The sequence below is a fragment of the Conger conger genome, chromosome 15 (assembly GCF_963514075.1).
Source record: "Conger conger chromosome 15, fConCon1.1, whole genome shotgun sequence".
Lineage (NCBI taxonomy): Eukaryota > Metazoa > Chordata > Actinopteri > Anguilliformes > Congridae > Conger > Conger conger.
The window spans coordinates 9,189,673-9,312,471 of record NC_083774.1 but is presented as its reverse complement, the minus strand read 5'-3'; the positions used below and the strand labels follow the sequence as shown (position 1 = coordinate 9,312,471).

At 44.3% G+C, this 122,799-nt stretch overlaps 3 protein-coding genes across 7 annotated transcripts in view; 1 reads left to right on the top strand and 2 right to left on the bottom strand.

Annotated features, from left to right (window-relative positions):
* Positions 1-5,225, bottom strand: part of nkd1 (NKD inhibitor of WNT signaling pathway 1) — a 32,553-nt gene extending 27,328 nt beyond the window's left edge. The window contains exons 1-3 of the mRNA XM_061222681.1: positions 5,046-5,225; positions 4,887-4,919; positions 4,480-4,619 (exon numbers count right to left, since the gene is read on the bottom strand). Coding sequence (XP_061078665.1) covers positions 4,480-4,619; positions 4,887-4,919; positions 5,046-5,070 — 198 coding nt within the window. The 5' untranslated portion in view covers positions 5,071-5,225. The remainder of the gene's footprint in view (positions 1-4,479; positions 4,620-4,886; positions 4,920-5,045) is intronic.
* A 49,781-nt stretch (positions 5,226-55,006) lies between these two features.
* brd7 (bromodomain containing 7) lies at positions 55,007-64,195 on the top strand. 3 transcript variants are annotated; one of them, XM_061222142.1, is made up of 17 exons: positions 55,007-55,134; positions 56,119-56,327; positions 56,492-56,621; positions 56,873-56,930; positions 57,077-57,221; positions 57,340-57,450; positions 57,900-58,084; positions 58,932-59,058; positions 59,656-59,731; positions 59,926-60,033; positions 60,465-60,600; positions 61,586-61,703; positions 61,966-62,028; positions 62,883-62,982; positions 63,337-63,480; positions 63,664-63,807; positions 64,010-64,195. In XM_061222142.1, exons 1-17 carry the CDS (start codon positions 55,086-55,088, stop codon positions 64,078-64,080), a joined length of 1,974 nt encoding a protein of 657 aa, XP_061078126.1. In that variant the 5' UTR covers positions 55,007-55,085; the 3' UTR covers positions 64,081-64,195. The 3 variants fall into 3 exon arrangements, with proteins under 3 accessions (XP_061078126.1, XP_061078125.1, XP_061078128.1); XM_061222141.1 differs by having other exon boundaries at positions 64,004-64,195; XM_061222144.1 differs by lacking the exon at positions 55,007-55,134 and adding an exon at positions 55,139-55,192 and having other exon boundaries at positions 64,004-64,195.
* A 1,094-nt stretch (positions 64,196-65,289) lies between these two features.
* Positions 65,290-121,949, bottom strand: adcy7 (adenylate cyclase 7). 3 transcript variants are annotated; one of them, XM_061221489.1, is made up of 27 exons: positions 121,472-121,949; positions 93,287-93,923; positions 88,287-88,484; positions 86,923-87,087; positions 86,570-86,719; positions 84,093-84,253; positions 82,202-82,313; positions 81,616-81,743; positions 80,122-80,280; positions 79,736-79,868; positions 79,460-79,648; positions 79,135-79,178; positions 78,366-78,425; positions 77,543-77,617; positions 77,137-77,203; positions 76,541-76,638; positions 76,144-76,228; positions 75,312-75,449; positions 74,293-74,373; positions 72,689-72,861; positions 72,484-72,589; positions 71,957-72,157; positions 69,918-70,064; positions 69,717-69,824; positions 68,905-69,019; positions 68,016-68,140; positions 65,290-67,666 (listed from the first exon to the last, which is right to left on the bottom strand). In XM_061221489.1, exons 2-27 carry the CDS (start codon positions 93,449-93,451, stop codon positions 67,520-67,522), a joined length of 3,330 nt encoding a protein of 1,109 aa, XP_061077473.1. In that variant the 5' UTR covers positions 93,452-93,923; positions 121,472-121,949; the 3' UTR covers positions 65,290-67,519. The 3 variants fall into 3 exon arrangements, with proteins under 3 accessions (XP_061077473.1, XP_061077474.1, XP_061077475.1); XM_061221490.1 differs by having other exon boundaries at positions 71,999-72,157; positions 121,472-121,948; XM_061221491.1 differs by lacking the exon at positions 78,366-78,425 and having other exon boundaries at positions 121,472-121,948.
* Between the last annotated feature and the right edge of the window lie 850 nt (positions 121,950-122,799).

The following is a 122,799-nucleotide window of genomic DNA, read 5'->3' as shown; positions in this document are numbered from 1 at the left end:
GCTTTCGAGATCTGGCAGCAGAATTCTCAGGAGGCATGCAGCTAATTGCAAATTCTCTGGCGTCGGGTGTGTGCCATTCTCTTTAAAAACAAAGGTCTAATGAAAGAATGAGCACAGAGCGGGCTCCAGGTGACATCCCAGCGCGCACTGGGTCATGAAAGGGAGTGGAACCAGGTGCTCCCTGGGAGTAGGGGCCAGACAGTCCCGAATATCGAACAGGACAATTACGGGAGAGGGAGAGAGAAAGAGAGAACTCCGGGTTGGTTGGATCTGAAAAGCGCAAATGAACACAGAGAGAGGGAGGGAGAGAGAGACTACAGGGCTAGCGAAAACCTCCTTTGAGCTCTCTGTGGGGGGGGACACATGGTCCACACTCCTCTGGGCTAGCTGCAGGGGCAGGGCGACACACCGGCACCAGGCCAGAGACCTCCTAATGGTGCAAAAACATCCTTTGCTTGTTCAGGGAGGGGGGGGGGGGGGTGGCGTGCCAAAGGCTCAGAGGAACACGGTGTCCAGGATCTCCTTAAGAAACCATCCCAGGGCTACCCCCACTGACCTACCCTGCCCCCACCAACCTGCCCTGCCGGCTCATCTGTCTGAGGAGGTCAGGCAGGGAGCCTGACGTGCCAAATGGCTAAAACACGGCACTCCTGCAAACAACTGCAGATAAAGAGTTTGGCCACAAAAGAGAGGAAGCACACTCATCAATGAACTTTTAAAATGCACACTGCAATCTGGACTTTTCATTCCATGACAACAAAAAGCAACAAAATAAAGTTGCATAATGGAAACTCCACATCAGTACAGCCCTGCAGCGAGTTCTACATCCAGGTCCTAGGTCACAGGGGCAACATTTAAACAACTTTTCTCACAAGAAAAGTGATCATCTAGGCGTTGAATGTCGCTTGGCTCTTGGTTTTGGTTTTTCCTAGTCACACCTGCGCTGCTCCACACTTCATTAAGGTTGATTATAAACAAGCCTACGGACATCATCATTGGCTGAAAATGAACAAATTCCTCAGGAACAGATCAGAAAGCTGAAGCTGAAGCTGTCTTTTTTAGGAATATCAATTAAACCATTTGTTGAGAAGAACACCCAAGACTTGACTCCCACAATCACCACATGTCCATTCTTCAGGGCCCAAATTCAGCACAGAAGTTGTAAATAAAAACTCTGTCAAATGGCCGGTAAAATGCAAGTTTACTTTCCAAAAGGTTTGAGTCACATTCAGTGACTTTCTTTAAAATAACATAGGACCTCCAAACCAAAATGAGGCTTTTTCTGGTTTATTCTGACTGTGCAGGGTTCATTTAATCGACCTTTGTTTGAACAAAAACACAAGTTACATGGAGCCTCACTGACCAGAAACACAATACAGTTGAAATGTCTATTCTTCAAAATGCAAATAAAAACAGATACATTTAAATAAAATTATTTGAATGTTTTTTTCCTACAGTTACTACAGAAAGCCACTTATCAAATGATTTATAGAAGAACTTCTGAGAGAGCAAATTGACCATTGCCTTTTCAGCCAGGCTCATTTGTCACCATCTCTCACCACATCTCACGTCACACCTACACTACTGAAAACACACTAATATCCCTGACATTTCCATGGTGCGCTCACCAGACCCGAATGACAGACATTTCACTGAGAATGGCTCCGGCAGAGAGCGCACACCTCATGCAGAAGCCCCCTGGTACATAACGTTACAGACGGTTATCCTCCTGCCATTTAAAACGGGGGCCATTAATGCCAGGGCTTTATTGGTTGACATTTTAAGAGACTTTAGCTTTGTGCAGATCCTGCTTTCCGTTCACCTCTCACACGAGCCAACACAAAGCTATTCAGGAAAAGTTGATGATTTGGCCATCTCCCTTTGCAGGCAAAATGTCTGGAGAGAACACCGTGGTCGTGAGTAAGCCCCATCTGATTAAGGGCACACCTCATCAATCAGGCCTTATCAGCCATCAGCTGGGCTCCGCGGTCCACTACGTCTCCCATAATGCATCGGGAGCCTCTTTCCGCGGGCCCTCAGCCCAGACCTCTTTCCTGGGCCCTGCAACAGGTGGCATTAATAAGGGCGGCCTGTAGCGTAGTGGTAAAGGTACATGACTGGGAAACGCAAGGTTGGCGGTTCGATCCCCGGTTCAGCCATAAGATCCGCACAGCCACTGGGCCCTTGAGCAAGGCCCTTAACCCTGCATTGCTCCAGGGGAGGATTGTCTCCTGCTTAGTCTAATCAACTGTACGTCACTCGGGATAAGAGCGTCTGCCAAATGCCATTAATGTAATGTAATGAAATATAATGTAATAAAGAGGCATATTGCACTGGTCTGCAGCACACACAGACCCAGAGCACAACTTGTTGTGTCGTTTTTGTTCATAAGTACAGTTTGATGACTATAGCGTACTTAGTTTAACATATTGGCCTTTTGAAATGGCTCCAATCATCCTAGTTTGGCAGGATGCAATTACAAACGTCATTCATGCAAAAATAAAAAGATCTCTACTGAAAAGATTTGATCACTTTGCTGGTCATTTGCAATGTTATGCATTATAGAATAAATATTATTATATTTTTTGAGATAACATCTATAGACTATTTTCCACTTTCTTTGGGGAAAGAAACCAAACATCTTACTTTATTTTGAAGCAGCTGGACCAATACTACATACCAGCCCACAATATATTGTTTTTGAGAAAAGGTTGCCAACTTAAGGGGCTTAAAGCATTTCTAAACCAATTCCGTTATTTTCAAGAAAACATCATTCAATATGTTTACAAAGACACAAAACGCAAAACAGACACGGCATTGTCCCTATACTGCATTCTTTCAATGGCTTCCTGACCCCAGACTGGTTGAAAATAACGTGTTATGTTAAACGAGTGGTCTCTTGGACAACTGTTACCAACATAGTAAAGCAAATCATCTACCGAAGCAAAATGGGAATTTGAGCCAAAGCTCCTACTACTTAAGCCAGTACTGTAACAATTACAATCATGAAGGACACTGCAGAACTGTAACACTGTCTAAGAGAATTGCAACCGATTCTGTTACATAATGAAACAAATGACAAAAAGTCTTACAACAACGGTGAAATTCAAATTAGTAATTCTCGACATAATGGCTTTTTCATGATGTGTATAAACATTGCATATGTTCATTATTAATGCATTATAGCTTAACAAGTTCGTTTTTTTCATTCCAGGCTCGTTTCCAAGAAACCTCACACAACAAATAACGAGCCAACTTTAGCATCGTATTTTGATCAGCATTTCAAAGCCACAATTAGGACAAACCATAGTTGTATATATTCACTTTAACGCTGAAGTGATCCTGTCAGAAAACGTTCCGGTAAAACACTTCAATATATCAAGAACTCAATTACACCGTTTTGGTTGCTCCAAGTCGTTTCTGTGGCTCCACGATTCAGAACCTTTCTTGTTGAATTGTTTCTATTATGCTATTCTCGTCCATGAACATGTTTACTACTTAATTGTTCTCCACCACAGAACATATGACCTTGCCGAAATTATTCTTTACAACTAGCAGCTGCTACAATGTCAAAAACAGAATAAAGTTTGAGGTGTGTCCGACATGCTTCTTCTCCATTGAGTGAGAATGGCTAAGCTAAGCGTGCTCGGAAAAGGATCAAGTGAAATAGCTACTTCGGTTGCACAAGAACTTTGAGACCAGTTCCTTATCAGAAACGTTTGCATTAGCCATATTATTTTGTATTGCTATAAAGATGGTTTTCATAGGAGACCCATTTGTGAAGTTTTTTTTCTTTTCTTAAAATAAAACCTGAACCTAAGTGGAACGCAAAAGCACTATAGGACTGCACTGCAGTAGTGATCAGTAACTAGACTGAGAAATGAAGTTGACATGTAAGATTGTTCAAGTGCAATTAACAAAATCCCTGTCTCACAGATGATGCGACAACGGCTATAATTGAATCGCATACATATAAATTGCTATCCACGTCGAGAGGTGCTAAAAATTCCAAGTCCATCTAGTTCGTGGAAGACATTGGAAAACGCGTATTCAACACGCGGGATAACTTAAGCCTCGGATTTTCAAGAGCGTTTCTTGCAATTGCAGCACCAGTCTCAGTGTGTTATTTGAACATCGCAGTGACAATCTAAAAATCCTGTGTTGGTCAAATCGGTTTCATGTTTTTGTTGCTGTGGAAAATTGGATTTATGGTTAGTTACACTATCAGGCGGCTGCTTTCCGATCAGACCTGCCAGAAAACCGAAGCAGTCAGTGAGACCATTTGAAATGCATTCTAATGGAAACTTTGAAACCTATCGATAAGTTATTGTACCCCAAAAGTTAAGAAAACGAAACGAACCACTGCTTTAAACCGCTCCATCTAAACACCACCGTGCCTCGATAGTCTGTGTGAATAAAAGCTACAATTCACAACTCGAAAGCAAATTAAGACATAGGAGCCGCACATTTCTTACTTACCCGTGTTGATAGTCTGCAAGTAGTTTTCTGCTGGCAGTCCTGTTGCTCCAAGCGCGACCCGGTACAATAGTATCTCTGTTTAACGATCCAATCATCAATTCCTTTCCTGGCCAAACAGGCATTAACTACGAAGCTGTCGCCTGCAACCAAAGTAAAATAAACATTTTAAAGTTGATCAACATCAGATAAATCGTAGCTATATTGAATATGCCCGGTTAACACTGCCTTTTGTAGCCAAGGTACTTCGTATTTTCTTTTTTAAAAGTAGAAGTGGAGTAACAGTATTCACAAATTGCACACCCCAACTTCCAAAGCCATACATTAGCCTCCATATAGACTATATAATAGGCGAATGTACAATAGCTAGTGATATACATCTACATTAAAAAGCGTTCAATTCAGCTCACCTTCTGGGCTCTCCCTTGGTTTACACACAGCAGCTTTTCGTGATAATTGCGTAAAGGGAAACAAAAAGCACAAAGAAGCGTTACTCGAAAGTGTGTTAGCCAGCAGCACATCAGCAATACTGTTAGGCTGAAACAAAAGGAAGATTTGTGAAAACTTACCATGTTTCGAGTGAAGTTTACCCATTTCTCCGCATTGGATTGTGAGAGAAAACCATTTGATTTATGAATAATCCAGAAATCGGCAGTGTCCCTCTGCTTATAACCGTAGCCTATAGGTGAAGACAGCCTGTGCTAGCTTTCTACATCCAACGGCGACAGTCTGTAGGTTTTTGATCCAAAGCAAGCTTTTCCTCTCGTCTGTCTCTTCCAGCAGAGGAGGCGGTTACCAAAACCCGCAATTCAACCACCGTAAGGACATGATTGACACCTCGCCGAGATTAGACCACTTGCAGGCAGCCTCAGTGTTTTATTGGACCAAGGCGGCACATGAAAGAGAGCTGAGATTCTTTTGGAGCCTCCAAATATAAAGAGGGCAGCCCCTACACACCATTCCCAGCCATGCAGCTAGACACAGCCAGTGGAGCGCCGAGCGATGGAGACGCTAGATGTAGCGCGAAAATAATTTCTTATAGAAGCGTCGATGTAACCACATAAATGTAAATTAATGGTAAATTAATGGTATAATTGATATAATTACATTTGGTCACAGTCCTCATACCCTGCTGTATAAATAAGATAAACTGTAGTCGTAGGCAACTACTTTAATGTTAAATTGAGTTGACAAAACTGCCTCCATAAAATGGTCAGATACAGTATATTGCAAGTAGGTTTTATGTGAATTATGCCAATACAGTGAAATACACTTGACATATTTTTTCCGAGTCATTTTCAATTGCCAGTATTACATTAAAATGTTTATTTGTCAGAGCCCAAACATTCATATTCATCCCCAAGACTGTCTTCAGAAATCATTACAACTCTTGATGACAGAAGCACTTTTCATTTCTAATGTTTTAAAACTAGAATAGAACTATACTATACTAAAGTTGAGTGCCTGAATGTAACATTTCCAATTCCCTCTAATTCAACAAGGTCCCTAGTGCCTTTGCCACAGTAGTGTGCAGTGCTAAATTAGTGCAACAGTATACAGACACCTGCACTCCACAGCCTCAATCTACCACTCAGTACTGCTTCCCCTCCATTATTCATTGGGGTGTTGATATGAAATTGAACTACATAGAATTTCTGGTCTTTTTATTTATTCATTAGTTATTTATACTATGGGTTTTTTTCTATTTTGTCTTTTAAAATATTATTTGTCTTCTAAATTTTATCGATTTAATATTTTTATTTGATCTTAAGTAATGTGTTGTCTTTTGGCATTGTGTCTATTTTTATGGTATTTCTCTTTCACGATTGTAAAGCACTTTGTTAAATTCTGGATTGTTTATAAATTAAACGGTCTGAGGGCATGTCCAAACACCTGCAAAATACAAATACTAAAACAGAAAACCATTCACAATTATAAGGAGGACCATACTGCCTTGGGTGTAACTACACTAGGTATACTGAATTATAACAGGAAGTGCACTGTAGACATGCAAATACAAAGAAGATCCAGCAAGTCACTCAAAACAAAGAAATAAGCATTGAAGTTTGGAGGTGGAGGTTGATTCAATTTCAGTTGGGGTTTACAGCAGTTTCACTAAAGAAAGAGAGATAGAGTATAAAATAAAGAACAAAAGTCTCTTCATGACAAAGCCACCCGAGTGCTTTTCTGGTAAACAGTGGTTTCGACATCCTGAATCTATCGTCACATAGGCTTCCAGAGGAATCCGGCGGCCCTTTGAACCGAAATGAGCTTGTTGTTTTAGCCGTTGCTCTAAGTTGCTATGAAAGAGGGCCAGTCCCTATGACACACTTCCTGTCCTTTGAAGAGGTCAACCGAAAGATGGCTGCGCAGGTCGCTGTTCCCGGCACTGCCTTTGGTGTGCATAACAGAAGGTTCCTCTAAGTACAATTCCATCTGGAGACATTTTTGGCTACCTCCACTCTCTATCACTTCTTGGCATGCAATTTGCATGCAATGCAAAATCCTGCGTGCCATTTCAAAACAATTCACAATCAAACAGGCAAGTAAAACAAGGCAGAAATATATTGTTGTACCACTGTCTTTATTTGTGGGTACAATGGCAGATGAGCACTGAAGATAGAGATGATAAACTCATCATGTATTCGATATTGGCATTGGGAGAGTTTCCATATTTTAAAACAAATGAAAAGGTTGACTGAGGAGTAGCAGAATGCTCCTGAAGAGCGGGTTGAGGCCCTAGTGCTGGGTCACAACAGCTTCTCTTGTGGAATTCAAGATGGCTGACAATAAACCTTGTTGCAAATAGCATTCTTCCGAACCTAGTCTGAGAGTAAGTTAAGAATGAGGTGCTAAGAAGGTACATTTATTGTTTTGGGGACAATGCTTTTTGACCAGTGAAGCCAAACCAATATACAGTATTCTGACATAGGCTGACAAAAATCTGACATTGAACATTGTGTGTGTAAAAAAAAAGACATTACATTCTTTTTTTTAAACTCACACCTGCTTGAACAAAAGTTGGCACAGCTGTAAATGTCATTGTGCATGAAATCTACAAGAACAGTAGGCATTTTTTCCGAACAATTTGTAAATTTGGGTACACAATTGTTTTTTGGTATATACATTTCTGGGTAGGTCTGTGAACAACAGTCAGTGGCCGAAGCAACCTGATTTATAATATGCTCCAAGAGTAACCTAATCGTTATGAGACAGATTCAGAGGTGTTACCTGCATGCCTATTCAGTGAATTAACAGCAAGAGCACCTGCCTCGCTGACCAAGCCATGGGCATAAAATTCGTTCCGCAAAAAAAGAATCAACATCCCCCCCCTGGAAACTCACAATGGAGTCATTCAACTGGAGACAGCGGGCTGCCTCCAATAATCAGGGGGTTCGAATGGCTTGTCTGTGTTTATGGTTTTGGAACAATGTTAGGAGGGCTGCCTGGAGAGCCTGCTTAGGAGGAGGAGGGGGGGAAAGCCACGGAAGAAAGGAGAGCAGCTGGCACAAATGTGACTGTTGCCTTTTTTAAAGGCACAAAAGGGTGGATGTTGAGAGGGCCAGAAAACCATCGTCATTGAGAAACGGTATGGAATAGATCATTGTAATGGTAGAGCGTGTCACAGGGGAGGTCCTGTGGCAGCGAAGCCTGCTTTTTCATATGAAAATGCAGGATTCAATCTTCCAATACATGGCACACCCTACTCACATCAATGGATTTGTTCCACTTCTAATTAAGAGTATGTGAGTTGAAAAATGTGCCAGATTCTGAGAGTTAAAGCTTTTTTTATATAACTATATCTATCGCTTCTTCCAACTGATAGATATAATAATATCAACCAGTGCGGTGTTAAATATCCAGTACAATGATACTGGAATAAATAAACCTGCCGCAGTATTCAGGAAGTGACAGGAAAATGTCCTACTGGGGGCACTTCCGTCACTAATGATGCTCCCAGGCCTTTCTTCGCACAAAATGACTTCCAGCTAGGAATGCTGAACGTGCCGAAAGTCGGGAATTCCTCAGGAAAAAAGCACATGTTGCCTGGGCCCCTGTCACATGAGTACAATAAGCCCACTGGTGTGGGGTGTAGACTTTTCTGACCCGCTTTAACCTGAATAAATAGCATGACAATCTACAGACAGACTTTCATTTGAAGTCAAAATGTCAGCATTGTTGAGCCCCGAGCATTAAAAAAAAAAATAGTTTGACTAATGCTGTTTGGCTGTTTATTCAGTAATATTTGGTATTTCAGCATTCTCCACAATGCTCCAGAGGCATACTTATAATATATACTACATAAACACACATGGCGTTTCAAAGGAGTTAAACTAGCAAGGAAAGTAATTTATTAGACCTTCTTTGCGTAACCAAGTCTTTTTTATTTATGTTTGACAAAAATGGATACCTCATACGTTTCATATATATATGGTATGTGGGGGTTTGCTGTTGTAAAGTCACCCTCGCAAGGTTTTAGAAATAACTTTGAAACTTATTTTTGCCTTGTGAGAAGTCATGCTGATGATGAGCACAGAAATACTGTGGTAAAATGAAGCCACTACCTCGTTTTCAACATTTCCACAAGGAGAACATCAAAAGAGCCTGCAACACAAAATGTTTATGCAAGCTCTAATATATGCAATACCTCAGAAATTAAAAGTTCCATCTTCCCGGTGGTACTTTCTTTCAAAGCGTCGTCTTAATTAGCAGCTGATACTGTACTTTATTTTATTGGCTTGTCGTATAAAGAGGGGAAACACTAGCGTCTCACTTTAAAATTCCTTTTTATCCGACATAAGCTTCTTGTAATAGAGCCTACAGCTTACCACTCTTGTTTGCCGAATTCACCGACTGTAATGAATGAATTTGATGTAAATTAAGTGCCGTATTATGCAATATGCTACAGACAGAACGAAAGCATAGATATTGTGTCAAAATATTTTGTCTTAACACCAAATGTGTTCTGCAATTCAGCTCTGCAATCAATAATTTCAGCTACTATACCTTTCTTCGCAGTCTGTAACCAGCAATGACTGCTTTTTGAAGCGCTTTGGATATTGCCTCCAACAGAAAGCACTCACAATTAGTGTATTCAGCCGAAAACAGTGGGGATCCCCCTTTGATGTGAGGATCAAATGAAGGAGCTGTGTGTTTTTGTCCAAAATGACAGCCTTGCCAGGTTTACTAATGGGTAGCTAATAGAAAGAGAGGTTTATGATGCTCATTAATTACTCAGCCTGTCATGCGTTGGAAGGAGAGAAAAAGAGAGATATGAAGAAAGAACAGGAGTGGGACACAAAAGACGAAGGGCAAGGAGAGAGGGAGTAAGAGAAAGAAAGGGGATGGGTGGAGGGGCAGAGTGGCGAGCGAGGAAAGGAAATTGCATTAACATTTCAGGATAAGTGAAATATAGTACGTATGCGACTGAAGTGTGAGAAAGATTGGTGAGGTGAAAGGTTAACGGTTTGATTAGAGGGGGTTAAACCTGGTGGAAGCATTTGTACACAGTTCCTTGTAAATGGGTCAAATTTGGGTTTTCACACTTTCATATTGCTTACATTGTTGTGACGGTGTTAGTTGCTCAGTTGCTTCTGTTGAAAGTCTGAAACACCTTTTTTTCCCCCTATTGTTCATAGATTGGTCCCATTTACTGTAAGTGTGTGAAATTCAAAGTGCCCACTACAACTAATCATTAGTAACAGTGTCCATGGGTGAGACAGAGTCAACAATGACAATAGGGTTGGCATTAGTTTGTGGCTGATGACAGTATTCAGGATACTGTGGGCTTTGAGGGAAATCACCAAAGCCCAGCTCTTTCCTGTGTGATGACATTGTGTGTCACGTGTTTGTATTGCTCTTGAAATCAACGCTGTCTCACAAGAATAAATTATTATTTGCTCTGATGAGAGCAGCTGTTTAAAGGAGTATTTGACTGGGTACACCGAGCCGAGGAGAAATGAAGCGAAAGGAAGAAGACAAAACAGAAAGAGGGAGGAGAGAAAATAATCCTTTCCTCAGATAAAAGAAGCCACCAAGACAAGAGCTTCAAAGGGATGGAGTGGATCTCACAGGAGCGAGCTGTAAACCTTCAGCACAGCAGAGGAGACGCAGGACCTGATTCCCGCTCTACGGCCTGCCCCAGCTGGGGTTCTGTATCCACTGCCCCTCTCACTACCAGCCCAGGTCTCTCTCTCTCATCCCCACTCCCCACGCGCAGGACCTGATCCCCGCTCTACGGGCCTGCCCCAGCTGGGGCTCTGTACCCACTGCCCCTCTCACTACCTGCCCAGGTCTCTCTCTCTCATCCCCACGCAGCGCTCACCCCACGCAGCGTCTCCCCACCTCACACACTGAAGAACTACTTTATATAATACACGGCACAATGTGACAAGAAAGACAAAAGCACAGAATGTACAGAGCCCAGAGCCTCTGCTGAAAGCCACACTCATCATACTCCTTATGTTTGTCCCGGTGCAGTACTTTGCAGAGGCACTACACAAGGGAAAATGACTACTGAACATCATTATTACAACCCCCTTCACAAAAACGTTTGGCAGGTCAGTGTCACATGTAGAATTGGGGTTGGGGGATGGGGGCATTTTGGTGTCTGAAAATGGATATGGCTGTAGAAAAGATCTGCTGACCAAACCTGACCAGGGCTGCAGGGCCGGCCAGTGACACGTGGGGTCCACTGGAGGGGGGCGTGGTGGCGTTTGGGTTGGGGGTGAGACTGCTTGAGGGAGTCAGAGCAAGGGAATGGGCAAGGCCAGTTTATTTAGTTAAGCTCAGTGTCTCCCACACATAGAGGCCAGGGTGTCCGTGGAATCCATTATCCGGGCCGGGAGCAGGCCGCTGTGTTTTGAATAGCTTCGCCAGCGCTGCGAAACGGCGCTCTGCCGCACAGCTCAGCCGTAAGGACGTGCTCAGATTGCGCCGTGCGTTATATCATCTTCAAGGTACTCGGTGCGAGGCGCACCGCTGCAGCCCACACAGAAAAACGACGGGTGTCTAATACCCAAATATTTAGCGGACCCTTCTCCGGCGCAGCGGCCCGTTAGAATAACAGCGCCGGGGCTTTGTGGGGCGGGCCGGCCGGCTCTGGTTGCGCAGAAACTTCCTCTGCGGATCGCCGAGCCGAGCGCGTGACATTTCACCTACAAACGCTGGGGACGGCGAGGAAACGGGGCCTTCCTCCACACGGAGCACGAGGGGGCAGAGAGAAGGAAAGGGCAAGAACAGAGACGGGAGAGAGAGGATGGAGAGGGGAGGTCAGCGGCACTAATCCACACCACAGCTTGAGCTATCCAGACACAGCAGCTGGAGACTGGAAATGCGCTGGATAGATTGGGCCGTTGGGCCGTTGAGCAAGGCCCTTAACTCTGCATTGCTCCAGGGGAGGATTGCCTCCTGCTTAGTCTAATCAACTGTAAGTTGCTTTGGATAAAAGTGTCAGCCAAATTACATGTAATGTAAAATACAATAATTTATATAATATATGCTACACCCGTTTTTGACATAGCTTACAGATTAAGGTGTACAGATACAAGAGCAGGTAGAAAATACATTTATTTAACTATAAATCAGGTACTGTATCTCTAAATATGAGGATTTAGTAAAACCATGGAAAGTTTTTTTACTTATGACATATTTTTGGTTAATTTGGTTAACCGTTTTCCTTTTTATTTGTATTTGCATTACCTTCATTGAAAAAGTCACTTTGAACTGCGGCAAGAGAAAGTGAATTCACAAGGGAAGCTGAATGCACACAGAAAGCATATTTTGACTAATGGAGTCATGTATTTGTTTCCCACAACAGTAAGACATTTTGCAGTGGGTGTTCAGCTGTACCACAAAATTCTGTCTGTGGTTACTGAGCTTAAATGTAACAAAAAAAAACCCATCTCTGTAGAGTGAGTTTTTTTAGACCAGAGACATATTTTATGGGTCATATTTTCCCCCATGAAATCTTAAAACAAGAGCATGTAGTCATAAATGAAAATGATCAAAGCAAGAACAGAATTAATTCATTTTACTACGTTTCTGACCATGATCAAACACGAGATACAGTGCTTCAAATTGTTAAGTTCCTCCCTTCCATAATATAGTACCACAATTCATGAGACTGTTCTGAGACTAGATCTAAAAGAGCAACTATATATCTGTAAGAAGCCATTTGTATAGTGAAACTGGAGTCTGAAAATGCAGTGGGCTAACAACGGAAACTGCTCCAATGGTTCCCCATGCACATCATAGTGTCAGCTATTCTACTTTTATACTGTTCTGCTCTTTTATATCAGGCCAAATTATGATGTGGTGCCAGACAGGGTGGTTTGAGTATCTCAGAAACTGCTGATCTCCTGTGGTTTTCACGCACAGCAGTCTCTAGAATTTGCAGAGAATGGTGCAAAAAACAAAAAACATCCAGTGAGCCGCCGTTCTGCAGGCAAAAATGTGCTGTTACTGGGAGAGGTCAGAGGAGAAGGGCCAGACTGGTTGAAGATCACAGGAAGGTGACAGTAACACAAATAACCATGCATTACAATAGTGGAACCTCTAAGTGGATAGGTTACAGCAGCAGAAGAAGTCTAATAAATACCTAATAAAGTTCTCACTGAGTGTGGATGCAATGGACAAAGTGGGCTCCAAGATAGTATACAGGTGACAGTGATATGATTTCAACACTGGGATATTGAGTGTACAATCTGAGCTTGCGTAGTGCACTTGTACAGATACAGGGGCAAATGCATGTTGCGTATGTCCACCCTAAATTCCAGGATGCAATCATTACACTGGAGGACTACTTTTCAAAATATTCTGTTGGTCAAACAGAGTCACTCTTGGTCTTGATGCGGGAATACTGAAACCCTGGTCAATGAAACAGCCAGTTGTGCACCACCCTGCTGCTGCTGTCAGGCAAAATAAATAAAAATCATGGAGATATAACATTATGCTGTATGTATGGATGACCTTGTTATGACGGAGATATTAATATTTAAACAGCCAATGGATTTGGTTTAGTTTTGCGGAGATAGCAGTAGAGATTACAGAATGTAACCACAGGCTGGTTTTCCGCTTAAATTCAAGGTGTAATTCTTCTATTCATTCCCATTAGCGCCCTCTTCTAGCATGTTCTATATAACCCCCCACTCACGGCCACCTTCATGTCTACATACAATGGCCTAAAATGCAATGGGGCTGGCTTTATAATCCACACCAAACAGCTGTCACTTTAGGATTTTTGGTCTAAGCACATAGGCCAAAGAACACCACCAGGTTAATGCAACCGCAGACAGGTCCAAGCCTAGACCCTAGTCCTGCTCTTGTTCTTTGACATCAAAGACTACAAGGTAATGGGATTTACACCGATCACAACAAATGAGCTGAACTTCAACTCAGTTGGGTATACTTAGTCAGGATTACAGAGACCAGAGCCAAGCTTTCTAACAGACAAATCACGTAAGGTCGCCATGCAGAGGAAACGGCTTTGAGTAGCTAAGCAGGCTTTTAGGCTATTTATTATGCTCACACTTCACCTTTGCCTATGTCCATGTTGTTTACTATGTCCCTGAGGGATTTCAAATGCTAGGTAAGTAGTCAGGCCCTTCAAAACCTGCATTTGTATGTTTATCTTTCACATAATGTCAGCTTTATGGTTGCGACTATGCGAACAGAATCATAATTTTATTTTTTTCTAAAATAAAACCTTAACAATTAATATTCATAAACATCAACGTTTGTCATAACCCTGCCTTCATCTTTATACATAATACACGTTTATCAATCCAACTCAAAGATAGAATGAGCAATCTTACTCAATATAACTACATATAAATGAAATAAGTCTGCTATGTTCATACATTATAAATAAGGCTTTTTAGCCATTGGGTGAAGTGACCAATGAAGAAGGGTCAATATGTCACATGATGCCCCAAAAGCCAATTTAGTTCCACCCACTCCATAGAGCTGGGTTGTGGGGCATCCAGCAGAATCAACTGGCCTTCACAATGGGGCAATTCATCTTCCTAATGAACCAGGGCACGGAGAGGGGGGCTAGGTGGTTGTCCTGCCTCAGCAGAAAAAGTCGCATTGGGTCCTTTTGTTGGGGCCTGGGGGTTGGCGGTTGGGGGTTGGGTGTTGTGGGCGTCCTGAGAGGCCAGTGATGTCACCTCACTAAGAGGCAGGCTTTTTGTTGCCCACCGCTGCCTGGGAAAATGTTTCGGAGCAGGGTGGCGGAGTTCAGTTGATTAGAATTAAACAATTCCACATGAAGTGCTGCCCCAGGCGACTGGTGAGCTCATCAGCACAGGCAGAATGAAGGGAGCCTGAGAGGGTGCAGGGAGGGAGGGAGAGAGGGAGGGAGGGAGGGAGAGAGGAAGAATGGAGGGAGTGCGGACCATGTTGGTGAAAGAGGAATTGTCTGCATAACTTTGTGAAGGTTTTGCAGTTGCGTTGGCTTCATAAACTGCCGTGCGTCTGCTTCAAAGCTGCATAATCACGCTACATCATTTTAAAGGCATCCCGCCACATCATTTAACAGGTAAAAAAATGACAGCCCTCCATCACCAACACCAGTTATTGCCCCATACACCACTGAACGATTTTCTAACAGAAAGCAATGAGGAGAATGCATCAGAAGGTGTAGTTAGTCGGTGTCACAGTTTAAGCTCTTCTTAGACTTTATAGATTTCGTCAGCATATTTCATTGACAACACACACAATGCGTTCTATTGTGCGCGATTGCGTGCGTGCGTGTGTGTGTACGTGCGTGCGCGTTTCACGAGCGCAAAAGCACGGGAGTCCACAGAGAAGCGGAGAGGAATGTGGGGCCCAACTTTAAAAGCCTCCAACTGTTTCTGTTTACAACAGCTCTGCTGGCGAGGCGTTCTGCGAGTGGCGGCGGGGGGGGGGGGGGGGGGGGGGGGCGGGCGTAAGAGCGGGAGGAGGCTCTCCCCACCTGCGTGTCTGCGGCCATCTGCTGAGCGTATACATTTCCACACAACCTGGGGCACGGACGGCACGCGGAGCGGGTCGAGTGCAGGGGGGGGGCGGGGGGGGGGCGGGGCACGGGGGAGCGAGGAGCAGGCCTCTGGGGCCGCTGGACACGCAGGGCCGTCGACGGCAATGTCTTCAGTTTCTCCGCGCGGCTAACGACACGTTAAACCGCGGTAAATTTATGTTCAACTCCAACCCTGACCTCGGTTTGAGCCAGCGAGCAACAAGCCGCAACTAGACGGCTAAGCAATTCCGCAAACATATGGCAGTTTTACAGTGCTCACGTAGCCCCCCCCCCCCACAAGCAGGGGAAAAAAACATACATTCATTGTCCGTTAATTTCACGGCTGTGGAAAATCAGAGCTGAAAAAAAAAAGGTTTTCTAGGACAATTTTGCTTGAGTTGCTTTCATGTTGCTATGCATCCTAAAAGGAGTGTTTTTTAGAGTTGGTTCGGCAGATGTGGGGCCAACTCACTCCTTCTACAAGGGCATTAGTAGGGCACTCAACAGTGTCCCAAATGACAATTTCTGATGCCAAAAAGCAGAGCCAATAATACTGTAAAATACTGTGAAAAGAGAACTCAAGGCATCCTCACCCCCAGGCTTGATCACAGCTTTTGGTTCATGTTAAAAATATGAATGTCACATGGGACACATCACTGAAATACAGATTTGTTATGGCTTCCAGGCCACACTATCCATATGGCATAAACATGTTGTAGGATCCCAATCCCACAACAAAACATAGCACAAACCCTATGGGCTATCGCCTATGTGCATCTGTCAAGGAATCATTGATAATTTACCAGCAGGCACTATATGAAGGTGTATTCTGGGGCTTGCAAAAAAAAAAGCTCTTGTAAACAGGCTGCTATCTGAAACAAATGACGACAAATAAATATGTTCCAGAATTACATCACATTAAGCCAGACACACACACACACACACACACACACACACACACATAAACGCGCACACTCCTTGCACTCCTTTCAAATTTCTTTCATAGAGAATACTTCCCTGCAGGTTATCTCAGACTGTTTTATACTATGGACAAAATATACATACAAGCAATTGTACGTAAAGTATGTCAGCAAAAACAAACAACACATAGGCCTATAATGAACGAAAGAGAACGAGAGATAAAACAATAAGGGTTAGGCTACATTTGCATATTTTGGTGAATCCCAGTTATTTTGAACAATAAGGGGCACTGCACTTGCTTAGGGACACGTTCTTGAGTCTGACTACTGTTTATGTAATGAGCCATACACTTCTCTGCCAAAGCAAGGGCATTTACAAGGGAAGGGTGGTTTGGAGATAATCCTGAAGCTGTAACAAAGTTTATGGCCAGCTGCGAGTGGTCACTGCTTGGAGAGTTATTTGTGGTCTGTGAGCGAACATGCTCGCATACCGCTTTTGTGAGCCAAGGATTAACAGATGACAGCCAAACGGCCACAACACCAGAGCTACTCCTACACCGTTCAAGCTGTATTTCAGAGGAAACCCCTTAAGAATATTACATATTTCGGTCCATTCTGTAATCTTCAAAAATGTAGTATTTTATGATGCCCATAAAACTTTGAGGGAAACCCAGTCTACCTAAGTCAGGCTACCTAACCTGGCACATCTGGGCTCATATCTCAGATCTCTATCTCTCAGGAAACAGAATGCCGAAAAGGCCACATACTTACGCTACAATGACTTAGTGAGACTGCAGGCTCTTTGTGGTATGCATGTGGGTTTCTCACCGTCTCAGTTTTACATTCCATTCACATTTGCAGGTTGTTAAAGCCATAGGAACACACTGCATCTCACACAATCTACCAGTTGAGTAATATTGTTACACAGACTGGCGCTGCACAGACCTGGGTAACCAGGAGAAATTATGTGTACTTCCCAACAAGGAAATACATTAAGCAGGTGCTTTAATTAATCTAAAGCTGACGAATAAAACCATTCCTAATGGCAGAAGAAACATTATTCTCCATAATCCTAGTCATATAGACTTACTACATTATCTACAGTTATCTTAGACTGAATTAATATTATTACCGGCTAATAGCAAGATAGGGAATTTACTACAGCACATGTCCTGAATACTTTTCCAGATTATTCCATTGCTTCCTATTCTGGAGTGATTACTGTTGTTAACCATGCACATCTGTCTTGACAAGTAGACTTATTTTAGGGTGTTAAAGGTTGTGCTGTGGTGCACTTTATCTACGAGGGACGAAGCTCAATGTCCATGCTGCTCAGGAGAGCGGGCCTTGACCCCTGCATGTTAGTGGAGCTTAATCCATGATTAAGAGCGCACTCTGGGCTCCGCGCAGATTTCACTCTATCTGTAATCTGAGGAATGCTTTTAAAGCACAGCTGACTGCCAAGGAAAAATGGGTCGCATCTAGCCATGAAGTCTGCAGAACAAGACCGTGCCAATAAAATAATTTGGCAGATAAAGACAAGCAGAGAAAAAAAAAGTATTTCCAGAAACTTCCTTTTTTTATTTCTTTTTCCTGGTGAGCTTTTTATGGCATATACATGGTTTGCTGGCATTCAAACACCATTGTTTAACATTGCAAAAGAGTGGGATTGTTAATGTTTTTCTTTCTGCTTGTGTAGTCAAAGAGTGAGATAACCAGTGATGCTATACATAATTGTGCGGCTCTTCTTTATAAAATTACTTAACATTTAACTGTAATATACACTAACGTGTAGGTTGTCCATGGTTGTGCTGGCTGCATTGCATAACCAAAATTATCTAAGTATGGAGCACCCAATACTGAGTAATGCAAAAGATAAGAAATCATTTCCGATAATTCACCCAAAGGTCCATAACTGACTTAGGTCTGAGAAATGTGCCGTCAGAAAGCTGCATTAAAAAGCTGGAAGTGGGTATTTGTTTTCCAGAGGTCTCAGGTTGGTCTTTCTGCGGCGTATTCAGTCTCTCCCATTAAAGATTGTGTGCTTGTAATTGAGAGCAGATGCTAAGCCTTCGTTTGCCGTGGCCTAGTCCTGCATGCCTCCCCAGTGATGTCAGCGCTAGCTGGGGCCGTCCTCTCCACCGGGCAGCTATAGGATGAAGACGGAAAGTCTGCAGAGCTGCGGCCCGCGATGTCTGGCAGGCTGAGGTGGGCCTATAGACCTGTGGGGTCTTCATAAACACAACAAGGAGAAAAGTAGAACAGGACACTCAGAAGTGCGAGACTGAGGTGGGCCTATAGACCTGTGGGGTCTTCATAAACACAACAAGGAGAAAAGTAGAACAGGACACTCAGAAGTGCGAGACTGAGGTGGGCCTATAGACCTGTGGGGTCTTCATAAACACAACAAGGAGGAAAGTAGAACAGGACACTCAGATGTGCTAGACTGAGGTGGGCCTACAGACCTGTGGGTTCTTCATAAACACAACAAGGAGAAAAGTAGAACAGGACACTCAGACATGTGAGACTGAGGTGGGCCTATAGACCTGTGGGTTCTTCATAAACGCAACAAGGAGAAAAGTAGAACAGGACACTCAGACATGTGAGACTGAGGTGGGCCTATAGACCTGTGGGTTCTTCATAAACGCAACAAGGAGAAAAGTAGAACAGGACACTCAGACATGTGAGACTGAGGTGGGCCTATAGACCTGTGGGTTCTTCATAAACACAACAAGGAGAAAAGCAGAACAGGACACTCAGATGTGTGAGACTGAGGTGGGCCTACATATCTGTGGGTTCTTCATAAACACAAACAAGGGAAAAGTAGGACAGGACACTCATAGGTGAGAAGGCTTTGTTCTTGAGTGCCAAAGAGCTGCAGAAATATCTGCTCCCACTTTACATTTGTGACAAGAGCATATTTATCCACCCTTCATAGACTGGTGTGGCTTCAGAGGAGAGACACACAATCATTCCTCTGACATGAGATTTCAGGCATAGTGTTACTGCCACTGAATCTTGCATCCAGTGTCGTTTCGTTATATAAGGTTTATAATATTTCACATTGCATAAAAATCAAGAAGAAAACCGCAAGCCTATTTTCACATGAAAATAGCACCGATCCTTATTTTCACCAAAGTAAAGAATGACGATTTCCATAGGCTCCACTAAGCATGGCACGGTAATTACAGCACTTTGTTTTCAGTCAGGTTGTATGATTTAAAATGTAAATGTCCCTCATTAAGCGCTTTGCCTCAACCCGGCTCATAACAACCGCCGCTCACCCGGAGCGGTCTTGACCCATTTCACCGAGCGCAGGACACACGCATGAAAGGGCTGGAACTCGGTGCCAAAGTAAACATCAATTATAGCTGTCATCCAGCACCAATAACAGCTGCAGCTTTAAACACCCCAAGCAGCAGGCTTCAAACACAGGCCGTCTTTAAAAGACTGCTTCACGGATATCAAGGACCGGGCTGAAATTAGGCCAGGCTGGGCTTAAACAAAATCATTTTTCAGGACAAGGCCAAGAAATGTTTAAATATTCCTCAATCGAAATTGAATAATGGAGGCTTTGTTGAAAACACACTTCTCCCGGGCCTTTAGGAGAGACAAAATTAGGCAAGAAACAGCACCTGATCTTAGGGCAAGTGTTTTGTGTGTGTGGATATTTTTTCCACTTGCACTCTCACACAGCAAAGGTGCCAACCCATTCCTTGCAGCACTTGTTTAAAATAACAACAGTCAACAGAAATAGAAGCAGCAAAACTGGCCCACAAAGGAGAAGGAAATAAAATATGTATGTTTTCCGTCAGGTTTTTATACACCCCACAAACAAAACAAGGAGAGGTAGGCCTAGGTAGGTGGAAAAACAGTCAATAATGTTTTCAGTTGATATAATCCATTATGGCGTTTCTCCACCCTCTTATTTACCTTTACATCATATATATTGACTAACTGCCATGGTGTGTTACTGCGCCAGAGAAAAAGGTTACGAGGAACAAAAAAAGAATTTGTGAGAATTTGAGCTGTTATTCTACACTGTGTTAGCGGGGGGAGGGGGGGGGGCTACCACACACCCACAGAGCTTTCACTGCCCTGATCAGACAACGGCCCGGGCCACTGGCACCACACAGAGACAATTAATGGCTCCCACGGGGTCAGAGGTCAGACAGGAGTGCATTCTGGGAGAGGCTATCAGGAGTGGCTTCGTGGGGAGCACTGACGCCCTCCTGTGAGCGGTTGAAAGGCCAACAGAGGGCAGCAGACAAGACCCGGGGCAGCTTACGACTGCTCACATAATGAGCTCTTTATTCTTCTAGTTCCTTCTACATAGCCCAGCCGGGGCCAAATAACTGTAGATACAAGACCCACTCGAATTTCCCTGCCGGGTTACCAAGCCTCTTTCATATCAGCAATTCTGGGGGAAATGTGGAAGTAGCAGTGAACTTTCAACGGCAGTAATGAGTAACTACGCTTGGCAAACTAAGTTTGTGGAGGTGCAACCTGTGGAATTAATATTTCAAGAGCACTACCCAGTCACCATTGTCCACAAGGGCAATTATCTTGTTTCCCTCTAAAGTGCCTCAGTGGATGGGCTTTGTAGAGGGCTACGGAAAGGCTTGTACTGCAAAGCGCTTGGAAACACAAAAACACATATCCATCCACAGAATCAATGGTGCCAGAGCACCATCCCTTCAAAAGGATGGGGAGACTGAGCAGGTGTGAGGCGGGACCCAGGACCTGCCCCTCTGGGGGAAACACAAGATTCTACGAGAGGGGTTTTAGTCCCCTACATGCCCTGAATTGATGGTGAAGACCAGTCCAGACAGAAGCTTCTGGAACCTTACACAATTAAGAAGACCAAAGACAAGTCTGTTTCTGTTTTGGCTTTATTTAATATGTAAATGAAAGCAGCCTATAGCCTGTGATTTTTTTTTCAAATATGCAAAGGTAAAGCTTTTTTTTTTTTTTTTTTTTGCCTTACCAGGCACTAGGGAAAACTTCAACCAAATTACCAAATTTACATCAAGCCAGTGGAGCAGAAGAAGGCTCCTCAAAACTGCTTTGATCTGGCATCTTCACAAGGGATCTGTTCTGCAAAATGTTAATCTGCACTCCATATTGCAGATTAGTTCCCTCCTTCAAAAATATGGCTGCTCTCAGACGGTCAAGGTAATTCTGACCCACTTAGGACGCTTTGATCCGAAACCCCTTTTCACAGATTCCCTGTACTAGTTCAAACCCACTTTGTCATCTCGGACCACAGCTCTGAATCTAAGCTAAGCTACTCCACGCTGCCAAGGTTGCTGACAGCCAGCTGAGTTGAAAGCACTTCTTTAATTCTGATGATCAGTGCGGCTGACTAGCTGCTAATGGGTTGCACGCTCACATTTTTCTACTCTCTCCCCCATCTGCTGCAGGACACGCAAGTTCTTTATTTGCCTTCAAAACAAATTATGAAGTTTGCAAATTATCTTGTTTGTTCCTGTACTCTTTGAGGTTTCTGCTTAGACAGGATGACAGGCTTTCAAAGCGATCTGGGGTTTTTTTTTTTTTCAGACTGCATTCTGTCTTCTCCTGCGAAAGTTCCTCGCTTTGTTTTTGAGCGCCGGTGGCAGAGACTCCGGTTCGGCAGCGGCGAATAAGAGGAGGCTGTCAGCGGGGGGGGGTCTAACTAATGATGTGCCCCCTGTCCCGGCCACGGTTACCCCAGAACACCCTGACTGAAGCCACCGAATGCATTGCGCTCCGCCCTGTCCATATCCACCAGGAAGGACGCAGGAAAGCAACTCTTCTCATTACATGTTATCCAAAGCGACTTACCAGTTGATTAGACTAAGCAGGAGACAATCGTCCCCTGGAGCAATGCAGGGTTAAGGGCCTTGCTCAACTGTGCGGATCTTATTGTGGCAACAGCGGGGATCCCAGTCATGTACCTTTACCGCTACGCTACAGGCCGCCCCATACCTGCAAACCGCTCACATTCACACTGCTCACAGCTATCTTCTACAGTTTGTCGCAACTACAGTGAGCATCATTACAGACAACGGTATTGTATATCACCTGCATAGAGGTGTTGATAAGAAACTAAAAAACTTTCCTCTGTGAAATTACACTTATATCTTGAGACCGGTTTTCTTTCTCCGGGACCTTCACATGGGTCGGAAGGTAAACAAGTTTCCGCAGTTGTCAGGGATGTTTCTGGTAATTTCACAGGAATGCTTAATTCACCTATGTGCCAACCATTTAAATGTGCTACAGAGTGTAATTGTAGTTAATTAATTCCTTCAACAACTGTCTGACACCACTTTGGAAAATTCTCTGCGCCCACATTTTCCTGGGTTTGTCAAACAAGAGTTGAGAAAGCACCTCTTTCCCACAGAGGTTCCTCCTCTGGACAGCTTTGCACTGAGAAGAGGAACGTTCCCAACCTCATCGTACCAGTTCTGAGGGCTTTCAACCTCCACTCAAACATGCAATATCTGCAAAGAATTTACATTTCTCCTAAGGGTCATATTTGTATGTAATGAAACCGTTTGGCTCACATTTGCTCTGCTTTAAAGTGTAGCTTCTAATTGCAATGAATTAATTCCTAAGACAACTACATGGCAATTATAACATTTCTGGGGAGGTCCGAATGAGGTTGCCAACATGCTGCGTATTAATAACACAACCTTCGCTGAACAAAAAGCTGAATTTATGATGCCTTTCTACAAAGACAGCTCATTATCAGAAAATCTCTCAAGCTGCTATTCAAGGGTTTTTTTTTCCAGCATCCAATGTTCCTGTTTGCCAAATAATAACAAAAAGAAAAGGTTGCCCTATTTTACCCAAGTTGTCAATGAGAAAACTCCAAAGACATTTGTTGTGGAGTATAAATAAGTTTCCATTCAACACCACTCTTTATTTAAATAAGAAAAACAACTTTAAAGGCTGTTTTATGCTAATGTCAAGCTTAATTGGCATTAGAAAAATTGCCTTGGCATGCTGTGGGGCTTCAAGATTAGCTAGAAAAGAAAGAACAAGATAAAGCCTTCAAAAGGCCCATTTCAGAGGAATTATGGTTTCCTTTGAACATCTTCCAAGTTTTAAATACATTAAAGCCTGCTGGCATACATGTAAATTAAGCGGTACCAAAGCATTCCAATAAATTCGTCATGAGCTGAACCCAGGGACAGAGGACAGAGGCAGAGGAAGCCGGTCCCAGAAACAGACTGGGCAGGAGTTCTGTCTTTCCCCAAAGGCTCCCTTCGCCCATCCTTTCTCCCTCTGTCCATTTTTCTCCATCCATATTTCTTTTCCCAGGAGCCAAGTGGCTTAGCAGATGAAAAGAGCAATGGTGCCGGGTTCCAGCAGCAGCAGCCTGCCAATGCCACAGCAATGAAGTGACGGCCCGTATCACACACACAAAGACCCCCACTTCCCCCTGCGCCTCCCCACGTTCAGCCAAGGGCGGGGGGGGGGGGGGGGTCGAGGCACATGGCAGTCATTTAGAAGATGGAGATCCACTCACTCTTCAAAATCAATCAAAACAGAGACAAAGCACTTCAACTTCATGTTGAGCAAATGCTCATTGAGAAAAATGACATTTGCCACCCATGCTGTTTAAAGTCCAGTTCAGAATTGTTGAGGTGCAAATCAAATTCACTTTGGATATGTGGGCATACACATTAGGTTAGTTTGCAATTCAAGAAAACTTTTTATACTCAAGTGAAACCAACCTTATAACTGTAAGCACCTACATTACAGAAAGCTGGAGAAGCTGTAGCCTGAAATCTGTGGTGCCAAGGCTGGAGGTTTTTAAACAGGCAAGTGAGCTTCGGCCTAAAGAATCTGAACTTGCCATTTAAGATACTTTGAGTTAGATCATTTCACTGCATGAATATATCAGGTGCTTGGTGGAAATGTAGATTTTATCAGGTATTGCATACATATATAGACATGTTAGTGTGCTTATCTACATGCTGTGCCACACTTAACTGTGATTGTTGTTTGACATCTACACTGTCAGTGAATTCGTGCCATGCCTAGTGCTGCATTATGATAAATAGATACACGCTTCACAAGAGAAGTGCTTTCAACACTGCTGCGATGAAAGGAAAGTGTCAGAAGCCAAAGTTTCTGTTGCCAAGTTAGCGAGAACTAAAGTTTGTTGAGTTTGTGACTGACTGTTGTGAAACTGTTACGAGGATGCAAGTCCAATAGTAGCATCTTAAATGGGTTCCAAATATATATCGGAAGAGCACAAGTTTATAGAGTGGTCAGTGATGTCATGGGGCAGGAGAACCAAGGTCGCATCAATGTGTGCCTTTCTGCATGCAAGTGTGTGTGTGTGTGTGTGTGTGTGTGTGTGTGGGTGTGTGCATACGTGCTGTGTGTGTGTGTGTGTGTGTGTGGGTGCGTGCATATGTGTGTGTGTGTGTGTGTGTGTGTGGGTGCGTGCGTGCATACGTGCTGTGTGTGTGTGTTTGTGTGTGTGTATGTGTGTGTGTGTGTGTGGGTGTGCATACGCCCTGTGTTTGTGTATGTGCATACGTGTGGGTGGGTGTTTAAAGCAGCTGAAAACACACTCAAGTAAATGGCCAAAGGAAAGAATAAAAAGAGACAGTGTTTGATATGTTCCTGTCGCCAGCCCAGCCCAATTAGTGATGATGAGGACCTTCAGGAGCAGAGGTGGTCATGGTGAGGGGCCACTGCTCACCTCAGATCTCTATTCTCATTCTGGCAGGACAACAACAAACAGAAAATAAATGAGTCCAAATGAGACCCTTGAAGGTTTGGTTCATTATCTATATTGTTGGAAACCCATTGACAGTTTTTCAGTGAGGAAAATAAGCAAACGTACATTAGCGTGTGCTAAAGCAATACATATTTTTATCCATCATTCATGATATTCCAGGATTCAGCCTTGGATGCAGCTTTGTGGAAAATGCACAGAAAAACAACCATTTTTTGTCAACAACCACGTTGTCCATTTACCATGTCGAGCACACAAGGCCACTACACTGATGTCTTCAACTGTACATGATCAAATTATTTATTTTGCAGGAGGTGCAGCGTCTCAAGATGAATAGTGACTTGAAAGGCGGAATCTTCAAAAGGCTGAAGCACTTCATTTAAAGTTAAGAAGATTTAGATCAAAAGGTTAGCAAAGAAACATTCAAAGGACACTCTTTAAAAAAAAAAAAAAGAAATGTGGACCTCACACTTTTAATCCACGCAAGATCATGGCTATTGCAGGACCCAGTCCATTCCATCCCTGCCTCGTGCAGATGAAAGAGAAGATTGTTTGCGTATTGAGAAGGTCAGTGTTTCTTTTTTTGATTCAGGTGAGAATCAGTGATCTCCTGGCAAGGTTGGTTTCATGAAATATACCAGATGCTTACAAGTCCCCATAAAAATATCCTTTTGTCATGATTATGTGAAGTGTAAATCTATCATTTTTTCATATTAAAAAATAACCTATTTGATACCTTCTCAGGATAGCATTTTTGTAGCAATCTATTCATTGTGGTTGCACTCTTCAATTGCTCCTCTATACGTTGCTTGCCCCGGTGGTATTTCCATCACATATTCAAATATGATGCCGCAAGCACAGGAACTTGAATGACGAATGCAAAAGAGCAAGCATCTAAAATGCAAAAACCATCTTTAAAATTAGCTTCAACATTTGCTCAAAATTACCATGTCAGATAACATTGTTGGTTGTCTCTAAGCAGTCTAAATACGCTACGGCTCGATTATAAGGAAAATAAGCACTCAGCTCCTATAGCTTGGTTTGAAATGGAACTCTGGTGTTTAGAGTGTGAAAACGACCTTTGTGACCCCTAGTCACAAGAGATGTCCCCAAATCTGCCTAAATTGAAACATTAAGGATATGCACTTTAACAGATCTATTTTAAGATAAGAAATGAAAGTTAAGAAAGCTCTGCTCCTTAAAAAAAGAAGCATGATCCTCCTTCACTGGTACTTGTGAATGTGTTTCTACTCATCAGAAAATAACCAGTTACCAGAATTTGCTAACTTGCTTGAATCATCTTACAGGGTATCGTAAATAGGAACACGTTGAATACTTTAGAATCCAGTTTCAAGCAGGGAATACTCACATTACTTTACAAGTACAACTGAATCCTTGCCATGACAGGGTCAAATGTAACAGCAGTCCTACCCAATGCGGCAATGCACAATTGGTGAATATGGCAGACTGTGATTTCCATGTGGCATTGCAACTGGGTGGGCATAGACAATATTATTGGGCAATAAATAAATAAAATGGGGGATAAAACTCATTGAAGATAGGCCAAATAATTGTACACAGGGTAGGGAAGAGAATAAATCAATGGGCCCATGGTCTGGTGTGAAATCTGGACTGTGCTGGGGCCCTCTGTGCAGGGCGGTGCATAATCTCCCCACAGCATCAGCCAGGCTGGGACTGAACTCAGTCAGCCATGTGTCAATACGTCAATGACTCAATCCAACCAGCTGGCCTGTCTGAGCAAACTTCTTCACATTGCTTCAGCAGAGAGTGGAAAGATCAGGTGTTTCAGAGGAAAACATATTACATTACATTACATTACATTAGTGGCATTTGGCAGATGCTCTTATCCAGAGCAACGTACAGTTCATAAGACTAAGCAGAAGACAATCCTCCCCTGGAGCAATGCTCATGTGTGTTTGGCTAAACTTACAGGTGCAGCAAAAAGCATGAATACACACTAAGACTATGAACAGAGAAATAAGTGCATTATTTCTCTTGAACAATTCCCAGAAAATGAAAGACAACACAAGCCATACTCCAAATGGGTCTTAGGTTAATTTGGAGACAAGATGGCGGATGATATTTTTCCCCTGAACACATTCAGATACACGGGACAGAAACAAAATAAGATGGCGTGCAAGTGTGCCCCAGAGCATGAGCTGGTGCAAGGGTGGACTCTCTGTTGTTCAAAAAGTTTTGCGGGAGGTTAAATTGCGATTGAATTGGAGAAAAAGTGCAATTGGTTTTTCTATTGAGTTTTTGAGACATCGAACATTAAAAAAAAAACCCTATCTTCAGGCGAGTGAAAGAAAATCTGTTTGAAATAAATTATTTTCCTTTTATACAATGGAATTTTTAATAGCAAAATGATTCCAAGAATATTCATTCTTATATCCTCTTCATAAAATGGATATCAAAATGATTCCACATGAATAGAAACAGACTTGCAAAATAATAAATGAAATGTAAAAAAAAAAAAAATCACATGTGAAACCATAAGATCTGAAAGAACATTCAGGAAAATATGGGCACATTTACAAAGGTTCTGTCAGGAAACTTTAATGTTTCTATTCACTGCAAAAAACTGAAAATAAGTCATCATTTTTTGCTAAATAAGATAAACAATATTACGAATGAGATTAAGCAGTTCGACTCATTTCAAGATTTGCCAATGGGGTAAGAAAACGGAACTTGTCAAGCAAACAGCAAATTAAAACGAGCGAATACTTTCTACTTGAGAGAAAAAATAAGATTTTAAGTCTCATTACAAGACTAAACACAGACTGTTTAGCAGTGTTTGTAATTTGAGTTCAGAGCCGTTTCATTTGCCGTGATTGAAGTAAGGGGTTCTGGCGACGACAGAAGAGGCTGTGGTTGAGAGATAACTGTAAAGACTTTGAGATGCTTTCGCATGAAAACACAAATATATTTGAAAGTGCTAATTAACGAGGCATTTACTTTAGGCATCTTTCTTCGGGTCACTTTGTTGATGTCAGGAACTGACTGAGGTCCAACAAACTGTGTTTACTGTGTGGCCGTGTTCCTTCCTAATGCTATCTCCATGCTGGATCTATTCTGAATGCCTTCCGTTCACGAAACAAAAGAATGAAACAAGTCTGTTTACATTCTCAACCACAACAAAAGCAACACAAACTGTATGGAATCTGGATCTTTTTCATAATCATTCTTCCCAGAAGAATTCTCAGCATTAAGTGAACTCTTTTCCTCTTGGATAAACAGTCCACAAAGTACAATGTACTCTATTTGAGTTTTTGAGTACCATATTAAAGTTGTTTTTGTTGTGTGCTGTCTTCTGAAGCAAACATATATACCATAGAATGCAAAATCTTATTTATCATTAATATAGTCATAAAGAAGTAGACATACTGAATACATAGAAATCAAAAGTCACAGCCACTGTGGTACTAACTTTTAACTTCAGCCTCACAGACATCTGGCGGCCAAACCACCTTCAAATCAGTACAGACTGCAGCATGAACTCTTTGAAAAAAACAAGTCAGAAAATGTACAGAAATCCACCAACAGAAAGTACGCAGCTTACTGGGATCAGAGTGCCCATGGGTTCCTCAAGAGAACTTGAAGAAATACGGGGGCGAGAGATCGCGATGAGGCAGCTTTGGTAAGGCTCTGGGAGGAAACACTTTAATGTAGTTAATTAAGTGCTAATTAACAAGGCAATTACTTGAACGCATCTTTCATCGGGTTCCTTTGTAGATGTGCAATGCTGACTGAGGTCCGGAGAACTTTTAACTTTACTGGGTATTTGCGTTCCTTCCTGATGCTATCGCCATGTTTGATCAACCCAAGAAGCCCGCCAATCCCAAAGCAAATAAAGGGGACCAAACCAGGTCCAGCCAGACGAGATTGTTTAGCTTATGGGTCAAAAAAGACCACCATTTACGCCATCTCTTGCCTGACCGCCCTCCCCCCAATTGATAGTCATAGAAGGGTCCGGAAGGCTCTCCAAGACACAGTCAAAACACAGCCACCATCCAGCAGAGCCCTACCCCCATTTGAGTGTGCAAGTCCCTGCTGCAGATGCACAGCCATTAACGGAGGACACCATACAAACATCAATTCACTGGAATGTATGAAATAACAGGTCATTCCTTCTCAGATTGTGCCTCATCATAATTTATGATCACAGGACAGATTGGAACATAGTGGCGCTGGTTGCCAGGAATCGAGTTGCCAAGGACATTTTCCCATGAGTCACAGGAAGATAAGGCCCCAGTTCACATGTGAATCTAGTTGATCAGAGTGACCCAGGAAGGGAGTGGGTCCTAGACCACATTGTTGAGAGACATGATCAGGCCCTGATGACAACTCTGTTTACCCTCTTTTTTCATTCACGCCTTGCAGGTCCACAAGGATATAGCCAGCTCACTCTGTTGGCTGCAGTGTTGCATATTCTCTCGCTGCATGCCGCAATTTGCTGTACCACTCACGGTAATCACAGCGGACTGCAGCATAGTTCAGACTTAATGGAGGTGAAAGCTGAGAAAAGGACCCCGGGACATCTGGAAATATTTTGACAGGCAGGCTAAAGGGCATGGTGCGCGGGCAGAACCGAGCGCCTCTGGGCTGCGTAGCGTAAACTTCTCAGAATGAGCGACAGGATTGGACTACAAGTTTGCGGCTATCAACAAATGGCTTGCGATGACCTGACACAGACCCAGATGAGCATTACAGAGGTCGGGTGGACTACTTTTTATCCACATATTCACCCACACCTGGGATAATCAATTGTAAATGTTGTATATCCCACACCTGTAAAATACTCCAGAAAACCACTCATCTTCTCAAGAAATGCCCTAGTGTATGACTGCAATCCCTCAACTGACCAGGGGAGTCAGCAGAGAGCAATGGGGCAGGGCTTTACCCTTCTAACTGAAACCATCCATCCCTTGATGCAATTATTGCCAATTATATGTCCCCTCAAAGGACCATAAATTACAGTTGGCACAGATTAGATTTCATCCTGCTCTTAGGACCCACCACTACACACAGCCACATACACTCTGTAAAAGCCATCTGTTACCTCTGAAATGCAATGAATGTATAATATTAATAATAATAATATAAAAAAATATTTTTTAATGGGGGGGGGGGTAGACACGCATTGATTATTTATATGTTCCAGGTGCAAAGGATGTCAGTCCCATGAGATACTTACATCTTTAACATGTGTTTGCATGTTTATTTCCTGAATTGGCTGAACATTGTGCGATGTTAGGACACGCAATGCCTCGCTGACATGATATGAAAAGCTGAGCAGAGGGGTTCAGAAGGCCTCCATGGCCAGTGCAGACCCGTAATCATGTGATGTTATGACCTCACTTGTAATCCTCCATGCTAGCTGATAAAATGAAACTCCATTACGTGTTCCATTACGACTCTCTAAAGCCAACTGAAACTATGTACGCTTACACAGTGAAAATACAATACCGTCTGCCTTTTCTATTATTTGGCATTTTATTTACTTTCTATGTAGTACAGGCCCTCTTTTCGAGACCCCCCTTTTTAAACTTTGGCCTCACGGACGTCTGAGCATTTGCCGTCCAATCCCTTCCGCCTGGATGGAGAACTAAATGTGTACTATGCTGAAAGAGCACATCATTCAGGCGGGAGATTATTCACGCTTACTCATCTTTAAAGGATTGCATCATCACATCTGCTGGCTCTCCTTACAGAATGTGCAGAGCTTTTCTGCTGCGGACAGCACACTCTCTGTGCAGTCTGTCATCTGAATGAGACCCCTCGATGCCCACCGGAGGTTAATGTATCGAAGCACACATCATGTTAAATGAAATCACCATTATTCTTTTTTGATGGACCAATTCATTTTCATAAGCCGAGATATATCACATCAAACTTCAGCATGATGGGATGAAGCCACATCATTCTAAATGGCTGTTAAAAACTAAACAAAAAAGCATTTTTGTACGTACCAATAGTCTCAGCAACACAAAATACAAGCCTTTAAATGCACTATAGTTTAAATACCGGAAGGATTTGTTTGTAGAATAGAAGTGCATATTCTTCATAACATACTGTATATTATTGCTTATAAGTATGTGTGTTAGGCCTCGCTTGTGCATAGATATTGATGTATTATGCTAGCATTATCTGCTATCTGAGATGAACAGGTACATCTGCGTGCAAAAATGTGACTAGCAGCCTAATTGTAATTTGTGTGGGGAGGAATGACTTGCACTCCCAGAAAAAAAGGTGGTTCCAAAAGGCACCCTGTGATTCCATAGAAGAAGCATATCCAGTTCAGGGTTTCCTTGTTGGGCAAAATGGTTCTTTGTCTGGGAGCTTTCTCACTTCACACCGACTGTATGATAGACAGCTCCATAAAGAACTAAAAAGGGTTCCTCAATGGAGACAAGCCAAAGAACCCATTTTACTGAGCGTCTGGTTAAAATTTGCGATGGATCTCATGTGACTTTTACACTTTATATACACCCTCCCTCCCCCTAAAAACCAAAGAAATGGAAAAGAGCTCACAAGGTTTCAAACCTTGCAGTCTGTGTTGACCTCACAGAATTAGGCCCGCAGTAAAATGGTGCAGCTCAGCTGTCGTTTCTTCAAACCGTTATTTATGCGTAACGTTTAATTGCTTGTTTTCGAATTCTCTGCCCGTTCTAATCACGGTCCTGTGTAAAGATCTATTGTAATACATTTATTTATTTATTTCATAAAACACATGTTTTACCATCTGCATTTTAAAGATACACTTATGTCTTCTAAAAAGGAATGTTTAAGACAAGTAGTTGGCAGACATGGCCCCATCCGGCAGAATGGGGGGGGGGGGGGGCTGCTGATTAAAACGTACACAGTGAATGGGGGCGACTTGGCTTTCCTTTCAGTTATATAACAAAAACCTTTTACATATTGTGCAATGAATGCTACAGGTCTTCCCCTTGGGGAATTATTAATGAAACATGGACCCTCATTCCCGCAATGCATGTGGTTGCAAAGCCTGCACACACATTGAACAGATTTGGACAGTGGAGAACAGCCAGGGCTGAATGGTATGCGCAGTAATTAGTCCCCTGGTTCTGCATTGATGTCATTGTTTAAGCCCAGTGATCAAAACAACAAAAAAGGCTGAAAAAAAGAGGGAAAACGGCATTTCAAAAGTTTTACTAAATATTTACACAGTCCCTTTTAAAGGCAGATTACATCTAGGAACGCAGAGTAATAGGGCCTGATTTCTCACTGTTTATTTGTCCTGAAACACAATCTAGCCTTCAATGTGCCTCTCGCTGCGGATCTCCCTCTGTTGTGGGATTTTTAAGAGCCACTCTCTAAAGAGCCGGGATTATGCAACTTAATTGGCATCTGTTGATACTCTGTTACTGCACTCTGTGCAGCCAAACCAAATGGACATTTATGTCCGTGAAAAAGCGTATTAAAAATATAGTCCATATTTTTAACCTGGATTACACTGGAAATTACAAATGTGTGATTATCCTGCCGCAGGAAATGTTTCTTTTGCAAATGCCTAAATATTTGCCATTCTTTATATAATACAAAGTTTTCTTTCATTTTCTTGAATAAGTGTGATTCATAATCCATCCACCCGATTGTGTCTCAGATACGAATTTGCATCTGGATTTGCATACTGCTGGATATGTTCTGCATTAATGCATTCAAAACAAATGTGCTGAATAACACACGGTTATATAAGCTATCGGGACAAGTTTGCGTGCCGACTTCATATCATATTCAGTTATATAACTTTCTTTATAGCATCAGCAATTGAAATGATTATTAGGTGCACCTGAAAGTTTGGCTTTGATTAGCTAAGCCTGAGGTGGAAGAGACTGGGATCAGTATTTTTGCTATCAGTCCAGACCAGTTTGAACAGACGCATGACCACATTGTTACATAGTGGGAAAATTCAGCTAAAAGACTACAAGTCCCAAAATGTGCAACTGGTCAACCTAATAGAAGCCTTAAAATGTCATTGGATACGTTTACACGCACACTCACTGATATTCTGAATAAGATATGGGTCATGTAAACGGCATATTCTGATTAAATGAATAAGGCCTTATTCTGAATATGGCATATTCAAATGAAGACATGTGGAATATAGCAATACTATTTGGGTTACTGGAGTGCTATTTGGACATGTATACATTTTATTGGGAATACCCATCTCAATCAGGGTTTTCACCACAGTATGCAAACCATATGGCTGAAGGGTGTTGTTTTTACGGATAGCACTGCTGTTACTAGGCTACCCATTGCATGTAAATGTGAACATTAAAAGAACGTTAATTTCTCAATTTCAAGGAACAACATTTGGTCCCAATCTGTCCTACGAAGCATGTAAAAAAAGCAAGATTACTGACTTTGCTTTTAAATTTTTGTTTTACTGAGAACAGCTTTTTTTAACTTCAGTCCATGTTCCAGTTTTGGAACCATTCTGGATTTTACTCTGTGAACTTCTAACTCCGTAATCCTGCTTCATGATAGATTTGAGAACCATGCTCAGGGAAGTAACACATTCAACACTACCATGTCACTAGTGCTTTCCAGGTACAGTAAGCCTTGACCAGTCACAATCATGAAAAAATGACCTGCCCATAATTTCCTCACATTTGTTTTTTTTTTTGATATCTTTGTCCAGTATATCATCTTTCACACTGAATTGTAATGCACACACTGTATTCCTGGAACTCACAGCGCAAGACATGAAACATTCCAACTCTGTGCCCCCTTCTCTTTGAATCTGGCATTTCACTGAACAAAATCAGACACACAGGCACCCCCCAACAAAATACCATGTTTTCTTTCACAGCAATGGTGATTCATATCCATCAACCTCTTGCCCTCGCGAGCGGAGCCAGAGACAGGCTGACATTTCAGCATGTGAACTTAACCATGTGGGTGACATTTAACAAGCCCCCAAAACCTCTGCTTCTCTGTGTTGCCTACACCATGCCTTCAGGCCATGGGGGACAATGGAGGCCTTCTCCTTTAACCAGCATCAAAGGGACAGATGAAAAGGCCACATAATTGAGGAGCAGCGCTCATGGCTTCAGAAGTGTAAAACACAAATATAACATATGCATATTCTAGTGGTGTTCTGGGCCCTGGAACGCGCGCGTTACACGAGTTGGTCTTGTCCAACGCCTCCAGAAGAGCCTTTTTGTTCTTTTGTTTGTCCGGGGAGGACACAAGCATTCCAAACAGATACGGCAATCTCGCTCTCGCTCTCTCCCTGTCAATACATTACATATACAGGGGGCCTCGAAATTATTGGCACCCTTAATAAAAATGTAGAAAAAAGGCTGCATATAATCATAAACACAATGTTATGTTCACACATATGGGGAAATGACACTCATAGAGCACGTTATTAGGTTGACCAGTACAACAGCTTGTTAATGCAATTTTTTGCATTTTATTTTTTCATGAATAACATACGATCCCTAGCGGCTACACAGTTAACAGTTTTGAAAATGGGATGGTAACCGTTTACGAAAACTAATGATTTGTCACATCCCTAGTCATTAATATTTGGAGATGTTTTGCTGCTGGTCCAGGGGAACTATTTAAGATCAATGGAACAATGAATTCAACAAATTACCAGGAAATTTTGTCAGAAACTCAAGTTGCTTCTACTAAGAAGCTGAGACTTGGTGATAGGTAGATTGGAGTCATTGTCCTGCTGGACAAACACACATCAAAATCCACACAGAAATGGTTAAGCGAAAACAATATCAAAGTTCCAAAATGGTCATCTCAGTCTCCAGACTTAAATCTGTGGTCTAAACTCCAGAGGGGCGTCAATAAAGCACAAACCCAAAGATATCAATGATTCTGAAAAGTTATCCTTGGAGAAATGGTTAAAAAAAAAATCTCCAAATGTGTTCTCTAGCCTTATCACAAATTGTAGGAAAATATTCCTGCTGTCATCTTTGCTGTGGGCTGTTTGCACAAAGTATTAAACCAGGGGTGCCAATAATTGTGAAACCTGATTTTTGGAGAAAATTTGGGTGATTCCGTTTAATTATTAGTAAAGCACACGACTTTACACATGTTCGAAAATAATGCTTATGTCAGTAACTATTATTTTTTAGTTTACAGTATAGATCAGTGCTAATAATTCTGGAGCCCACTGTATATACGGTATATATAGACAGACACACACACACTTTGAAAAGCCTGAGCAGCCTACGAGAAGCACATCTGAGCCAAAATCTGATCCAGTCACACAACAACAGCACAAAGGGAATATCAGATAAAAGCATTAGCGAAGCAAATGGCATTTGTTCTGGAGAGAAAGACGCCAACAGGAGAACAGCGCTTGGCCCAATTAAAGTCTGCAACTCCACAGAGAGCACAGACAGACGGCCCTGATACCAATCTGAGCACGGCACCACTTTCACTGGCCCGGTGGACCCTGTACACACATCCCCCATTTTACACTAAAACGCCAACTGAAAAAGGAAGAGCCATCAAACAAGGAATTTCAGTCCAATTTGTCTTCAAAAGAAGGTAAAAGAGCTCATTATGTGTGCTCTACTCTTTCTTAACTATTAGATTGGCTAAAAAAGAGAAGTTAGTCATGCCTGCTTATCTCCCAACCTTATAAGTATGGGATTAGAAGATCAAAGGCGGATTTGGTTTAATATTATAGAAAATGTAAACCCTTTATGGACGCTCTTTAGACCATGCACCCCCCCACCCCTCCACTTTCAATACTTAGATCAAAATACAGAAAATTCATATTAATTTCATACATTATCCCATGTCAAATTAATGACCACAGTTTCCACATCCATAGAAGAAGACCGCAGCCCATGATATGTGTTGCAGCAGAACTTGAAAGAATAAGTCCGCTTTTGATTACATAGCTACAGACAGACATTTCAAATATATACTGAGATATAAGTTTAAAGGAAATATTCGGAAGGGAGTATGGGGGAGACAAGAAATTGTGCAAAACTAAACTTTCTGATGCTCCGAACGTAAACTCTGAATGAACTAGTGAAGAAGTTATAAATACACTTTTAAATCCACTGCTAAGAACTTCGAATGTGGCACACTGGCTTCCAGGCGCAAGGTACCTGGCTGTTATAATGAGAGTTTGAATTCTGGCAGTCCCATCATCACTTGCACACTTTTTTGTTTGAGGGCCTCATCCTCTTTATTCTGCACATCTAATCCATGGCCCTGAATGAACCAGTGTGGTCTCACACTTCATTTTGCAGTTCTCCACCATGCTCACATAATTCACTGCTACATAAACCTCAAACTGCTTATAAGAGAATATTGTGACCTGGCCAGGTGTAAGTATGCTTTCACTCGAATCATACATCTTTTAATCTTTGTCACTTAGCTGAATGCCAAGAAAATTTACATTTTGATCACTTTAAAGGACTGTCCACCGAGAGGCCCTTTGCCATACTCAATTGCCAGCTGTAAAGACATAGTTCTTGTTAAATAAAACTGCTCCTGGTTGGTTTTTGGCTTAACTGCGAAAAGGAATCTGATACAGCACACATCTACTCAAAAAGGAACCAAGAAAATTACAGAAACATTCCCCATCTTTAGATTATTATATTGATGGCCAAATAAGAATAATTCCTCTAATACATTCACATACTCCAAAGAGCTCAGGATCATACATTTTAAATGAAAGCTGTTGGGAGAGCGGGTATAATAGGATAATTTGATTCTGACCGGGGAAGTAATTGCTCTGATGAGACTCTAACCTGAGGAGACTTTGAAGGCAGACCGAGGAAGGACTCACTCATTGAATATTGAAGTGCACTTTGTGGTGTTTCCATGTCTGGTGGTAATACAAGAAGAGCACTCTATATAGAGTTTGAACTCCTGTCAATGCTGTGCTTTCACTCTGTGTACCAGAGAGGAACAGGGTTCACGCGACACAACACCATTCGGTTTCACTTAATTTACCTCAAGGAACTGATCGTGACCCAAAAAAGTAACAATAAAAGACCACCACAGACATTTAAAATATACCAACAGATCATGTGGAATCGCTTGAGATGTCTCCAAGTTTAATGCGTCTATCTTGGCCGGCTAGCGATGCAGCCAGGCAGATAAATGTATTCTCTCACATCTCCCCTGCCTTCTTGACCTGTGTTCCCCCCGTTAATGAGTCCCACTCTTCAGCCTGCCCTTCCTGTCTGCAGAAAGGGATTTTCTGATAAAGAACCATCTATGCAGAGAGTGGCCCTACCGCCCGGAATAATCTCTTTAAGCCTGGGCTTTCAATGGGCGACCGGCTAGCCCAAACGCCAGCTAGGGCCACACTCGCCTGGCTCAGGACAGCAGCCTAAGGATTTGAAGCACCTACTTCCTGCTGTATGGACCCCTTTTAATTAAATCTAAGGTCCCCTGCAAGGCTGCCCAAGAGTAGGACCAGGATGTGGGTGGGGTGGGGGGTAGACAGGACACATTCAATTAGACAAGCATTCAGTGGAAGAATCCAAGCAATGGCATTATCATGGGACAATAAGAAATGGCCCCACCCTATTCCTGCTGCAATAAAAAGTTTGTTCTGGGAGTAATAATATCTCCAAGATAGCTGTGGCTGTAGCTGTAGCCTACTGGCTAAAGTACAAGAATGGGAACCTGAAGGTTCATGGTTCAAGCCCTGGTGTAGCCACGATAAGATCCACACAGCTGTTGGGCCCTTGAACAAGGCCCTTAACCCCACATTGCTCCTAGGGGGGATTGTCCCCTGCTTAGTCCAATGAACCGCTTTTGACAAAAGCACCAGATAAATAACAAATAATTTAAATTTATTACCATTTATAGTGTGCCAGTATACTGTAGCTTTCTTAGGAGAAGTGGTGACCTGGAGCACGCCCTCAGATACAGTAGGAGGGATCCTGGCACATCTGCCACCAAATGTTAGGTACAGTAACATGAGAGTTGAGCAGCTGCTGATGTAACGGCATCTATTTTTATCTCCACTCATGGCTCGAGGTCCAGAGCGAGATGTCACTCCTATTCAGCCGCTGGGTTTCTCAGGGCTCAGCAGATGAACCGTGACATGCTGTTGCCGACGGCAGCAGCACGGTCACTATTGGTTTACGGAACGGTATCTTTGATTCAGTCGGCCAAGTTCAAGATCCACAATGTTCCCTCAATGTTTTAAGGTTACGTGTCAATTAGAGCAGCGATTCCCCAAACACAAACTCTGGTGACTCACTGCGTACGCAGGTTATTTTCCAGCCAATCTCTCAATCAACCGAGAGTTGAAAGCTTATAGGTTCTCAGATCATTCTTTCCTTAAATGTACCTCGGCACATTTAAATATAAAAAAAGAAAAAACTGAGGAATGTTCAGTTTGAGAAGTTTTCTTGAATAAAAAAAAGCATTTGATCACAAAATTCTTTTTTAATTCAGCACAGTGCAGGTTTCGCTTGTTGCCATTTGCGTTGTCTTTGAAGTGTTAATTTTCCACGAATGGTTTACTTTCACTGACTGAAGCATGTCACTCACTCATACAATAAAGAGAAAGATCTAAAAAAAATAATAATAACATCGCGAAGCCACCCCACCCCACCCCACCCGTGCTCTCTCTCTCGCTCGGTCTCTCTCATGCATACCATCGTGTGAGGACTTGAAATAAGAGCAGGCGCGCAGCGTTAGGAGAGTGAGACTGACAGGGAGGTTAAAGTGATACTGTAAGTGCAGCCCAGCTGAGGGCAGGGTGTTCAGGGCGGGAGGTGCATGCGTTACCCAGCAGCACCTGCCCGCCCGCCGGTCGCTGGGAGGGCTGTCTTTGAGGGGCCGTGGGGCGGAGGCACTGCGAATGGTTAACGCCTGAAAGGCCAGCGATTTGCACTTCTCACACTCAGGCCCCGGGGCCCACACTCCTGCCAGCCCTTCAGGTTGCTGATGCGGTGGGAGGTCAGCGCCGGCTCTGCCCTGAGGGCTAGCGCGGCTAACTCTGGCCCATCCAGATAAGAGAGCAACGGCACATGCTATTAATTACCCCGGGCTTTCAAGTCGCGCCGGCTTCACATCTGCCTTTCCCTTTGTGCCTCTCGGACGGGCCAATGAAAGCACGGGGGAGAGAGAGCGGTGCAGACAGAGGGAGTGGGAGAGAGAGGGCAGGAGGCAAGGCTGAGCGACAGCCAATCGCAAAGCACCTTCTTCAGCCACTACTGCCCGTATAAGTAATACTTTATTTTAAAAGCACAAGTGAACATAGTGGCTAGCCTTTCCATCCCCCTTTCCAACTAACAAACACTTCAATGGGCTTAGCCAAACAGTTCCACCTGGGTTCCAATTGAAACAGCAACACCTGGGTTTCAATTAAATCAATTGACCAATTAAACAGAAGAGCCAGTGAAGGGACACACACATTCTCCACGTATCCACAAAGGGCACCTGACTCGTGCACGTCTCCTTACTCACAGACGTTGCGACTCTTATCTTTCTCAGTTCTGAGTGATGGTATCTGCTACCAATCATCCAACTGACCGACTAAGCGAGTGGAGCAGCAACCCCTCTTTATTCTGATTTCCTTGGGGGTCCTTAAAGGTCAAATGGCTTGAAATTGACAGGAAAAATAAGCATTTTGATAAATGTCATTTGATAAAAGGCACTTCTCAGCCCTGGGAATGCTGGGTGTATAAATTGTCCCTGTGAGACACACGCGTGTTGAGTGCTTGGACAGACCACGATGGTAATGATTGGAGCTCATTAGTGTCCGTGCCTCCAGCTTCCAGCAGATGCTGTTGTGCAGTGTTCCCCCAGTGCAGGGCCTGCCCTCTGGGATCACAGCCTTGGTCCCTGCACAGAGCACAGGCACTTAACTTCAGGGAGCTCCACAGATCTTCAGCTTTCACTGCGCCCGTCTCTCCCCCATAGTCATTTGGCAGTTTAGCGGGGAAATTGCTGTTAAAATATACATCTGCCTCCCTGTCAGAGAACGCCGTGTGTCCCCAATCCGTGCGCCAGTGCTTGTGTGAGTCTTTAATTCAATAATTCAGAGCACTGTTTGGGGTGAGTTTCACAGTAAATCAGGGATAGACAAGCCTTTCTGTTCATACTGATAGGAAGAAAAAAAAATAACAAGGATTTTTTGCCAATTTTTTGCCAAGAACAAACAGCTCTGTGCCCTATACTCTGTATGACCTCTGACCCCGTTCAAATGACTCAATAATGATTCAGCCTTGTCTTATCCCAGCTCCACTCCTACCTGCTGAAGAAATTCAACCTGCTTGAGGATAAAAGCAAACTCACTGGCATCACTGATCTCTTCCTCATGCCACACATGTCCTTGTCGCTGCCACAACCTGCTATGGCAAATTATTTTGCAGAGACAAAGAAAGCCACAAACAAATACAGTATACTGCCAGTTTTCTGACCCTACTGCAAGGAAAGCACAGTGCATTAGTAAGCTTCTTATAATTACCATATTCATGCATTTCATATGTACATATTTAAGCATGCACGTGACCTGGACAGGTGCCTATGACCTTTCTTTTATGATCTGCATGTCCAGTGGTCCAACCACTTCATTCAGAACCTGCAGGTGTGCCAATGGCATTAGCAGCAGTTGACAGATGCCACAGTCAGTTATGCTAAAGTCAGCCATGCTTCTGACATTAAAAATGATAAGACATATTACTCACAAGATGAACAATCCTACATACACACATACACACATACACACACACACAATTAAGGCCTTCAGTCTGAGTGTGAAGGACCCAGCGTTGTAGGAACAAAAATAACTTTAATTTTATTTCTAGGCATCTCTAAACCCACCAAAACTTGTAATATCCAATTAATGGAATATGCACAACTGTGCTCATGAGTGCCCCCTGCTGCTGGCCGGGGAGAGTGATGTCAACTCAGGTTTCGGCTGCTTCTTTTCACACCACTGAGGAGACCCAATCATACCTGTGTGTATGAGCAGGCCACAGGACCCCAGGCCGCCAGCAGGGATCGCTTGAGCAATGAACAGCGTTATCCCAGCCAACTGAATCCCTCTCGTACATCCCTTGGGTGATGTCAGGACAATCATGGTCCAGCCCTGTGGGGCTGGCGGCCACAGTCAGTACTCAGTCTGGCGCTGATCAGATTTGGTCCGAACCCACGGTGCTCAGAGTGAGCTGTGTACCCCGCAGTCCTAGAACAATAATGACTTATACAGGCTTTACATAAGTGCACATAAGAAAAAACAAAAGTATGGCATCTCACACACCGTGAATGTGTAGCATATGCAGCACTGTGTGATTGATAGTAGCCATTTTGTGCCAGAAATCACAGATTAGTTGATACAGAGGATTAATTTACTAATTTAATAGTACTAGGACAGGTGGGAGCACCAATTATGTGCTTTAAGTGCCATGCTGTCATTATTGACCACTGCAAATCAGGACCTTGGTTTAACGGTGCATCTGAGAGATGCGAGGAGAATCTGAGGCTCGATTAGCAATGGTCACCTATTGTAAATTACCATTTGGAGCATTAAAAATCACTGGGCTTATACATATGTAAAAATCCAGCAATTAAAATCCAAATCAGCCTCGATTTTCTATCTACTTTCTGCAGACCCTCTCAACCCCAGTTTCCCGGCGTGCAGCCCCAAGCCCCTCCCCACCTAAACTGGAAAACGGGCGCGCTCCGTCTCTTTCAAGATGGCTCACGGAGAGAGGAGAGGACGTGGCGCTCCGGAGTGCAGCCTCTGGTCCCAGCGTGCTCCCTGCCTCTCTGCTGGCATCCCCAGAGGCGAGGGGGAAGATTAAAACAAATAGGAATTTAATCAAGGGATCCTGGCTTTTCTGGGGCGTCGGCAGCCCTGCTCAGCCTCAAACAGAAGGGCCCCTCTCCAGGAAGGCTGCTGCAAATCAAAGCTTCCTGCTCAGCACTCGCCGCTTCGCCGATCCATATCACAACAACAAAACCAGCAGAAACAATTATTTATTCCTTTTGATGTCGGTTTTGAAGTTGCACCCCACCCCATCCTACCCCACCCCACTCGACTCTCTTCCCCCCCCCCCACCCCCTACCCCCCCCCACACACACACCCCGCAAACTCCCTCCCTCCTCCCCTCTGTTCTCCATTTTTTACTCCATGGAAACAAGGCCATGCTGCTCGTGGGCTACTCTGAAACTCATCTAGCTCTTCGTTTCTTGGATAGGGTCTTGCATTGGTTCCAATTCAGTCACAGGGAGAATGTCCCACTAACCCCTCTCCCTGGCTTTGAGACGGGTTGTTGGCATTGAAGGGCTGTCGGAGGTTGGGGAGACTCACTGATGGACACAGATGATGGGGGTGAATGTGTGTGTTTGTCATTGAAAAGACAAGACAGGCAGCGGGGTGAGGTAGTATTATAATACATTCTGCATTCTGCCAGAAGTTATTGTTCTGGGGGAGGGTGACTGATCTATATGTGGGCTACAATTAGTGATGCAGTGTGGTGGAAGGGCAGAACAGAATGATTCAGTTTGTAGTGAAATTTTCTCCACAATGCAAAAAAGGAATGCATTTCGTGAGGAATAAAAAATTAATCAGCAAGTTGGCCTTTTAAACACGTTGAACACATTTTGTGGAGCTTTAATTAGGGTCTCATCTGACAAATACATTATTCTCATCTAAGCAATTGATGAAAACAAAAATGATTGAAAGGCATATCTCTTTCTCATTCCTCAGGAAGTTTGACCTGTTCATGCAATAATTAAATCAGGTTTCCTTAGTAGGTTCATGGAAGAATTATGATCTCATCAATGAGATGCTACATGCTTGGCCACAGCTTGAATGGCTTAATGAACGACCATTTACATATCGCCCTTTATCATGGGATTTCAAAGCACTTGTCGTAAGCAAAAGCTTTGCCACAACTACCGCTGATGTGTGTCACAACAGATATATTTCACTAGAACACTCACCACAAAATGGCTGCTCGGCTTCAGATATCACAACTGATTTCTGATTGGCCGACTTTTTTTCCGTTTGCATGCAGTTGCTTTAATTACCATAGATTTTATAGCATAGATCATAACAAAGAGATCAATCATGAGTTTAATAAGCTGTTTATGCAAAAAAGTATTGCAAGTACTTGCAAGGAATGTGATCAATAAAGATGTACAAGCACAGATGCAATCAATAAAAAGAGATTGGTTGTCAGGATACCTGTCAAATAAAGATGAGATATAAGCCTCATTTAGAACTAGGCCCAGTATAGGTATAGATATCAAACGATTTAAATTATATTCTATAATCCATCAATATAATCGTTTTTCAGCCCTGAAAACATTACTTCTATCTGTCTGGCATGCACTTTCAGCAAGACCATTGTATTATTATTTGAATCTCAGTTCACAACATCTGGGATAACAGTTAATGAGAACACTGGGTCTGCTGTCTAATCAAATAGCTTGGCAACAATCATTTTGAAAAAGCACTTGTATAATTTACCAAAAGTGTTGATGCAATAAAGTCTTTTAAATTGGTTCTGTACAATTATACATTTATAGTCATTTGCTGAACAGATTTTCCCTGGTCTGCCGTTCCCCTCCAAGGTAAAGACGCAGGAACATTGTGGTCTGAACTCAATACCTTTGGTCTGGCCAAGTCTGAACATGTGCACGGTGTTATATGGTGGGAATTAGCCATTTAAAAATGTTACCTTTTTCTCTCTTTTTTGTGCTTGGGGATTGGAAGGAAATGGGTATTGCAATCACTTGAAAGAGGCGAGTGTGGAGAGCTGTAGATTAACTGGAATGGAAACAGATGTTTCTGAATGGACGTCCGCACAGCCAACTATGCGGTAAGTCTGTTTCATTAATGATGTAACATCCAATAATATTGCGGTTTTAAAGCTTAATTGCAATTCTGTTACTTCAGCCAGATATAACACATTCTCTGTTTTATTCATCTTTTATCTAAGGACATGCATATTACTTGGGAGAGGAGACTGACCTTCACAGCCACTAACCAATTTCACCATGAAATCCCTTAATGGAGTCATACCCTTTTGAAAACCTATCAAAGCAGGACTATGGATTTTATCTTGACCTATGACAAATGAGCTAGTTCAAGCTTGGGGAGAAAAGAGCGAAAGACATCCAGCTGTGTCAGCTTGTACACTGATGCCCTGGTGTCATGTAGCAATGACAATAACATGTAGGCCTACCCAACAGGCTACAAGCCGGCGGCACGTCACTGTGCCAGTCTGACCTTTTTCAAGGCCAAAGGACTGGGAGGATTAGTCCATGCAGTCCAAAGACATGCAAGTTAGGCTATTTGGAGGGGCATTAACAGGACGTTGCTGCAAAAGAGCATGCAGTCAACTTAGCCTATATAAAGGTTAATAAATCAATTTAAAAAACATTTGTCTTTCAAAGTTATAGCAGTGAGCATCACTTTATATGGGACTACCCATTCCGTACCAATCAAAATTGGTAGATAAATGCATTTCCCATATGGTACCTCTGCAGTTCTTATTCTATGTTTGTCAGGAGGAATATTGACACCTTGCGAAAATGCAGTCAAACTACATCGGCCCAAATTAGGTAAATTAAATTGCACAAAATTTTTCGTACATTTACTACATTTGGAATGCTGCGATTAAACTAAAGTTAAAGAGTATGAACATGAATCAGAAAAGAAACGAAACACTCAAGGGAGCCCTTGGGGAGTCGATGCTTCGATCCCCGGTGTAGCCACAACAAGATCCGCACGGCCGTTGGGCCGTTGAGGAAGGCCCTTAACCCTGCATTGCTCCAGGGGAGGATTGTCTCCTGCTCAGTCTAATCAACTGTACGTCGCTCTGGATAAGAGCGTCTGCCAAATGCCATTAATGTAATGTAATGTAATGAGGGTTTAAACAGGGGAGATGACTGCTAAGTGTCCTACGGTTCACAGGTAGGGTGAATGAGTAGCTTGGCAGTGCCCTTCCATCAGAGGGAAACAAGATATAGCAATCTAGCGTCTCCATTGGCCTGGGTGGACACCTTGTTGCTCTCCCAATGCATGATGTATGGCTGCTGCTGCACTATTGGCTCTTCTGGTTACCTCTGTCGTAATATCGGAAAAAGAAAATCTGTAATTTGTTCAACCAGCCCAAAGAAATTAAATATTATAGGTCTACAGTAGCAGGCAAACTGCAAATGCCTGTAGTTTAAACTGTCATTGAAGACCGGTCTCAAGCTTGTTAAACATCTCATTTCTTTTTTATGAGCTCCTTTAATTTGCCTTTCAGTGAAGCCTCAAATTGGTCTTTAATTAAAATCCAACTAATTACACAACGCTTGCATGTCATTTAAACGCTATGATTGTAGGGAGTGTCTCCGTTTGTTTGCAGCTGGAAGTCAGGGACCGGCAGAAGCACAGAGCAGCGTTTCTCTTTTTTTCCAGACTGAAGGAAACAAGGCCTCCTTCAGAGCACTCGTAGGGAAAATGTGATGTGGTGGTTTTATTGGAAGTGTTCGTAAAGGACACCTAGGCCCGCCACCTTATTGTTGCAGCCAATTTTAAGTGAGTAAGCCTTTGGGGAAATGGCCCTGGCAAGTTTGATTTATTATTTATAACGGCTTTTTTTATTTTTGGGAGAACGATCTACCATCTCTTTCTTCTTTCCGCATTCAGACAGGGAGAAAATAGAGAAGGTAAATGACGGGATCACAGCTTGAAAGGTATACCCTTCTCACAGACAAAACCCCGGGGTGGGCACAGGATATTGAACACGGGTTCGACCCACTTTCAACCCATTCACAGCACACTACAGGTACATACCCGTACACACAAGACCTGGGTCCGCAAGTTTAGTTCTGTTCACGTCACTGCTGAACGTTTCAATGTCATTATGAAGGCAGACATTTCAGAGTCTGTTTACACTAGAGATTTAACATGTCTAACGATACAAACAATCTTATGCTCAGGCAATCCTAGACTTTATAGCTACCACATGAAAGCCGCATAAATGCAACTGCTTAAGGTCTGCCATCATGTTCAAACATTTCCGTACTTTAGAAGACTGAAGCATCGACAACAGAAAAAGAGCTTATTGTCCTCAATGGCTGCTATTAGTGCACCTTCAAACATAACCAATGAGGTTCTTTAATCAAAACCCAATGTAGGGTAATCGATGTCCCCCGCTTTCATACTGAAGCTGAGCCGTGTTAACCCCATGTAAATGCCTGGGCATGACCAGGGTCGCGGCCCCAGGGTACATAAAGCAGGTTGACCAGCAGCAAGCACGAGTTTAACCCAGGCAATTGCTTCGGTGTGAAAGGGGTCGGCCGTCCTATGACTGGGCCACACACGCTGGCCTATAATAGCAGCCTTTCAGGCCCAGACTGTATCACGTATCCTTAACAAAAATTCAGGGTATGGCTCCAACTCAGGAGGTAGATCACATCAATGTATTTTCACTACAGTTGTCAGGTTTCACTAAACTCACACCCATTTCTCCAGGGGAAATGGGCCGGTTCCGTTTGTGTACTGATGGATGAAATGGGTTTCAGACATTACACCAGAGAAGGTAGATAGATGGAAACCCAAAGTTATTTTTGTTTGACCTGACATGAATTATATTCGCAGTCGAGTATTGCTGACGAGAAGAGTTTTTTGGAATTCTCCAAATGTGCCATAGCTGAGCTGGACGTGTCTGCGGAATTCTCCTTGACACCTGAAAGCAGGCATGAATATTTAGAGATGAAACCCAAGGTACATAAAATATTGCAGTGTTTTTATGCATCAGACTGATGTCAAGCGAAAGTCAAGAATGTGAAAAAGATGTCCCTGACAGCAAAGCAGTCTGCAATATGCAACATGCATGTTGACAGCTGACACATCGTGCTGCAAAACCTGTGTTTGCTCTCCTCACAACCTAACAGGGGGAAACTTGAGTAGCAAACTAATGTCAGAGACTTCCACTGAAAAAGCACCGTGTTGACAAGTGTGTGTTTCCACTGAAGCGCTTCACAGCGCAAGCTAAGAATGTTATGAGCCCGGTGCCTTAGAGATTATACGACTAGGGTTAGATGATTTCAACCACGTAAACCAGCCCAGAGAGATGAAATCGTAAAGAGCTTGGATAGGCTTGCACATTTCATTTACTTGTCAAGCTCAGCAGAGAAATGTGTGCTAAAATAGAGTACTAAGGAGTGGTGCACTCCTCGCTGTGAAACACTGCTATACGCTGCACACTCCAACCGTTAACACGCCCCCTGTCATCAGTCACTGTTGTTTTTCCCTACACATTGCTGGGGGTCTGTAGGTCTGTGTGCGTGCTCTCTCTCTCTCTCTCTCTCTCTCTCACTCTGCTTGCTGTCCTCACAGACAGCTGGGGGGCTTACACACCATGGAAAACTGTACATAAATAATACTAATGTTTTAGTACATTACGATCTCAGAACATCGTGTGACATTCCTGTAAGACCCGCTTCACATTCAAGTCAACACACTTTTTTCAGGGGATTCCTACCATCATACTTTAATAGCTGATAGTAATTCATCCTTTGGATATTAATTAATGACTTGTGACTTAATGAAAATGGGAAGCCTAGACTTTGAGAGAAAGAAGCCAGTTTCATGACGAATTTGACAATCATGCCTGTGAAAAAATTGTTATCTGGGTCTCTGTGCACAGCTCAAATTAATAATTAGAGTGATTAAAACTGAAGAGAGTTCCTTTCTAAGCATCTGTTTGTAAGCACTAAATGGGAAATGGGAGATAAAACTGAGTAATTTGACAAACACTTAAACAGTACAGTGGAAAATAAAATGCCATTCCTAAGCGTTTCCTGATCAAAAGGCGCTGAATGGCAGTGAAGGAGAGGGGTAAATGAATACACTATGGATGCAACAAAGGATTGAGTTGAGTCGGATTCTCAGTCAGATCACCAGCAGGGTGTCAGGCCTGACTGACAGATCAAAACTGCCACGATTGCAGTGAGCTCATCGCATTTTCACAGGAGCAACAATAATATTCATTGTGCCTTTAATACTGCGGCTATCCCATCGCCGTGCCTAACACGGTAGCTGTTTAAATGAAACCTGAACAGAACCACCTCCCGCCAAGCCAAAAACCTTCATTGATAATTACATGCCAGCGTCCTCCTGTTTATTTCACATGGGAAAAAAGAAATAGATGGAAATCTTATCCGCTGATTATTTTTGCGGAAAAGACAAAGTGAAAGATGTGAAAAGCGGAACCCGGTGTTGTTCGTGGCACTCTGTGTCCCTGAGACTCCTTTATCTCCCTTTCATTACTGCCACGCTCGCCCTCTTAGTGGGGAAGACTAGTGGGAGACAGTCACTTTCTCAGCCCTTGTGATGTTCCCGTGGATTACAAAGAGGCTTTGAAGCCGTTACACTCCTCAGTAAGCCTCCATCTGCACAGGACCTCGGGAAGACCTACGCCATCTGCCAAACTGACATGAAGACAGTGGAAAAGTGATTGAAATACTTTCTTCAAAGCAGCCGCGGGCAAATTTGTTGATTGGGGCTTTTGTCTTTTATGTGTCACATTCGGAAGTTGCTTAAAAACCACACCTCGGCAATCTCAGGTGGAGCACGCTGGCGGAGGACGCGCCGCGCCACGCGATCGGGAGCGCCGACCGCAAAATAAGAGCCTCGCCTAATTACACCTACCTGTGGGCATCTGTCAGGAAACTAGACAATTAACAGAATCCGCCCTGGAGGGATCCTCCCTCTCCTCCCCCTCCCGCCACGCCGATGCCGCTCTTTTCATGTGCCTTTTGCGGCTCACCTCACGACTGAATCTGATTGGAGCGAGCACACGCAGGACCGTGGGCCATCCGCTCACAGACAGGCCCGTGAAGCGGCCAGCAGGCCCCTGGCAATTCATTCAGACCAAACGGGCTGTCGGCTCTTTGCTGTCTGATAATGAGGAATGGGCCGACGTTTCTGTCCGTCTCTACAGGATCAAGAGACGCGCTCGAAGCGATGCGTTGCACGCACCCTCCACGGGGATTAATAGAGAAGGACATTCAGAGACATAGCATGGCGATATAAAACATATTCATTAGCCAATGGGGTAAAGCGATTTGTATGCTTTACACGTACAGAAACCATCCATAGGTGATGGAAGGCAGGAGTGAAGAAAAGTAAAGGAAACGTTTAATGCTGTGTTTCATAGCTGTGTATGATCTACAGTTCCAGATCTGGGCAAATATTCAGACCATGGTGTTCTCAGCCTTGCACCCACACTCGGGGTGACCAGTTGTGATTTGCTTCACTGAGGTCCCAGAGGTTCCAGCTGTATATTACATTACTGTATATTAGCCGCTCATAATGGACTTACAGCCCTAAGCCAAAGAAGACTCTCATTATGCTGAATTGGGCTGGTGCTAAACTAGGCTATGATAAAAGAACACTCTGTGACGGCAAACTGAGGGGTGAAAAGAGGCTCTCAGACTCGATTACCTGCCTCCGTAGCATGGGCTGATGCCTCTCCCCGAGGTGTCACAGTGGCGTTGACTGTGCAGAACTCGGAATGGGAGGCGTGCTCTCACCTGTGGAGAATCAGACCGAAATACTGAGACGTGGGTGCTGTGGCACAATCACAGTCTCCCTCCGAGCCGGGTCAAACCCGGCTTCAGCCGGGCACACTCACTAATCACCAATTTAAAGCACAATCCTGGGTTCGTTATGTGGCAGGCCAGACGGGCGCTTAACAAAGGAGAAAGCCATCATGACCTGGCTGTGGTGATGACAGGGCCCAGGTGTGACTCCTGTCAAAATACGTCAACAGCCTCCTACATGCACCGTACCGTACCTGCTCCTCTGGGCCAGAGTTGGAGCCTTAATGCCTAACCCTAAGGCGGCCTGTAGCGTAGTGGTTAAGGTAAATGACTGGGACACGCAAGGTTGATGGTTCTAATCCCGGTCGGTGTAGCCACAATAAGATCCACACAGCCACTGGGTCCTTGAGCAAGGCCCTTAACCCTGCATTGATCAACTGTACGTTGCTCTGGATAAGAGCGTCTGCCAAATGCCAGTAATGTAATGTAACCCATGTCCTTCTTTTAAGGTCTTTATTTTGACATGGCTCTTGTTTGTGCTGCCCCTCAGAAAAGTACACATTGTCGAGAAAAACAGGAAAAGACCCAGCTCAATCCAGCTACTGGTCACACTTCCCAGTAATGCGCATTAAATTTGTGCCGGGAATATACAGGGAGAAATGGAAGACTGATCTATTTAACCTGCCGGGCGAGCAGCAGATGCCTGTTTTATCTCTGGATATCGCACTTCAAAAGAATAAATAGCAGTGTCTGTTCATTGTCAAGTGACAGCGAGAGCCAGCTCCTCCGTTTCATCTCTGCAGATGTCCCCATGATCGGTGCCATCTGTGCCACACCACCCCCCTTTATAGCGCTCCAGGGGAGAGGTGGCTGAGGGAGGAGGGGGGTGGTGACCGTGTGCCACGATGCACACAACAGAAAATGGTGCCAAGCGTGTCACCCCAAAACCAAACAATATTTCTTTCACAATCTACACAAACACGGAGACAATAACCAGAGCATTTGGGTGGTGTTCCATGGTCACACTGACATCAAACAGTGAGGCATAACAAGAAAGAATGTACATTTTCTATAGTGCCAGAGTTGTAACTTACAGTAACTTACAGAAGGCTTATTTAGAGGGTTCAGATATTTCAACTGAAACCAAGCAACCACAAAAACGATAGTTCTTTTCAGGTTTCACAAGACTGACACGGTAGACTCCATATCTGACTGAAAGCATTGTGAACATGGGAAGTTGGGATTTGTAAAATGTAGCCTCACCATTGAGGGAGGATTAGAGTGCATGCCGTTTTTGTTTCAAAATGAAGGTTCGCTTACACAGCTAGCGAAATGCTTCATCGACAAGCTTCTTTTGGGTCACGGTCCATCCTTTTCAAATGCTCAATCTTCTGTCAGTTCCTGGATCTTAAAACTTTCCTTCAGTTACAACAACAGACATGCCCTACACTGCATCAAACTGCAGTCTGCAAACAGCTTTCCCCCAATGTCGAATAACAGTTTATGTGAACTTTTCAAAAAGCTTAGAAACTGACAGAGGACTATCTCTGAGCTCCCCAGCCTTTGAACCTGGGTCTCCTGTGTATTCCTCCCACCCTAGGATGCGGGTTTCTATGGATTGTGGAGAAGAGCCTCAAGCGACAGAAGTGAGACACACACACACACACACACACACACATCCCTGTTACAACCAAACAGTCCCCAAACACCCCCACCTCCCCTCCAACCCACCCCCCAAAGGCACACATCACAGTTCCCTCCAAAAAAAAAGAAAAAAGCTCCATCCCTGGAATGGAGTTTTTAAAACAGCATAATACATTAAAGCACCTTAAAGTACAAGAAACTGAGTCTAACATTAAAATACAAGAACAATAAGTAAGCTCAATGAAATATACATTATAGTAATTGGATCAACGAATGGCAGCCTTGATGTTAGGAACCGACAGTTCCAATGGCACACTGGTTTCGCCTCCACAGGGCTGTGTGGCAACTCAACAACTGGGACTGGTTAACATTCATGTGGAAAAAAATAAAAGTATGATCATTTTGGGAATTGCATGAGAGGATCTCATTTCTACAGGTGTTCTGATCCAGGGCCAAGAACTATCCAGGGCCTCTCAGACATATTTGGCAGCTGCTTGAGCTCCCCCACGGTATGGAGACTGCATACAGTTTACTGTTGATGTCCCAGAGGATATCAAAGAAATGCACATCCAGCGTGATGGATTAGAAACAGATAGGAAAAACAGCGGCTTTCTCGTCCACAGAGTGGTTTGCTTATACGACCATCTGCATGATGGGTCAAAGACCTGTGGTCTCTACATGTTTTATTCTTTGGTATTTTTTGAGGGGAAAAAAAAAAGTTTAGCACACAGAGCCTCTGCTGATTGTTTATAGGGTTCACCGCAAAATATTTTTTACTGAACACGACTCTGATGTCAGTACTAGCACGTTTATATGCGAACTGCTAGTCCGGATTTTCACATAAAGGACACAATTGGGGAGATGTCTTCAGCCCTTTACATTGTGAAAAAGCAGTCATGTAGGAAACGCAAGCGGATAAACACTGTGGATAATGCCGAAAAACACGCTAAATCTTTAGAATGAATAATGTACGGTAGGTTTAAAGAAATCGGGCTAGACATGTGCAAAACAGCTGAGGGGAAAAAAAGAAATATGCGCTTTGAGTGCGCTTTGTTTGCTTGTTTACTTTTTGCCGTTTAGGATATGTAATGACAGCAAATTCCAGTCGAACAACAAAGCGGTGGATGATTTCCTCTGGTTCCGTTGGGCTGGGGCTTTCATGTGAAAAAGAACTCCCCCGCTTGCCTCAGACCCACTGTTGTGGCAGATGATAATATATTTCTTCACATCTGCCATTTGTTAGGCCTTCTTTGGTGTAACTGATCTCCTTCTAATCCTGAAATGTACATGGACTTCCAGAGTGGGTACCGTCTCACAGCTGACGCACAGCAGATGAATCCCCGGATCCCCCCCCAGGGCTGGACAGGGTGGAGGGAGGGAGGGTAGCAGAGAAAAGCTGGCATTGAGGCACTTGCTGGAATATTGGGGCTGTGGCAACGACTTGCCACGTCTATCTTCAGCAAGACAAAAGGAGGTGCAGGTTCGGTCTGGGTCTGTTCCAGCTGGCTCCTCAGAAATTGATGCGTCCTCTCTCAGCCTAGAGGGTCAACCCTCTGTACATTATATTCACAGTCACACCAAGTGTGCACTAAAATGTACGTCTTCATCTGCCCCAGAGGACCATACTAAAAAAGGTGGTATACAATACAGTATGCAGCTATGGAGTGAACAGACTAACAAACATCCAGACTTCTAGCAGATGTTGAACCTTCTAGCACCTGTTGCCATGCTCCACCTGATCCAGACGTCCATAAAGGAATGTTGTGTACATTCTTCATTTATCTAATTGTAGATTCCTGCATTCACAGGGCTCTTACAGAACCAGACAGAGACGGCATTCCGCTTAATCGTAGCCAGAGCTCAGACTCACACAGATAAGGAGCTGTAAAGCCCTTTGGCTCTCACTGAAACCCAACAAAAACACTGGCCAAATTAGACTGCATAAGTAACTACTCCAATGCATACGAGCATTTAAAATGGCAAAAGAAGCAGAACTTTCAGAAGTTTTATTCACTTTCTGAAAGGACTTGACTGGAATACAAGAATGCGGTGGTGCCAAGGGAAAACATATGGGAATTTTCTGGAGAATTATTTTGGGTGGATGAAAAATTAGATATTATCAACAGAGCCTGAGTCACCTTTCAACCTGACACCAAGTCTGGGAGGAACGATTGGAATCACTTATTATATTCTCTGCAATCTGATGAATCCAGAATGTGAACACTTGATCCAAGGCCCCCACCCCGTTCTCTTCATAAAACCTGAAATGTGCAGAAAAAAAAAAAAAACTTCAAACAAAAAAAAAAAGAAAGGAGCTAACATTGGTACATGAAATTGCCATGAAAGCCAAAGACCTTGTTGGTCCAGGAAGGGCCAAGGATCTGAGATTATGGGAAGGATGCAATTTAGCTGGTCTTTCATGTTGTATTTCCCAGGCAATTATAAAATATAAAAGTCCCTTGACAGCTTAAAATGTGAATCTAAACTGTATCCTCTATAGCTAAATCTAATGTCATCCAGTGTTTAACCTGATCCCACCCAAAAAGCCTGGACAGCACTGACCATCATTGGCTCTGCTTAGGGAGGTTGCTTGGGCAACAACCTGTCAGTTATTTATGCATGAGGGGCTCCATTGTTCCCATGGTCTTTTGTTTGGGACTGTGTCACACACAAAGACACTGTGGGTTATTGTTATGGTGTGGTTAGTGGCCCCCACAAGACTCTCAGTCACCAGCTTGTCTGAGTTTGTGTCTCAGTGTCTTTTTCTAATACTAAGCCAGCACCTCACTGTTGTAAGTGGTTATATTTAAGTTAGAAGTGTAAGTAGGAGTGTGCCTGAAAGTGCTTTATGAGCAGTCCATTTTTAGGGTAAATGTCTGCCCTGTAATCTTAAAAAGTAATTATGTGTTTATGCCTTAAAATACATCATCTTTGCACACCAAAACCCATTTCAATAGTAATGGATTATCTACTTTTGAAGGTGGAACTTTGGTCCTCTACCATGGCTTGATCACAAACGAATCCTCAACAATCTCTGCCTGACATAGAAAGTATGCCAGCATCTTACAACCGACCAAGAGATTATCAAGTGTCACTTTTCGAGAGTGCGAGTGAGAGTGAGAGAGAGCTATCAGGGATACGCAACTAACCGGTTACTGACCACGAAATATTTTCAGGAACATTTCTGCTTCTACTTAGAACAATATGTCATGATTACAGCGCCAACTGGTGGCCTGACTAAAAACCCTCCCAAGAGCAAAACCAGTAAGTACATCTTTTTTTGTTGTTGTTGCTTTTACTTAAAAAAACATGAAAGACATGACTTGCTACGCAAGGAACATAAGGTGTTCATCGTATTTTAACATATACAAAATATATACAATGTAAAAATTGGCATGTTCTTTGCCAAGTCAAAAATAACCAAGTTCTTGTTTTGTTTTAAATATATTTAACATGTTTTTAATACAATGCTTTAATACTAGCCTTTTTGTTTTACGAAAAACGTATGTGGTTTGATTGGTTAATTTACATGTGGTTATGATATTTCCACTTTTTTGAGAGGGTCTGGAGACTTTTTTACAAACCTCCTGAGTGATCAATTCTACCCACCCGTCAATTGGTGGCGCTGCAGGAAAAAAAACTCTCTTCAAACTGTCTCTGGATTCAACTACAAATCCTTACAAGTACAAAACAAAGAAGCACGGATCCGCCATATAATTTGTTCTGTTAGGATCCGACTACAGAATACAATATGGGCAAGAAGCATAAAAAGCACAAATCGGAGAAACACACATATGAAGGTAAGTCCACGTACGACATCTCATTATGGGTGGAAACAGACTTTGCTAGCTAGCTAATGTAAGTAATGTACCGATGTGATTAGCTATCAATGGCCCGCTTTTTACCGAGCAGCTAGCTAACCGGCTGCAGTCATAGCTACTCTAGTCTAACGTCAACTGTCGGTCAAACAAAGTTAGAAGTTGGTGATCTGTTATTTGCCAAATCATTCACGTTACTATAGCGAGCCAGCTACATATAATTGTATTACATTATTGGCTAACGTAGCGTTATATAATTTTCTAGTTGCCCATTTGGTCAAGTGTATTTGCTAGCTAGCTAAGTCAGTAAGGCTACACATTTGGAATTGAAATATTTTCCCACCTCTAACGTTGGCCAACAATGGGTTCACGAACGGTTTAATGTTCTACTAGCTACAGTAACTATTCTGCGGCTAGCGTTGCTAACATAGGTAGCAAATGTCACTGGCTAGATGAAGTGAGTATTTCTGATAGTGCTAGCTTGTTGCAGGTCAGTTTCTTTCCCCGGTATTCAGCCTTGCTATGTTGTCTAACTTTGGTTAGCCGATATAAGTAAGTTAGCCTGGTCGCTTTTTTGATGCAGCGCTTAGTGCACGACCGGTGTTTTGAAATTCCCGGGACTTTCAGCTGCAGACCATGACGACTGTATTCGCGCTAACCGTTTTCCGAAACCTTAATTTACCTAATTTAGCTAGCCAATTAATCTAACTTATCTAAGCAGTTTTTGTGACAGGTGTGCTTTAGCCTGGTGATTTCCACATTAGCTTATTTAATTAAAATATCATGAAATATTGGTGAGTAACTTATACTGAACTAAATTAATTTAGCTACCTTGTTAGTGAGATGTTCTTGGCCTGGATAATGTTACATCGGCTCCTTTCTCTTGTAAATGTAGCCTAACGTTATCCGCCTTGTAAGTTGTGCTTTGCTACATAGCTAAATTCATTATCATGTTCTCACACCCAGAGTACGTGGAGAAGCCACTGAAGCTAGTTTTGAAAGTAGCAGGAAACGAAGTGACTGAACTCTCCACTGGAAGCTCTAGCCACGACAACTTCTACGAAGACAAGGCAGATTACGATAAACACAAGGACAAGAAAAAGAAGAAGAAAAAAAAGTGCGAAAAGGAAAGAAACAGTCCCGTGCAATCGGGAGATGAGAAGAAAAGGAAAAAGGTGTAGTATGCTAACGAGTAATGGTGATGTGGTCGAGCTGAGCTAATAAGCTTCGCATGGGCAACAACGTTGTGTTATTTGCGGTTTAAATACAAATGTCAGTTTCGTATTATAGCATACAACTTGTCAATTAGCTAATTGCCGTGCTAACTGTTGTGTTCAAGATGACTAAAAAGAAAAAAGGTCAGGATTCCGTGGACACAGATTGGGATGACAGGGAGCGAAGTCACACTCCTATTCGGTCAGATATGTCCCAGGACAAGCACCTCACTCCATCCCTGGCCAAGATGCACGGTAAGTTAGTCTTTTTTTGTCTTCATTCATAAACCCGATACCTAACCTCACCCTTCATATACAAACCAACTGAGGGTGTTTGGTTGTGGGCTTTTGTTGACAATATTGTTGAGGCATTGAGGTCTTTGCTGGAAGAGTAGAATCTTGTCAAAGTTTTTGTCATTTTTCCTGTTGCGTTTATTGTGTTGCGTTTGTGTGCAGACTGGATTGTCAGCCTCTTAAGATGTGAGTTTTGCGTTCCTGTTTTGCAGAAAAAGAGCAGACTCCACTGCAGGAGGCTCTGAACCAGCTGATCAGGCAGCTTCAGAGGTCAGCTTTCTCTCCTGTCCCTTCATTTTGTGTAGAATCTGTCTTTTCTTTTTTGTGTTTGCATCTGTCCGGGCGTTCAGTGAAATGGGCTTGTTGTCGGTGTAACGTGTGGCTGATGCTGACGTCTGGATGGGTTTCTTCCACAGGAAAGACCCCAACGCTTTCTTTGCCTTTCCCGTTACCGATTTCATCGCCCCAGGTTACTCCCTGATCATCAAGCGGCCCATGGACTTCAGCACTATGAGGGACAAAGTAAAGAAAGAGTATTACCAGTCGCTGGAGGAGCTGAAGGTATGTCAGCCCTGTGTCATCACATCTGTAATGTAACTTTGCCATCTTTGGATACATCTGGACTGTGGACAGCTGTGCTCATCCTGCGTTAAAACCGCTTTGTGCTTGACTGTTGCAGGTAGATTTTAAGATCATGTGTGAGAACGCTATGATCTACAATAAACCCGAGACCATTTATTACAAAGCAGCAAAGAAGCTTCTCCACTCTGGCATGAAAATCTTGAGTCCGGTGAGCAAAACTATTTTTACTTTATTTTACCAGGAAATTGTCCCATTGAGGGAGTCATGACCAAGAAAAGCTATGCATTCACAGAGTGCAGATGAGTACCACTGAAATGTTTTGCTTTTGCCCTCTCATACTACTGCCAAAGTGAAATGACTTTTTATATGGGATTGTGGCGCTGTGTGAACAGCAGAGGGAGCTAGTACACTGCGTTCAACTGTTTGTTCAACGTCTTTTGTCATTTCTTGTTTCTCTTTTTCTTCCTCTTAAAAATGGTAATATCTTTATTATGGTTTCTATTTGTTTCTCTCTCCCAGTGGTTTGTGTTTCATTTTATTTAATTAATAAAATATCAGTGGTATTACGGAGTTGTGCATTTGCTGAATTCTGTGGGAATTCTGTGATGATGAAGTGCTGCCTCGCTGAGTATTTTCCTGTTTGCTTGTGCTGCTCAGGAGAGGTTGCAGAGCCTGAGACAGAGTATCGACTTCATGGCTGATGTGGAGAGCACCACCAAGAAGCAGGGAGAGGCAGAGAAGGAGGACGGTGCCAACCCAGAACATTCCGGAGATACGCCGGTGCCCATGGACACCAACGAGCCGGTCCAATCGCCCAGGAGGATTAGCAAGGACACGCCCAGGTGCCGCTGCAGTCCTAACCAATAGAATCCACATGATTTCCTGCACCTCTTCCCATGTTTTAGCATCACTGTTGCACACTGATTCGGATTCATAGGATTTCTGACACTCTTGCCCAAACACATCGTTGGTTGGGCTTTCTAGTGAAGCTGATCTAAATCTATTTTCCATCCCCGTTTGGAAGTCCTGAAGCAGGGTATGAAAGGAATGCCTTTGCATGTCTGGTCTTGTGTGCTATCAGCACATCTTGCAGTGCCTTTAAAGCCACTGAACGCCTGCCCAACTCTGCTCACGTACACAAGGGTGGGGACGCAGGGAGGTGAGAAGCAGTCTGGGATGAGCGGGGAACCAGTGTAACGAAAAATGAAAGAAAATGTCAAATTTAGGGTTCAGTTTTTCTATTTTGTTCAAAAAGTTTTTTTTCTGGGTTTTTATAAAAGCCAAATTTCTATAATTGACTCGAGCAAAAATCCAATCTGGTACAAATCCAGCGATAACTGGGTTTGTCACATCTTGCAGTGTCCCATCTCACAGCTCTGAAAGGCCCATCCCCTCACACTTTGGTTCCCTGTGATTTAAGACAGAAGAGGCCATGTGAGATTTCCCAGAACTACGACAGCATGTGAATAATCTGAAGAGAATGACAAGCAGTATGTTTCTCTATGAACGCATGAACACACAGAGTACCGATTTCTCCATTAACCCCATTGAAAAATGTTACTGACAGGAAGGAGCAGGTGAAGTGGCAATACGCCATGTTTCTGAGGGCATTTCTGGCAGTATAAGAACGGGTGTGTAACGGCTCTGTGTGTGTGCTTGTGTGCGTGTGCGTGTGTGTGTGTCTCTCAGACAGGACAGGGACTCGAAGGACGAGGCTCTGAAGGCTGCCTCTCAGGCTGAGAAGGAGCTGGAGCAGATTAAGAAGCTCATCGAGGACTCGGGAGGGAAACTGTCCAACAGGGACGTTCTCAGTGAGGTGGGACGTCAGGTCGTGGCTGGCCCAGTTCAGCAATCTGAAATGCATTATTATCCATCTTAACCGACCTCCGGGGAATCTGGTCACCCTATTCATGGTCCAAGTCCTTGTCCAGTAAATGTTTAGCGTACTGACTTGTCAGAGGAATTGGTCGTCAAACAACAGATCTTAGTCAGATCTTATGTTGGTTTCATGTTTAAATCTATAAAAAGTGACAAGGAAGCAAATGAAAGCAAGCGTATTTTATAAGTCTAGGAGCATATGAATGTAGCTCAGTAGCTACATGCATTGGCAGCAGTGTACTCTGTATTTGCCTAGCTGCCTCTGACAGGCCCCATCCCCAGTTAGATTCTGTTGGTTTCTCTGCAGCGTTCTTCCCCGGGGTGCACACAGGGCAGCACTCCAGACCACTGTTTCTGAAGCCAAACAGGAAGTGGACAAGCTAGCTCTGCACACAAGACCGCAGACCCATAGCTGAAGCCAGAGCCCTTCATAACACACCCTCCTCCTGTGACTGTTTTAGAACTGTATTCCTGTAAAGCCATGAAGCACAACCAATATTTTCCTTGCTTTTTTTTTTTTCCTGTCGGAGTTTAGCTGGAATTTGATCGGCGGAAGCCTGATGGAACGACCACCTTGGGCATCCTGAACACGGCCGACCTGAGCTCAGGAGGTACGCAGTGCAGTGCCAGGGGACCCAGGTTTACTGTAGTGCTGATGTGTGTTCATAAGCGCCAGTGTGGGCTCCCATTCAAGCTCCTGTTCAGCCACAGGGGCTCACGCACACACAGGGTTACTCATCAGATGGAAATGAAACGGAGCGTAGGCGATTATCTACGTTCACACTGATGCTCCTGTGTGCCGCAGACTCCGGGTACTGCCCCGTGAAGCTGGGCATGATGATGGGCCGGCTGCAGACCGGCATCAACACGCTGCAGGGCTTCAAAGAGGACAAGAGGAACAAAGTCACTCCGGGTGAGTTTACAGACAGCGCCCCGCATGATTCGCTCCCCCCTGGGTCACGCTGTGCCACTGAGGTCAGCAGTGGAGCAGTGGTGAAGCTAAATCGGAACATTTTACATTTTTAGTTCTCAGTTTGTACATTCGTTTACCGTTCCAGTACGTCCCGTGTGTAAATTTTCTTCTGTGGTGTGTCCAATTTGTTCAAATCATTAGCCTGATCCCAACTCTATTGGTATGAAAGTGGAGAAACTGAAAATAAGCTTATTTTAGGGAGGCAGAAAGTGTGGTACCTTACTCATTTAAGGTATCCAGCATACATGTTTTTCATGAAATTTATTCTTTATTATTTTCTTCTGTCAAAATGAAGAAGGCAAAGTTTCACGCAGTTCTATTTTCTGGCGCGGTGTTGAATGTGTGTGTAAACCATGGCTGTTCTTCCACAGTGTCCTACATTAACTATGGACCATTCAGCACCTATGCTCCGATTTATGACTCCAGCTTTGCCAACATCAGTAAAGAAGATTCAGACTTGATCTACTCGTACTATGGGGATGAATCCAGCCTGCAGGCTCCAGAACGGTGTGTCCCATTCAGTCATATACAACATACAATTCATCTTCCTCATAATAGCAACTTGAATGAAATTGAAGAGTGTTTCTAATCTGATTCTTATCTTTGTCTAATATTTATTATGTGGGAGATGAGTGCCCACCCAGTGGTTTTCATAAGCTGAATGTGTTGCCAGGCAGGCAGCGCATTAAAAGACATTTTTATTGTTTCATTTATACAACTCCCTTGGAAACTTCTGTTCTGAAAATGCAGTGATATTAGATTCACCCGGATACACAGCTATGGAGAGTGGGAGGTCTATTTGCTTTTTTGTTTTTTAATCGAAAATGAATTATATTCAGTTATATTCAGTAGTCCATCACTGCACATGTATTCTCATATGTCGTGAAAACAGAGATGACTGTCAGTGGGAAGTGTTATGGAACTGTTGAATGGAGTTTTGTGCAGTAGCTACAAATAATGGTCCATTTTCCTAAAGGAAATCTCATTGAAGTGTCACAGAAAATGGAGGCGACTGCAAATGTAATTATGTCCTGCAACTCATGCCCTCATGCGGAATCATGTTCCTCTTTTTGCTGCCTAAAGTCGCAATACTTCACTAATGGTTTTTAGCTTCTTTGAAATGGGAACAAAGCTACAATTAAGCTTTGTCTCCCTTTGTATGAATTTACATCCAGTGAAAACATGATAGTGCCACTCTGCTCTAGCCTTTAAATATGTAAATAAGTGGAGGCTGTAATTCTGAAAGTGTTGCTGGCAGAGGTGTAAACCTTGAGGTAAACTGCACACGCTCACGGTAAAAAGATTCTCTAACTCCTGCATCAGTCAGCCTGTGCTGCCAATACATCAGCCAATCAAAGGCCAGGAAGAAGCATGAGGACATTCTGTTCACGCTAGGCCCGGGCAGCCGTGCTGAGAATCGTGTTTGGTGCCGCTCCAGGGTGCCACGGCGTGGGCGTGAGAATTAAACGGTCTCGCCCGGTTGCCTCGGCAGGATCTCAGAATTCCTCAAAAAGACGGACGAGTACATGGACACGCTGGCGGACAACATTCTGGACGCCGTGACCAGCGGGGAGCACTCCAAGAGCCTGAAGGAGACGGAAACGGCTGAGGTGAACCTGACTCTTTTTTTCTTCAAGGTGAGAGGGCGGGGGTGTCATGATGGAGGCTGTGATAGCTGGGCGCTGGTACCGTGCAAACGCGGGCGTGCCGGCAGGTAGCCGTAAGTCTGCTGCAACGTCCAGGCTGTTGGAAATGAAAGGCCTCCATCACTGCACCCTTGTGCTCTGGCTTTATGACGGGCCGTCTTCATTATTTCTGACGAGCTGAGGCTATGTAAATGTTAGCTTAAGAGACTCAATATCCTCTCCGCAGTCCCGGGCCGGCCCGAGCGAAGAGGAGTTGGCGGAGGGATCAGAGCCGGCGCAGGACGTGGAGGTAAATCCTCGCAGGCTAGCGCTTATTGCCGCAGCTGTGCAAACAGCGCCCTGCCCCCCGCCCGTCTGGGGTCCCGCTGGGCCCGGGGGCAGACAGGAGCGTGCTCGTCTGTGGGGCCCCTCGCTGTGGGGCCCTCCCATCGGACGGTCAGCAGGAGGAAGCGTTAAAGCCAGTGGCTCTGGGAGTGCCTTTGAGCGCAGGCGCAGACCTGCTGCCTTACTGCAGGAGGATGAGCGGTGGGAAACGTGTGCGTGTGTGTGCGTGTGTGTGCGTGTGTGTGCGTGTGTGTGTGCGTGTGCGCCCGTCCGCGTGTGCGTGCGCCCGTCCGCGTGTGAATGGGAAGGATATCGTTTCTATAACGTATATATAGTTCCTATAATGTATAGGAATATTGAGAACACTTCAAAGTTAGGAAAATTCCAAAAAGCTCTAAATTGAGCCTTTGACATACAGTACTCCAGTGTGTAACAGACGGATCCACAGCATTGACTCAGCCTGCTTTATGGCTGGTCAGGGAAATTAAGCCGAACTGGGAATATGGCACCCAGCCAGTCATCAGGCTTCACCAAAACCACATTATTTTAAGACCAAAATATATCGGCATGTCAAACCAGCATGTGCGAATGGAGGACGTGTTCCTCTTCATGGACGGGAGAGGCTGGGGCGGTTGAAGGGAGAGCCTCTCTGTTGAGCACATTGAGAGATTCTCTTCTCTTTGTTGACCATGCGAGTGCTGAACCATGAGGTGTAGCTCTGTAGTCCAGTCAATGATAAACCTTCTGAGGACAGTGGAAGCCGACAGTGAGAATTAGTCCTCCTGCTGGTCTGTCCTGCTAATTTCCAGTTTCCTGCAGATAATTCAGCCCGAGTCCAGCAGCAAGACCAGCCTGACCTCCCTCAGCTCTGTGATCGGGGGTGGATTGGACCTGGAGCCCCAGACAGAGCTCTCAGAAGGTATAGTACCTGTCCCTGTCGAAGACTCGGTGAATTATCTTTCATCTGAACTGGCACACGTCTAATGCCTGAACTTCAGAAATATCCAGGAACCATCTCTAATGTTGTTGAGGCAACCAATTCCTAGTCGTGTTTTATTGGGTCGATTTTCTCAGACGCTCCGAGAGACGGCGATTGTGATGTGTGCTGATGAACCTGCTGTGTGAGAAACGATTTGAGTTCAAAGATAAGGCAGATTACTGTGTACAAGGGATTAGATGGAGGAGGGCAGGGAGCTTCATGCCCGTTTAGTTTTTTTTTTTTTTGACGGGCTACGCTGGACTAAGAGTCACCCCAGGAGGCTTTGCGTTGCAGAGGCCAAGCAGTTCCAGCAGAAGCTGGACCAGACCACGCTGCTGCTGAGGGAGCTGCAGGAGGTCCAGAACGAGCGCCTGAGCACCAAGCCACCGCCCAACATCATCTGCCTGCTGGCCCCCAGCGCCAGGGAGCTGCAGCTGGGTACGTCTCCCCATCTGTCCCGTTTCAGCACTTGTGGGTCCCTGCTCCAGTAGAATTCTTCCTAACGCATCCGTGTATAAGCTCTTCTGGGCTTGGGAAACCTCAATACACTCTTAAGGTGAGGTTAGGTGTCAGAAGGCCAAATCTGGATTTGAGCAGAGGCGTTTGTTTTTTGTTTTGTAGCTGAAAAGGTGACAGAAAACCTAGCAAACCTGGCCAGTCAGGTGAACCCCGGGGACGTCAGCAGCGTGTACGGAATCCGGAAGGCCATGGGGATTTCCCTACCTGAGGGACTGCTGGAGGAGAGTGCTGTTGACCTTACCACAGGTGAGCTTATTGCACACACACACACACACACACACACTATATTAATTCGGTATGAATTAAGAATTACATTTGTTCCTTTTGACTAGCGCACTTAGCCCTGGTTATGGGTATGCACTTTGTTGTGTGTCGCTCTGGATAAGAGCGTCTGCCAAATGCCAATAATGTAATGTAATGACTGAGGCCACTCTTCTTTCAGTAACAGAAACTGTGGAGCCAGTGGACTTGGACGCCTTGCCTGAGAATCCAGAGGAAGTTCCGGTCGTAGCAGTCTAAACGCGGCTACATGGCTGCAGCGGGACTCTAACCACAGAATCTGCAGATGTTGTACAGAAGGTGTTTTTTTGATTTAAGTTTGTATGTGTTTTCCACAATAAACCTCTTTTTCTAATATTGTGTTTTCAGCTCTCCCCATTCACACATCAGTGTGACTACACTATCCTGTAATTGTGTGCATAATATCGGATGCTTCAGTTTATGGTTTGATATGACTTTCGGTTCGCTCTACGTTTTTTGGTACACCGCCAATCAAATTTTCATTTATTGCACTAATGTTCTCACAATGGTTAAATGGTTTCCAAAAGTTATTTGGAATGGAAAAGTGCCACTTATTTTAAAATGGTTTGTAACGTGGGTTTATTTAAGGCAATCAAAATGACATGTAGCATAAACTCATCCTGCATTACACTATGTAACGACGAGTGAGCACATTCCATTTTTTATTTCAAAAACTATTTTTGAAATGGTCAAATAACCATTATTTCCCGATTTATGTGCTTCTGCTATAAGATGCAATCACCGCAACGTCTGTGCAAATTCAGAGAACTTATCCTTATCCTTGGTTGTTGTATGACCTCAAAACACAAATGGCCAATATAGCGGTCACACCCATAGGAGAGAGGTTTTTGCGTTGTTTGCCGCAGAGAGAGAAAGCGCCCACACCAACATAAAATAAACCCTCACGGGTTCCGGGCAAAAATAACGAACTAATATAAACCAGAAAAAGAAAAACTTCACGCTCGGAGATGGCCGCTTTTTAGCCAACCACCTCGTCTTGCTCTCTTGTACGCTGAACTGAATAAACAAATAAAAAACCGCACACATCACTCCGGTGTTCTCTTGGTCTTGACCCTGTACTGTGCAGACGAACAGACCAAGCACCTGGGCTGATTAGTTAACGCAACCCAGGTGCATGTGCCCTCGACACCAGTAGGCGGGGGCTCTGCACCGGACCGAACTTCACAATAACCTTTACACGACACAAACAAAAAAACAGCTAGACATGAAAGTGGAAATGTGAACCAAGCGAATCGAATTGTAGGTGGTGAACCAAATGGTCCGGTTCACATGAACCGTTGCATCCCTCGTGCAGAGACCTGCAAACCCAACTGTGAGCAGGCACCACTTCCACATTCCTATATGAAGACTACGGTACTTAAGTCACTCTAAACTATTTTGATCTACACACCAGCTATGACAAAGTACTCAGAATGAAAATACTTTATTACATACTGTACTGTATAAAACGGGAAAAAGCTCACTCGCCTGTTCTTCACAGCACAGTATACGGATACCCATGATGGTAACAACACTAGATGCAGGTTGAACAGATGGGAGCAATGAATTAAGGTCCTACAGCAATAAACCAGCAGACCTTCCTTGGTCATTATTTTTCCAGGCACAAAAACATTTTTTGGACGTAGTCCATGTTTTTTTTTTTTTTTTTTTTTTTTTTAATACAGAAAATTCATTTGAATTAATCCACACTTGACGCTAGGCTTCCTATCAAAATATATAAACAAGAATGAACCACTCATAGGATCATGTAAAGAAAATGATCAGAGCACTTTTTAGCAAAGCTGGCAGTATAACTACAATATTTACACTGACCTCAAATGCAAAAACATGTACAGCAAACGGCACTTGCTCCAGTTTGGAAGGCCTACTGTAGTATCAACTATTAGAAACTTGAAAAACCAGTTGTAATCCTATTGTGCAAATAGTGAAATCACAACAGTTTACAACTTTACATTTTTTGCTTTTTGGATTGATTGTAACTGCAGGCTTTTTTTTCTTAAAACACTACATGATTTAAGATAGTTTCTGATAATGAAACTTTCCCTCCTCACACACCTGATGTGAACATTACACAGTAATAAAACAGTGTGCATTGGGATCAAAGCTTTCTGTATCAGGCTTCAATATACAGAGCAGTGTTCAATACTTAAATAGCATGAAGAGAGGATAATGGGTGAAAACTTACTCCCAAAAACAACGGATCTACTCCCTTATGTAACACCCCAGCATGTATCTGAACATATGTACAAATCTGCTGCTCCGTACTATGTACATGACTAATAATTATTTATACATTAAAACGTGTACTGTACATACATTCAATGACCACTCAATTTGTTTTCTCCACTTATTGGCCTTCTGCTGCTGTAGCCCATCCACTTCAAGGTTTGACGTATTGTGAGCTGTGTCAGAGATGCTCTTCTGCAAACCACCATTGTAATGCATGGTTATTTGAGTAACTGTTGCTTTCCTGTCAGCTTGAATCAGTCTGCCCATTCTCTTCTGACCTCTCTCATTAACATTTGTTTTTTCCATCATTCTGTAAACTCAAAATAATGTTGTGGGTGAAAATCCCAGGAGATCAGCAGTTTCTGAGTTACTCAAACCACCACGCCTGGCACCAACAATCATTCCACCGTCAAAGATACAGAGATCACATCACCTCCCCATTCTGCAGTTTGGTCTGAACAACAACTGAGCCTCTTGACCATGGCTGCATGTTAGTTGCTGTCACATGATTGTCTGATTAAATATTAGCATTAATGAGCTGATGTACAGGTCTACCTAATAAAGTGGTCACTGAATGTATACTGCACAGTTGAATAATTATTTAATCAAATAAAAGTACATTTAACAACATTTAACTGTCACAACAAAGCCCAAAGCAACTCTCTCCTCATGTCTGTGGAATGACGACTTGGAGTCGGCACATCAGAGCAGCAGTGAACTTCAGTTTGTTGAGCACAGTGGAGTCAATACTTCATTTCCAGGACCCAACGTGAGCAGAAGGGCCCGTTCCCTTCCCAACATGTCTGTCCATGGGTCATGTCAGGGGCAGCCCTGAAGCAGCAGCAGTTTCGGGCTGGGTAGGCACACGCATTGAGTGAGGGAGTCAGAGCACACGCGTTTGGGCTGGGTAAAGGAGTCTCAGCACGTGTGTTTGGGCTGGATAAAGGAGTCAGAGCACACGCGTTTGGGCTGGGTAAAGGAGTCTTAGCGCATGTGTTTGGGCTGGGTAAAGGAGTCTCAGCACATGTGTTTGGGCTGGATAAAGGAGTCTCAGCACATGTTTGGGCTGGGTAAAGGAGTCTCAGCACATGTGTTTGGGCTGGGTAAAGGAGTCTCAGCACATGTGTTTGGGCTGGATAAAGGAGTCTTAGCGCACGTGTTTGGGCTGGATAAAGGAGTCTCAGCACATGTGTTTGGGCTGGGTAAAGGAGTCTTAGCGCACATGTTTGGGCTGGATAAAGGAGTCTTAGCGCACGTGTTTGGGGTGGGTAAAGGAGTCTCAGCACATGTGTTTGGGCTGGGTAAAGGAGTCAGAGAGCACATATGTTTCGGCTGGGTAAAGGAGTCTCAGCGCACGTGTTTGGGGTGGGTAAAGGAGTCAGAGAGCACATGGGCACGCTCTCGGGCCTCAGCTCAGACCCATGCCCTGGGGCTTGCTCATGTCCGTGCAGACGAAGTAGGTGGTCAGCTCCCCCTTGCCCTTCACGTTGATCAGACCCCTGCATTCACAGGAGTATCCCAGCTTCTGCAGCACATTGGAGCTCTCCTCAGTCACCTGCACAAGCACAGACACCACAGGAGTAATTCATTAAATACGTATACATACATATACATTATTCTATATATACAATCAGGGGACATTTTATAAGGTATTTATTAGACTTATTTTTCAAGACTTATTGGTCTTCTGCTGCTGTAGCCTGTCCACTTAGAGGTGTGACGCGTTAAAGTGTGTTCAGAGATGCTCTTCTGCATACCACTGCTGTAATGTGTGGTTATTTGCGTTACTGTCACCTTCCAGTCAGCTTCGACCAGTCTGGCCTTTTCCACTGACCTCTCTCATTAACAACACATTTTTTGCCCACAGAACTGCTGCTCACTGGATGATTTTTGTTTTGTCGCACCTGGATCTTGCCCAGCTCTCCAGTGCTCTCCATCCTGCTGGCCACATTGACAGTGTTGCCCCAAATGTCATACTGAGGTTTTCTGGCTCCTATAACTCCAGCGATCACGGGCCCGTGGTTAATCCCTGATAACAGAAGCATTAGCACAGTGTCAGGGACGAATCGTCCAACACCTACCGTTTACACACCTCTCATCGCTAGGAATAACTGAAGCTCAACAACTTCAGTGTTGTTCAGTGAGGACATTTGGACATCCCCGCCCCCACCCCCAAAGTGTCATTTGACTCCGGAACATTCTGGCCATTAAAAACCCACCCTCACCTATAGTCAGTGGATTCCTGCTGAACCCCTGCACAGAAACCTCTATTGTCAGCCATGGGGATTCTGCTTTGCAAATACAACTGGGCAGGTGAAAGCAAAGGATTCCTTTGTTTCCACAATAATATTGAAGGGTAACCTTTTTTTGATCTGTCTGTTCATGGTCAGTTGCGCCAGTATTCAAAATTCTGTTCTCAGAATACAGCTCGTTATTCAAAAAGTTCACTAGGATTGTCAACAGTACTTTGTTTCTCGTTTCCGTTTCATAAGTTATAGGTATAGGGGTTCTCGGGTTTACCGTCTGACATCAATGCAAAGGAAACCTTCAGATTAGTCATAACATAAAAACCTACACAGTGACAGGAACAGTAACTACCTGAAAAAATGCAGTTAAAGTTTCAATGTCAATAAATGTGACTTATTTAACGATAAACAGGACGCTGTCCTGTACCACCCTGTGTTCCTGAGTACGTGTGTAAGTATGCAGGGACTACACGTTTAAAATAAAACAGCATGAGTGCGGAGAGTGGGTGGAGGACGTGTTGACTGCAGTGCAGAGTAGCGTTCTCACCCACGCGCAGACGGAAGCTGTTGAAGGAGTGCCTGTTGATGCCATCCAGCTTGCCAATGAGAGCGATGGCAAACTCCACCATGTTCCCGATCTGTGCCTGCTGCCTCTCGCGGTCCTGGGCAGCGCAAACATATGCGCCCAAACGTCACAACACAAACGCTGCCTTCTGAACGCCGTTCATGTGAGTGCCACTCATTCTCCGACGGATGTGTGTACGTGTGCGTGTATGTGTGTGTCCCTATGCATGTGTGTGTGTGTGTGTGTACGTGTGTATGTGTGTGCATGTGCATCCGCAGACTAACACACGCAGACACACGTGTTTGCGTGCGTCTGTGTGTGTTAGTGTGCATGTGTGTGTGCACATGTCTGTGCGCATCTGTGTGTGAGCACGTGTGTGCATGTGTGGGCGAGGTTTCCAACACCCCAGGCTCTGTCGGCCCCCAGTTCTCATCATACTTCTCTCTGCTCAGTGCCTGAAGATGGATGTGCGTATGTATGCATCTGTGTGTGCACGTGTGTCCGTGTGGGGTGTGTGTGTGTGTGTTCATATGCATGTGCGCACATGTGTCTGTATGTGCGTGCATGTGTGAGTGTGCACGTGCATATATGTTTGTATGCATCTGTGTGTTTGCGAGTGCGTTTGTATACATGTTCATCGGTGTGTGTGTGTGTGTATGTGTGTGCATGTGTGTCTGTGTCATGCACGCGTGCATGTGTGTGTGTGTGTGTGTTAGTGTGCATGTGTGTGTGTGACATTACGAACACCCACAGGCTCTGTCTCCCCCCAGCATGTGACATGGATCGGGCTGCACCTGGTTGTTCTCCTGTGCTGGAGTGCCGCTCAGCCCTGCTGCTGCCATGTACGTACTGCCGATGGTTTTGATCTTCTCCACCCCGCTGAATTTGGGCTTGGACAGCAGCTGTGGGCACAGGGACAGTCATGCCACTCTCTATCCGACCCAGGGGCAGATCATTAAGATCACTGAGATTAACATTTGAGTCTCCCATCTGACCTCATCAAAGTCAGCAATGATCTCATTGAGTAGCCTCAGACACTCCAGGCCCTCCTTGTTGATGTCACACTCCGTGTAGAACTCTTTGAAGTCCGGAACGGAGGCGAACATCACACACACGCAGTCATATGACTTGTAGTACAGGTCCTGAAAACAAGGGGCGAGACACAGGGCCACATACCCAGGGTCAGAGTCACAGATTGGCAAAATACCAGCAGAATTACCCACCAATAATAACAATAAGTCACATTTGATAGGAGATGAGGCCTGATGGAAATACATTTTTTTTGGACATTTTTGTCCTTTTAATCCAAAGCGATTTACGAGTGCATAGGTTCGTCCACAAGGTAAAGAAATGATTTTCCAGTGAGAGACGGACACCCATCACAAGTCACCCAGGCCTACACTGCCTGCGTAGCTGGCACACAGAGGGACAGGACGATCAGCCAAACTGCCACAAAACAGCCCATTGTCTGCAAAGAGCTCACAGAGGCACTGCTGCAGGGGAACGCCGGTTTGATCCCCCGCTATTAATCTCCTCGCTGCCGCCCTACATAGTCTGCTGTGCGCCTGCCGCGCCCCCCTCTTCACCAGCTGTCTGCTGAGGTCAGCGCACGCGTCATCGCGAAGGGTTCCTTCAATCCTGACATCTTCTCTCTGGCTTTAACACCGGCCACTGCCCGCCAGCCTGTCTGTAGATGTGTTTTTTTTTTTCCATACACGTTTGTAATTGTGCCACTGGGATTAATGATGTTACGAACAGCAGTGATCAGGTTATGGGGATAAGCTCACGAGCAGTCCCTTTCCATAAATCCAGCAACGCTACTATTTCTGCCACAGGCTTTTTTTAGCGGCGGAAAATAAGCCAAGTAAATACGTCTAGCACGAATCGTGCGCCACCAAATAAATCTGTGAGAAAACTATAAACAAACCAACAAAAACATACTGAGCTTAATATCATCAACAGAGACCTTAGGCTCATAGGTAAACATTTATGTTTTGTTTTCAGTATCACAGTGAAAACGGATTATAAAGTGATAACAGGCCCCTCAGTAGGGAACAGATGTTCTCCGAACAGATGTTCTCCGAGACCCCTGGAAGCTGTCCTCTTACTGACCCTCACAGGGTTGGGTTATACATGTGATGGATAGAAGTGTCCTCTTCCACAGCCAGCTGACACACACTAACCAGGCGTCAAAAGTGTGTGTAGCTCTGACTCTGATCAGTGGGGTCCACTTCAGGTCCCGCCGTTGAACTAGCAGATGAAAACCAGCAACATCATTGAATTCTAGTTCCCGTTTGATCAGCTGAGCAAGGACCCCAAATACGTCCATTATTAAAAACAAAGAATGAAATGCAGAAGATGAACATGAAACTCGTGTCGGCTCAATGCCTATTTTAAATATTATTTTTTTTACAAGGATCTTTACCTGTTATTTTTATTAAGAAAAGAATTCTCAATTCTTCAACTTTTTGCTCGTTGTAAGCAATTAGCATTACATTAGCCACTGAAATGACATAGTGGGCCTTTAAGTAACGAAATGAAGAATTGGCCAGTGGACTGCCGGACATGGCAGCACAACATGAGCGTGTTCAGCTCTGTGGTTCTAAGGGGACGTTGCGTGGCTCTCATTGCTCAACACTGACCTCCCACTGACCCTGCGTGCCCAGAAGTATGATGTCCGAGAAGGATTCGATGAAGGAGTGGGCTAAGTGGGGTGAGGAGCGCCTTCCCCACTGATCACAATGACCAGTCATTCCTCTCCACCAATCAGAGAGTTTCGGTGCAGGTCAATGGGGGTGGGGCCCACAGCACGGGTGTGATTTGGGCTGTGTCCAAAATCACATACATAAAAATATTAAAAATATTAAATATTAAATATTAAATCGCATACTTGGCCTACTACTCACACTACCTTTAGATGAAAATCATCCTGAAATGTAAGCGGTTTTGAACACAGCCGTGGAGTTGGGGAGAAGTATGGGGGCGTGGGGATGTATCATAAATTTTTGGAAGCGTCTCACACTGTGACCCGTACCTTGTACTTCTCAGTAAGTAAAGCGTTTTTGAGGAATCCCACCTCGTTCTTTTTATTCTCCCCAACAAACAGTGTGGCCACGTGGGCGGGCAGCACGTTCTCCAGCAGGATCCGGTTCAGGTTCTCCCGGGTCTCGATCTCGTCCTGCTCCGTGCGGTTCTTGTTCTTCAGCAGGAAGTCCTGGCGGCAGCAGTACTCGTTCTGCGATGAGGAGGGAGGAGGAGAGGAGGAGAGAGGAGGGGAGAGGAGGAGAGAGGAGTAGCTAGCAAGGGCCCTCTGGCATTCTAAGATTGGGCGGGAGGGGGTGTCCATTACTTTTGAAAAAGGGCTGGTTTGGGTGCACATTTTTGTTCTAGCCCTGCACTAAGACACCTGATTCTACTCATCAAGGTCTCAATCGAAGACCATGACCAGTTAAGCCGTTGAGTCAAATGTCTGGGATAAAACAAAAACCTGCACCCACACTGGCCCTTTTCGGCTAAAATTGGACACCCCTGTTGTAAGGAGTTAGTCACATGGTTACCTACCTGCCGTATGATGATGAGCATGGTGACCAGGAACAGGGTGATGTACATACAGCTCATTCCCTGTGGGTGTTTCATGAGCCCCGAGTAGCTCAGGATGTCCTGGCCACTGAAAGCACACACACACACACACACACACACACCGCTGGGTTCAGGCTCCGCTCCTCGTGCTCCGATTGGCCAGACACACCCAGCCCTGCTACTGTACCTGCTGTTGTACAGGATGTTAGCGTAGTTTATGAAGAGCTCCTGCTTGGAGCTCAGGATGATGCTGTAGTAGGCGATGGAGCCCAGCAGGAGGAAGGCCACTTTCAGCTCGAAGCTCACCCTGAGGAACACTCCACAGGCAATCAGGGCCAATATGCAGCAGTATACAGAGTACTGGAGGAGAGACAGAAAGACAGGGCCGAGTCCTTAAGCGTAGTCCAAGAGTGCACATCGGTTAAAAACACTGAACTGACTTCCTGTTGATATTCTGCAGTTAAAAAGTATCATGGTTTATGATATTTCTGGGCATTTTCAGTGCATTAGGAACTCCCATAGCTTGAATATGATGGATAGCGTGAACAACCTGTGAGTAGTAAATTAGGAATGAAATATAATTTCATTTCGGATTTTATCTGCTTATACTTTAAATAAATTAAAGAAAAATTGGCTACAGAATAAATATTAGGGAATTTACGACTTTAGATCAGCCTTTGAAGTCATATGACCATATTGTGAAATCCTGATCGATTAAGTATGCATGTCGGTTATCAAATAAACTCACTCAATAAAGAAAGATAAAGAGAATTCATTTTCAGATGCCTTTCTTCTGATATAGTAGAGCAGCATGGCAGTAACCGCTGAATAGAAATGATTATCCTGTTAATTTGGGAGCGATTCTTTTTTAATGACCACTTTTAAGAATACATTTCCATCAAGTAAGCTGGCAGAATGAAGGGCCTCTCTGGCCAGAAACTATTTTATCATCTTGGTGGAATTAAACGGAAGAAGAGATCACACTGAAACGGAACAGGAATTCTTGCTATTCCTCCAGGAATTAATTGAAGAAACACTGCAGACGACAAATGGTCTTTATATAACCAACTGTTCCAATCTTTGTATCTCAGTTAAATGTGTAGGATTGTGCTACGGTATATCATAATGTCAATGTTCATTAGCCTTGCAATGATTTCATTTTTGCCTGGTACATCTTCAGGAAGAAAAGGAACTTGGAGAGGTGGAGAGTCCAGGGGTCAGAAAGTAAAAGTCCAGCAATGTGTTTCTTCCACCCATGATCTCAGCCAGCTGATTTCACTCATTACTTCCATTGCCTGGTTGAACAATTGTGCCAATTTGCAAATCCAGTTGGCTGGAACAAAATACTGCGCAGAACTTTCTGAACCTGGATTTATCACCTCTGTTTAGCCCACCGTTCAGCCCCTCCGGGGCTACACTGCAAATCCACAATGAAATAAGTCAAAGGCAGGTGTGCACAATAACGGCCAATCCATTTCAGGATTTTGAACCAAGTTCTCCTCTTAATTATTTAATTAGCTCAATCATATTTTACAAACAACAAGTGAATCCTGAAGACTTCTACTGTGTTCAAGTACAGGAGTGAATCAGTGTAGTTTCTAGAGCAGTCAGGCACCAGGTGTAGTTTATAACACAGAACAGGCCTGACTGGAGTTCAGCACCCCTGGTCTGATCATGAAGAGTGCAGCAGACCGGTTCAGACCAGACTGGTTCAGACTGGTTCAGACTGGTTCAGACTGGTTCAGACTGGTTCAGACTGGTTCAGACTGGTTCAGACTGGTTGGTACTCACAGGCAGGTAAAAGAGCTCAGCATCCGGATCCTGCTGGTGGATGTCAGTGAGAGTGCCATTGTGTTTCGGGTGAGCGAACCACTGCAAGGACCAAAAACTGTGTCAGAAGCTGAGAACCCAACATGGCACTGAGTGGCAGACTATTCAAACACACCGTAGAGTAGGAGGGGTACAGCTGCTATTGCCTTGGTTACCACATGCTCTTGGTTAGTGAAGCATTCGTCCATCTAGAGCAGGGGTCGGCAACCCTGGTCCTGGAGAGACGCAGGGTGTGCTAGCTTTCGTTGTTACACAGTACTTAATTGATCAATAATAGCAGTTGATTGCACAGTTAACCTTGTTTATTGGGTCAGAAACAGTTGCTTATTTTAAGGTGAAACCAAAAACCAGCACACTCTGCAGGGTTGCCGACCCCAGATCTAGACCATCAATCATCAAATCTGGACCTCAAATCCAAATCCAGCCCTGGTTTTCTTTTCTCCCAGGTAATTAGCTGAACAATTTGTGCTACTGATTTGCCAGACTGTCTTCACACCTGACTCCCAGGTAAAGGGAAGGAGGAAGACCTGCAGTTCTCGGACCTTGAGGACCGTGATTTGATGATCCCTGATCTAGACTCTCATCCTGAATTTCACTAATTATCCTCCAGGTGTCTCTGTAGTCACTCAGAGCTCTGAAATCGTCTGGCAATCAGCCCAGAGGCATGAGTAATAACACAATTAGGAACTAATTATGAGGTGCTTGTCAGTACAAACAATGAATTCATAGAACTACGGGTACAAAAACTGCCAAAACCAAGGACAGAATAAAACAGCCCATTCAAATTGAACAGCCAGCCCCTTTGTGTTGGAAGACTGAAGTACATGAAAGTCAAAAACCCAAGATATTCTCCAGAGGTGCATGCCAATATTCTAAAAATGCATCCTCCTTCCCTCCACTCGTCTCCTCCCCCGATACTGCACTTCCAGACAGCAGAGGAGCGGAGGAAAGGAGGAACCCTTTCGCGCGGAGCGGATTACCAGGTTGAAGGGGCCGACGATGAGGATGATGGCGGTGCAGACGATGGCCAGGGGGAGGCGCACGCACGGCTTCTTCCCCACAGCCTCCGACATGGCCGCCAGCCACTGGCACGACGCCAGCTTCTCCGGAAAACAGCGCTGAGGAGGAGAGCCAGCCAGCAGAGGGGAGGGAGAGAGAGAGAGAGAGAGAGAGAGAGAGAGAGAGAGAGAGAGAGAGAGAGAGAGAGAGAGAGAGAGAGAGAGAGAGAGAGAGAGAGAGAGAGAGAGAGAGAGAGAGAGAGAGAGAGAGAGAGAGAGAGAGAGAGAGAGAGAGAGAGAGAGATGGATAGGGAGGGAGAATGTAAAGGTACACTTTTATGTTTTCATGGACAAACTTCAAATGCCTCTGTTAAAAGACTCAAAAAGAACTGAAGCAAGAGAAAGTAGTTCCTTCTGACAGCAGTGACACATCTGAACATTTCATCAGCATTTCCCCTTCAATTTATGACCAGTTACCCAAAGTCGTCCCGCAGGGTGGAATGGGGTCACGGCAGGCACAAGCGTGACAGGACATGTGAGATGTGATGTTGTAGGCTCATCCGTTTCAGCATGACTGCATGCAGATCCGTTTTAAGCGCAGTCCACATTCTTCACAGAAACTAACTGGACCCTCTAACTCGACTATTAATGACCAGCACTGAATTAGACCTGATAGGACACATCCAGGCTGCACCCACAGATCCTGGAGTTGGGCTGTACAGTTTACATCTCCAGGGCCCTCACAGAGGCGCACACACACTACACACCGCGAACAAGACGTCTCTCAGCCCTGACCTCAGCGTGGGACACTGACCTGTAGGTGACCCGCGAAACACACACTCAGGGTCAGCAGGAGGAAGCAGGCCAACACCCCAAATGACACTCCCAGCTTCTTGGGCCTAAGGGATGAGGACAAACATAAAGCACATTTGGTCTTACTCCCTGCCATATTTTCATGACCGTTTAAAAATACTGAGGTCAGGACAATTCAAGTATTCATACTTCTTTGAGACAAATTGAAACAATTACATTGTTTGATGGTCCATTTATTAAAATGAAAAAAAAATCAACATTCCTACTCTTCGTATTTTGAAAAACGAAATCCATCATGCATTGATTTCTGCGGAGAAATATTATTGTCATAGTTATTGTATAATTGCTGTCATTAACAACCCCTGATTTTGGATGGGGGAGGGAAAGGAGGCGCTCACACTCTTGTCACGGACATCTGGACCACGAAGATGCAGAAGAAGATGAAGGTGGCACAGCCGATGTAGTACTTGAAGGTGGGGAGGTCAATGGCTCGGTACTGTGGAGGAGGAACAGTAACACAACAGGGCTCACAAAAAGCACAGTGTGCTCGGGGACTTGGGCCACATTGGCTCAGGTGGTAAGAGCAGTTAGAGCAGTCGTCTGGAAGTTGTCTAGCAGTTGGAGGGTTGCTGGTTCTATTCCGCCCTGGCTGTATCGAGATGCCCCAGAGCAAGACACCTAACCCCCAAATGCTCCTGACGAGCTGGTCGGGGCCTTGCATGGCAGCCAATCGCCGTCGGTGTGTGAGTGTGTGTATGAATGGGTGAATGAAGAAGCATCAATTGTACAGTGCTTTGGATAAAGGCGCTATATAAATGCCTGCCATTTACCATTTACCATTTAAAGGGTGGGATTTGTTTTTTCTTTAATATAACCCGTTACATTACCTGATACATTATTGACAATGATGTGTAAATGATGCATCAGGTCAATGGCTATGGCAGTGAAACCCCTTATAGCCTCCATAAGCTTCCCACAGCAGCCAGGCAGGTACCTGCTTCTCCAGCTCCTTCTTGGTGAACCACAGAGTGAGGCTGCTGATCTCCTTCGATCTCCACAGCCTGGGGGACAGAGGAACACTGACCGTCACACGACCACAGTCTCAGACCAGTTCACCAAGACACGCGCCCTCAGCACTCAGCCATAAACCTTTCTAAACACAACTCACAAAATCCAATCAGGTTCACATTTCAAACATTTCAGCTTATCTAACAAGCTCAAGTTGATTCTCAATCAGGGCTTTGGATTCAAACTCAATTAGGGCTTTGGATATTAAAAGCTAAATAGCTTCCAATGAGAGAATAATGTCACAAGAGATTAAGGCTGGTCTACTGAACAGGAAGCACAGTGCCTTCTAGTGGCCGATCATGTTGGCGAGAGAGGAGGGGTAAGGTACACACTTGGTCAGCTCGATCGTCGTTGTCATCTCATTGTGAAGTTCTTCATCAAATTTGCTCTTCTGTGATTTGTTCCTGCTGTGAGAGGAATGAGATGAGTCAGGGAATGAGCAGACAGACAGGCAGTTAGACCACCCAGCGATGCGCAGATTATTCCATTCCCAGCGTGCTGTACAGGAAGGCAGTTGGGTGGTGGGCTAGGAACATTAGTGGGTGGCACAAATGACAGTGCATATGTTTGTGCATGTATGTGTGTGTGTGTGTGTGTGTGCGCACACTTGGATGTGGTGGATGTGTTGTGCGTGCATGTGTGTCTGTTTCGTGCATGGTATTGTGTGCGTGAGTGTGTGTGTGTGTGTGTGTGTGTGTGTGTGTATGTGTGTGTGCGTATGTATGTGTGTGTGTGTATGTGTGTGTGTGCGTGTGATGTGTGTGTGTATGTGTGTATGTGTGTGCGTGCGTGCGTGCGTGCGTGTGTGTGCGTGTGCGTGTGTGTGTGGTGAGCTCAGAACCCTCAGGGAGTTAGCAGACGTCCTGCTGATCTGTGCCTTCTGCTCAGTTTACAGCAGGTCTGCAGCCACAGGAAGGAACTGTTTCATCATGCATCACAGTCCCGCCCATGTTCACAGCAAAGGGGAACTCCTCTGGGAGCCAGAGCATTCTGTAGACTTAGTAGGAGGTGGTTAGTGCCCATGCTCGCTGGTGACCCCTGTGGCGTCTCGCTGGCCTGACAGACAGATGTGAGCGGGTGGGCAGGCAGAGATTAGGAGGTTAGTGGTGAAACCAGGCATCTCCCCGCAGGCAGGACCAGCACAGCACCACTCACTTATAGCTGCTGAACGGAGCGGTGGGCAAGGAGAAGGGCTCCTCGAGAGACTCATCAAAGCTGTCAGAGACCAACGGTGAGAAAGGCACGTTGAGCATCGCGTGGAAAGTCCAAGAGCCAGTCCAGTCAATCAAACAAAGGGTGGCATGAAGGCAGGTGCATCCTGGATCACAGCACTGAGCTGTGAAAAGCTACCACATGGTCCAAAGCAACCTCTGCTAGCTGCTGCCTTCCTCACCCCATCACACATCTGGACATCAGTCTTAGAATCACTCACAAACGCACACAACCCAGTAATAATGGCTGCAGTGAAGGAGGATGCAGACACCAACGCACACAACCCAGTAACAATGGCTGCAGTAAAGGAGGATGCAGACACCACACCCCCACAATTTTCTTTCTTTTTTGCTGCATTTTAGAGGCATCCTTCATGGCCATTTCCTCTCATATGAATCAGTTATTACATCAGGTACTGAAACAATAATGATGTGAATATAGATAATAGACTTGGGACAACACAGTTTTTGTTACAGAGAAGCCCCTACATTGAGTGCAAGAAAAGGTTGTATGGTTGTACAGTTATATTGTTTGGAGAGCCCTATGCAAATACATGTGAGGTTAGCATATAACATATCTTTCTCAATAGTCCCTGGAAGCAGTTCTTCCCCCACAGATAAATATTACATACCTTCTGCATATTCAATCTAATTATGGCTGGTTAAACAAACATCACGTTCTGCAGTTTGAGAAATTAATGATACTTGCTTACCTTTCAGTTATCTTTGAACAGGGCACAGACCGCATTGGTATATCCTGAAAAGATAAACACTCATTCTTTAATCAGCCACCTTCTTTTCTCGTCATGCTGATGAAGAAATTCTTTGATATCAGATTTATAGTATCATTCCGTCAAATGCATCTCCAAAATGGCTTAGTGAAGCCAAACTTCAAGAAATTTGCCATTTCCCCTAGAGACAAGGTTACAGTACAGTAAAGTGCTCTAGAAGACACTTTTCATCATGACACACCATTCATGTTTAAAGACTTGGTCTATCCCACACGGCTAAATTTAACACGGGTGTCCAGCTGCCCACCTTCCCGCGGGACTTCCCGTTGACCACGGTGTCGCTGGCGTAGCCCTCTCGGCTCTGCAGGTGGGCGAAGGGCTTGACCGCGCCCCAGGACTCCAGGTAGCGGGTCATCCGCACCGAGGCGCGCATCTTCAGCCCGTCGTTCACCCTCGGTTTGGGCACGGTGCGGTTATTCAGCGCCTGGTCCTTCGACTGCGGAGACACGCGCGAGGGCCGGGGTTACGTCCAGACACGCTGCCGCTTTCATCAGGACGAGGGGTTTTTGCGTACGGGACTCACCCGCGGGTCGATCACCAGGTACGTCTGGATGTTCAGCTCCTTCAGGTAGGGGTCCCTCAGGTGCCCGTTCCCTTCCTCCACCTCGTAGGCCTTGTTGAGGTGTTTGAGGGTGGCTTCTGTGATGTGCACGCGCCTGTCCACGTGAAGACAACAGCATAAAACACCATGGGAGGCCCCTGATTACAAACTCACTCTACCACTGTACTAATGTCTGTATGATGGCATGTCATAGAGAATAAATTAATAATTGCTTATGGACAGAAAGTAGGGACACACCCTAAATATAATGAAAATATATATGATGTAATTTATTACCATCACAGGATACTTTGTCATTTTACAGATGCATTGTCATTTTATTTTTACTCCTTTACTACTTTACTCACCCTGGCAAACCCCCCGATTCCATATGATTGGCCAAGGTGACATCATGTGACCACACGTCAAACTGCCACTTGCGGAGGCCAATTACACCACAGAGGACGTTCCCAGAATGCACTCCCACTCTCATGTTGATGTCCACACCTGTGGCCTCCCGCACCTGCCTGATTTATTCATTTTTTTTAGGGGGGGGGGGGGGTAATGGATGGAGTCAGAGAAAATGATTAGACCCAACAGCTGTCGCTTAACACAGCCGTCACACAGAATAATATTCCTTTGGATCTACTCTGCTTTGGACATGACCTTTCTCCTGCATACGTTGATCCGGCAGGGGTACACAGAGGCCGGTGCCAGCTGATACACCGTACCAGTGTCTGTCAAAGCCTGCCAGACACTTTAGTCCTAACCGCCCCTCCACAGCAACACTCAGGCCCAATAAAACAAGCAGGGGCACAGTCCTCTCCTTTCATCTCCACGCCGACCGTAATCATTTCAGTGTCAGGGTTTAGGCCTGTATCTCGGTCCTTACAGAAGCATGCCACTGCAGAGAGGTCATATTCGCACCATTGCTCTCATCGCAGTAATCTCGGAGAGCCATGTACTGGATTCAGGGTCGCAAACATCAATGTTTTGTGAGGGGAGCCAATTTAAATGAAAAGCTTGTGTTGGACATGTGCACTGAAAGGTCAGAACAGGATTAAGCGTTCTCATGGTGTTATTGACCAGTAATACCTTTTGCGCACCGCTGGGTTTGAAAGACCATAGTCAACAGTACAAGACACGGCACCGGTTCAAAGTTATTGCGCTGGTTGAAGCAGACAGTTAAAGCAGTTCTTAAGGCCCGTGCTTAAGAGCAGGACAGTGTGTGCTCTCTGCGGTTCACGATATTCGTCTCACCACCTGCTGACTCTGGCACTTCACACATGCTAGACGTAATTCAGATGGATATACCGACCTTCAGCGCACAGCACAGACAGATGTACAGCAACCCACAACACGACAACAGCACTATTGTAAGTATTAAACGCCAGTTAACTGTTTTCTATTCATGGGAAAATTGTTCATGTTCATGTCATTTCATGACATATTAGTGAAACTGACGCAGTCTTATAAAATGTGTACAGAAAATGTGTCACAAAAGCGAGCATAATGCAAGGCATACTCCATTTTCTACCTCTTCTTACTATTTTTTTTGGGAGGACTGTGGGAGGAAACTGGAGTGGATTGAGAGTAGGAAACTTCTCTCAATCTTCTTCCTGCCCACCCCCCTCCCCAAACCCTCCATATCCATTACATTACATTACATTACGTGGCATTTAGCAGACGCTCTTATCCAGAGCGACGTACAACAAAGTTCAAATCAAACACAAGAACAAGTGCAAAAGTGGACCTGAGAGGACAGTACAGTTCCGAGTCCTAGTGTAATCACAGAAATACAGAACCCTTAAAGAGTACAATCAACTTTCAAACTAGCATACCACAGTGGCACCCCCACTCACTTGATGGCCTCACACATGTCCAGGCCCATCTTCACACAGTTCTTGGCATGTTTGGGTAAAGAGACGGGCAGTCCAGAAACACAGTAGTAACAGTCTCCCAAAATCTTTATTCTCATGCATTCATTCTCCTGGGAGCAAAAAAAAAAAGAAAAAGAGAGAGGCAAGAGACAAAGCATTTAATTAACATTTGCATTCAATTGTGCCGTTGACTAAGATTCCTACTCTGGGGCTGACAGTGATATCTTTCTGTGTAATGAGGATATGTCTGTTTGTTCACCGTGGAGCTAATTATTTCACCAAACTGTCTTAACAGGATGACACATACACAGTGTAAAAGCTTACTTTTCAGTTTTTTCAGTGAAAAACTATCACATACTGTAAAAGTGGAGGCCCGCTTAGAAACAAATGCATTTCATTTCAATGTTTTGGGCATCTTGGCCTTCATCAGATAGCCTATGTGACAAAGCTTCTACATTTTATCATAATGTATGTAAGTTTCTCTGTTCTTGCACACCTGTCATAGTAGGTGTACAGAAGTCTGTTATTAGTTCTCAGAGAAGAATACAGCAGATTCTCTATGACTCACCTTAGCAATCTGATCAAATTTCCCGAAGAGCTCATTGAGCATAATGACCAACTCTTTGGGTGAGCAGTCACTGGCTAGGCGAGTGAAGCCCACAATATCAGCATACAGGATACTGCAACAGAGGGGCACAGCTGTGAGAACAGTGCCACAAACCAGGGAACCACACGACTGGAGAATTTCTGTACAGTCAAATATACATTACATTCTAAAAGGAAATATGTCCACTGTACACATAATACACAAGTCACATGCATTAGCCAGCTGTCAGAGATATTTACGTTGCTGGGATAAACCCAGGTCACTGGCAAAATAAGGCAGATAAGTTATCTCGTTAAAAAGGAATCACTGAACTTTTATAAGACAGACGAACATAAGCCCCTGGGAGAAATTGGCCTTGAAATAAAAACACGTTAATCTTTTAATGCTTCATTTTTCCCCCCTTAGAGGTGCCACAGAGAGCTCGTGGGCTTCAACTGGCAAAAAACCCCCATCCCCCGTGGGAACCCATAACCCTCCCACCCATCCTAGTCCTCCGAGCACCTGACACCAGCAGCACTGGCCACACACAGGGTGGATTAACCGGCTGACCAGGGATCAGGAGTTACTGTCCGGCAGCCAAGTTCTTTCCTCATTACACTAACAGGCTTTTGGGGAAGAACAAAGATCGGAGACAAGCTATCATCGATCGTAATTAGCAACAGTCAGGTATTCCGCCAGAAGAAGAGAGGGCAGACGCGAACGTGGGTACACCCTGGAACCAGCTCATCTGGGATAATTATACAGCTCAAAGAGGGACCCGCCATGTCTATCCATAAACACAAGAGCTTTCATCACATCGCCATGAACACGGCACCAACACGGCAGAACTGATGGCAAGGCTCTGACACTGTAGACAAAAGGGCCCATGCAGGATGACAGAACAGATTGTATCTCCTTACTCCTTCTGTCGCTATTGATATGCGAATATCAGTTGGCAGATGGCTGAGGTCCAACTGCAATTTAAGAACATGTATGCAGCTGAATTCACTGAAGCATTAAATTGCGACGGCATCAGGTACGGCTACGAGTAACTTAAGCATGGAATAAACCTGGAACTCAAAGCTTAACAACCACTGAAAAATGGAAACCCCAGTAAATCCAAACATGAATCTTCAGCTTTATTGTCATGGACTTGTGCTCAGCTTCCATCACCCTAGTAATAAAGATAACTCCAATGTATACCTTTCCTATTGTAGGCAAACAATTCATATTGGGTCAGCAAACCCATCAGTTCAGAAGTCACTGAAAATGCAGCCAACATCCGTCAGGAAACATCTCAACGACAGAACAGATTATTCAATTAGAGTTGTTTACACTGCTGAAATTCTCTGCCACTTTATCTAATTTAAGAAAGATAACCATGTATATCTATACATTTGGGTTTAAAACTGCATTTTCAGGGTGAAAAGTTCAGTTAAAACAATATTATGAAAAATCATGAGAACTACAGCAATAACACTCATGACTATTGTGAACATGGGACAGTGGACTCCCTTAGGGCAAACGGGAAATTCAATTTCAACTCATTCCAAACTGACTATAGTCTAAACAAAACTGAGTAATGGGCATTGCTTAGATCTTTACTGACCAACGAAACATCCCCAGAGAATTCATTGTGAAGGAACAAACCTTAAGAAGAAACATAAGGGAAGCGATATGTTCTTTTTTTTTTTTTTTTTACTTTTGAACAAAAGATCCTGGGAAAATGAAGAAGAACAGAGTGTATGCAGAGTTCTGTGGTGTGGTGTACAGGTCCTGAGGTCCCACCGCAGAAAGCCTACGTACCTGACGTTCTCGTGCCTCTTCACGTAGAGTCTGTGGAAGATGTTACCGCAGCAGAAGGCCTACGTACCTGACGTTTTCATGTCTCTTCACGTAGAGGCTGTGGAAGTTGTTGTCCTTCACGAGCCTCTGCTGGGCCTCCTTGTCTTTGCAGTCCTGGAGCCGCTCCATGATGGTCAGCTTCATCTTCATGGAGATGTAGACTGGGAGCACAGACTGCAACAGGCTCTCCTGCACGTACACACACAAACACGGAGGAACACAAGCCCGGCAAGGACAAGGTGACACACTGCCAGAGTCTAAAGGACACCTCCAAATGCATGTGGAAATGCAGGCCCATGGACCCACATCTAAAACAGTGACACACTGCCAGTGTCTGAGAGCCTATAAGGACTTCCTTTAATGTAATGTCCAGGGTTAATGAACAGGCCTCTCAACACCTGCACTAACTAGCTCCTATTTCAGACTGGAGGGGTTGTGTGAATCTGTCATGGTCAGGACTTAACATGGAGATGAGCACAGGGACTTCATCACACACACAAGGAAATATTAGAATGCCCAGGAACATAATTTATTAAACTTTTCTGCCATTTAAATGAAAAGCCAACGCCACAGCCAGTCACGCTACATACCCAACCCTGTGACACAGAGTGCATTATCACCATCTCAATCACCATCGCCTGGCTCAGATTACACACTCCTGCCACCTCCTGAACTGTGACGCATGAACAGTCATTTTGCAGGAAGTAGGTTCAGTGTGCTTGTGCTATAATGAATATTCTGGGAGGGGAAGTACTTCTCTCCCCACTCTGGTGGTGGGGTCACTGCAGGTCATGTGTTAGGAGTTTGTCAAAAGGGGGAATTAATTCTCCCTTTAAAATAGAATGCATTAATGCTATGAATTCCGAGCATGGCTCTATTCTTGGAGGCTATAAAATTGCAACACATATGCTTGCACATACGCTGTGAGCTTTTGAATGGCCATTTTGTGCAAATGCATGATTACTGAGGCTAATGAGAAAAACGCAGCAGAGACATGCTAAGCCAAAAGGGACGCTCAAATGCAGTCATAACATAGCCTACATATAAATCCATTAAAAAGGTTTGAAGAGTTAGAAGACAATTGTCCCATAGTTTCATCAATGTTTTGGCTTTAAAGTACAGGTCATTGCCAGATAAAATAATAATAAATAATTAAGAGAATCTATGCTACCATCCAGAGATTAAAAATAATAGTTAAAAGGACAGTAGCTGCATACTAACGGGGCAAACCAGCTTCAAATTCTCAACACTTTTATTACACATTATTTGGCAGAGTTGTAATGTGGCTTGGCAGGGTTTAGTGTGGTCCAATAGCATCATGCTGGCTCAGCATGGGAAAACGTGCGCACAAATCATGATTAAGCCAAATCTCCTGAACATTTGGTTTGGAGTTATCCCAAATGACATCGCTCAATAGCAGAAAATGTAGCATTTATGAAATTGTACGACTTTAAGACTTAAAATTTTAAGACTCCAAATATTTGTGGAAAAGGGTATGAGGCAAAAATGAATAATCAGTGCGTTCTTTATTCTGTTGAGGGGGAGTCCATTCAAACTACAAGATGTGAACAGAGGGTAGTCCTGACCATTTATATATCATTTATGTTATGTCACTCAGGTTTACTTAACGCATTAGCAAATCATCACTGTTTATGCTCCGACGCCAAATCATTTTTCATATCTTGCTTCACATCAAGGTGATACTGCAGGGGATTTAGAGTTAGAGTCTGAATGCCGAATGTTGAAGAGCTCTAACAACCAATAAGCACTGCAGATACATGGAAATAAAAGCAATTTCTTGGACAGATGCACAGATTCCCTCACAAATGAAGGTTTTGTGTTTAAATGGGGCGACATGGCTCAGGCAGTAAGAGCAGTCGTCTGGCAGTCGGAGGGTTGCCGGTTCGATCCCGCGCCCGGGCTGTGTCGAAATGTCCCTGAGCAAGACACCTAACCCCCAAATGCTCCTAACGAGCTGGTCAGCGCCTTGCATGGCAGCCAATCGCCGTCGGTGTGTGAGTGTGTGTATGAATGGGTGAATGGGGAAGCATCAATTGTACAGCGCTTTGGATAAAGGCGCAATATAAATGCCTGCCATTTACCATTTAAATGGTAACTGCATTACAGTGCCGTCACATTTATATACACGGTTAAGGTTAAATCGCAACAAATATTAAGCATTTTTCTTTTGCACGACCTTAAAATCGACTGCCATCATCACATTTTCATTCTTTCTTTTCCGTTAGAACATTCACATCACCATCCAGGCCTGCCAAGATCGCATTCAAACTCTCCAAAGGATCATGAATCGGATTGGTTTAATCAATCCATTGTCAACAAGGCTGTTGCTATGGAAGTGATGTATCCAGGAGGCATTTGTGCAGCGACAATTGTCTGCTGACATTCTAGCTGATGAAAACAAGGTGTATGCCAAATTCGGTGAAAGGCAGCAGAGCAGACAGCTGGGGGTTTGAGCAGAGGCCCGGGAGCCAGGGAGAGACTGACCTGCTGTCTCTTCTCGATCTCCAGCTTCATGCGGATAGACAGGCAGCTGAGCATGTCCTGGAAGGTCTGCCGGAGCGCTCGCTCCATTAGCACTTTATGGAAGGCCCCCACCACACTGCCACACAGGAACACCACTGCATTGGACAGCAGCTGGAAGAGAGCACATATAAAACATGCACAAACACACAAACGTAAGTACAGATGCACATTAAAGCTGGAACGGTTAATGTTCTACACAAACTATGTTCTGTATTTGGAGGATAAATATGCAACGAGTGACTGGTTAATATCATTTTAAGCAGAGGTAGCTACATACACAGGGTCACGTGACAGTTGCGCAGAAGGTAAGCTACCTGACTGGCCAGAGAATGAAAGTCGGCGGGGCTGAAGACGGTGAGGCGCAAGGTGAGGACGACGATGTGGGACAGGGAGGTGACGACGCTCAGGAGGACAGCGTAACGCAGCCGGAAGGGCAGCATGGTGTACACCGTGAAGATGATGAAGAGGAAGAACGGAACCTGCGCGGGAAGGGAAGGGAAGAAAAGATAAACAACGTTATTCCTCCGTGTTTGCCAGCCGCATTAAAGTTCGCCGTCTCGCAGCGCCTCCGCTCGGTCCACAGACCTCCCTGTGTTTGCCTTGGTTATGAGCCGAGAGCACAGCCTGCACCTGGCCAGCGCCAGCCAGGTGGGAGCCCAGCACTCGGACTCCGGGCAGACGGATTATTGAGCGGGGCGCTGGGGCTTCAAAGACAGGAAGTTTAATTAGCTGCTGCCGCTATCAGGTCTGACTGTGAGGCTGCTACCTACCCACCCCCAGGCCCCTATCCATCTGGAGTCTCAGCTGCGGATTTGTCTCTGACATTCAGACATCGCCTGGGTACGTCCACCCCGGGAACGTAAATATCAGTGTTGCTAAGCAGCAGGTAACCATTATTTGAGCCATTTCCTCACCAATAGTCCCGCTGGCTAATGAGTAATGAGCAGATATCACAAATCGCCAAGCCGGTGTCTGAACCAATGGGATGCTCAAACATAGTCAAACATAGAGTGTGCACAACAAAGCATTGCTATTTGTGCACTGCAGCCGTTTTTCCCAAACAGTTAAGATTTAAAAGAAAAAAAACATTGTGCAACTGGTGCAATCGTGGAATCCTACAGAAGACACAAGCACAATAGCTACATTTATATAAACTGTTCTTGAGAAATAGTACAGAAAAGGACAGGTTGGAGAGTAAGAGGAGTGGGAGGGGAGGGAGAAAGGACAGCATTTGAAGATGATGGCTGGGGGAGAAGAGTGAAGCAAGCAGGTTAGCAGCCTGTAGCGTAGTGGTTAAGGTACATGACGGGGACCCGCAAGGTCGGTGGTTCGATTTGCGGTGTAGCCACAATAAGATCCGCACTGCCGTTGGGCCCTTGAGCAAGGCCCTTAACCCTGCATTGCTCCAGGGGAGGATTGTCTCCTGCTTAGTCTAATCAACTGTACGTCGCTCTGGATAAGAGCGTCTGCCAAATGCCATTAATGTAATGTAAATTAAGCAAAAATGTATTTGTATAGCACATTTCATACAGAACTGCAACACAATGTGCTGCACGTGGAGACATGGACAGAAAATACAGAACAAATAAAAAATAAAAAAATTAAGAGAAGAGGAGGGAGCAGAAAGAGTGCAGTTGTCCTGCATGAAGATGAAAATATCAGGGAGACGCAGCCGTACCTGGTCCCAGGCTTGTATGACCTTCTCGCTGAAGATGAAGCAGAAGCCCATGGTGATGAGGGTGGTCCACACGACCACGCCCAGCAGCCGCATCCAGCGCTGGAACAGGGACTCGGTGCACACCAGCACGAACACGGTCAGGAACACGAACAGCCCGACGCTCACCACTGCCACGAACACGCTGTGACGCTCCGCTTTCTGCAGGAAGGCAGGAGAGACACGCTCAGAGATGCAGGAGAGACGCGCTCAGAGATGCAGGAGAGACGCGCTCAGAGGGACGTGCTCAGAGCCACAGGAGAGACGTGCTCAGAGCCGCACCCAGGAGAGACACGCTCAGATCCGCAGGAGAGACGCACCCAGGAGAGACGCGCTCAAAGCCGCACCCAGGAGAGACGCGCTCAGAGAGAGACACACTCAGAGCCGCAGGAGAGACGCACCCAGGAGAGACTCTCAGATCTGCAGGAGAGACGCGCTCAGAGCCGCAGGAGAGACGCGATCAAAGAGAGACACACTCAAAGCCGCAGGAGAGACGCGCCCAGGAGAGACGCGCCCAGGAGAGACGTGCACAGAGCTGCAGGAGAGACGCACCCAGAGCCCCAGGAGAGACGCGCTTAGAGCCCCAGGAGAGACGCGCTCAGAGAGAGACACACTCAGAGCCACAGGAGAGACGCACCCAGAGCCCCAGGAGAGACGCGCTCAAAGCCACAGGAGAGACACAGGAGAGACGCGCTCAGAGCTGCAGGAGAGACACAGGAGAGACCTGCTCAAAGCCACAGGAGAGACACGCTCAAAGCCACAGGAGAGACACAGGAGAGACGCGCTCAGAGCCACAGGAGAGACGCGCTCAGAGCTGCAGGAGAGACACAGGAGAGACGCGCTCAGAGCTGCAGGAGAGACACAGGAGAGACACAGGAGAGACCTGCTCAAAGCCACAGGAGAGACACAGGAGAGACACGCTCAAAGCCACAGGAGAGACGCGCTCAGAGCTGCAGGAGAGACACAGGAGAGACGCGCTCAGAGCTGCAGGAGAGACACAGGAGAGACGCGCTCAGAGCTGCAGGCACACCCACACCGACAGCACGCTGACTGCACAGAGACGATCCAAAGACAAGCTAAAGACTTCCATCATCAGCCAGACACCACAACCGCACAAGCGCAAACACTCACTCACAACAACATCAGCTCATGAGAAGCTGAGCACTACACTGACACGCTGAATGCAGTCAGAACAAACAAAATAAACAGCATCATGAAAATGCATGCACATACACTGAAAAACACACGTAAAGAAGCATACAGACAAGGTAATGGCACCACAGTTCCCAATATTGAGAGGTATAAAAAATAAAGGCCCGAAATGACCTCATGCACCTTTAAAAAATACCCGCATACAAATCATAAAAATCTAATTAAAACTGTAAGCGAGTATGGGATCAATACACCCTTTGCCAATATGAATCTGCATGCTATCATCCTGTAAGGGGCCTGACCTTTAAAATGAAATAGATAGTAATTAAGTTCAACTGCAGAGCAAGTGGGCGGGCTATATGAACATTATGATGATGAATATGCTTTAATAGGGTTTGTTTAATGCTTATGTAATTTTAGTAAGGGCACTTCAGCATCGAGTACAGTGCCTTCTATAGCATCAGGGGTGGGTGAACCCTAAGCCTACATCATTCGCTTGCTCATAAGCAGCATGACACTGCTCATAGAGATGGACTCCACTGTAAGGACTTGATGGAAAGGTATTTAAACAGACAGTATACACTCACTGAGTACTTTATTAGGTAGACCTGTACACCAACTTGTTAATGCATAAAAACATGGGAGGCATGGTCAAGAGGTTCAGCTGTATTTCAGACCAAATGTCAGAATGGGGAAGAAATGTGACAAGTCAAAGTGACTTTGACCGTGGTCAATGATTGTTGGTGCCAGACAGGGTGGTATATCTCAGAAACTGCTGATCTCCTGGAATTTTCATGCAAAACAAACTCTAGAGTTTGCAGAGATTGGTGAAAAACAAAAAAATATCCAGTGAGCAGCAGTTCTGAGGGCAAAAACGACTCTTTAATGAGAGAAGTAAGATGAGAAGTTAAAGCTGACTGGTTAAAGCTGACAGAAAGGTGACAAATAACCACACATTACAACAGTGGTATGCAGAAGAACATCTCTAAACACACAATGCATCAAACCCCTAAGTGGATAGGCTACAGCAGCAGAAGACCAATACGTTTAAAAAATGCATCTAATAAATATCTAATCTAATAGAGGGCATCCTCAGATTTCACAATGAATTTATTTATTTTTAGAATGCATACATTGCTCATATTTTATTATAACAGAACTAGAAATAACAGCCCGCACACTCCAGATCATCGCCTCATCGGGGTAAGGGCTTGTGAACTACTAAATTCCTTTTGTTCTGGATATAAAGCATGTGAACGTCACCTGTGACTCACAACCCCCCCCCCCCCCCCCCCTGCACCAGGCACACGATGACCTGGGAGTAAACGCCACAAGTCAACGGTGGAATTTCTCCTTTCACAAGCTTAATTTAAGGCCTGCTTTAGGGAGAGCTAGCTGATACTGTAAGTATACACAGAGGAGTAACGTCTGCCATGTATTCCCCTTCAAAGAACCCTTTATCTCTGGGTTAATGGCAAACAAGGACATCTGCTACTTTTACCGAAAGTTTTAATCTCGGGTTTGCCTTAAAAGTACTGGGGGGTTTTGTAGAGTACACTTTTTTTATATATATATTTGAGTGCTGCTTTATTTGTGAATGAATTGGAAGTGATGAACAGATGGCATTTAATTAACAAACAAATGAGCGCCAATAAATACAAAATTTATTCAAACCTCAGATATTTTGTGTTTTTGTCCAGATAAGTGGTTTTGGACAATGTTCAGAATTTGAAAACATTAGACTTTTACATAACTTAAATGCCAGTGCTGTACCTAGAATTCTAGCAAAGCAGTTTAATGTTCTTTGTGACCCAATTCGATGAAAATCTGTCTCTCTCCTTCCTTTTCTCTCTCTGTCTGTCTGCCCTCTGTCTGGTGGGTTCAACTCTCCCTAGTTTTTATCTTGAGGAAAAGTGGATGGACTTTTATTTGGATAATTAAACTGGAAAGAATGTGCTCAGTTGAGCGCAGACCTCCACAAAGGCAAAGCACTCTCCCCTCACATGAATCTGCACAGCAAATGTCGTGGCAATCCACCCATTACATTTTAAGATGTTTGGCCAAAAGGTCATGGCATCAATAAAATCAATAACTTCCTCTTGGGAACATGAATGTACACAGCAAATTCCATGGCAAACCTGCCATTACTTTTCGAGATCTATCGATCACAAATTGAAAGTTTGGCCTGATCGTGGCGCTAGAGTACAGGTCATTAGGTCACGGAAATCATTATCATTCCTCCTTTTGGGAATATGAATTTCATAACAGATGAGCCAATATTTTTCCAGATATGTCTGTCCCGGACAAACAGACGGATGGAGAGACGTAATTGCATGACCTCCGTGGCGGAGGTAATTAAACATTATTAAACAAAATTTACAGGCAGGCATGGAAAGATTTAAGTTGGGAGAAGCAGAAAGCATTCCCAGGGGGGAAGGGATGTAAGTCAGCAGGGTTTTATCAGATGTTAGCCTCAGCATGCAACAACCTCCCCAGCATAATGACTGCACAGCTCAGCTCTCACAAATCTACCAAGGTACAATGCTACAATGAAGAGGGTCTACAAGTAGATTTTTCCCATTCTAAATAAGGATATTACCATTAAACCACCATATGTCATTATATTCTTTAGCTGATACTCTTTCTCATGGTACATTATAGATATACACTAAATGAGTGCACTTTATTAGGTATTTATTGGACTTATTCTTTAGACTTCTACTGCTGTAGCCTATCCATTTAGAGTTATGATGCGTTGTGTGTTCAGAGATGCTCTTCTGCATACCACTGTTGTAATGTGTGGTTATTTGCGTTACTGTCACCTTCCTGCCAGCTTTGACCAGTCTGGCCATTCTCCTCTGATGTCTCTCATGAACAAGGCGTTTCTGTCTGCAGAACTGCTGCTCACTGGATTTTTTTTGTTTTTTTGCACCATTCTTTGCAAACTCTAGGGACTAGCGTTTCTGAGATACTTAAACCACCCTATTTGCCAACAATCATTCCACTGTCTAAGTTTTTAGAATTAGAATTTTTGCCCATTCTGATGGTTGATGTGAACATTAACTGAAGCTCCTGACCTGTATCTACATGAATGCATACATTGCACTGCTGCCACACAATTGGCTGCTTAGTTAATCGCATGAATAAATATGTGTAATAAAGTAAAAACTTTCCTGCTCAGTGAGTGTAGTGCAAATTCTGTGAATTTAAAAAGCTGAATACTAACAGCAGGTATAGGTTAAGTATAGTCCTCCATGATATGTCTTCACTCCATTCAAACTACATGACCCAAGAACATGTAGTTTTGAAGGAAGCACCGTTAAGTCATGTTTATCTACCACCAGGACACTCGCAGGGAAATGAAACTATTTTTTCCATCAGAAACAAGCCATTAGGTGTGGTAATGGACATCACAGACAGGGTTTGCCACGTTTCAGACTAATGATGCTGTGGCTGTCGTCAACACTGTCCCGCCTCACTCTGCTCAACAGACCCCCGCCACTTCCTCACAGTGCCGCAATAATGGTAAAACATGTGCTCTCCTTCTTTTTTCCCTTTTCTCAGACTGACCTGTAAAATTCTCCTGAGCCCTCCCCTCCAGGTGACTCCATAATGAGAACACCCATGAGAGTTTCCCCATAATTTTCCCACATGTCAGCACTTGCTTTGCTCCCCCTGCTGTGACTGCAGCAGCAGTGTTGAGACCAGCAGTGTGTGGTATGTGGGTGTGGAGACCTGGGTGTGGAGACCTGGGTGTGGAGACCTGGGTGTGGAGACCTGGGTGTGGAGACCAGGGCCAGCTGCATACTCACCATGTTGAGGGAGAAGAAGAGTATGAGCAGCACTGCACAAGACAGCATGGTGAGGCCCAGCAGAAGCACCAGCAGCTGGTACTGGCTGAAGCAGGAGAACTTGCGGTACAGGGCCTCCCTCTTCACCTCCTGGTCGTTCAGCAGGTACTTGCCCTTGGCAGGCATGGCGTCGGCTCCTCACGCTGGCGCGGCACGGACGCAGAGACGCACACGAGCACCGGCCGAGATCTATTCGGGTAGAGTGGGGCGGCTACGTGGTGCCCCTCAAGCGATCGGCGAGCCTCTCTCTCTCCAGGACATCCCCAGTGTTCTGACTGACCCGTCTCTCTCGGTCTCCGCGTTTCTCGTTCTCGTTCACTCCGGTTTCTCGTGCAGGATCCTCAGGCGGGGAGGCAGGGAGAGCTCTTGCCAGCTCGCTACTGTCTCCCACTCCCCTGCATTCTGGAGAGACCAGCCCAGAGTGGAGGCTTCAGAGGAGGAGGAGGAAAATGGAGGAGGAAGGGAGGGGGGAGAGGGGGGTCGTCAAGGAATCGGCCAGGATTCAGGATCTCAAAATTTCTTTAGCCGCTCGCTCGCCCCTTTTGTTTCTCCCTTTCTCTCGCTCAACGTGTGGAGGCAGCTCAGTCAATGGCCGGGCCTGTGGAAAGGATAGGGAGGGCAGGGTGAGATGACACTGGAATCACGAGTAGTAGAAGATGCACTACAAAATGTCTCGAGATCAAGCACAATCAGCACTCTCCCACACATGGCTTTCAGTTCATCTTTCAACAGCAAAAATGCCAGAAAAATACAGGGTGACTGTAGAGAAAGACAAAACAGCTGCTGTGTGTGCGCGCATGTGAATCGGCCTGCGTCTGTACGTCTGTCAGTACGTGTGTGTGCATGTCTGTACATCTGTCAGTACGCGTGTGTGCGTGCGTGTATGTCTGGCAGTGTGTGTGTGCGTGCGTGTATGTCTGGCAGTGTGTGTGTGTGTGCGTGCGTTTACGTCTGTCAGTGTGTGTGTGCGTGCGTGTATGTCTGTCAGTGTGTGTGTGTGTGTGTGTGCGCATGTATGTCTGCCAGTGTGTGTGTGGTGCGTGTATGTCTGGCAGTGTGTGTGTGTGTGTGTGTGTGTGCGTGTATGTCTGGCAGTGTGTGTGTGTGTATATGTCTGGCAGTGTGTGTGTGTGTATATGTCTGGCAGTGTGTGTGTGTGTGTGTGTGTGTGTGTGTGCGTGTATGTCTGGCAGTGTGTGTGTGTGTGTGTGTGTGTATGTCTGGCAGTGTGTGTGTGTGTGTGTGTGTGTGTGTGTGTGTGTGTGTGTGTATGTCTGGCAGTGTGTGTGTGTGTGTGTGTGTGTGTGTGTATGTCTGGCAGTGTGTGTGTGTGTGTATGTCTGGCAGTGTGTGTGTGTGTGTGTGTGTGTGCGTGTGTATGTCTGCAGTGTGTGTGTGTGTGTGTGTGTGTGTGTGCGTGTGTATGTCTGCAGTGTGTGTGTGTGTGTTTGTGTGTGTTTTTCTCGCAGCTCTCGCACAATGCCGTCTGACAGCGCCTCGCAGTCGAAACTGCTGCTCTCCCCAGTTAATGACCTGCTGTTTAATTAGACTGCCTCTTACACAACCTTTGCTTCTTTCAGACTCTTGTTGACACAACTTGCAAACCACAGGCTTCCTCACTGCAGACCAATGGTCATTATGATACGCTCCACAAAGAGGCAGCTTTCTGAATATAAAAAACAGTCCATGTTTTCATGAGGTTTGTGCGCAGTACAGTGAATGATAGAAATTCCTAATGCCCAAAAAAAAAGAGATTTCTGAGAAAATAAATATATAAATATAAAAAGTCACAAACAAAATATTATTGCATACCATTTTGTTCATGAATAGTTGATTAATTCCATACAATGATACTTATAGAAATTGATTGGATTGATTTTTACTTCCGAAATGATTAACATTTACTATGTTTACACAATACAGCACACACAATTAGAAGAAGGAATTATATTTTTTAAAGAAGAGCTCCTGCTAGATGACATTCAATCACTATCAGATGCACAAACCGGTAAAAACACTGAACAGTGAAAAACACTTAGACATGTGCCCCTACTGGTGCACTGCAATCATCTTTAGTTGTACAATTCACAGAATCGGGTTCACCCTGAAAGCCATTTCCATTAAATAAGGATGATTATGTTCAGTTGTAAATGTTAAGCATGCAATGTTTGATAAAAAAAAATAATAAAAAAACTCTTTACGCTATACATCCAGTCTGCCCTCTGCACTCTTCCCATGATCAATAACACACTGCATGTATTCATTCAAAGCATGTCTGCCCACAGCAACCATAATGAATACAGTCTGCAGACTGCCTTTCTGCGAAGGACATGACAGGACCAACTCCAAGCCAAGAGGCATTTAACTCAGCATAACATTATGGAGACGGAATAGCGGTTCATTGCTCCCTGTTCTGCAAATGATGCATTAGCCAAGTATCGTTTCAGAAGAGTAGAGTGCAAAGCAAACACATATACTTGTACAATTTAACCCCCAAAAGGATGTACTGTACAGCTCTGTGAAATATATAAATAAAATGTTGAATGCTGATTAATATAATTGTGCTTCTGTTACATGGATGTTATTAAAAGTATATTTATTATATACAGATTCACTGGTTGGCCTGTGCTAACTTGCAATGTCCATTAAATTAATTAATAATAACTCTTAGGATTGATTAGTGTATACATTACAGTCCAGTGCTTTGTGATTCAGGTAATGGAATATTTACAGATCGATGCATGAAGACAGAAAATCGGGAAGCTCTCTCTGAATGGAAACACTGCCATCTCGGAAATAGAAATGGGGTCACACTGAACAGACTGATTCCTGATCTAAAATCAAATATTACAGATAGAGTGCAATTTGGGTGTCATCTAGTGCCAACAGGAAACAACTGTTGCCCAAACTTTGCCCATTCAATCATCCCTCACAAGTCAAAAATAACAGATGCATCAAAAGTTAAGCCAAAGCACAAATCTGTTAACCAAAGTTCTCTGCATTGCAAACTCACACTTGATCTCAAAAAGCATACAAATCAGAAGGACCAACTATAAAGTCTTATGAAGACCCAAATGAGATATGGGTAAAGGAAAAAAATTTCAGCAATACCTAAAATGAACCCATCAAAATATGTACGTGAAGAAAAGACTGCATTTGCTTTAAGTTGAAGTTAAGGACAAATGTTGACTGAATACTGGTCGACTTTCTGTCAAAGAAAATCCATGCCCCAGGGAAGAAACTGTTTAAAACAAAGATGCCTTTCTCTGGTCTCGTAGCCAACACTAGACAGCACAAGACAGAGAAAATCAGCAAGCAGAAATCGTAGCAAAAGTGGCATAGGCAAATACAACAGTATTCACCACAATATATCACATAATGCACCATAATATACCAGGGCATAGGCACTAACCACTAACCGTGATAATACAAGCTTAACTAGGATGGCACAATTATCAAATTCACCATATAAAGATGTTGTTAGTCAAGATGTTGACATCTTGATATGCATCTACTTGAAGCAATGTATTCTCAACTAAAGTCAAATTAGTTTATTAAAAACTTTTTTTTTTTTTCTCCTGGGAATAATGCTCCTAAATGACAGAAGCAACAATAGAAGACGGCCTTCTTTTCTCTTGGTAAGTGTGGGTCAAAAGTGGCGCGTCATAAAGTAATTAAGTGGTGTGGCCACCATGTCAGAGCAGACACATTCCTCTCCCAGACACAACAAAACTGGGTCCCACAGGAATATCACGACGAGGCCATTTTCTCCTTTGACACCTTCAACACCGTCCTCTTGGAGAGAAGTCGAGCCTGAACCGAGACGAGCCGTCGCGCCTTCAGCGAATTCGCTCTCCTCCGTTCAGTCAGAGCTCCCAGATTTGCAGCTACGCCCGGGAAGTGGGGGAGGGGGCGGGCTGATAAGCCACTCGCGGAGACAGTGACTCTGCGGGAGGAGGGGTGCGATTTCACGTTCCCTGGGAGCTCGAAGGAGCAGCTGGGCACAGGATGTCGAGGAAAGATGGTGAGCTCAGCGGGAAGCAGACTGCCACAAGATGTAAATGACTTTCAGTGCAGCCCGCAACATCTCCGAGCGAACATCCGAGAGGCCGGGTTCTCAGATTCTCCACATTCTTCTCTGAATAATCGCTAAGCAAGATGTCACTGAGTCACAGTATGCAGATATACAGTCAAGGCGCACACCACACAACACGGCGACCACTCTTTAACCCCCCCCCCCCCACTTAAAAAATACAGAGCATCCCGAGGTCTTATTTTCTCTTGAGCAGTAATCTCTGCTGTCTTCGTTTTTTTTTGCAGGGTTCCCAAGTTCGCGAATGTCACAGAAGAGGGGACAACGCTGACACAAACGGGATGTCAGCCCCTCTGCACTTCCTGCTCCGATGACTCTGCTCAGCTGGCAGGGTCCCCTGGAGCAGGGCGATTACATGCAGCCATCGGGAGTCAGGAACATTTGGATATAACCTTTTCCAGATAAGTTTTTATCGGCAGGGGTGGTTACCATAAGCCAGAGCCACAGCAGATTGGAATAATATTTACATTACATTAATCACATTTGGCAGACGCTCTTATCCAGAGCGACGTACAGTTGATTAGACTAAGCAGGAGACAATCCTCCCCTGGAGCAATGCAGGGTTAAGGGCCTTGCTCAAGGGCCCAATGGCTGTGCGGATCTTATTGTGGCTACACCGGGATTCAAGCCACCGACCCAGTCCTGGGTCCCAGTCATTTACCTCAACCGCTACGCTACAGGCCGCGAAACATAGGCTCCTGCACCTTGTATTTCGGGATCATAAGAGCAGTGCCTGTGTGGCTTTAAGAAAACCTCAAAGACGTACAAGCTGTTTGTTGAAACGTTGGCCACCTCACACGTTGCTACTGAGACATACTGTCTGAATTTTTGTTGTTAGGAATCGACGAAAAAAAAGAGAGAAAAAAAAGACATTTTTAGAACAGCTTAAGCAAACAGATGGTCAGCTTTCTACCGTGTACGACCAAGTGTAGACAACTGCTGATAACTGTGAGGAAGCATTCATGAGCATCCTGTAGCATCAGAGCGGCTGTGCTCTGAGGCTGGAGGAGACTGCAGCCCTTTGACTCCAGCCAGCAGCGCATTAATCACACAGCAGCTCTGTATTACTGCGCCCAGCCTGCCGGTGCTTTATACTCAAATTCTAAAGTTGCCATGGCGAAGGCCGAAGTTGGCGAATCTCCGGCCCCGGCATTGAGCTGTGACGGAATGGCTGGGCGAGGCGCCCACATGAATAGGCTGGAATTTCAGTAGCAGTGAATGCTCGCCGCGTTCAGCATTCAGACCTGGGAGGCCTCCTTTCAAACGGCTCTCTTTCAAAAAGAGCAAAGGGCTTCCAATCCGAAGCCGCCGTGTCCCCTCATAAACACATATGAACACAGGGACAGATCACGGCCTTTCGCATCAATACAATTAACCCCCACCGTCGACAGGGGCACCTCTCTCGTCGTAAGAGGTCAGCTCCATAGACCAGTACAAACATGTACACGGCGCACTGGTTTTAACAGCACCGTGGATTTTTGGTTTATTGGCGTTTCTGAGGCAAAGGTCAATGAGTCACAGCGATTGCAGACCACTCTGCAGAGGGCAGCTTTTTTTCAAGACTGGGTCTTTTTCTGCCAAACTTGTTGTCTATCTGTCACCCCATCAGGCATCAAGGGGGAAGTGAAACCTTGAGGGCCCACGCTCTCGCGCAAAGCCTTCTGGGAAACCGGGGAAACTCCCACATCACGGCACACACCGCATGACTGAGCACATGCAGGGGCGCCTTCGATCTTCTTGCGGCTGCCATGGCGTGTCACTATTATGAACAGTATTACCCACAAAGCCCTTCTAACACAGCCACTTTGACAGGGAGGCCTTTACAGCACCACGTTCTACATGAAGCGCTCCGACAGGCACTCCCGAGATGGAGGCTTTCACAGCAGAACACGACACAGTAACTCAGACACTCGCCAGGTTGAACAAATATGTCACCAGGAAATCACATGTTTCAAATGCCCTGACCAAAGGAACCATGCTGTAATCTGATTTATTGCTCAAACGTACTTCTTGAAGCACAAGAAACTTGGACGTCAGGTGAAGGTTTGCCAGGCCTTTAACAAACACAGATCACAATTACAAGGCAGTATTATTAAGCTGTTTTTAACAAAAGCATCTCAGCTGCATTTTTTAGTGCACTCTCCTTCCATCCACATTCTCTGCTTTACTTTCCCATTTGTATTTCTATCGATCAGACAGAAAAAAACAAGCAAACCTTACATGGAAGAATTTTAGGCATACTGAAACAACCTGGAAGATCACTAAGAAGAAAGAGAGCACTGGTATATGTTTGGGATTGTTGCCTTTGATACATGTCAATCTTAGTCTCATCTGTCCAGAAGACAGGCTGTAATCTGGCCATCCTGTTTTTACAACTTTCTAATGGTTTGCATCATGCAGTGTTGCCTCTGTAAAACTGTGAAATCTTCAAATCTGTGAATAGTAATCACTGATATATCCACGCCTACCTCCTGAAAAGCGTTTCTGATCTGTTCGAGAGGTGCTTGGGTATGGGGGGGGGGTTAACTGGCCAGCCTCTTTGCAAATACTGAGCTCATCATGGATGTAAATACACTCAAATTAAAACAAAACCTCAGTTATTGTTTCATTTCGAATGGAATGTGCTGGACTACAGAGCCCAAAGAACTGCAAACTGATGGCCAACAATAGTACAGTGCAGGTTGATTTATCCATCCATCCATCCATTATCTGAACCCGCTTATCCTGATCAGGGTCGCAGGGGGGCTGGAGCCTATCCCAGCATACATTGGGCGAAAGGCAGGAATACACCCTGGACAGGTCGCCAGTCTATCACAGGGCACACACACCATTCACTCACACACTCATACCTACGGGCAATTTAGACTCTCCAATCAGCCTAACATGCATGTCTTTGGACTGTGGGAGGAAACCGGAGTACCCGGAGGAAACCCACGCAGACACGGGGAGAACATGCAAACTCCACACAGAGAGGCCCCGGCTGACGGGGATTCGAACCCAGGACCTCCTTGCTGTGAGGCGGCAGTGCTACCCACTGCACCATCCGTGCGCCAGGTTGATTTATATGACACATAAATTATCACAACACCAAAATATTTATATTCTATAAATTGAGTTTTATCTCGCTATAAGGACCCTTTAAGAGAGCAATACGTGACATGTTGCATATAATGGTTCTTCACTGCTGATGAATTACACACGCTAATATTACTGCAGTGTAATTTGTGGAAGGAAATGATTATTTCATCATTTGGTTCCTTTTGAATATGCAGACCTATTGTACCAAACTGCAAGTTAGGGAAAGGCAAGCATGGTGTTCTGTGGCTTGGAAAATCAGAAGCAGCGTCAGTCTTAGACACACATGTGCGGGCAGCAAGAAGGACATTGTGTCATGTTAACAGATTCCAGAGGAGTGACCAAACAGGGCTGGCAATCAGCACATTTGAAAGGAGTTCCTATACGTTCCCCTCCTACTCTGGGAAACAGGTACACACCAAAGCTTCACAGACGCCTCCAAAATGAGTCAGGGTGCCTAACATAGCATTATCTGTCTTAGTCTGTCTACAAAAAAACTACAACCAAAGGATGTGGTGGCCACACACAAGAAAATATGCCCATCAAATGTGCAAGAGTTTAAACTAGTTACATGCCAAACTTTGGAAAGAAACAGTAGCCAAGTTAAATATCCATTCTTGTTCAAAACATCACTGCACTAAGAACAACTTGTGCTAAAACAATAATAATTTTCACCAAAGAAATGAGCGTGCATCAGACAGTTTAGCTGCATGTATTTAGTGGGTTGCTTAAATGAATTCATAACGCAGTGTGAAACCCAGGACAACAGTATCCCAGGCAGCAGAGACCATTGGAAACCAGAGCATAGACCTCAGCCCCCCATGAGTTTGCTCTGTGTCAGTGATTCCTGACAGCCGGGCAGCTGACAGAAATATGTACAGAAATGCACATCCAAATTGGATTAGGAGAGGACGGCTATGCGAGAGTCACTCCCCAAGCTCTGTCCAGCGGTATTGAATTAGAGATGTTCAGAGGGAGCTGCTGATAGGTAATCAGATTAGAGTAATGCTATCTCAGGTCCTTTTCAGATATCAGACCCGTGTTTGCAGCAAACAAAGGAAGTTGATATCAATGCATGGTCAGCTTAGCTGGCAGCAGGCCCTTCGCACATTCACCTCATTTCCACAAGAGCATCGATACATTTACACAAGTTGACAGCCACAAACTTTGCCATTTTAATCCACTGATATAGGAGGCCCCAACCGTGTTCCTGGACATCTACCGTCCTGTAGGTTTTCACTCCAAGCCTAACAAAGCACACCTCATTTAAAATCTGGAGATCACTCTGAGCTGCTTACTAGTAAGCAAATAGTGTGCCAAAATAGGTTTGAAATGAAAACCTACAGCTCTGCCCAAATACATAATACACTAAAGAGAAGCAAGGAGTATGAAGATAAGAATGTTTATTAATTTATGTTATAATCAATAGGAACCACACAGGCATTTTAGATAAATATCCATAAATATTCCATAATGGTACAGATTGTATCCACTCATATAATTCTATATACAGCAACCACAAACAAGATAATTCAGCACTCCATTTGCATGAACAGATGTGTGGGGGCTCAAATGACAATTACTGTGTCTGTATCTCTGAGGAAATGTTTCACAAGTCCCACAAATGCGTGCACTTGTGAGTGTGTGTTTGTCTTTGTGTGTATGGGAGGGTTTAACAAGTTAGAACAAAAATATTAATGTTGGAGAGAAATGGAGGCACCATTACTGTCGGCATCAACAAACAGCACCCTCCTCAATGTCCAATAAATCCGCAGCTAGCTTTTCTTATTATTAGTTGACCCTGTTAAAATCCAGACTTCACCAAAAGCGAAGAGTTCTGTAAAAATATCTTACTGGCCACAGCGTTGAAATGGGATAATAGCTCATTTCACACACACACACACACACACACACACACACACATACACACACACACGACCACACACACAATCACACACAAACCAGTGCTCTTCAAACAGCTGCCCAGTGACAGCATATTACTTTCTGCAGACCTCAGCAGCCTAAAATTCTCAAAAGTAAACGCAGAAGACTGAGCTCATTAGTGTTGAATGTGGAAGGTCATGGCCTCAGGTGTAATGACGGTAATTTTCCACCTGCAATAGTGTGCAAGTATGTGTAGTCAAGCAAAGAGGACCATCTGGTCATTGTGCATGTCGTCACACCAGTAATAACCGGCTCATTATAAATTAATTTACAATGACTTGTGCGTTTCAGCTTGTCAGACACGGTCGAGCTCCACAAATGTTACTTGAAACCATCAGCGCATTCATCCCATATACATATTTCCTCAGTAGATGGGGAATGTAATACAATTGAAAGCACTGACATCAATTGAATTCACAGAAATTCACAGAAATTCACAGAAATTCACAGAAATTCACAGAAATTCACATTTGCATACACTGCTGAGCGGCTTAAGTTATTTTTGCACGTTCCTCTATAGTGTGTGAGGAAACAAACTATAAAATGAAATGCAAATACTTTTTCGGGGGTGGTGCACTCAGATGGTACATAAAAGCTCTCTATTATACCCTGAATGCTTGGCATTACGACCACGGTAAAGGAAGCGTACTGGAAGAGCATCCTCATAAACTGCTCTCACTGCTATCTGTAGGAAACGCAGACAATGGAAGGCACATTATGGGCGTAGGGGTGGAACAATCTTTTGGGAAAACACTGGGCCAGTAGGTGGACCTCCAGCTGCTCGCCAGTTTCCTCCCTGTGTGTTTGGGATCATCCCAAGGTCTCAAACCCTTTCTCCTGTTTGGTATCTCTAGCTTTTTTTGCCGTGGTCTCTGTCACAGTGACATACAGATTACAAAAACTACTCACTCTCAGAAAAGACGCTATGTTGGCAGTGTGAAAAATAACAACGCATTGTTCACTAACGCTACTATTATGAACAAAATCATTAGCATCCATAATTGTTTTTGACAGTTGTTGCGGTTTAAATTGCCTGGAAATTGCCACTCTTCTCAATTAGAGTGTATTCATAGTACTGCTCATAGTGCTGTTCCCTCACTGGTAGGAGATTAAGCCCCGTTTTCCCTCCATAAATATATTTGACTAATTATCACAGGGTTTAGGCAAAGTTAGGCAGAACATAATGCTTGTGGTGTGGCTCACAAAACTATATTTTTTTTAAGCAAGCCTATTTTAAAGTCATGGAGTAAATGAACATTTGGAAATGTTTAAAAGCAAATGTAGAGCTTCTGTGTCCAGTGGCTACTGTATTGTACATACAATGACAGTGTCACAAATAAGACACAAAGTTTACGTGTGTTGAGTTGAGAAGTAAAAATCCAATGTTGTCAATCCAATCCCATGCGTGTCAGTACCAAGACAACCACCTCATTAGGTATGTCAGTAATGTAAGACGTAGTTTCCCATTGTCCAGCTGTATAACCCCTTTTTGCTTATTGCTCAAGGCCAGTTGAAGATTCTGGCCTGTGATATATTAGCTCAGCTCAGTCAGAAAATAGCAAGCAATGTCAGAGCACCTCATTTTAGATGACCTGTAAATATTCTTTAATATGAAAAAAATATGTATAAACCCTTCAATCCTTCATGTTTTTAAATCACAAGACTTGTGATCTTTTCTCCAATGTTCCTCAAATGTGGAATTTTCTTTTCTGAATTGTAGGCAAACACAATATACGTGGGTGTCTCGGTGGCGCAGCCTGTAGAGCACTGACCGCATGCTCATTGCGAGCCGTGACGTCGGTGATTTGAATCCGACCGTCTGACATTTGTCGCATGTCTTTCCCTCTCTCGCTCCCATTCTTCCTGTCTCTCTATACTATATACTGTCCAATAAAGCTGAAAAAGGCCTAAAAAATATCTTTAAAAAATACAAATATATATATTTATGCATACAGAAACATTGTACAAATGCAGACATGTGCAGGCACACACAAACTAAAAACAATTTGAAATCAGTGCAATATACTACAACTCCCACAACTTTGTTGATGTAAGAATCCATGAAACAGCAAGCATTTCCAGCTGTGAAGCATAGACCACGATCGAGCCCAGTGCCACTTTCGGGATAAATACTGATCGGAAATTTCTCCAAAAATCATTCTGACCCACTTCTGCCTGAGCAGTGGAGACCCGGCAGTCAGACACAGAACATGTCCCACCTCCTGCCATGCCATAGCACTGCCCCTGGCCTGGGAAACAGGCCTGTGATTATACACCAAACAGGCATAAAAGCACTGACGCTGTTCACTCATTCACACCATGTAAATCATGTGAGATTGAAGATGTTCGTCATTCTCCAGTGAAATCCCAGAGAGAGAGCGTGAGAGAAAGAGAGAGAGTGAGAGAGCACAAGAGAGCGAGAGAGCAAGCTACAGAGCAAGCAAGAGAGTGAGAGCTAGCAAGAGAGAGAGAAAAATATTGAGAGACAGAGAGAGAATGAGACAGAGAACAAGAGCGAGAGAGTGAGAGAAGACTCCCTGGTCCCTGGAGCTGATCTCAGGGTCTGGCGACAGACCAGGGGAGGCTTTCTCTGAAAAACACATCAAATGCTTCATATTCAATTTCATAGAGATAAAGGTCTGGTTTGTCTTGGTCAAGTCCCTGGAGCCAGTGATTTAATTTAGACTCGTAGCACTTCTATCATAATGAAAAGCATTATAAGCCTGGACCTGGGTAATATTTAGGAAGAAAAAAAAAAAACCTTAGCAACAAATTCATTTCCTCATTATCAATGCTCTGTGTACTCGATGGCTGATTCTAGCAATGGAAAATATAATTGAAAACCTTTAGTAACAAATCAGTGCTTCAGGGCTCTCTCCATATTTATTCATCTTTTTCTTTTTTTCTACTAAATCGGAAGACAGTATTTCATTCAGTCTTTTACAGGAGCCTAGTGCTGGCAGGAGTCTCAGTAATGTGCATCATAGTTCTGCCATACATCCCAGCAGCCCTCCCAAAACTGGAGGCCCGTCTGGCTGTCGACTCACTACTTACTTACTCCCGTGAGAAACCTTTTAACAAACTGACATCACAGTCCGTGGAAGGCACACCAGACATGACAGAGATGCTGCCCAGCTGTACACATCTCAAGAGCATCGCGTCAATCCAAGGACTGAGTCACTAACCTCCGCACAGTGAGGTCACGCACAGTTAACTCAGTAGACGGCAGTGGCTAAACACATCCATTGTGCCTCACACCATACTACCCAACGACCAAAGGGATGAGACACCGAGAAAGTGCTGAGCACAACCACATATGACGCAGTTCACTGTGTGCTTATTCCGCACTGAATGACCCTGGGAAGAGCAGAAAGAGCACAGGTCTCCAGCAATGCACCTCAAGCAGGTAGTTTACTTTTCTTCAAAGCTAGAAAATCCAGGTTCAGAAAGTAAAGGTTCTTCCCTAGTATTTCTTTCCAATCACCTGGATTTGACAACTACCATGGTTTCTCAGCCAAGAGGTAGAACAAATTAGTTAAATCAGCTGCCAGAGTTCAGGGGTGAAGAAACGCATTGGTATTTTTAACTTTCTGAACCTTCAACCTCCGCTTTTTTTCTTCTAGAGTATACCATTTCATTTAGTGCCAAAGGCAGCACTGTAAGTGCCAAATAATTAGCACATTGAATCAAGAAAGCAGACAACAGATGAATTACTGGTAGAACATTTTGAAAACATTAAAAAGCTCCCACACAGCAAGTGTGTAATCCTGTTCAAACACAGTCCATGAGAGAGCTGCATTCCTGGCCAGTTTTCCCACAACCTGCGGATACCCTGTGAATAATGGTGACACATCCAGATAAATGAGCTCCAGAGTGCTGCACTCGTCACCACGTCCCCCAAGAACAGTCAGGGATCAGCTGAATGAGAGACTATTCCTCTTTACTGAGCTCCCCAACCCTGTTCCTGGAGATCCTAAACTCCCATAGGTTTTCACTCCAACCCTAACAAAGCACACCTTATTCAACAGCTGTAGATCTCCTTGAGCTACTAAGTAGAATCAGGGGAACAATTTGGGTTGGAGTGAAAACATACAGGATGCTATATATCCGGGAAACAGGTTTGGGCAGCCTGGTGTATACAAAATCATGGCAAACAAAGAGTGAGAAAAAGTGATATGGGACAGTATGGGAGATCGATTAATTAGACGGTGCACTCAGGACCAAGCAGGTGAGGGGTTATCTGGGGAAATAAAAGAAAATAACAATAACAATTCCTGAGGCCTGTGTTCTTACAAGGCCACTTCTAGGAATCAAGGAGATGGGAATCCACATAGGTCATCCGCAAGCCATGGCCCGCAATCACACACAATTAAAGCCAACCTTTGCTATCTGCTCCCGGTTGTTTGAAGAGCCTGGTCACATGATCATCCCCTGCTTCTGGGCCCCTGAGCCCCCCCGCTCCAGTGCTCACGTTTCCGCCACACCGCCCCTCCGCGCTCCGCTCTCCAATGCGGCCCTTGTTTGCGCCGCTCGCAAGCAGAGGTTAGAGTTACAGTTGTGAGAAAGCTCCCTCTGTATTCACCGCAAATTTATGATGGAAGGATCCCAGGAGGGGGCATGGTCTCCGATTCACTGCACGGCAAAGAATGTCTGGAGAAACCGGCATCCTTCCTGGAGTTTCCGTAGCATAACACGGAGCGGCATAGCTGGCCGACTCTTTCCATGCCAGCCTCACGTTCCGCCAGCAACGCTGCCCAGCACGGCCTGGATCAGGAGAACATTCCACCATTTTTTTTTTAAATTAGCCGCAAGTTGAGCGTGAGGGCCCCACAAATGGGCACCTGTTGACATTTAAATTCTTCACAAGGGCACATTTGTGACAAGGGCTTGTTTACTATTACCAATGTGAAATACGCAACTCGTCCCGTCTGAGGCGACGGCATGGAGAGAGGCAGGGGCTGGCCATGACCCACAGGAGCCTGTAGCGCATTACATGATCCCCAGCTCCTGACATGGCTCCACAGTGGCGAACTCTCCCCCTGAAAGGCCACAAAGAGGACACGCCCGGATCTGCCTCCAGCCAGCAGTCCACATCCACAGGAATTTCCACCCTTCCCCTGGAATCTGCACTGCGGCAATGGCAGGGGCAATGACTCCATCAGCGACTGCCTGGTGTTAACGCATTACAATAACACAAGCGCGTACACGTGTGGATGGAATAAAACCCTCACAGTGTAGGGATTTCAGAGTGACAATGACACCACTCCACAGTTATCTTTTAGTAAGAGAAATGAACCTAGATCTGCTGCTACGAACGTGCTGGGAGCAGGCTGTCCGTCTCCCTGCTTCCAGACTCTATTGTTTCAACACAGAGTTAAGTGTAGAGCCGCCATTACAGTGAAATGTTTTATACTGCCTTCAGAAACCCAGGACTGTGGAACTTCATCTCGCAGACATTAAATGGCCAGTAAATGCGTCCTCTTACCACGCTATAACATTGTGATGCGATGACACTGCTTCAAAGTTACAACATTTTCCAGGCAGTTTCGTCAGCCCTGATCCTTGTCTTAACTTACTGAAATACCGTGAGTCAAGAGATTGATTTACAATTAAAACTGGGGTCGGCAGCAGTGATGATGTCATGGAAAGAGCATTGTGGCTCAGGGAAGTTCTTGTGGCTCTGCCCACCAACTAACTATTATCCTGAGAAGGAGCTGGCAGCACATTGTCCTTAAAGATGTTAGTACACACCAAACTGTGCTGCGTGTTTAAGAGGTCTCAAGCCTTCTGGGAAAAGAACTACCGTCACCCAGGCGGGAGGAGGAATGCTGTCAAATCTCCCATCTCCCAGGGCAACCAAGGTAGAGCCAATACCATCCCCACTATATTCAGCACAGTGAGCCTTCATCCCATTAACTGCCCCTTATACGGCACAGCAAAGCCCAGGATGGAGGAAGAGCTGGAACTGCATGAAAAAAGCTTCACGCACCCCTGTGTCCAGCACACGCCACCTATTCTGCTTCCCTCCCTTCTATCGCACACACCTTTAGCCTGCGCCTGTCTCCAAGAACTCGGTTGATCTAACCCCGTGTCGGGAGAGGTCAGTCCCGGTGAAAAGGAGAGCAAGAAGCCAAAGCGTCTGATCCTCCAGGCGCATCAGATAACGAGCCTGCGGTCCAGCCGTTCCTCTTTTCTTCAAGGAAAAGCCAGGAGCTTCATTCCGAGTGTGAGAAAACATGCTGAGGCAAAGCATGCCTACGTCACTGGAGCTTATTAGATACGTTCACACCTGGCACTCCACACAGCCGGTGGGTGAAACACTGCAGGCACTACAGAAGCCAAACACTCCTACTTGTGGATGGCAAGTGCTTTCCCTCCCAAGATGGTGGCAGCTGTGCTGGACTTTACTGAGAGGCGTCAGTTTATGAGCACTGTGCGCGATTTCTGGCATTAGTAAATACACACCCGCGGTTAAAGGGACATGATCCGTCTGTTTGGACGCCGTGAGCGGCAGAAGAATCAGACGGCAGGGCCGCTAGCGGTTTTACTCAGTCACGCACCAGCTGCCCCAGCTTTTAGCCCAGAGCACACTGACGCAGCGCAACAGATCCTAATCCAGGCAGGGCAATCTCAGTCCTGTTCAACGCCAAGGAGACAGCTGACTTCAGACTTCACCGGGTTGGTATGACGTTGGTGTCCTAAGAGGAGCAGGTCAAACCATGTACTCAAACCATGTTAACAAGCGTCTGGCTAAAACCACACCGCACAAATTTTACCATGTACCACCACACCCAAGATACAGCACTGGGTGTCCCCTAATAATGAACTGCCTTAGAGCTGAAACAGCCCAACAAGCTGCCATAGCCACGAGAGAGGCACACCCTGCTCTGACCCGTCACCTGATGCTCTTTACAAAAAAACATCTGAACCCAGCACTGCAGCTGGACCTCATGAAGCAGAGATTCCCAGGCCCAATCCAGGTTAACACTGTGCAGTGGACCGCAGACGATCAGCTGTTCGGCAGCAACATGGTGGCTGACAGTGACTGCGGACTTGCTTATTTGTGCCAGGACCCAAACATTAAATATTTTCCACATAGAAGTAAAAGGGCACTGAGCCTCATAAGCTGTGATAAATACTATACTGTACAAACACACAATCCTACTGACATATTACACAATATATTTCTCACATATACTGAACACCAGAGGTTACTGCATATGCTGGAGAAACGCTGTTGTAGATTAAATAAAGCTAAATACGGATAAAGTTTTGGAGACAAAGAGCCAATGAGAACGCATGTCCAGAAACAAACATTAATTAATCAGTGATTTGGAATTAAATATGGAGGCAGATGGATGGACAGAAAGGAGATGCAGGTTCATTGTGAAGCTCCACTATCTCTGTGGAAGAGATAAGCCTAACCAGCGCACAATGGCTGCTGTTGCAACTGGTCTAATCTGCGAGGCGCGGCTCGAGCAAACCACACACTGCCTCGTTTCCCTGGAGACACTTTGCTCATTTCTTTTTTCTGAACAAGTGTCATATCCGCAAGCACCCCTGTTTCACTCTCTCTCTCTCTCTCTCTCTCTCTGCATCCGCCCCCGTGCACTTCCTCCTCACGTATTCTTGCCGCTCTGAAACATGACAAGGCCAGCCAAGCCTCACCTCCCCACCATCTTCCTCTCGATGTGCAGCCATCAGACAGCTGAGTGAGGCGGATGGTGGGTCAGCAGAGCTACACTGCATAAACATCAAAATCCACTGGGCAAAGATCATAGTTCATATCTTAAACACAACAAACCAAATAACACAATATAGCATTTCATGCTATAGTCTCAATACTATACAATAACATGGGCTGACATTATTTATCACTCCTGGGGTGCATTGGTCCAAGTTGTGTCTACGTTTGATCCAGTGAAGCTGGCAAACCCAGCTTTAGCCAATAACATAATAAAACAAATTATTCTCTGCAATCACCAGAGCCACTTCAGCTACATCTATGCAGCATTCCTGTATTCAGACATCAGCAAGGTCACTGAATTCAGGCAGGTACAATAGAGAGTGTTCTCGCAATTTCCATCCAAGTGAGTGCACTGCTCGACGGTTTGCATGGTTCAAATATTAGGCTATTTGTTGTTTTTCTGTGAAGTAGAATTACTGCAATTGCCCAATTTTCCAAGCATTAGCACATTTTTGAGCTGGCCATCAGATGTCCATAAATATACACTCACTGAGCACTTTATTAGGTAGACCTGTACACCAGCTTGTTAATGCAAATATTTAATCAGCCATGTGATCTACGTGACTTTGACCGTGGAATGATTGTTGGTTGCAGAGAGGGTGGATTGAGTATCTCAGAAAATGCTGATCTCCTGCGATTTTCATGCACAACAGTCTATATAGTTTGCAGAGAGCAAAAAAACAAAAAACATGCAGTGAGCAGCAGTTCTGCAGGCAAAAATGAGTTGTTAATGAGATAGGGCAGAGGAGAAGGGCCAGGCAGGCTGAAGTTGACAGGAAGGTGACAGTAATGCAAATAGCCACACATTACAACATTGGTATGCAGAAGAGCGTCTCTGAACACACAACACATCTCTAAGTGGATAGGCTACAGAAGCAGAAGACCAACAAGCAAGAAAAAAAGAAGTCTAATAAATACCTAAAATGCTCAGTGACTGTATATTTGTATACTTGTTTTCCTCACAAAGTTGTGTCTGTCGGTGGATAAAACTGAGCACAGGTCATACCCCAGGTCATAGCCCAGGGCATCACAGACCTCACAAAGACCATACCAGAAACATAGGACACCCCAGAAAATGGAAAGATTCACAAGTGTGGCTGTTCCAGTTCTGTATAAATAACAGATTCAGGAAAACCAACAAGCTAAAGAAATGAAAGCTCACAGTAGAAATCAGAGAACTGATTTCAGAGAGAGCCGAGAGCGGTAGTCAGAACAATAAACAATAAAATAACAATAAATCTCTACGAACCTGGTCTGGCTTTCTCATCACCCACTGACCCCATACCCCACAACTGCCTGACACCAACTGTCTGACCACTATTTCACTGAACAGCACCCAAATCCATGGCTGCATCATCTTCTCAGTACTAAACCTGAAACGGCAGTGAAAGGCCCCCGTCACACCAGCAAAAACCAGCCTGCCACCGCCCAACTTCAGCAGGACCACACAACACACACAGCACCCTCAGCACACCCAAAGCATTCACAGATATCACTCACCAAACAGCAACCCAGCCCCAAAACACACCCCACCCCGCTCCCCAATTAGCCTGAGCCCCGGTGGCGATCCCGGCTTGCTCTCCCCGTTTGGGACGTCTAAGCGAAGGGGCGAGGGCACTGCCTTCCCCTGCAGTTTCGGTAGGCGAGAGCAGGATCCTCCACGGCACTTATCCACTCGGGGCGCTGTCATTAGCATTACGCAACACCCTTGATCCACGAGCACAAAGAGCGCTCCACAGAAAGAAAGAGACACTGAGAGAGAGAGAGAGAGAGAGAGAGAGAAGGGAAAAAACACCCACGCACACAGTGCAGTCGATAAGCCCAGAGCATAAACCCACTCCAGGAGACCCCAGTGCCCGCGGGTCGGAACGAGCAAAGTGTGTCCAGGGACTCTGGTGGCAGAGAAAGGCTGTGTGTTAGCCCTGCGATGGCCGCCAATCCAACGGCCGGCCAGCGAAAGGGACTGTGTGGGGGCTGTGGAGGCGGGGGGAGCACCTGGGAAACGGACCAATTAAGCAAACTATGAAGTAAAGAGCCCTTTTCATCGTCACACGGCTAAGTGCTCTGGAGCGCTGCAGCGTCAAGCCACTACACATGCCAGAAATTAACGGGAAAACTCTTCACCTAAGTCTCCCCGGCGTGGAGGACCCTAAAATGAGCATGTTCCACAGAAGAGTGCTTATGCGCACCTCATTAGGGCACCTTGAGAAAAAGTATTTTCACCAGCTACAGTGAAATATCATGACAAATGGCGTCAAACCCTGGCATTGCTGCCAATACGTTCAAAGCAACAGCAACACAACGATTTCTCTCTGCGCCTGTACATTTAGGCCGAAACTCATAATGAATCATAATGTGAACATAACTGAGGAACCAGATAACTGGAGGAACCATTTGTTCCCATTATTTTAATGACTGCAACTAACCAAAGCACAAAGGGAAAAATGAAAAGGCACTCAATTAAGACAAAAGGATCCAATCAACTCTGTGCATAAAATCTTCAGCCGTGTATAATTCCATTCGGTACACCCATCACAATCCAGCTCAGTTCATCCCAAGGATGTAGCTGCATGAGCCAGTTACACGGGTTATGGTTTATATGAAAACAGACACAGTGCTTTGAAAGAACTAATTGGGTCTCTATGTAGGGCAGTCCTGCCAGAAGCAGCCATACTCGCAAGAGAACTCAAAAGTGTGACGAATTTGGTGCCGACTGGACAGCTGTTTTTGTTTCGTGGGACTGCTTTTGCACCACTTTACCCAATTAAATTTTTGTCACTTGCATGAGCACCATCGCAATTTGTTTCATGAAGAAGTGTAATTTGGTTAGCGTGCGGTTAGCGTGTGGTGAGCTGATCTAAATAACTTTTTTTACTTGATTGCAGTCTTCTGAGTGTTTTCTGAGTTACGCATTCACTTTTTAGGTGTAGAATGAATTTGAGAACACACTTTAACAAGGTTTTGTTCAGTGGGTATCCTGATACCACCAGACTCCTAGTATAGGTGTGCGTACAGGAACTTTCATCAGCTCAGTGGGGTTTTACACCTGAACGTGATAAAAATTAGGTTGTACAGGTTCAGCCCCACATTGGGTGCCAATTGTTTTAAATAAATACATTTTTAAAAAAGGAAATAAATCACATGGTCAGTCGCAGCAGTTGTGTGGAATCCCAGGACACTTCTCCTCAGGCCCAGAACGATGTGAACGGAGGAGACTTGTGTGACAGTCTCAACCCGCACACCATCTTAAAAATGCATTAGGTTAACCGCCTGCTCTCCTCATTAAAACAGGACACAAAAGAATACTTATAAATGACCACCATCAGCAACTCCCCATATGCTCTCAGGGGCCAAATGCTGCCAGAACGGGCTTTTAAATGCAGCAGTGCTGATTAAGAGATTTAATTCATCGGCTTGATTATTCTGCTCGTGGACATGTAGGGGAAGAATAAGGTCTTTCATTTGGGCTTGTGCATATGAAGGCATCGCGGGCAGCAGGAACAGGTCTTCAGATCAGCGGTGACAGACAAGCACTGCAGAACTTCATTAACCGCACCTGCTGGCGTTGAGGCTCCAGACACTACGGACCCTCAGCCTGCCGTTTGGCTCTCTGCAGGAATGTGACCTTTGTTTGTTGTGGAGGCTTAATGTCATCGTCTCTTTCTGCTATGGAAATGTCATTAAACACCTCGGCAGACACACAGTAAAGCACGTCCGATTATCAATAGCTACAACTGTCAACAAGTTTCCCCACAGTCGCTGCTTTCTCCAATCATGCCTAAATATGAATAAACCTTTCGCTTATTTGCGTGGCAAAGACATCAGAAATACGCAACACGAAAGGTAATTAAGGCAATTTCTCACAAGGCTAAGTAACATGCAATCCCATTAATAATCACAAAACATCTCGGTGTCTTTGCAGCAGAGGCAAATTAATCTGTCATTCACCCGGCTAGGCGAAGCTCAAAGGGGGGACACTGTGTACAAAGGTCTGTATTCTGACCGCGAGCCAGAGCAGTAAGTGATGTTCGCAAGGTGTTCACCAAAGGGTGCTGACGTAGTAAGTCTTAAAATAGTCCTGACTTAGTGAAGGCCGGGTGTAGACAGATTCCTCTGGTGCAACAGCTATAATGCAAGCCTATGCCTAGGCAGACCTTTAGGATAATTATGTGTTCGTTTGTGGATTGTTTATGAATTCCAGCGCAAAGATGATTATTCGTCTAGGTCAATGAGGGTACACTGTATATTCAAAACAAGCCAGCATAATCTGATGCACACAGAATTATTATGTTTTAGGTTTGCCCTGTGTTTTTGGAGGGTGCAAATATGAATCCGCATGAAATTCAAAAATTAACACAGGAAATGACAAATAATTGCTATAGTCAAGGAGTTAAATGTGGTTAAGCATTATATGTGACAAACTACAGTGGGGTCCAAACATTTGGGCACCCCTGGTTTAAATGTCTGTTACAATGAATCTGTATGTGATCGAAAGGAAACCTTAACTCTAAATTGTGCAGTTGCACATGAGACCTTTCTGCAAATTCTAAAGCAAGATTGCTTTTTAATTTCATTTTTGACCATTTATAAATTATTTAAAAAAAGAAAAGGGCCTTGTGCAAAAGTTTGGGAGCCCTTTTGGATTATTTTTTGTTACTTTTTAAAAAGATTATTAATAAGGCCCAGACCCAGGTGACTTACTTGTTACAGTTTCAATGAGTCAGGTGAGTATAATACTAGGGCTGAACTTTTTATTCTGAAGTAACTCCATGCCTTCTAAAGCATCAGATCCAGCTCCAGCTCCAGTGGCTGTTCTGTCTAATGTTAATAACCATGGGTTCCTCTAAACTCTAAAGGATTTCAGAATGAAGATGGTTCATTTCCACCAAGAAGAAGGCTACAAAACTCTCTCAATGTTTCAAACTGCCTATTTCCACAGTCAGAAATATTATTAGAAAATGGAAGATAAATGGAACAGTTGAAGTGAAGGCAAGGTCTAAAAGTCCAATAAATATTTCAGATAGAGACCTGGTGAGAAACATTCAAAAGAACCCACACATCACTGCAAAAGAGCTACAAAAAAAAAAAGAGTTTCAAACACAGGTCTAGCTGTTCACAGGACAACAATACAACATACTTTAAAATACCTCCATGTCAGAGTTGCCAGAAAGAACAACCAACACAAAATTAAGTGTCTGAAGTATGCAAAAGAAAACATTGAGAAGCCTGAAGCCTTCCTTTACAAAAGCATTTTAACTGAGATCCACCTCTCCCCATCTGCACGCCTGTAACTGATGTTTGAAGGAGCAAGGACAATCCATTTGCCTAATTCACATTTTCTTGATTTCACTGTCTTCAGTTCTTTTTCTTGCCTCTTTTTCTAGCCTCTCACCCTTGGTTGGAGTGAGCAGTAGAATAAAAGAACAGGAAAAATAAGCAATTGGAATGACCCCTGAGTCTCACCACAGAGCGCTTACCATCTGTGGATTGAGGACATCCAGGACCTAATAAAGTACTGTACATACATTTTGTAGTGGTTAAACAGGCAAAAATGCAGAAAGATTCTTTTTTTTTTTTGTATGTTTGTCTTAATGCATATGCAATTTCAGCACTCCAAATATGTGGGAGGAATGAATGCTAAATGGATTGAGTCTATCAGTCATTTGTGGCCATTATTTAATGGAGATGGAAGGTGTAAACTTCACAGAAACGCATTTAATGGGTAAAGTGCTCTCAGAAGTATTCAACCTCTTGAACTCTTTCACAATTTGTCCTTTTACAACCTAAAATCTTAGCTGAAATATTCCCTCAACTCTCTTTCATCCTCGATTTTATGAAGCAAAAAGAAAAAAAAAATCAATTCAATGAAAGTCTCACATTTAACATTTTAAAAAGTATTCTGCACCCACTCCCCCGCACCCCATTTCTCCAAAGACATTTTCTCCAAACTCTGCAAATTTACATGGTGACCATTGGTGGTCAGACATTTCAGAAATCTTGATGGGATTTCAGTCTGGGTATTGGACAGGCCATTCCTTATAGTGTTTCTGCTTTTGGTCATTATCTCATTGGAACATTAATCTTCACTCTAAACACAGATCCCTGGCAGACTGCAACACGTTCTCCTCAAGGATTTGCCTGTATTTGGCTCAGTTCATCTTACCCTTTGATGGCAAAACACTTCCCTGTCCTTCCTGCTGAAAACAAACCCCACATTAAGATGCTTGGTGGAGGGGATGATGTTACCAGGGTGATGGGTGGGCTTGATTGCACCAAACACTGCTTTGCTTTCAGGCTAAAGAGCTCAACTTTAGTCTCATTAGACCACAACATCATCTTCCAAAAGGCTTCAAAGTCTGTCACATGGCTTCTGGCAAACTCCAGGTGTGATTTAATGGTTGCTTTTCTCAGAAGTGGCCACTCTCCAAAAGAGGACTAGTCTGTCAAACGCTGAAGAGACAGTTGATCTCTGGACAGTTTCTCCCATTTCAGTTTCTTGGCCTTTCACATCTCAGACCTCACTAAATTATATTATATTAGTGATGTATTATGCAATAATGCAAGTGAACATGGGTGGATTAAAAATCAACATCAGTGGACCGCATGAACATATTTTTTCCCCTCAAGAAAATGGAAGAACACCCAGGTTGCAAATACAAAATGGGTGATTATTTAAATTAAGTCCTTTTTTACATTACATTAATGCCATTTGGCAGACGCTCTTATCCAGAGCGACATACAGTTGATCAGACTAAGCAGGAGACAATCCTCCCCTGGAGAAATGCAGGGTTAAGGGCCTTGCTCAAGGGCCCAACGGCTGTGCGGATCTTATTGTGGCTACACCGGGAATTGAACCGCCGACCTTGCGTGTCCCAGTCATGTACCTTAACCACTACGCTACAGGCCGCCAAACCTTTTCAGGTTTTTAGTTAAAATATAATTCTGAAAACACCCAAATACTTTAATCCATTTTGATATTATATAGTTACATAAGTAGGAGTAACAGTGCCGACTGTCATCTTTAATTTGCAGGTATTTACATCCATAGTGGGCGACATGGTCTCAGGCGGTCAGAGCAGTCGTCGTCCCCCCCCCCCCCCCCCAATATAAATGCATTAATATGGTGGAAAATAGCAGTGCTATTGTTTGTGAGTGTGCTTTGTGTGCCATTGTCAGCTTCAAAGCCCTGGGTACTAATGCCATTGGACCTCTTACTTTCTCTATGGAAGTTCCTTACCCTCGGTGGTGAACAATGCAAAAGGAAATCCAGGGAGTTGCTGCACTGGTCTTTCCCAAAAGGTTATCTTCACTCCACCCACCAAGCTAATAGCTGTTTGACCTTAGATATACAGAGATAAGAGCTTGCCAAGCCATCATTTTAAAAAAAATAGATCTGATGCTTTCATAGCCTAAAAGCATTCAACATTAATGGTGCATTATTTGATGATTTGAACCAGGAGGCTGACTGGTAAGACAAAGCTTACTGGAACCCAACCTACTTCAGAGACAATAGTGTAAGAAACTCCAGTAAGCAGTAACTTAAATAAAAAAGAGTCCACAGAACAGATAGCCTATATACTTAGTGGAGGCGATGCATGAGTCTCATTGTGCTCAACACGGGGATGGAGGATTTGTGAGCCTGGGACCCACTAGCCTGCAATGGGAGTTAATGGGTCAGATTAGTCCAGCCTCTGCTCCCAGGGATTAACAGCATTGTGTTTCAGAGCGTGCACCATCCGGCCAGCGACACTGTCAGCGAGTCGCGGAGCGTGAGCGTGAGTGTGAGTGAGAGTGAGAGCGAGACTGGCACTCTGACCCTGTGGCCATACACACATCCTCTCTGCCCTCTCCAGCTGAAGCCCGTCAGTCACATGACCTTGTATTGAGCATTTCAAGTGCGCAAGCGGCACATTGCTGGAAGGTGAGGTAACCGCTCTCTTGCAACGTGCAGAAACAGCCCGACAACAAACATTTGAATGAACGCCCGCACATGGCACCAATGTCAGCAATTCTGAAAAGAGCAGACATTTTGTGTCATCGGCAAGTAAAAAGGTGCTATAAAACTAGCCGTTTCTTTCCAAAAGTCTTGCAGATGCATCACTTGAATTCAAATTAAACTGGGAGGATTTAAGGAGCCCTGTGGGTGGATGGGCAGGAAGCTACGCCCTGGAAAGAACAGCATTCCAGCAGGGCTGTGCGGTGCGGAGATGCAAGAGGCCATCATCTCGCCCCTCTCACAGGAGAGAGAGAGAGAGGAAGGAAGTGTTTAACACCCGGGAGAGCCTACTGTGCACACCCATTCCTTATTCACAGGGAGGAATTAAGGAGCAGAGCAACTCACCCAGCCTGCGAGCGGGCGCTGTCCTCATTCGCCTTTTGTTCTACCATAACAAACTGTTAAACTGTTTTTCAAAAAGGGGAATAACAAAGCATTACGCTACGGGAGGGATAACACTATTGTGGGGTGTAGGGCATCTTCTTGGCCACAGAAGCAGCGCAAATATGTTGTTATATCCCTCATATGTCTCATGATCGTTTCCACAAACTGCCATTCAATACACAAGTTCCCTTGTGCCTCTAATGGTTCCCCCTAAATACCTGAATAGCACATTTGTAATGTCAGAGAAGCATCACGCTCTAAACAACTAATGGTTCACATTTCCACACACACACCACGAAGAAAAGACATCTGCAGCACTACATGAGCTTATAAGCTTGATGTACAAGCACAATACCAAAACAAATGATATGGATGGATGGATGGGTGGATGGGTGGATGGGTGGGTGGGTGGGGGCAACAATTTGTCTTGCAAGTTTACCCGTAACATAACAGCGCAAAACAGTCACTGATAAATATTATAATTTTATTTGAATTGAAATATGCCTATGTAACGATTTCAACCCTAGCTCTCTCCAAGCCAATGATCTTTCCAGTCTGTGGATTAATAATAGACCTGCTGTCTGCAGTTTTTAAATCAGCTCTTCCATCTTATTTTAATGAAAATCAGCAGTCTGTGATAAATACTCCTTGTGCAGTAGAGTATGTGTTGGAACAGTCCCTAAGTTTACAACAAGCAAAATACACTTTAATTGGAGTGATCCACGTTTTCAATTGGCAAAAGTCGATATTGTATGCCTCCAATATGAAATAATTCATTCATCACGTCATTAATCATGTCTCTGCTGATCGTCAACCAGTTGCCGAACGTGGAGTATCTACAGGTACACCTGTAGGATGACTACCTAAATTCAGCTTGACAGCCCTAATGGTCACATACATTCAGATATACGCCAGGGGCCTGTATCAAGAAGCAGCTAGTAAAAAATTTAAAATTTAAATAAAAGAAGGAGAAGCACAGTAAAACTCAGAACAGAACTTTTTACTTAAGTCTATGTCCCAGATTTGGGAGGGTTCCAGGTTCAGTTATCCAGTTAATTTGGCAATCCTGCTTTGTGATATAGGCCCCAGGTCCTGACCATGTACTGTGCTGTATGAGGATATTGGATGTCTGTAGTGAAGCCACTGTACAATGTACTGAAGGTACTGTGCCAGGTAACATTTGGTGTAATAAATAGTACTGTGTTTAGTGTTTGGACAATTCTGACTGAACACTTTCAGCTAAAATAAAACGCATGCAGTAAGTCTACACACTGGACTAATAGGGTTCATTTAACGGTGAGAATTCAGTTGTAAGCTATGACGGGGAGCATGAACACTGCAAATCTAATAATAATACAAGATGGGTTAATAACAGGGTTTTGAGCCTCTGGTGTCTTTGTCTTTCGTCAGCAAATTTCTTAAGCACAAGCAGGCTACAGTTTGAATGTCTAACCGTTGTAGAAGGAACGAGTTGATGCTACTGTAGACCTGACAGCATAGCATTGTTCTTTATTTTTAACTAGAATAGCGACATAATTGGCTATAAAACCCTGCCTTCGAGTACATTGCACTAGAGAAGAAGGTTTTTTTTTTTTTTTAATTTTTTTTAAAGATCCTATGTTTCTGACGTCACATAGGTGATAACACTTACAGAAACCGAGGACACGGAAAGAAACGGTGATAATAAAGCGATAACGTTCCTCAACAAAACAAGGGCCACCTGAACTGAGGCAGCACACAATGGGCTACATCAAATAACATTTCGTCGAAACAACTGTAGCCTATACATTTCGGAGTCCTACTGATAAAAAGCCTGGCAAAGAATATCCGATGAAATTGCGCCCTTCATAGGATAAATCAATACATATGAACTGCCGCCAAAGCATAAGCTTATAGCAACCCCCTAAGATACAATTCCCGCCAGTCGCCATCCTGACTAATATCTGTCTGTCTTTCCGCAAACTAACTGCAGCTCAAAGTAGAGTCATTGCTGTAGTCTAATATATCGAAGCATTGACTTATGAAGTTACTTATTTAATTTCACAGTCATCTCAAGCAGATATCACATTGTATAGTACATATGTGTCTGGAGGAAAGTGACAAGTTGTTATATTTTAATTTTAAACTTTAAAATCTAAACAACCGGAAATATTGTTCGAAGCTATCCATTCATATCACTAGCTCCACTCGAGCTACAGTCTATAGGCTACGCAGTAAGTAAATTTCTACGAAAATTACAGAAATTACATACCAATAAATAATGTATTTTTATTCGATATAAATTGGCTGGATAAAATGTAGATAGTCTATTATAAAATATATTGTCAGACAAATTAGAACATTCCTCATAGGTTAACCGGAAAGTAACCTATTCTTTATGAGCTTTATGAGCTATTCAACGTTACATACAGGCAAGCTATAGTAGTATACAGTTTTGATGCCTTGTGATAACGTTGGCTATGGGGGTCCAGTTCGTTCAAAGCTTGAAGGAATTAGCGTTAGGGCAAACGAGAGAAAATATATCAGGAGATTAACGTTACATTTTAGAACACACACGTAGAAATAGCTATGGTCTAAATGTTTCTTGTTTCTTGCTTTTTTGTTTGTTTATTCTACTCAGTTGACAGCTCTGCAACGTAGCTAGTGCTTCATCAATAGAACAGCCTTTATTTACAATTCAGCAAAACGGTCTAAAGCGAAGTGGAAAAATTCTTCTAATATTTTCAGTCTTGAAATTTGAAGTTTGCGGAAAACACTGGCTATTTCCAGCTAACCTAAATTTAATTGGTGACAGTAGAAAGTCGAGATTAAGTTTTAAAATGGAACGTTAGTCATTTCTAACTAGTAGTAGGATGCAAACATACGGTTTAGCTTAAAATACCCTAAAATAAGTATTTTAATTCTCACCTGTTGGGCAACCTAGATGCTGGGACGTAGCGAGGACACTTTGCAACCTCCATTAAAAGGCTCTGTCTCGGCACAGGATATCGTCAGCGCGTGGTTGTAAATGTGTCTTCTGTGGCTATTCCCTTCAAGGTTCGAAGATATTTGTTTTCATTCAGTGTGTAGGCTGCAGTCCAGTAATCCTACTCGTTTTAACTCTCCCCTCTCTTGCTCTCCAAATAAAAGGTGCGCACCCTTTGTGCGCTGCCGAAAGAAGGGCTCACGCTCTCTCCCAATTGCGGAAACGAACAGTTGAGCCTTTACGAAATTGCATCGCATGGAAACCCTCGGAAAGCTAGTGAAGTCCAATCCATCATAGTTGTCAACAGTGTTCGCGTTCAAGCACGCACTTTGGGCTAGATTTTCTTCTTTTGCACTTAAAACGAAACACGCTCTATGTGACGATCGGTTTATCGAAGGGTTAGGCTACTTGGATATTTAGTTACCATCTTAAACCAAATTATGTCAGAAATGGCTATTCAACCTAATTGATGAAAGTGTGGCCACCAAAACTGACAATTTGGTAGATATTGAAGCGTTCAAAGATAACAAGCCAAACCTGCAATGCGTTAATTTGATGAAGGGGGAAAATATGGAAGAGCTTAAACACATTCACATTAAACAATACAACATGAGCATATATTAATTCACCTCGGCCTTTAATTTGATCGGTTAAAAACATGCATCTCTTTTTAGGTTTACTATAGCTCAATGTGAACAAGGGATTTGTATTATTCATGGAAAGCATAGCTTTGTCTGACAATGCGTTTTAAGAGGGCAAATCAGTCCAAAAATGAAAAGCCCCAATTAAGAAAAAATCACAACTTGATAAAATTCAGGGATTGCGACTGAGGTTGGGGAAAAAAACCAGCACACACAGGGGGTCACAATTAACCGAGGGTGGGAGCCACTTCAATCATAGGGATATCCGTTTAACAGGGAGGTATAGGCACCATTTGATGCGCCTGATTTAATTGAGTGGAAACCACGCCCACACGGTGCAACCAGTTCGCTGGGTGGCGGGGTTGTGGAGCCGACCCATTGCTGACACCAGTGGTCTCAAATTTGTTGCCACGGAGGGCCGTCTGCACAGGTTTTCGTTCCAACCAAATAATGCAGCCTTAATTGATTCCAATTATACATTTAGCCGTAGCCCTATACACTTAACTGCATTAAAGCACAAAATGGAAGTAGCCGTCGTTATTTAGACAACACAAATGGCACGTTTCACGTCATAAAGCCTACATTAGCCTACCACCCTATCCGGCAAATCATTTAACTAAATATGTAAT

Excerpts from the sequence above, each read along its gene's own strand:
- brd7 (XM_061222141.1), top strand. The coding sequence starts at position 55,086 with ATGGGCAAGAAGCATAAAAAGCACAAATCGGAGAAACACACATATGAA. Across the intron at positions 57,451-57,899 it reads GCATGAAAATCTTGAGTCCG|GAGAGGTTGCAGAGCCTGAG; the intron begins GTGAGCAAAACT and ends TGTGCTGCTCAG. Across the intron at positions 61,704-61,965 it reads AGGAGACGGAAACGGCTGAG|TCCCGGGCCGGCCCGAGCGA; the intron begins GTGAACCTGACT and ends TCCTCTCCGCAG.
- adcy7 (XM_061221489.1), bottom strand. The coding sequence starts at position 93,451 with ATGCCTGCCAAGGGCAAGTACCTGCTGAACGACCAGGAGGTGAAGAGG. Across the intron at positions 81,744-82,201 it reads AATTTGATCAGATTGCTAAG|GAGAATGAATGCATGAGAAT; the intron begins GTGAGTCATAGA and ends TTTTGCTCCCAG. Across the intron at positions 78,426-79,134 it reads TGTTCAAAGATAACTGAAAG|CTTTGATGAGTCTCTCGAGG; the intron begins GTAAGCAAGTAT and ends GGTCTCTGACAG.